The following is a 121,896-nucleotide window of genomic DNA, read 5'->3' on the forward strand; positions in this document are numbered from 1 at the left end:
CCTTCTGAGGGATATCGTACCAAATTCTGTCTAACTGGCGCGTTAGATCGTCAACATCCCGAGCTGGTTAGAGGGCCCTGCCCATAATGCTCAAAACGTGCTCAATAGGAGAGAGATCAGGCGACCTTGCTGGCCAAGTTAATGTTCGGCAAGCAGTAGAAACATGTGCAGTGTCGAGGAGAGCATTATCTTGCTCAAATGTAAGCCCAGGGTGGCGTGACATGAAGGGCAACACAACGGGCCTTAGAACTTCATCGACGTACCGCTGTGCTGTAAGGTTGCGAGGGATGACAACCAAAGGGGTCCTACTATGAAAAGAAATGGCACCCTAGACCATCACTCTTTGTTGTCGGCCTGTCTGCTGGAAGACAGTCAGGTTGGTATCACACCGTTGTCTTGGGCGTCTGCAGACTCGCCTTCGCTGGTCATTAGGGCTCTGTTCAAAGCGAGACTCATCACTGAAGACTGTTCTACTCTAGTCAGTGACATTCCAGTCAGAATGAGCCCGACACCGCTGCAAACGGGCTTGACGTTGTACAGAGGTCAATAGTAGTCGGCGCAAGGGGCGCCGTGACCTCAGCCCCCTTTCTGTGAGCCGCCTATGAATGGTCCTTGCGGTCACCTAAGCACTAATTGCACGTACAATTGATGATAATGATGCATCTGGGGCTGTGAATGCCGCTCTGACGATTACTCGGTCTTCACGTTCTGTCGTTTCTCTAGGGCTACCGCTACCTTCTTGACGCTGTGTGCGGCCACGGTTCACCCATTCCTGCCAACATCGTCTAATAGTGGCATCGCTCCTGCTCAAATGTCGAGCTATTTGCCGATAAGACCAACCGGCTTCTTTGAACCCAACTACACGACCTCTCTCAAATTTTGGCATGTGCGCATATCGTTCGCGCACCTGTATGTGAGGCATAGTTACTATCTACCAGAGTACACGAAATGAAATTCGTGAATAATTTATAACCTGGAATCGTAATTTCTCCTCTTAAATATCCTGCCAGTTGTGCAGATCAGATGCGCTGTAGCGACAACCGTTCATTCATTGGCAGCCAAAATGTAAAATTTTGCATTTTTCGTCGAAACCTGTATGCATATCAATTTGTGTCCAATTTGCTTCATATCTTCTCGGTGCTTCCCCCCCCCTTTTTTTTTTTTTTTTTTTTGTTTAAGAGTGTATTTCTGACAGTTATCGCAAGAAAATATTTCATCAAATGCATAACATAGCCCATCCTGGCATTAAGTCATCTGTAAAGATCTGATCATCTAAATTTATTTGGCCACGTATCCGTAAAGATGCGCAGCTTTGGACTCGATCCTGTATGGCCTGCAGAAAAAGTAAAAGTAATCGGCAAACAAAATCAAGTTTCGGTGATTTTCAACAGCCTTCAGAAAGATTTTGTGACGTACATATTGATCTCATTGAACTCCCTACTGCCATCAAATGGGAATATTTACTGTAAAATTTTGTACGCCATGTCGCCTAGTCACAGATCGTTGATCGCAGTTTATTTCAGAGTTTGTTCAACAACCTATAAAAAATGTGTGGAATAAAATTACAACATATAACGGCTTACCATCCCCAAGCTAATGAAAAGATCGAGCGCCTCCATATATCTCTCAAGACTGTACTTACGGCACACAACAACCTGGCCTGGAGTGAAACACTTCCAACTGTTCTTCTTGGCCTACGCACAGCTATGCAAGAAGACTCTGCATACACCATTGCTCAAATGGTTTATGGACAAAATGTACGATTACCTGGAGAAAGTTTCCAAGATAGCACAACTCCTACACCACCTGATATTTTTGTCAAGAGAATTTAGAACCTCCTTACGATGGTCCTTTTCAAGTGGTTGACAAAAAAGAAAATATTTTACTGTAAAAATAAAAAACAAAGATGTTACAGTGTCTATTGATAGATTAAAGCCTGCCTATTTCTTGCAAATACCAGATGTTGCAACAAAGCAATCAATAACGTCAGTAAGACAACCTGTCAAACCTCCAACAAACTTACCTCAAATTAAAATCTTCCTGAAAAACAGTCGCGTATAAGACGGACAATAAAAACCCTCAGTCGATTTCGGATTAGCAATTACATGTATGTATAATATTTTTTTGTGAATAATGAGTTTTGAAGGTAATAATATGCTCTACTGTAACTTAGTTACTGGGAAAGGAGTACTATTGTGGCTTGAACTTATACAGAAATTGTAAATAATGGTTAATATCATTTTATTTGTTTTTGTTGTTTATGGAATGGCAACGAAAAGATTATTCAGTTTTGTTGTTCGAAACGGAGTTCTAATTATAAAGACTAATATGGAATCAGGAGCCAATATGCGTACTTGAATTTTCATTTCGTAGAATACTGTATTACATATATTTGAATATAAACATATTCCTCTTACTTTATTTTCGTGCTAATTTTATCTGAGAGTAGCCAAAAAGAAAGCACCCCCCCCAAAACAAAATCCGTAAATAAAAAAAAAAAATTAGCGAAATTTGATTTAAACGTAATATGCGAAACAACAGTTACGGGTACAGAGTAATTACAGTCCTCTGCGTATTAATGACTGGCAGCTGTCTGGCTTTTAAATGTACCTAAAAAATGGCTAAAGGGCCAAACGTTAAATTTAAAAACTCCTTAGAATTTTACTCTGCAGAACAACTTCATAAAAAAAAGTTATTACGTATAACAAAATTACAATGAAATAAGCAATATCCCTTAATACAAATATTAATTATCCTAATAAATAAATTAACCAACTTCCCTTTGCGAAATCTTAAGAACTCAAATGGTATAAAGGAGGTTAAGAACTTTGTTTCCTAAAAAATTCATTAAAAACTTTTCGATATCTTAAAGACAACGAAATGAGCAATGAATAACATAAAAGAATACAAAAAACAAAAAATTCTGAAAAGCAAAGTATAATTAACGATATTTTATCTTATATTTTGAAGAGAAAAAAATTACAATGAAATAAGCTATATCCCTTAATACAAATATTAATTATCCTAATAAAAAAATAATCAACTTTTCGTTGAAGGAAAAAAATCGTGCAAAACTTTTCAGTATTTTACAAATAGTGAAATAAGCAAAAAACAACATGAAAGAAACTCAAAAAACAAAAAATTCCGCGCAGAATTTTACACTGCAGAACAACTTTATAAAAAATTTTTTAAAAAAATCAATAAAAATGTATTATATGTATAAAAAATGACAATGAAATATGCCAATCTCTTAAAAACACCGACGTAAGAAATTCGATGAAAAATTGTTGCCAAACCCATATTTCTAAAAGAATGAAAATATTCAAAATGATGCGATTTCATCAAAAATCTATCAAGAACAATAAGACAGGAAAATTGTTGCTAAAATCACATTTTTAAAGATGTGAGATGTGAGAAGTGTACTCGAAAGCTTCATTTAAATTTAAAAAAAAAAAAAAAAAAAACGAAATATTATCATTTTTCTAAAATTCTTTTTGTAAAAGCAGTTACAAGGATGAACGTTTAACGTGTCCAAAAATAAAAATTAAAAAAAAAAAAAAAAAAAAAAGTACATTTTTAAAAATAAACTTTTTTAGAAAAAAACCCGTTGAAAAGGTGTTAAGCTCACTTTGTTAAATAAATTCGTATTGAATCGATTTATTGAAACACGGAATTTATTTTAAGTTCGTAAAATAGCTAAGTGCCTACGTTTCATGACGAAAATGGAGTGTGTGGAGTAAAATCTCGCTTCCTATAGCCGATTATGTCTCAAAATGACGCGATTTCTTCACAAAACATAAAATAAAAAAAATTCGAATTCGAATTTCGTAAAAATCGCTTCGAGGTGCACTGGCTCTTGTTTAGTTGCACCTATGTATCAAATTTCGTAGCCGTGGGTCTATTAGCTTACGCGCAGCGCGAACGAAAGGCATACACACACACAGACAGACTCTTTCTTTTATTATATGTAGAGACAAGCACAATAAGAGTACGTTTTTCACGAGAATTGACAACATATTTTCACCAGTGTATCGCTTGTAATAAAATATTAAAAAAAGAAAAACATTTCTTTGAAAAAAAAAGATATTTAAATGTTTAATTAATAAAATCTCAGATTTCTATTTTTCAAGTTTGTTTTTTCTCAGTGCAAAATTTAACATTATATTTAACAACTATAATTAAGTCGATACCTACGATAAATCTTGAGTTTTTGTATAGCAAATTATTTGACGTAAAAGGTATATTTCATTTATATTTTAACTCCTGAGAAAGAGTATTAAAGTGAATCACTACTCGTGAGAAAAATTATATCGTAAACTAAATACGATTTTAAATAAGGATTTGTTTTATACGAAAGTTGTTAGTGGCAACAATAGATAATGCAAAATTCAATATTTAGAGTCAGAATTACGTGTAAATGAGTGTTAAAAAACAAATAATGTTTGGGAAAATACTTTTCTTCTAGACTTAGTTTTAGTTACGTATTTTGGGATATGATGTTCACACAAAGGTCAGAAAATTTGATTGTCTTTGTTTTTATTATATAATATTTTTAAAATGCTTGGAGGCCTTTAATTAGACTGCAGTTGCATAATCTAAAATAACAGTTAAAAGTGCTCGCTCAGCAGTCAAATATGTTCATTGCACTTGCTCATCTTATGGGTACTTTTTAGTAATATTGAATAGGTATGTATGATTTCTATCTAATTTCATTTTATTCCAAAAAGTCTGTTTTTAATTAAATACCGAAAACTGGAAGAAATGTTATTTTCAAATCAAATAAAACTTATTTTTAAAAATGTGAAATTGAAAATAGTATTTTTTTAGTTATGTATTCAATAAGCTAACTGCTACTTAATTTTTTAATTATTCAAATATATGCTTTAAAATTTCGGCTAATATTCCATAAGCGGGGTAAGTTGGTGCCAAACTATTTTGGCCTTCAAAATTTGGCGCATTTTTTTGGCGGCAATGAAAGCACTAAGATGTGATTTGCAGTAGTGAAACGCCGTTATTTTATGTAAACAGAATAGTAAAATGAGGTGATAAAATACTAGATGAGTAAAACAAAGTTCAACAGCTTTGCAAGTAAAAACATAGTCCTATCTATATAATTCATCATAAAAATCGTAGAATGAACAATTCTTGTAAATAATTATTGAGTAAATAAATATATACACTTATCAGATCAGAGCACTACGAAGTGAGTTTTAAACGTAAACAGTATGGCAAATTTTTGTTTACAGTGGTGAACAGTGATTATTGTGTCTAAACAGAATAGTAAATGAAATTGATTAAATGATAAAACAACGCCGTGGAATTCAACGCAACAACTTTCGTTCAAAACTTCAAAACTTTAAATAGTCCACATCTTTTGATTGCCACATAACTAAAAATAATAATAATAATAATAATTAACTAAATAAAATTAAATGAAAACATTCATTACTTCACGCCATCTGGAAATCCAACATTCTCCCACCGACAACAGCTTAACCTTCTGCAAATATTTTTATAAATATAATATTAAATATACATATAATAATAATAATAATAATAATAAATAGTAAAACTGTTAAAAACAAACACAGTATTTCAAAATTAAATTTTAAAAAAATCTTATGGCTACACTAAATTTGCACTCTTAGAATTACCGAAATAAAGCTCTACGTTTGCCACCAGAAAACATACAGCCGGAAACCACAACCAAATCAAACTCGTACCAAATAAAAAAACTCTCGCCAAGTTTGGCGCTCACCCCGATTATGGAATATTAACCAAAATTTCGGTACTGTTCGGTTTCGAGGGCCGTAAAAAAATTGCAGCGAAAATGTATGCGCAAAAGCGCCAAATCTAGTAGACGCGCCCATTTAACAGCGCGCCAAATCTAGCGTACGCGCTGATTTCAGATTGCGTAAGTTTATATAGTTCTATATTTCTTAAGACGCCATTGAAATACTAGTTTAATTTTTAAATCCTTTTTTTTTTTTTTTTTTAAATCCTTTTTTGATATTCTATGGATTTAACAATTTGGGAATTGCCCTGACGAAAAGTCGGCAATAGAATTTTGGGTAAAGTGCAGAATCACCCACTGCTTGACGCGTTTTTAAGAATTGCACATACTCGGTATTCATGTGCACATCGACCTATTTTCACTTGAAAAAAAAATCCTAGAATTGCACAAAAATGGCACTGCGCCCACCCTTGACTTTATCTATGTACACATCGACCTATTTTCACTTAAAAAGTAAAAGAAAATTAACAAAAATCCAATTGTTTTTACCCTTCTAAAAAGCGGCATACAAATAAGTGAGCGATTCTGCACTTTACCGAGAATATTTTCAAAGAAAAGGCATCATTCAGTATAGAAAATTACGTTAGAACAACCAACGAGATGAAATTACGCTTTAGCGATGAGTCGGTAGCGAAATAGCGATGAAGGCATCCATTCAGTTATGTTTAGCAATTTTTATGCAAATTATAATAATGATCTGAAATAGTTATTTACTATTATACTTCCATTCAGTCATGTTTAGCCTTTTTCATATAAAATTAACCTTTATATGAAATTAACCTTTCATCTAAATTAAAACATCAATCTTAAATAGTTATTTACTATTATACTTCCTTTCTTGCCGTTAGGTTCTTATTAGGGTTGCCGCAATTATTTTTGGCAGCATTGGCATCAACAATAGTTTGGCGATTTTTTACGGCCCTCGAAACCGAACAGTACCAAAATTTCTTATAATTTAGCAACAGTATATTAAATAGTATACATTTTTTACAGTGAAATCAATCATTTAAAAAAGGTTTAATTTCCCTCGTGGTTTGATTAATAAGTCATTAAGTTTACCCTTAGAGTTTAGCACATTTTTATATTCAAAGACGTATAGAATATTCAGACATATAGAAGATTTTCTTTTTATTCACTTACTTTTCATACCATAAACTAAATAAAAAATATCTCTTTTCCGTTGACATATCTCTGCTTTAAAATATACAGAAATTTGGAAAACCACATGAAACCTTCTAATATTTTTCAGAGTAAGAAATTACTTTTATTTTCATTAGGCATTTTAAGGTTATGAAGCATCACATAGAAATAATTAGCGAAAAAGAAAAAAAAAAAAAAAAGAATCAATCCAATTTAATCGAAAGAAGACACATAATATTTTTTTATATATGTAATTAAAATTTCTTAAAATTCAGAGCGTGAAATAAATTCAAATATTTCCCCCCCTCTTTCTAGCCAAAATTCTGGGAGTTTAAGGTTTTAAATAAGGCTTTCGAGAAAATGTCAGAGAAAAGAAAAGGAGGTACTAAGAAAAGAAGTAAGACATTTTCAGCATTTTTTTTTTTTTTTTTTTTTTTTTTTATATTGAAGAGTTCAGTAAAATATTTTCAATTTTAGTGAGCATTTAAGCCTCTATACGTTTTTAAACTGAGTTGCTATACTTAAAAATTTATTTTAAACAGTAATTTATAAATTGAACAAGTTTACAATGTGCAGTTTCCGTATGTGAATTCTTAATGTTTAATGAGTATTTTTCCGTTTTGCCGGCGCAAGCGATAAAGTCGCCAGTAATGGTACAATCGATGCCAAACGAAATATCCTCGCTGGTAACCTTTTACTTTAACTTTTACATTTTCAAAACAAGTCGCAGCCATTTCTTATCAGATTGATTGTTTCTTTCAATACTAGCATACAATTCCATAGAATTTTTACCAGATAGTTCAATTTTATGCCCTAAGGCCATTCGCGGGCGATAATTAAGTCAATTAGGATGCAATCACACCGCTCACCCGATGGCGAAAATATAGAAAAGGCAAAGTCAAGGGTTAAATTCATCCATTCTAATGAGAACGTACTAGCGAAGTAAAGCACTGCGGTTTTAATTTCTGAGTAAGCTATTCGTACGAATTGAAATAATTCTTGCATTTAAACTTGTATTCCAAATTAAGATTTAACTTGAAATTAATGTTGATAATTATTGAGAGAATTAGATTTTTGTAGCGTAGTTTACGTGAGATAATATCACTTGGGGTCACGTGATATGAACAGGCGAATCAGGATGTTGTACGATGAAAGCATAGTATATTCTTAAATTAATGTCTTTTTACCAATTTATTGTCTTTATTTATTGGCTTTTTTACAAAATTTTAAACTACGTTAAAATATTTATACCTTCAAAATAAAACATTCTTAGAACTAACATTTGTCAACACTTTTTATGTGTATACTCTGTATTTTCGCCAATAAAGTCTACTTGGCGAGATTCGCGCCGGCGAAACGGAAAAGTACCGTTTAATGCTCCTTTATTTTCACTGTGTAAAACTGTGTTGTATTATTATAGTACAGTAAGACCCCGCTTAATGCTTTTTCGTTTAGCGCTGTTTCGGTTTAGCGCTCTTTTATTTCGACCCGGGGATTCCCCGAAGTTGTACGCAGCACTAGGTTTTCAAATAACATATCCGAAACAGTGTAGTTGTGTTTCTTGTTTGGCGCGGTGCTGTACGGACGCATTTTTATCATTTGAAACATTTGTTGACATTATTGTAAGTATAAATTTATATAATACTATAACGATTAATACAGTGGCAAATATTGTGATCTTTAGTTTTTATCATGGATGATAATATAAAAAAGAAAAGAAAGCAACCAGAAGAAGCATTCACTGGAAACTAAAATGCAAGTGATTAGAAGATTAGATTCTGGTGAACATCAATCTCAAATTAGTGCTGCATTGAATTTTGCAACTTCAACAATAAGGACAATTCTTAAAAATAAAGAAAAAATACTGTCATCGGCAATTGCAACTACGTCAAGCTCTGCAACTAGAATTACCCGTTCTAAAAATAACATAATAGAGGAAATGGAAAAACGACAGTCTATATGGATTGACGACGAAATTGAACGCAATATGCCATTAAGCCAATCTATCATAATGCCTTCTTGATAAAAAGGGCAGAAAATTGGAAACACAGAATAGACTGAATGATCTGACTGACTGAGAATTTTATTTGTTTTTATAAGTATATTCGTTTATATTGTTTTTATTTTTGTAAGAAATAAATGTTTGGTTTTATTTTTATTAAAAAACATTATTAAATTTAATACCTAACCAATTTTCTATCCATCTTCCCCTAACCCCATTATTTACATGTTAAGATAGCCTCATTTAGCGCTGTTTCGCATTACGCACTACTTTGATGGAACGTATCCCCCGCGTTAAGCGGGGTCTTACTGTACATCATTCCTCAATTTGTTGATAACATTTGTATTATAGGATCTGGTCTTCTTCGAGACAATGCTTTTAGACCAGACCTCTAAAAGACAGCTAGTGACTTTTCACTGTGTCATATAAATACCACAGAGACAGATGAAAGGATGTAAAGGACCCTTTGATTTATCCGAATAAAGTTTAACAGACGGCACCAACTCATGTTTACAGAAGCGAACACTTTTGGCTTAAAATCAAAGATAATGGATAAACATAAAATTATTGAAGTTTAAGTATAGCCTAACGGCTTAACTAGTGCCCAAGCTGGCTCTGACCGAAGTCGGCATAAATAAACCTAATGGCAAGAATAACTCAACGCCGCAAAATTCTAATAGAGGTGGTGTGGTGTGGTGTGGTGGTGTATTTAATTATGGCAAAGCACACTAGGGCTATCTGCCTAAGGGGAGGGATGCCTTTCGTGGAGGACTTTCTAAGGGAAACTGGCTCGTATACACGTTACACATGGGGAAAACCACGAAAACGCCCATGCAGCCAGCCCGTTCGCGGGATTCGAACCTCGGACCGAACTACCAGTGTTCAGCGACTTTACCGCTCGGCCGCTGGTGGGCCAATTCTAATAGAGAGAATCAAAGTTAGCAACGTGGCCTTCGAGCAGGTAGAACACGCTCTGATTTTACCTTCAAAAAAACCTTTCTTTAAATACTTCCTTCATTCTACTTACTCTGAAAATTTGAAAACTTACATTCTGGCAGGTAAATAAAACGAGGCTTGATGGATAATTAATTTAACTTAAAATAACGGGTTAGAAAATTGAAATCAACCTATTATATATAAGAATCAGCTCTAAACATATTTAATTATTGTGTTCGCACGAATATAAGACATCTTCACATATGAGACGACTTTGCAGTTCTGATGGGGTTTTACAAGGAAAAAAATGTATGGAAAAAAGTAAGGATGGCATGGAGAACTTGATAAATCAAATATGTTTAACAAGAAAGATAATTGAAAGTTATAAATGTCTTCGAGGTAAAGCTCAGTAGTAACATATATTAAATGCAGGTAATATGTATTTATTTGAGGTAAATATATTTATTTAATTTAACATAAAAATTAAGCAATAATGTTAGTTATCTTAATACTTTCTTAATATTTGTTTGTGCATACAAGGCCCGTATTATTATTAAAAACGGTATTTGTTTTTTTTTCGGGGGGGGTATACTAGTCATGGTATACTAGTTTTCTAATTTTAATTTCAGATTTAAAATTCTCAATTGTATTTTCGTTTTCAGTGTTAACTTTAAAAACATGTAAATTTTTCTTTCATGGACTACTCTTTAATATAATTATTAAAATGGGTACTATTCGGTTTCGAGGGCTGTAAAAAAATTGCAGCGAAAATGTATGCGCGAAAGCGCCAAATCTAGTAAACACGGCCATTTAACAGCGTGCCAAATCGCGCGTATGCGGTGATTTCAGATTGCGTAAGTTTATATAGTTCTATATTTCTTAAGACGCTATTGAAATACTAGTTTAATTTTTAATTCCTTTTTTGATATCCTATGGATTTAACAATTTGGGAATTGCCTATGATGAAAATTCTGCGATAGAATTTTGGGTAAAGTGCAGAATCACCCACTGCTTGACGCACTATTAAGAATTGCGCTTACATATCCATGTACACATCGACTTATTTTCACTTTAAAAAAAAATCCCAGAATTGCACAAAAATGGCACTGCGCACTCCCTTGACTTTATCTATGTACACATCGACCTATTGTCACTTAAAAAGTAAAAGAAACTTGACAAAATTCCAATTGCTTTTACCCTTGTAAAAAGCGGCAAAGAAATAAGCGGGCGATTCTGCACTTTACCGAAAATGTTTTCAGAGAAAAGGCATCATTCATTATAGAAAATTATGTTTGAACAAACAACGAGATGACATTATGCTTTAGCGATAACTCGGTAGCGAAATATTGTATGAAATTAACCTTTCATCTGAATTAAAACATCAATATTTAAATAGTTATTTACTATTGTACTTCCTTTCTTGCGTTAGGGTTGCCGCAATTACTTTTGGCACCACTGGCATCAACAATAGTTTGGCGATTTTTTACGGCCCTCGAAACCGAATAGTACCTTAAAATGTTTTGATTAAGTATGCCTTCAAAAGCTGATGTTTTGCACTTGGTAAAAAGTTTTTATGCTATTATTCTATTTTTTGTATTTTATGCTATTTAGAGTTCCTCATAGATCACTCAAAACAAAAATTGAGCACGTATTGGTTTTACGCCATTAGTAGCTTATTTTAAAGTCACATTCAATTTGTGTTATTCAGAACTGATTATATGCGCATGCTTATTCTATATTATTAAAAAAAGTTAAAGACTTCGTTTTTAGATATCCAAAGCATTCTAAAATAATGAATAAAAATAACATCATATTTTGCAATTGATGGATGACCAAAGGGATGTATGATTCTTAATGATGTTTCCTATACTCACACTTCATTCACCTATAATACTTCTGAGGCTCTGAGGCTATAGATATCGCGATTGTCAGGGCAGACATTTTTCCTCAATGACCAGGGTCAACATGCTAAATAACATTGAAAGTGATAACGTCCCGATTCTCATGGAATTTAAGGGAAAAAGAAAACAGCGAGCAACTGACTGAATTTCAGAAAATTGTCCTTAAAGGCTTGCAGCCCTCTAGCGGCAACTGCTACGTGTCTTATTATGCACAAAATGTTCCTATTTTAAAGCCTCTTCTGGAAAATAGAAAACACCTAATTGAAACTTCCAACGAAAGGGAGACTGAAACAAAGACTTAACAAGGATTAATTAACAAAGACTGAGATTAACAAGGACTGAGATTTAAAAAATTAATTCTGAGATCAAGAAAACTTATGCCTATGTGTAAATATCAAGATGGAAGGAAATGTACGGCACATTGGACGCCAGAACATCTAACTCAAGACTTTAGAGAATCGTCAAGCTAACATAGAGCAGGAACAGCTGTGAAAAATGTAATTCAGTAATACAAGATAGAACGTAGACGTAAAAGGACAAACTTTCCCTGATGACAAAACAACTACCAATGGTCTTGCGGGGCACTATCAATTAACAAGTAAGCTTGATTGTACAGGCTGGCGCAGGGAAACGGGAAATTTCGAAATAACGTCATTTCGACGAATAAATTCCTAAAACTAGTAATTTATTAACGAAATGCATGTATTCAGCATGCCATTTGTGTTTTCACAATCAAAATGTCCAAAAGTGTCTCTTTACTTTTTAAAGATGACATCGGAAAGATGTGCTCCCATTCGGCGTTCCCACTCTAACAGCCTGTTATGAAAACTCTGGAATGCGCGGTGTAGCAAATCTTGGGGAATGGCAGTGATTTCTTTTTCAATGTTCTCCTTCAGTTCATGGATTGTTGCAGGACGTGTACGGTACACCTTGCCTTTAAGATATCTCCGTAGGAAGAAGTCGCACACACTGAGATCAGGGGATCTCGCAGGCCATTCAATGTCACCATTACGTGAAATAATGAGTCTTCCAAACAATTGACGAACTGCTGCCATCGATTGTCGAGCAGTGTGTGACGTGGCTCCGTCCTGCTGAAGATGCACGCTGTCGATCGAACGGATCGGCGAGGACTCTCGATTGCAACTCTAACAGCTTCAATGTTCTCTGGGGTACATACCATTGGAATGCCACCTGGAGGTTTCAAGACAGATCCTGTTTCTTCAAAATTACGCACCCACGTTGTATTCGCATGCGCAGATGGGACACGTCCATGACTTCCAAGCCGGTAATGCTGTCGAAATATCCTCTGCCCGGCAGTCGCACTATCACCATTTTTATAAAACGCTCTCACGGCTACTGCGCGTTCCGCACCAGTCCAATGATCCATGATTACTAAATGGCAATGCGTTCACAACAATTGTGCAAAGTTTCGAACAACTGCCGGCTCTACAGTGCTGCCAACTGTAACGTTCAAAATTTCCCGTTTCCCAGCGCCACCCTGTATAAATGAAGATAGGCCCATTTTGAGAAAAGCACGAAATATAATCCATAGATGTGTTTGTGATCTCGGATACCCAGACTTGATCAAATATTTCTCCATTCAGAAATTTCTCCTAGCGATGGCCCTCCTTGATCTGAACAAATCTCCTGACCCTGATGAGCTTCGTGATCAAATGCTCGAAAATAATGCCATAAAGGACTACTTGACATTTTTAATCTCTCTTGGATTAAAAGGAGGCTACTATCGGAATGAAAAAGAGCCGCGGTTATTCCAGTTAAAAAATCGGGCAAGAAGACTATCCCCCCCTGAAGACTTCAGACCTATTGCATTTATATTTACAGCATGTAAAATAATCTTTAATTAGAGTTCAGTTTTATTCGGGCAGCAACAATGCCCAGCGAGTAATACGGCTTTAGAAGGGTACACAGCACTACAAGTCAGATGTTATATTTCTGCCAAACTGTAAGGGACACCCAAAATCTTAAACCTACCCATCATTCTGTGCCTGTTTTATTACTTATTTGCTACCATCAGTGAAGATTTTGGTCGATGACAAAATCTTAACAGGAGAAGAAACTAGAGAACAGTAAGTGAACGTGAACTCTTGATAGTCCCTGCTGGGAATTCAAGCCATAACATGTAGGATCATTACGCTTTTTTTTTTATGCAAGAGACGTGACGAATATGCAATGTCCTCTCTGACCTGAACCTGGACCTCTCGAATACGCACTGAATGTACTACTGTTACACCGCGAAGACATGCTGGATGGAGGGAGAAAATACCTTATGTAATCCCCCCTTTTAAAGGGCGATTGGTTCCCTGCCAACTTCTGCCAACAACTTACGAAAGCCTTCTTCAGAGTTTGGAAGCATAAACTGATTATAAAACTACGTGATGCTTTCAACATTCGATGCAATACATTGACTTGGATATTGGACTTCTTCCGGCACACATCTGTCAAGGTGAAAAAGTTAATAAAACTTTTTAAAGTCCATATGAACTTATCCAAGGAATTCCTCAGGGATCAGTCCTTAATTCGGTCTGTTTCGCTATATACTTGGCTGGTATAGAGAGGGTGTCTTTTCTGGAATTAGAATAGGCATGCTTGCGGAAGACTGCTCTCTGTTGCTCTAGAACTGATACTGATGAAATTGAATTGAGACTTTATGACTGTCTGGCGGATTTGTCAAACTTTGTAACCAAGTTAAAACATCGTTTTAGTCAACTAAATCATTGGTTTCCTTCTTCACTACCAATAAGCCCATATATAGATATCAGCCAAAGCTAGATAATCAGAAGCGTATTTATGAGAAGCACCCCAGATATCTGGATTTCATTTTAGACCCTGATTTGCATGTCATAAACATATTGTTTTGAAAAGTTGAAAAAAAAAAAACAAAAAACTTGAAGATTCTTAAATTCATCGCTGGTAGAGACTTAGAGACTGGAGAGCTGATTCTGTTACCCTTAGAATCAAATATTTGGCATTCATCCGGCTCATTCTTGAGTTCGGATTTCCACTTCATTGCTGTGTTTCTGATACCAACCTGAAGAAATCATAACAAGTCCAATTAAGCGTTGCCTGCATCCTTACTGGTCTGAGGCATAGCTATCCTTTTTGAGGTGGATTTATTCAATTTAGAAGACATGCTAGCCTTCTAAAATACTGTAACAAACTTTCTAGTTATGGCCGACACAACAAAACTTCAGTATACTTCAGTATAAGTGGAGAAAATATCAATGATTGAAGAAAACCAGTCTTTTCAGTCAAATGACGTCTCAGCACTTACCTTACTGTGACCTTTTAACCCCATGGTTACGTTTATAAGGTATTTTCTCCGTCCTTCCAGCAGCCTTCGTGGTGAATGGTAGCACGCTCGGCTCGTATTTGAAAGGCCCAGGTTCGGGTCCCAGAGAGGGCACTGCATATTCGTCACGTCTCCTGCATAAAAAAAAACTTAATGATCCTTCATGTTATGGCTTGAATTCCCAGCAGGGACTATCAAGAGTCCACGTTCACTTACTGTTCTCTAGTTTCTTCTCCTATTAAGATTTTGTCATCGACCAAGATCTTCACATGGTAGCAAATTTGCTGATAGTGCAGGCAGAGGAATTTATATTGAGACTCCTCAGGAAAAAATGACTTTTTGCCAAAGTATCCCAGATTTCTATTCGATTTTCAGAAGTGAATTAATAGAAACTGACTTGGAACTCGAAGCTATTCTAATCAAAAACGAATTTGGCGATCTATGGATCTTACCTGATTACCATAGTTCCCTACATCTTAGCAAACGGATCTCAGTGAACGATAAAGTCAGTGTTTCTATCCTGCATAAATTAAAGCTGATTTTGCTGCACCGAGATGTCATCTCCAGTTCATTCCATCTCCTATAGACGTTTACGGCAACGAAGTAGCGTCCGAAATGGCAAATTAAGGTTGTACTCAGTTTACTCCCTCCTTCTCCAGCTTTAATTTTTTTGGAGCTATTGTCGCTGAAAAGTCACAAAATATGGTGGAGTGGATGGCGCCGACCACCCATCACTGGTATCTAAGTATTAGGCCAGGAATGGATCTAACCCTTAACCCTTATATGTGGCAAGGGCTGGCGGACTGCACTTTCACGACTAGCCAAATGGACAAAGTGCCTTTCTTTCTATGCGGGCAGGAATGTCTTCGACGCCTGAACCAAGTGCCACCAACATGAAGCTTCGGCCGAACATATGTTGGATTGTTTAGGTCCCTCAAGAGATGACAAACGAAGGCATTTCGAAAAGTAAAGATACACCGTACGCCAGAGGAAAAGAAAAGTTTTGGTGAGCAAGTTGGCAACACAGGTGTTAACTTTGAACCGTTAGCTTGCTCCTCGCGGTCGTTCGGCATTTCAACGTTGATTCTGGTTGGAGTAGGTCGTGTTTAAAATGGCTGCGCCGATTCAGAATCCCGCCAAATGTGAAGTGCGCTCCGTCATATGTTTTCTTCGTGCAAAAGGTCAGCGACCAGCGGATATTCACAAAGAAATTTTTTCTGTTTATGGGAACATTATAAATCGACAAAATGTAACGAAATGGTGTCGTCATATCTCTGAAGGTAGGACCGATGTTCATGACAAACAAAGAACAGGTCGGCCATCCGTGATCTCTGATGCCCTTCTTCAGAGAACAGAGGAAGCAATTCGTGCGAATAGACGTCTCAAATTGAAAGAATTGCATCAGATCATACCGGAAGTGCCAATGACAACTCTTTATGAAGTTGTGACTGTCAAGTTAGGGTACAGGAAATTGTGTGCGCTCTGGGTTCCAACAGGCGGCAAACTTCTATGACTGTGGGATACAAAAGCTTTTGCACCCTTTTGGATAACGGGGGTGATTATCTCGAAAAATAATAAATAATCCAGTTAATAAGATGTAACTCACGTTTTCTAAATAATTTTTTTTTTTTTTTTTTTTTTTTTTTTTTTTTTTTTTTAAGGAATGCGAGCCATTGTATCTTTACTTTTCGAAATGCCCTCGTCTTTCCAATTCCCTTTTTGTTCTTGACTTTCTTAGAGTCAACGGACATTCGTATCTTGTCTGATTTCATCAGACTTTTGGAGTATAAGCAACAACAAAAAGGGGAAAAAAAAAGTTAAATTTCATTTGAACTTATATCTACCAGGGTAAGATATCATTTCTCATATGGCTAACAGCAGCAATACTTTTGATAGTAGTCTGTGTATTCGCACTCTCTAACGAAAATTCCTTAACATAATGTTCATAATTATTTTCATTAGCATAAATATTTTACATTAAAATTATTTCATATTTTAAAAAGTTGTATATATATATATATATATATATAGACATTAGCGTAAAAAATATAAGATCCTATGAGACAAATGAATCGGAGAAAATATTGTTTTTGTCTTATTAAATCATATAAACATGCTTCATATCAAATTTTAAGTAGAAGTTATTAAAACATTTGGAATGAACTCTTTCTTTTCTCTGTTCAGGTTCATATTGCCGGTGTCGTAAGAAACAAGCAAATTCAAATCTATGTTGCTGGTGTTGTAAGAAAAAAGAAAGTGACAATGAATCATATGAGAGAGAAACCACTTTAGATTCAGCTCAGGTAGCAAGTCCTACCGAGCCCATGGTACAATCATCAGTTGATTCGTCACCGGAAACTAAGACTGATGTGAAAGAGCCTGAACAAGAAAATACATCCGCACAAATTGAGGAAACCGAATTGGTATCTAGTAATCCTGTATCACATTCGTCTGCGGCAAAAAAGGACACCAAAAAGTCTGCATCCAAATCAAAAAAACCCAAAAAGTCTGCATCAGCTGAAAGTTCATCAAATCCTCAGCCATGGCCTGCTACAGATGACATAGAAACAAATGAAGAGGAAACGGATGCTACTGAAACTGCAGAAAATGCAGCTGAAGATAATCCGAAAGTTTTACTAGATAAAACTGAGGACGATGAAGCAGAAGATGAACTGAGAGAAGATAACACAAAAAATATAAACAAAGAGAATAATGCACCTGGCGAAGACGACAGTAAGAATGAAAACAAAGAGGAAGTTAAAGCTACAAATTCAGGTGTAATGACAAACATGATTCAAAAAATAAGAAAAGGAAGCAAAATATTTTCTAATAATAAATAGAACATGAATTCCGAATATTTTCTCAAAACGGCACACCTAATTGAAAAGATGGAATGCACGTGAATTCCGAAGATAATTTTTATAAACATTTCTTTTCCTTTATAAACATTACTGCAAATGAGCATTTCCATATTTTCCTTTGTGTAATAAAAAAGTGGTTTCACATGAAAACTTGTATCTTGCAAGAAATTAGGTACAAAAATGAAAAATATGTAAAATTAATGCTCAAAAAAACTACTCCAAGATTGAAATTTGGGAACCATTTGCTTTATGTTATGTACAAAATTATGCATTCGTAAATCGAATTCCAGTTTGCATAAACGAAAATATCTTTATTAGGTATTTTTAGTATAATAAGGCGAATCATCTTCTTTATGAACAAATCATTTCGTTTAAAAAAGTATTCCCTATTTTATTTTATAATTTTTTTTTAGAACATGCCTTCTTTTTACAACAAAAACTCAGCTGAGTAACATTTTAAGGTGGGCTTTACCTAACACCTGTTGAATTTAGCTGAATACCTCATTTTCTGTGATCAAGAAAGAATTTTATTCTCATAGCTAATTTGGTCTGTATTGCAATTCAATCAGCCTTCAAGAAATAAAATGAAACTTAAAAGTTTATATGATTTGTAGAATTATACAAACAAAAAATTATACATTTATATGTAAACTGCTTGCAAAGAATTAAATTCAATGTAAGAATGATTAAAGTAGTATTTATATAACCGAAAGTTGCACGACGAAAGAAGTTGAGAGAAGTTGCACGACTTGCACTAAAAAAATTTAAAACTTTATTACGGTTGCTTGCGAGGAATTAAACCAAATATAAATATCAGTAAACGTATGGCAGTACCAAGACAAATGCGTAGCTTCTTGTAAATAACGCGTTAAAATATAATGTTTTTAATTCGGATGTTTAAGTTAGCGGTGTGTACCCGAAATACAGGAGGTTATATTTGGCTACCCTATGTTAACGCCAGCTGCCTCTTCATATCAAGAAATCAGCATTTTGCCAAAGTATGATCCAAAGTAGAATTACAAATACAAAAGGTTTAAAACAATAATCCAAACACAAACAATAATTTCGTCAAAACTAGGTATACAGAGGCTGTTCGCACATTTTTTAGACGATGTATATTGTATTCACAGAACTAAATTACATAAAATTCTTGTGTTTTAAATGTTCTATTTGACATCCCTTATTCTGAACTATCTTTCGACACCGCAATTTCCAGGATAATAATGCCTTTTGAAGTTGGCAGAAGAGATATTCTATCCCATTCCTCCCGAACAGCTTTCCAGAGTCTTGTTAGGGTTTTGATACAACGTTTGGATATTGCAGTTATTAAAAGTCCGAAAACACAAAAATCCATAGGTGATACATCGGAAGATTTAGTAGGGATATCAGTGAAGGATATGGCCTTGATACCAGTTTTTTGTTCCATTTCTTTTAGGAAATTTACAGTGGATTTTGATGCGTGACTGCTAGCTTTGTCCTGATGGAGTCTCACAGATGGATGGCACTGTGGGTAAAGCGATGGTATTTCATTCAGAAAAATTGGCGATAAAATATGTTCCTGATAGTATTTGGAGTTAATCTTGACATTTTTTGGCACTCTCTTTATTTTTAATTTGCCATCATAAGAAAAACCAGCAACAATCATGAATCCCTTGGGAAAACTTTCTTTCGATTCTTTGAACCATGTACTTAAATTTTTTTCTATCCTTTTATGATAATAAATGGCTCTTTTTTTGTTACAATCATTGTGACAATTGTTTTCCATTTTTCTTCATTTTTTCGCTTTCTTAAAATTTAAATCAACGTTTATCATTTTGTTTACAGTGGACACCGAGCATTTTAATGATTTTGCAACTGTCCTTTGACTAGGGGAATTTTCTTTTAACATTAAACAACGTACCTTTGCAATAGTCGAAAATGTCCGTTTTTTCCTTGGATACTTGTTTGGAATTTTTGTCCTACTTGAGGCTCCAATTTGACGTTTTTTTCTTTCTTGTTGATAATATTACCTATCGACGCTTTAGATATCACAAAACCATGACTCTCACATCGTTTTTAGATAACGGAGTATGCATATTTCTCTTCGGAAAGAGCGTAAATGTAGCCTTCGAACCACTGCTTTGTTAAATTCGCCATTTTGAATAAAAACAAAACTTTCAAGTCACAGACGATAATTTTGACATTTAAAAACATAGTACAATTGCAATTACTTCTTTTGCAGGAAACGATTTTTTATTACCGCTTACAGAAATTTTCTAAAGTATGTGCCAACAGCCTCTGTAAACTTCGATTTTGAATTTCCACGGAATATCGTTTGATTCTGCAAAATTAACCTAATGGTAAGAGTTTTGAATTTTTAATCTCTAACTCCAGAGGAGTTTGGATTCTCGCCTTCGGACTCTGTTTATCTCTTAAAATGTTTTATTACCGCAATACGATACCTTAACACTCTACTAATGAAGCAAAACTTTATTCGACAAATATATGAGCAATAAAGTTCTACGATAGGCTTAAACATCTCACGGCTGGATTCTGGCTTAGTCGCTAGATAAGTTCCCTACATTTGTTACCAATGCAAAATAACTAAATAGTGGCATAAACATTTAAACTGTACCTAATTTACAGTCTGGTGAAAGCCGACGAAAAAATAGAAAGTACTGAAAAGAATTAACATAAAAATACTTTGATCATTTAAATTGAAGCTTACGGAATAAAATGTTCGGAATATACTTAAGTGAAATGTATGAGTTAAAAATTCAGCTTTTTAAAATTTTACAAAAAGAATATTAACGTTTAAAAATTTATCTGGAGGAATTTAAACTAAATTTTTTTCTGAGGAAATACGAATTTTTAAAATTAGTTTCTAAGGATTTTATTTTGTTTGGAAAATATTTTTTCCTAGTTATGGTTATTGAAAATTTATGTGGATAGATGAAAATCTAGGTGATGAGTTACTAAATCGGGTGCATCTATGTTTTTGATGAGTATTTGTAATTATTAGCCCAAAGGGCAACACCCCAGAAGGGCTATTAATTTCGTTTTGGTATTTTGCGTCGAAAACTTTAAAGTCCGTTTCACTTTTCAAATTCTTGCCACCAAATATTATCGCCCTGTGTAGTATTTAAAGAAATTAAATAGTGAGGAATCTGCATAAATGTATCTATGCTTCTCGCATTGTGATAAAACAGCGGTACCTAGAGCTATCAAATTTTGAATACCGTAATCCTCCACAGAATATGGGCATTTGGAGGTCCTAATTTGGAATTTGGAATTTGTTTTTAATATCGATTTCATATTTTGTAAAATTCTAACGAATTCTTGATTAAAAAACTCAACGCTTTCAAAGCGAGCAACGACAACACTGTGCGGGGAAAAAGACTATTTATCTCCAGCGCGCGAGACTGTGTGTTGGAAATTCTAAAAATATGCTCACTTTGAAATCATTTTGCGATATTGCTGTTGAATGGAATTTTATGGTTCAAGGGCAAAGAACATGATTAAGACACAATAACACGCCGAATAAATACTAATTCAGAAGTCAAACAACAAAAATCAGCGTTATATTTACAAAATTTTCACAGGACTAGTTTCGATGGTTTTACCGAACCACCATCCTCAGCTGCAAAACCGCAAATGAACAAGATAATTATCTCAAACACTAAAAGGCACACTCTTGTTTTAGGAGATTATAAAAATTCTGTTGTCATTCCCTTCTTTCCATCAATTAGCTATAAAGTTGCACATATTTTGCAGAAATTTAACTTTCGGGTTGTTTATTCTCCCATCAATAAAATTCCGAGTTCCATACTCAAGGACCCCATTCCGAATATGAATTCCTGGGGCATTTATAGGATTCCTTGCCAGTGTGGTTTAATTTACATTGGCCAAACTAAGAGAGCCTTAAAATTTCGCGTCAAGGAACATGAGGCATATGTTAGAAAAAAGGAAACACAGAAGTCTTCTGTTGCTTAACATTGTTGGTCCGAAAACCACACTTTCAATTTTTCTGCTGCCAAAATTATTCAAAAAACATCTTCCATTGGAGAACTGGATTTTCTAGAGGCATTTCACATTCATAAAAATCTTTCTGTTCTAGTTAGCGATCCTAATTCCAATCCATTACTCTCGGCTTAAAGAAATTATGTTTTAGTTCTGGTTTCACCAATAGATGGCGCCACTTGCTTATTCTTGTCCAGGCTTTCTTATCTTATCTAATCATTATTTCCTATTTTGTTCATTTGCGGTTTTGCAGCTGAGGATGGTGGTTCGGTAAAACCATCGAAACTAGTCCTGTGAAAATTTTGTAAATATAACGCTGATTTTTGTTGTTTGACTTCTGAATTAAAGAACATGATATTTAATAAATAAAGGTAACACACAAAACGTTCAGAAAACGCCCCTTTGGGTGTAATGTAAAATCTGTAAGCTTTCAGATTTACTTATTTATTTATTTACCGGAAACAGTTCTTTTAAATTTAATTAAACGCTGAAGACATGAACCGTCAACATGCTTTTCAAATTAAGATTTTCCTTCCTCTGTTAGGAGATAAGACACTGGCATCATTCTCACTTTAAATGTATGTGAAACTGCAGACTATATGGGACTTAACACTAATATCTACGGGTGTTCGTTCGCTCACTCGTACAAGGCAGCCAGGCTTTGTTTCCTTATACCTTAGATATACATACACTTCTATAAAAATAAACTCCGAAGAGCAAACTCTCTATTCAGTAAAATAATCGCTATGCTTTGATGACTTAAAAACAAGAAAATTCTATATCTTTACATGCAATGAGGGGTTCTAATCCAAAAGGAAAATTGTCGGATTTAAAAAAATTAAATTGTGAATTTTATGCTACATATATATGTAAAAGATCCAGATTGTAATGATTAATTTAGTGCTCTCTCAAGGAAAGAGGGGAAAAGAAAAGAGGCATAAATAGTATAAGAAATAAACAATTAGTCTTCGAAAAACAAACTATTAAAACACTATCTAAATAAAATGCAAAGTAAAGAGTTCGTAAAGAAGAAAATTACCTCCTTAAGAATCTGCCTGAGAAATACAGTGAAAGTGTTTGGAGCGCCCTGTAGCGCGATCTAATAGCCGAAATGGCACCAAACTTGGTATTTAGACTAATCAAGACATACAATCGTACAGTTAAATTATTAATGTTTATTTACTACATTAACTTCCCCGGTGAGGAATTAGACCACATTCAATGTGAGCACCGTTCTCAGAAATAACACCGTGCATTCTGTGCACAACGTTCTCCACTGTCGTATGTAACATATCACGAGCAATATTCCTTACTGTCTTTGTTATGTTGTCCTTTAGAATAGACAAATTTGATACTCCACCAACATAAACTTGAAATTTCAAATAACCCCCAGAGCCAAAAATCGCATGGCGTGAGGTCAGGGGAACGAGACGGCCATGCAACTGGAAAACTGCGACTTACGACTCTATCACCAGTGAAATTTTGGCGCAACAGTTGCTTTACCTTATTACTAATGTGTGGTTGGAGCACCATCCTTCATAAAGATTGTCTGTTGGAGACGGTTTCTTTGCTGAAGTTGTGGAATAACAAACGTTTGCAGCATTTCGTGGTACCTTTCTGCATTTATGGTGCACGTCTGGGGTCCTGTCGGAGTGATGGTCCCAAAAAAGAATGGCCCAATTACAAATTCGGCTGTGAAACCACACCAAACAGTGACTTTTCGGGAATTTAATGGGATTTCGTGCATGGTGGGGGGCAGCTCAGAAGCTCAAATTCGGCTATTTTGTGTGTTTACGGACCCATTGAGATAACTCATCTCCCCACAGAATGTGCCATGGGAAAGCATCATCAATTTCTACCCTGGCAAGAAACGATAGAGCGAATGTCACTCGCTTATCATAATCACTTGGTTTCAGTTCGTGCAAGCGGCTGATTTTGTAGAGGTAAAATCCAATAACCCGCCGCAAAACTCTCCATACCGTGAAATAATTCGTGTCCTATTGTCGAGCTACACCCCGGGCGCTGCTAGTACCAGCAATGGTTCCCTGCGATCCTTCCACAATTGCAGTTGCCACATCAGTTATTACATCTTCTGATACTGGTTTACGTGCTCTCCCAGCGCGAATGGTCAGTAACCCGTTTCCTCGAACTTCTTAATCATTTTCTTAAGACCATTCAGCGATAAAGGCCCCTTTCGTAATGTTTTTCTGGTTCGAAATTCCTGAAGAGCTGCGGATGCATTACATTGATTCATGTAATACAGCTTCACCAGTAACGCACATTCCGGTAACGTGAGTGGCATGTCCACTGGAGCTCGTTTACTTCAGCTGAGATTATTTGTCGAAGCTATCTACTACTTGCTTTTATAGGCCCTATTACTGGCGCTGTCATCGCACAACATTTGCATTTTTCTTTGATAACCGTGTTTTGTGCTAATTCTCGTTATTGTAAACTATAGCAGCGCCACAAAATGCCCTAGCGGCGATTTTTGGAACTAAATTTTTTTTTCACGGAATCCTTTTTCTCATGTCTTGATTAGTCTAAATACCAAGTTTGGCGCCATTTCGGCTATTAGATCGCGCTACAGGGCGCTCCAAACACTGTCACTTTAAAAAAGAGATCACCCGGACAATTTACAACTCATTTGACTTGAAGTAAGAACTTCTTTGTCATTTAATATTACACTTGAACTAATAGCAAAATCTATTGAAGATAGAAAACTCTTGAAAATATTTTATCTTTAGAAATTAATCAAAATATTTTTAGTCTAAACTACGTATTTCAATCAACGTAAATGATGACTTTTATTAAATACGGCAATAGTTTTCCACCTGGACTCCTTGAATTGTGTCTAGGAAGTACTACGTAGGATAAATTTTTATTTCTTGTTTAGAAAATCTCCGAATGTTAACTTTAGTGCATGCACTTTTCCCATAACATCTGCCATGTTAATTTGATCGAGCCAGTCTTACTCCTTCCGGCATGCCTTCGTAGTGTAACGGTTAGAACACTCGGCGCGTATTCGAGAGGTCCAGGTTCGAGTCCCGGCGAGATCATTGCTCATTTTTCATCTCTCCTGCTTCCAAATAACTTAAGCCCACCAGCGGCCGAGCGGTAAAGTCGCTCATCACTGGTAGTTCGGTCCGAGGTTCGAATCCCGCAAACGGGCTGGCTGCATAGGTGTTTTCGTGGTTTTCCCCATGTGTAACGTGTATACGAGCCAGTTTTCCTTAGAAAGTCCTCCACGAAGGCATTCCTCCCCTTAGGCAGATAGCCCTCGAGGCTTTGCCGTAATTGAATAATCTAACCTAACCTAAACTAACCAAATAACTTAATGTCTCTACAAATCTCTACATATTATAAAAGAAAGAGTCTGTGTGTGTGTGTGTGTGTGTGTGTGTCTTTCGTTCGCGCTGCACGTAAGCTAATAGACCCACGGCTACGAAATTTGGTACATAGGTACATCTAGACAAGAGCCAGTGCACCTCAAAGCGATTTTTTCGAAATTCGAATTAGAATTTTTTTTATTTTATGTTTTGTGACGAAATCGCGTCTCCATTTGCACATCGTCATGAAACGTAGGCACTTAGCTATTTTACGAACTTAAAATAAATTTCGTGTTTCAATAAATCGATTAAATACGAATTTATTTAACAAAGGGAACTTAATACCTTTTCAACGGGATTTTTTCTACAAAAGTTTATTTTTAAAAATGTACAGTGTATTTTTCTTTGATTTTTGGACACGTTAAACTTTCATCTTTGCGATTGCTTTTACAAAAAGAATTTTGGAAAAATGATAATATTTTGTATTTTTAAAAAAAATTTTAAATGAAGCTTCCGAGTACACTTCTCACATCTTTAAAAATGTGATTTTGGCAACAATTTTCCTGTCTTATTGTTCTTGATAGATTTTTGATGAAATCGTATCATTTTGAATAGTTTCATTCTTTTAGAAATATGGGTTTGGCCACAATTTTTCATCGTATTTCTTATGCCACTGTTTCTAAGAGATTGGCATATTTCATTGTCATTTATATACATTACATTTTTATTGATTTTTTTTTTGATAAAGTTGTTCTGCAGAGTAAAATTCTGCGCGGAATTTTATGTTTCTTGAGTTGCTTTCATGTTATTTTTTGCTTATTTCACTGTTTGTAAGATATTGAAAAGTTTTGCATGATTGTTTTCCTTCAACGGAAAGTTGGTTAATTTTTTTATATGTAATATATTTTTTTAAAAATTTCTGTTTTTTTTTTTTTTTTTTTTTTTTTTTTTTTTTTCGGAAGTTTTCTGCAGAATAAAATTTTGCGCAGTTCTTAAATTTAACATTTGGTGTTGCCTTCCATGCATTTTTACGGTACATTTAAAAGCCAGACGAAGGCTGGCAGCGTAGCTGCTAGTTATGTAATATCTTAATCAATTGTTAGTTTTATTTTAAGTAATATTTTAATTGTTAGTAATATTTTAATCAATAAATAATACTGAATGACCAGATAAATTAACAACAGGAAGAAATAAGCAACGAGAAATGGTGTAATGCATCTAAAATTCTCAGAAATCATATTGAAAATTTTTAAATACACTTTCTTCTTCGGCTGTTACTTGAGGTTTGTTAAATAACTAACCCTTAAATTGCTCTCAGAGAAAGAACTTGAAATAAATTAAATGCAAGCATTTAACTGATATAAATAGAATTTTATATGAAATATGAAATTTGCTTTAATCAGAGGCATTCGAATATCGTCTACAATCATCAACAGCTGGTGTAGCTGAAAGCACATGATCTCACGATTTCCCTACTTTAATAGCCCTTCATGCCCACTGCTGTAATTTTTATGAAATAAGAACAGGATTATTATTGCAAAATGAATCTGCGATCTTCCAAAACTTGGGTTTCTAGATCTGTGTCTTATATGGCCACGCAATAATAGGACCTCGCGTTACTGAGAAAGAAGTATTTAGCTAGTGTCGATTTGACGGACTGAAAACAGAGACACAATCTTTCAAAATAAGAAAAAACAAACATATTTTAAATCGTTCATATATCAGTTTTAGATTTTTCTTCCAGTTTGTAAGACGTAGTCAGTTGTTAATTATTATTTCATTTATTGTCAGCATGAATTTCGTGCTGTTTTAGAGAAACTCCACTCTGCTTCGTAGTTTTAAGCCTGTAAACCCATACTTTTTATTGAATAAAGTGAATCTTGGAATTTGTCTAATTCTAAAAAATACAACAGTATAAAAAGAATTTTAATTTGGCAAGCACTAGTACACAAGAAGAAAAGGCTGAGAATGGCAAGGAATATATTCACGAAGAAGAGAAACATAAATATAGAAAATACAATAAAATTCATTTCGAATTTGATTTTATATGTGTGATTGGGAAGAAAAAATATCTGATGCGGACAAAACACGTTCTTACTTGTGCAGCCTATTAAATTATACACATTTTCGATATATTTAATTTAAACGTTTTCTTCGAATTTCGTTAGAGACATATTTCTCATTCAATTAATTCAGTTCTTACTTTGCGGCAAAGCAAAAATTCATAAAAACTCAAGACATTTTCATTAAAAATTGAAAAATACCGAAAAAAAATAAAACACCAAATACAGTTAAAACAGGTTTTTTTTAAATTTTATTTTAAAAATTTAAATTGTTTACTTGCATAATCAGTAAACAATTTAAATTGTTATAATAAAAATTTAAATTGTTACTTGCATAATCAGTGACACATTTTAAACAGCATAAAAGATGCATAAAAAAAAAGAAAAGCACAGTTTGTAATAATGAGAATACTCATTAAATTTTTCTATTATTTTTATGTTATTAATGAAATACTTTTGGGATTATAAATACAATAGAAACTATACTTTTATTGTAAATTCTACATGTTGAAACATTGGAAATTTATGGATTTATTATTATTATGCATGATGAAAAACATTTGTATATACATTCATTAATATAAATCTTATTCATTACATTAATACTAATAAATATATATCAACAATTTCTAAACCATCGCATCTCTCTATCTGTATGTAAATATATGACTTAGATGTGTATATATATGTATGTATGAATACAAAAATGATCATTGCCAAAAAGTTTATTTGAAGTTATTTCTAATTTATATAACGATCATGTAATTGGCAGCAACTGAAAATTCCAGTCTGTAGTGTTGTTTAAAGCGTATGTGATTTTTCAGAGTAATCAGTATTCAGGTTTTATGGCTCAAAGGAATCATTTAAGTGAAGGTCAAAAGTGGCGAATAATTGGTAGAATCGAGGGAGGTCAAACACGAATGGAGGTGGCCCAAGATTTGAATATCTCTCAAAGTGTCAGATCAAGAGTTCGGAACCGCCTTTTTAAGGATTGGATCAGCAGACAGATAGCCTGTTCAAGGGCGACAAGAGCAACAGTTGCATCAGAAGATCGTTTTCTATCGCTGTCGGCTCGAAGAAACCGCAAAGCGACTACAAGAGATTTGGTTTCAGACATTCAGGCTGCCACAGGAACTCGAATTAGCCGTTCTACTGCTGCACGAAGGCTTAACGAGGATGGCCTGTATGAGAGAAAACCAATGGTTTGCTTCCTCTGACTCCAGCTTTTAGAGGGCCCCGTTTTAACTGGTGTCGTCGTCATTCTCGATGGAGCCAAGAAAACTGAGCTCCAGTATTGTTTACTGATGAGTCCAGATGTAGTCTGCACAATAATTCTATACGTGCTTTGATTTGAAGTGGGGAAGGAACACTTCAAATCAAAATTTGTCTTTCCTTGACCGTGAAATATTCCGTTTCCGTGACCGCGATTTAATGGTTCAGGAAGGAATCATGACAAACGAACGCACCGACCTGAAAATCTTTCAAGGAGGATTTGCAACCGCTCGGAGATATGTGGACGAGGTACTGGAACCTCAAGTTAGACTGTTTAGTGGTCCTGATGGCCCAACGATTTTGCTAATAGATGACAATGCTTGGCCTCATCGATCATATGTGGTGTCAGAATACTTGCGAACAGAAGACCTCTCTCCAATGGATTGGCCACGTTACTTAGCCGATTTGAATCCCAGAGCATGGGTAGGATACCTTACAGCGCCGAATTTCAGCGCGGCAAATTCCTTCTCGGACTCACCAGGAGTTGAAAAGTGCATTTTTAGAAGAGTGGCGTGCAGTTCTACAAGACTAAATCAACACTTTAATAAAATATGAAATCAAGATGTGAATTATGCAAATTTGTCCGAGGTGACCATACACCATATTAGAGAATTTTTTTGCCTCAAGAGGGGAACTTAATTATTCCCATTATTTTCCAGTTTTCAAAAATTTGGTTTTAATTTCAATATTTTGCGAATAGTTAACTGTCGAACATTGTAATGTAAGTTAATTAATGCTTTTGTACAAATTTCTATTAATAGTGATACTTAATTTTTGATAACGTTGCTGATACTTAACGAAGAGATACTTGTCATTATCCTTTCATTTTGATGACAAGTGTATGTATAATATATACAGTGTCTCACAAAAGGGATGGGACACTTGTGCTTTACAAAAGGAAACTGTAATAAAATAAATTAAAAAAACATGTAAAAATATTTTGTGGGTGTGTTTCATACTTAAATTTAGTAACAATTATTACATAACATACATTTTCTCAAAATATTAAAATAGTAATTTAATAAAAATACAATTGTTTGGAACGGAGCAAAAAATGGCTCACATAAGTGATGGGACACCATTAGATACTACTACGTACTACAATAAAAATATTTTTTGGGGTTTTTATTTTTACTCAAAAGCAATTGGCAATAATTTATAAAATCGTCTGCAGTATTTCTCTCCAGTTTGTTTTGGAATTTTTGTGTTTTTTTAGCTCTGTGCAGCCATGAATGCTAAACGAAAAGAAACTTTGCCTGAAATTCGAAAATTAGTTATTAATTTGCATATTGAACGTGGAAAATCTATTAGAGAAACTCCTGAAACAGTTAACTTGAGTCATTCAACAGTTTACAATATCATTAAACGATATAAAAAGAATCATATGATTCAGGATAAAAGAAGACCTGGCCGACCATCAAAGCTATCCAATAGAATAAAGCGAATTATCGTTCAAAATATTAGAAAAATTCAAAAATGAGTGCTCCTAAAGTTGCTGTTGATTTACAAGCATTATATAGCAGATCCATATACAAAATTTCAAAATTCTAAGGCTACTCGTTTTTGAGTCATGCGAAATGCATACTACGTACAACTTTACGAAAAGAACCTCTCTTCTGAATTCATTTTAATTCCATTTTCCAATCCGTTTTGGGAAACGGATTCTTTATTCTATTCTTATGTGCATATAAACAAGGAAGTAAAAAGAGTGTTTGCGGTATGTTTTGAGTTTGTAAATAGCAGTATTTATTCAATTTATGTTGTCTAATAGATTGAAACGCCATTTAGAAAGAGTTCATGAGACATGAGGAAACCACATGCATAGTAAATATTTCTCTAGAAGCGTTAAGTCGAATGAAAAGAGCTACAATTAATATTTTCTAAGCAAGCTACAATCTTAAATAAAGCTTTTCTAGTGTCTTATGAAATAGCCAAACGGGAGCCTGTCGGAGTTTGGGCTAGAGTTGTTGACATGAAAAGCGTCGTCTAATATGGCATGCGGCACATACTTATATATTTGGAACTGTATAAAAAGGAATTAGTAATTTTTTTATGCACTCATACAGTAAAAATCTTATTAATTACTTTAAATATACAATTTTGCATCTAATTTTCGATTTTGTTCAGAATCAGAAATTTAAAACAGTTGCGAGCTATCCTAACTCTAATTCTGCCTCTGCATGCTGTTCAGATACCAACATCATTCATGAAATAATGTGTTTCAGACGGACAAAGTGAAAAACCTTATTCTTGCTTTTACCCTGCAATGTGAGATAGTTGGCCACTTTTTCTCTATCTGCATGCGATTTCCTCAGTGGAAGAAATGAGAATTCATTCTTTAGCACTGAATTTAGCGCAATTTGTCGTTATCTTTTAGGCATTATTATTACACATTTACTATTATGCAAAGACGAATTTCCTGCTTCGAAGTTTGCATTTTATTGTGCATTTAACTTTAAAGTTGTTTTGTTTAAATTTGTCTTTCATTAAAGACATCCTTATATCTGAACATCTTTCAAAGTTCTAAACGATAATATATTAAACCTGTAACCTGTAATATTAAGTGAATCATCGTTTTTTTAGAAATTGAAACCTGACCGAAAGTTAAACAGAAGGGATTATCAAAGGCTAAAATCAATCGATATTTAGATTTGATAATCTTCTGAAAAATTAAAATTATTTAAAAATTCTGTACAGTAAATACGAAAGTAAAAACGAGAGGCATACTCAAACTGCATAGTGCAAGAAAAAAAGCCAGTTGATGGCTTACGATGAGGAAAGGTTTTTAATCCAAAGGAGCAATTTCACAGAAGGATTATTAATTTTGTTTTGGCATTTTGCGTCGATACACAACAAGCATTATTTCACTTTTCAGATTGTTGCCACAAAATATTATCTCCCTGTATTCTATTTAAAGAAATTAAATAATGAAGAATCTGCATAAATATATGTATGTTTCTCGCATTGTGATAAAACAACGGTACCTAGAGCCATCCCATTTTGAATAACGTAATCCTCCTGCGAATATGGGCATTTGAAAGGCCAAATTTCAAATTTGGAATTTGTTTTATGATCGATTTCCTATTTTGTAACACTTTAACGAATTTTCGGTTAAAAACTCAAGGATTTCAAAGCGAGCATTGGCAACGTTGTACAGAATAAACATTTGTATCTCCAGCACGCGAAATTGTATCGGAAATGCTAAAGATAGGCTCAATTTAAAATTATTTTGCGATATTGCTCTTGAACTGAATTTTATGGTTTAAGTGCGAAGAACAGGATACTTAATAAGTAAAGATAACACACAAAATGTTAGAAAAACGCCCCCATTTGGACATAATTTAAAATCTCAAAGCTTTCAGTTTTTTTTTTTTTTTTTTTTTTTTTGTTATTTTCTACGTATTACTGTGGTAAGAACGTAAGTTATGAATTTAACAATTTCAGTGTATTATTAGTGTCTGTTTTAAAACATGACAAATTTTGCTTAGATTATTTTTTAATTTTTTGAGTGAAACCATCGTAATTCGAGTCAAAGCTCACTGCAGCTTCGGATAAAACTACCGAATTGCAATATTGACAGACAATATTAATGCTATATTTTTATAAAACTGATATCGGTACTAGATACAGAATGAACGACTCACTTTCCTCTCAGAGAAGCAAAGTACACAGGAAAACTTGGGAAGCAGCTGAGGAAGAAAATTTGAGTCAAAACGCGAAGCCAAGAAGAAAATTTTATGGGGTGTATTCATTTGGTTAAAATGTTCGTTAAACGATTAGAAGCCCAAATAAAAATATTTATTTTTGTTTTATCGCCCTTCTGGACTGTATAGCGGCTAGCGAAGTGAGACTGCTAGTCTGAATGGTAACACGAGTGTATGAATCCCGTATAAGACTTTATTTTCCTTACGCCCTGATTATCCTTATCATCCTTACGCCTTGATTATCCTTATCAGGATATATCCTAATATGTCTTTACGCCTTCTAGTGAGCGTGATATCAGATCACCCCTTAGGTCCCAATCACATTATGTTTCGGCTACGCGGGACTTGACGTCGAAAGGGACAATTCTCAGAACCCGCACAATTCCAGAAAACACACGTAGCTAGGTTACCATTCTCACTTACTACAAAGACTTGAACGCCAAACAGTAATCGTTTATCGCTCAAATCGGGGTCACGTGATCCTTCAGAAGCAGAACTTTCGTCTGATTGGTTGTCTCTACCCGGAACCCGAGACATTTTCGGTGAGGTTTGAAAAAATCCCGCGTAGCCGCAACATTGCTTCCGTCGCTAGGCGGGATTTTGATTCAGGCGGGGCTCTTTTTTCTAGGAATCCTCCCGTTTAAACCAGTGCTACCAGAATCTCGTTTCTCAGAAAAGTCCCGTCTAGCAAGGACTGTAGCCATGTGTCATAACCTCTTTATAGTGTGCGCAGCTTTCGGTTTCAACGGACAGGTGGGTTTCACCTTTCTAGACTGTCCGAAAGATTCGTCTAAATGCATAGAAACTAGAAGAGACCATTTTAGCCATTTGCAGAAAACATTGAAGGACAGAACTGGGTGTACCAGCATGATACTGCTTCCATTCATACCTCTAATGCTACAAAAAATTTCTTAGACATGGAAAATGCCTCTGTTCTTGAGTAGCCACCAGTCAGCCCCGATCGTAGAATGTGTGAGGTTGTGACCGACTAGACATATGCACACCTCGCACTCCCAGGTGCTTAACGAGAACTTCCTGTTTTAAATAATCCGGTCAGTATTACTTATTATTAATGTGCTTTAGCCTCCCTAGCTACCACTGCTTCGTGGAATATTGAGGTCTGAGCCAAAGCTTTAGTCGCTTCGTATATTTCTGTTTAAGTTTCATAGAACCCCTAGGGCTGCCGAATTAATAAAAAGCTTTATTTTAAACCTTTCTCTGAGGTTGTACGCATTTATTGTACTTTTACAAGTAAGAAGGAGTGGTAAGTCCTCTGTCTGTCATTAAGGTTCTAGGAGCTGGCATTTAAAATAGTATGGAATTGCACAAAGTTGTCAAAAATCTCCAGAATGGAAGTCATATTGCTCCCAGGATACGATACTTTTATTTTAATAAAATCAATAGGTGGAATTTTGCAAACCCCATCTTCAGACTACAGAAATATTGCATGGCAAACTCAATCTTTTTTTTCCCCATTATTACATTTCCATTATTATCATTCCCTTATTTATGATTCGATCGAAGTCGGATGTTAATTTATTTCAGAATATTTTAACGTCCGTCGTGAAAAATTACTTATTTTCCTGAAATATTAGGTACCATTTCAAATGTTTTCTTTATTATATTTATTTTAATTAGCAGTTCCGCTTATAAGCAAAGGAAATTCCCATATTCAACAACGGCAGCTTGAAGCCCCGGACGGGAGACCTCCTGGCGAAAGATGTTGAAGGATCCCCCGCGAATTGGGGGGAAATTACGGTAATCCCAATGGGCAGATGGCCAACAGATGTTAGAACGGAACTGGGCTGAGTGTGTTTTTGATCTAACCAAGAACAGAAATATACTCAGCAGTGTATTGGAGTCATTAGGAATAGGATGCAGTATTGCTGTGAATCCATAAAAGAATAGAATGCGATATGGCTAAGAAAGCCCGAAAAAGAGGGGGAAATGCACTTGCTTGATGATATCCAAAACTGTTTTTTGAAATAACTTGCCCATTCTTCATATATATTTTTATTAAATAATTGCTTGGAATGTTTCTCCTAAAATTGCTCATTTTCTCTATATTGATGCAACTGAATATTTAGTTTAAACCCGTTTCAAGTAAATGAAGTTGTCTCAATAAAACTTTCCTTCTTTTTTTTTTTTAAAAAGAGTTCTTCACAGAGTAGTTTCCATTTTCAGTCTTTCGAGTCCATTTGAACAATATTCTTTCAAATGATTTATTAAAAAATAATAAATTATATAATTAAAGACGAGAATGCATTTAACTGTTTTCCAAGGATAAAAATATTTTAAGAGATTATGATGAAAAATCTCATGACATCTCTAAGAGGAAGTTAGAATGCTAATGCGTTTAAGTAGTGTTCCTGCACATCTTAATTCTTAGTCTAAATGGTGCGGCTTTATTGCTGTTGGCTTGCATAGATAATGTATTGTTACGTTTCGACTACTGCATCAATCCTAGATTTCCTAGGATAGTACTAATGAAATCTTTCAATACCTTCACCGGGACTTTCTCAGGCTTAATTACTCGTTAATTTTGCACGAATTGATCTAATGCGTTATCATTATAACTACTGTGAGATATAAATTGTAACTAAGGTATGTATTAACAGTCTAAGTAAGGGACATAGTTTTGTCCTGCATCCACTGTAGAATTGTTTTCATAGGTACTATTTAATTGTATTGTATTTCGAATGCTGCAGTCTACATAAGGTGATTAAATCGACAATGGTTTTACGTCCATATCGTGACTAGTCCTTTAATGATTGGGCCCACCAGCGGCGGAGCGATAAAGTCACTGAACACTGGTAGTTCGGTCCGAGGTTCGAATCCCGCAAACGGTCTGGCTGCATGGGTGTTTTCGTGGTTTTCCCCATGTGTAATGTGTATACGAGCCAGTTTCCCTTAGAAAGTCCTCCACGAAGGCATCCCTTCCCTTAAGCAGATAGTTCTCGAGGCTTTGCGTAAGATAATAACCTAACCTAACCTTTAATGATTGATAACAGAAAGGCGTAAAGTGTGATGAGAGTTATTGTAGATAGTTTACAGCAGGAATTCTAAACCGGTGGACACGTACCACGCAAAAGAAAAATGGGTGGTACGCAAAGAAACAAAATATTTTAAACTATTTTTACTTATTACGCGCTCCGCCCTTAGGCACTACACGGAAAGGGAGGGATGCCCCGTGGAGGTCTTTTTAAGGGAAACTGGCTCGTATCCACGTTACACATGGGGAAAATCACGAAAACGCCCATGCAGCCAGCCCGTTCGCCGGAACGAACTACCAGTGTTCAGCGGCTTTTACCGCTCGGCCGCTGGTGGGCATTTTTAACTATTGAATTAAAAAATTAAATAACCCAACATCCTTTTTAAGTTTTTTCTTTAACACTCTTAATTTATGCGATATGAGCTTTGTTCAGAGTTAATAGCCTCTCATAGACTTTAGCAAAATAATCCGTTTCTTCCCCCCCCACACACACAAATATTCTTTTAGCCATAAACTTAACAAAATTTTGTAATAAATTATGTTTTTAAAAGGAGTGATAGAAATGGATGTTGTATTTAATAGGAAATAAAAGTAAGTTCCTATAAAAAGATAATACCATCTCAGATAGATTCTTTTAGAGTTGATCGATTTTTTATCATGTCTACGCTTTATGTCGTCACCATTTCTGGGCTTATATTGCTCTTTTCAATTAGAATGATTTTATTGCGTCGATTTGCTGTGTCTAAAAGTAGGTATTTTATCTCTTTTGTTCCTTTGTATTAATTACTTTTCTGCGCGATTTGAGAATATCGTTGCTTGTTTTTGAAGAACTCGTAATATATTGTGCATTTAAATGTTTGGAAAAAAAATAATAAAATAAACAACCTAGATTTTCAAAATGGAAAATTGGCTAGGATTGATTACAGGCAAAAGTGATGATTCACATGTGTCTACTAGCATTAAGCAAGCAATAAAAGTGTATGCTGCGTTTAACAAGAAATTAAAAATAAGTTCCTATAAAAAGGTAAGAGTATCTCATTAATTCTTTTAGAGTTGGTCCATTTATTAGCATGTCTCCACTTTATGCCGCTGCCATTTCCGGGCTCCTCTATTTTCAATTAGAATCATTTTTTTTTACATCGATTTGCTGTATCTAACAGCTGGTCTTTTGTCTTCCTGTTGCTTTGCATTCTTCGCTTTTCTACGAGGTTTGAGAATATCGTGATTTGCTTTTGAAGAAGTAACATATTGTACATTTAAATATTTGTGAAAAATAATAAAACAAACCTAGCTTTTGAAAAATGGATTAGTATTATCAGGGGAGTAGCTAGAGTTTCCAGAGCCCGGGTACAACTGAAAATTTGCGCCCCTTTCTGTGTGCCAAGAACGGAAAACATTTCATTACAAAATTGGAATGCTGCCCTTGGATGCTGCCCCCGGGGACAGATGTCCCTCCTTGCCCCACCGTAGCTACGCCACTGAGGATTATTCAATTATGGCAAAGCACACTAGGGCTATGTGCCTAAAGGGAGGGATGCCTTCGTGGAAGACTTTCTAAAGGAAACTGGCTCGTATACACGTTATACATGGGGAAAACCACGAAAACGCCCGTGCAGCCAGCCCGTTCGCGGGATTCGAACCTCGGACCGAATTACCAGTGTTCAGCGTCTTTACCGCTCGGCCGCTGGTAGGCCTTTGAAAAATGGAAAAATGGCTAGGATTGGCTATTCGGAAAAGTGATGATTCAGGGACAATCTACTAGCACTACAAATATTGAAAAGAAAAGAAAAAGTGTTTTTAGAAAATATAATAGTAGTTATTTATCATTTGGGTTTACTTGGAATGGAGATGAAATGGACCCTGAAGCTCAATGTGTTGTTTGCAGGCTATATCCAATCAAAATATGAAACACTCGTTTTTTGAAGGACATGTTGAATCTAAGCGTGCTAATTTAAAGGATAAACCTGAAGAATATTTGAAAAGGAAATATCGGAGATCACAAATAGTAAACAAGTAATTCAGGTTTTGTTACTTAAAGAGAAAAAGCTTCGAAAGTTAGTTACCTAGTAAGCCAAAGAATTGCCAAGACTGGGCAGGCTCACACTATTGGAGGAAACCTCACATTAGCAGCAGCTAAAGATATAGTTTTAACATTGTTCAACGAAAAAGCGGCTAAGAAACTTAGTAATATTCTGTTATCAAATGATTCAATACGTCGACGAATTCATGAAATGGCAAATTCATAAAAGAGACACTTGTTCCACAAGTTTAAAACAATAAGTGTTTCGCATGGCAGTTGGATGAAAGTACTGATATACAGTGGGTACAAAAAGTATTTGCACACATACATTTTTGTTCACAATTTATTAGAAAATGCATTAATAAATACAAAAATTGGCATTTAAAAAATAGAATAAGCCTATTCATTTAAATTAATTACAAAAAAAAAAAAAAACAATAATATTAATTAAAAAACATTTTTTTGCAACAATATTAAAATAGCTTATGTCAAAAAAGTATTTGCACACTCAACTCAACTCTAGCAAATTTGCATTTTATGCTATTATTTGACAGTCATCCCGCAGTAAATAATATATGTAAGACGACTATAAAAGGAGGTGTTGTCGAAACGTTATCAGTTGATTGCCGATTCAAATTGTAATGGCACCTAAGAAATCTGAATTGTCGATTTCATTGCGAGAAAATTTTTTTTTTCTCTACGTGAAAATGGCCTAAGTTATCAAGAAATAGGTAAAAAAAGTAAATGTTTGCTTCTCTACTATTTGATATGTTATAAAGAAAGAGGATCTACATCAAATAACTCTCGCTTTGGACGCCCAAAAAAACTTTCACTGCGAATGAAGCGAAAAATCATAAGCATCAAAAAATCCATTTGTTAGCGCAATTACTTTAGCCAATGATGTCGCTTCAACATCTGGAGTTCAAATCTGTGCCCAAAGTGTTCGAAATGTCCTGCACGATGCACACATTTATGGGAGATCACCAAGGGAAAAAACCTCTCGTGACTGAACGAAACAGACTGAAGAGACTTGAATTCGCTAAGGAATATATCAATAAGCCAACCGATTTCTGAAAAAATGTCATATTCTCCGACGAGAGTGATTTCAATATCTTTAAATCAGATGGCAGAAAATTAGTTTGGAGAGAACCTTGTGCTGCTTTTCATACTCAAAATGTGTTACCTACAGTTAAACATGGAGGAGGTTCTGTTATGATTTGGGGGTGCATGGCTAGCAAAGGGATTGATAATTTGTGTTTCATTGATGGGAATATGACAGCTCGAACCTATATTGATGTGTTGCGAGATAACTTGCCACAAAGTGCAATAAAATTGGATATCAGTAATTCGTACTATTTTCAGCAAGACGATGATCCCAAGCACACTGCCGGTATAACTCGTATGTGGTTGCTTTATAATGTACCCAGAAAACTTGCCGCTCCACCACAATCACCAGACTTAAATCCTTTGGTAAATCTGTGGAATTCTTTGGATTTAAAAATAAGAAAAAGGAAGATTTCAAGCAAATCTGCCCTTTAACAAGTCCTTATTGAAGGGTGACCGAATACTGAGCCTACTGTTACAGAAAATTTAATTGAATCAATGCCAGCAAGATTACAAGCAGTAATAGATGCTAAAAGCATGCATACTAAATATTAGTTATTTTGAATTTGCTTATATATTTTATTTCTTTTGTATTCATGCAGGTGTGCAAATACTTTTTTGATACGAGATATTTTAATTTTGTTATAAAAAAAGCAATTTTTTTATTTCTTAATGCTTCTTTTTATGAATTGCAAACAAAAATGTAGGTGTGCAAATACTTTTTTTACCCGCTGTATAACGAGCTTTGTCCAATTATTAGTTTAAATACGGTTCGAAAAAGATAAATTTCCAAAAAGTTTTTATTTTGTGAATCTCTTCATGGTAAGGCATCTGAAAATGAAATTTTCAAAGCAATTGACAATTTTATGTCTGAGAATGATATTTCTTGAAATAAATGCATTGCCGTATGCAGTAACAGAGCTCAGGCTTTAACAGGAAACATTCGAATGTTATTCCTCAAATAAAAAATGTTGCATTTGAAACGAAATTTAATCACTGCTTCACTCCTCGTGAAGCTTTCGTAGCCAAAACAATTCCCGAAAACCAGAAAATCTTTTGAATCAAGCTCTGAAAACTGATAATTTGAGCTTTAAATTCAAGAATTTTTCAGATTTTATGCCACGATATAGGCAGTAAACATGAAACGCTTTTGCTACACTCCGAAGTAAGGTCCAGAGGGAAAGCTTTAAATCGTCTGTTTGAACTTCGATCAGAAATTAAAATTTTCCTTTGTGATTCAAAATTTGAATTGTAAAAACGTTTATTTAGTGAATAATGGTTGGCACGTTTAGCATATTTAGCTTATATTTGGGGAAAGTTAAATGAATAAAAATTAGGATTACTAGGACAAAGTGTTAATTTATTTACCATTACAGATAAAATAAATGCACTGATAAAAAAAAAAAACTTGAGCTAATAATCAAAGAACTGTATAATAATATTTTAAGCTTTTTACCACCTTTTAGAAAGTTTTCTAATCGAAAATAATTTGAAAATGAAATCAAAATTAACGTCTGACATTAAAAATCATTGTTTTTCATTGATAAATAATTTCAACATGTATTTTCTCGAGAATTATGAAAAAGAAAATTGGATTAGAAATCCGTTTTGCTCAAATGTACTTGAAATTTTATCCCGTGAAGAAAAAGAACAATTTAGAAAAATTTTCTGTGATCGAAATCTAACTGAAGATTTCAAAAATAACACATTTGTTAACTCCTGGCTGAACCGCAAAAAAGAATTTAAAGGCATTTTCAATTAAAGCTATTAAATTTATATTTCCTTTTTGCGCAACGTATTTGAGTGAACAAGGATTTTCTTCCATGTTATATTTGAAAAATAGATATAGAACAAAGTTAAAATTGGATCCTAATTTACGGTTAAAACAAAGAGAAATAACACCAGACATAAAGAGATTCAAATCTCTTAAGCAAGCAGAACCAAATTCAGACTAAATTTTAAAATTATAGCTTAAATTCTGATAACTAAAATGGTAACCAATTTTTAATCTGATATTTTTTATGAGTGCATATTAAATACAAATAGCCAATAGGTTGTGCAAATGGCAAACTATATTTTTTAATATTATCTCTATTGAGAAATTGAAAAATAATCGGCTAATCTTTGGAATATAGTGACAGGTAGTTTGGCGACACTTTGATAAGGCGATAAAGGTTACTAGCTAGGACTTTAGCAATGTACATGGATAAAGTCAAGAGTGTGCGCAATGCCATTTTTGTGCAACTCTGGGATTTTTTTTAAGTGAAAATAGGTCGACGTGTACATGGATGATACCCTGTATGTGCAATTCTTAAAAACGCGGCAAACAGTGGGCGATTCTGCTTCGCACCTAATCTTCGTCATGATTAAACACCTGTGTTCTATAAAAATTCTAGCATAAGCGTAATTCGGCTAGCAGACTGTTGTAAAAAAATGTTGAGTAAAAAAAAAAAAACATGGTTTACTTCGTGAAAACAAAATGGCATCCAAAAAAGAACTAGCAGGTTGTTGTAGCAGGGTTGGTCGCCAAAGTTTCGCCAAAAAATCGCCAAGTTACCATAATCCGAAGATTAACCAAATAATCATTGCAAAATGTAGGGTGGTGGTACTAAAGTTTTTCAGTTTTTGTTTAGGTGGTATGCGTTAGTCAAAAGGCTGAGTTAGTCAAAGTTTAAGGTTACCATGTCTTTGGTTCTTTAAACTCGAGCAGCACTTCAGCAAAACTTTCTAATACGATTAGTATGGTTTTTACATCTGTAATTCAGAATATGTAATGACTTCCTTATATATGTTACTAAGCGATGTTCGAAAATTGGCTAAATAGTTTTCTTAACTTAGATGACACGGATTCAGGTAGCAACTTAAGTAGATTTTCATTCAACTTTCTCATCTCCTGTGCTTGTTAAGGTATGTGCCTAATACATACGGAACCCTATTTTTTTTAAATACATAAAATTTTAATTAAACACACATGTTTTTGAGTAAAATGGGATATAAAACTATGAATTTAAATGGAATTTTATAGAACGTTTCATTAATTTTTCAAATATAGGCAATATTTAGTAAAATTTTAGTGAAAATTTTCATTTACGCCAGATCTCCTAAAATAAATTCTAATGAATATACTTCATTAATCTTTACACAGTATATAATTAACATACTTACCTGTGTTCTGTAGCAAAATATTTGTAGTACTTATAAAATTTTTTGAAATATTCAAAACTTGGTGCAAAAACTCAAAATTTAAACAAAAAAAAAAAAAAAAAATTCCTCTTTTCTTTCAAATACTGTCAATAAAATCAATAAATAAATATAGAGAGGTCAGATTTTGCTACAAAACACAGCTAAAGATGAATAAAACAAATTGGCAAAATTTCATTTCAATATTCTAAATACATTTTGAGAAATTAATGTAATCGCAATCAAAAGTAACGAAAAACACAATTTCTCAGAAAATGCATTTAAAGATTTTAATACAGCACAAAAAATTTTGTAGTCACTTTAGACCTTTAAAACTCGCCGTATTTGTATGTTAGGCCCTCTTTTACTTCATTCTTAACTAATTTTGACCTTCTTTTAGCATTTTACTGGTTAAGTTTGCTGCTTGTAAGATTGGCGTTTCTATTTCTGAATTCGCTGTTTGTCTATTCCATGTAGCTTTCAAGCATAATGGGATTAATTTCTATTTCTATATACCTGAAAATAGGTAAAAGTCCTAAATATCTTGAATTAAATAATAATACAGCAATATATGCACCTAAAAGCAATGTTTTCAGTTGGACAAAAGTTTCTTTAGGTAAAAAATACCTCAAAAGGTTATTAAAATACTCATTATTGTTTTGAGTCTTCCCATGTAGGCATTTTATCAGCAAAGTATCAGACAGTGAAAGATGTGTTGCTTTTACAGCTTTTATATTGTTTAATAATTAGAAAATATTTGTTTAAACTTATTGTTTACATTTTTACGACCATTTAAATGCCAACTTCCGGCATCCAAACATTCACTTCCGGTTTACTTTTTATACTATAACTTTGCTTCTATTTAGCGTAAACACAAAAATAAAGCATTTTTGGAAACCTAAATATATGGCCTATAAAATGAATAAATAAAAAAATTTTCGAAAATTTTCACCAAAACGACGAATTTAGGGTAGGCACATACCTTAAGTTAAACAATGTTTGCCTCATCATTTGGGGGCAGGACTTCCTTTAAATTAGTGGAATAAGTACCAGACGGAGAATGATGACTGTGACCACTGAAACCAATTACTAAGTGAATAGTTCTGGCCCCCAAGGAAGTGGCGTTGGCGGAGAGCAGATAGCTTCTGCGGAGAGGACATTATGCTGTGAGGCTGTTAAAAAACAGCTTTGAGGATCAGCAGACCTCTTGTGCACTGTAACGGTAAACGGTGCTCTCCTTCAAAATTGGGGTGGAAATAAACCTCTCTAGAGCTCTGGCAGGGCTAAAGAAAAAGCCCTGGAGCTCTGGTAACCATGGAGGTAGGAAGTAAGTTCTTACCATCTCCATGCTGGTAACCAGTGGTGGGGCAAGGGGGCGACATCTGTCCCCGGGCGCAGCATCAGGGGGCTCCAAATTGATTTTACGAAATTTTAAAATGAAATGTTTTCCATTCTTGACACGGAGAAAAAGGCGAAAAATCTTCAGTTGTCCCTGGGCGCTGGAAACCTACGCCTCTGCTGGCAGCCATTCTTCCATGAAATTTATGGACATGATAAGAACAACAAATCTGAATTCTCAGTTTCGACGCCTTTGTTAGGATATTTATTTTCCTTAACTTGTTTTGTTTTTATGTTTTCTACACAAAATCTATGCGATTCGAAATGCATTACTTTAATAACTGCAATATCGTGCAGCATTAAACTTTGATTTATTTCTCTTTTGATTTACCTTTTAAAGCAACCGAATCGTATTTTTGAACTTGCTAGCTTGTGCTTATTAACGAGTTGAACGAGTTTTGGGTAAAGAGCACATTGAGATTGTTATTACGTTATTTTTCTCAATTTCTTCATCGACCATTTTATCGACCTTTCAATCATTTTAATATTCTCTTCATTGACCTTTAAACCATTTTAATATTCCCTTGATGTGTTTCTGCATTTTATCTGACATTATATCTAACAGAAGATATTTTTAGATATCTAAATCTTTCATTATATTTAACAGAAGATATTGTTGAATATCTATATCTTTCATTATATCTAACAGAAGATTTAGATATCTATATCTTTCATTATATCTAACAGAATATAATTTTATAAGAAGAAACAATTCGTTTGTTAAATTTGCGCATTTATGAATAGATTCGAAATGTTGAAGTTTTAACTTTTACGATTGCTTTTTAACTAAGTATCACAACGACGTTCTGGTTTTTCTTAGAAAACAATGTATCTAAACCCTCTTTTAGCAGAAACTATTCCATTTTAAATTTCCAAACTGAATAAGTTTCGTCTGTTAACTTTTCTATTATAAGATAGAGTCACAATGGCCGATCTGGCTCAGTATGACAATATGACTCATGTCAAGTTTTTTAACAAAATATGTATTATGTATGTTTGAAGTTAAAAAAAAACTCAAAAAAAAAAAATCGAAACTATATACAAAAATCTTAATTTTTGAAATAAAAGATAAATATAAACAATAATAATTTATAATTTTTTTTAATGTTTTAAAAATCGAAAATATACGCAAAAATTTTTTGATTGAAAGAATTCACATAAAAATAAAAACTCGAAAAATGAAATTTCGTAAAGATTTCAGGAGCGTAAACATTTAACCTCCTGAAATTATATCTAAAAATTAAAAATACTGTAAATGTTGTGAAGGAAAATATATAAAATTAAAAATTTTCCTTTACTATATAATCAAAGTATCCACCTTTTCTTTCAAACCTCTAAAAAATAAATAAACCATCATTACACCTTCCATTTTCGATATCATCATCGGAAATCTTAATTAACATAGCTTTTGTATGAAAATATTCATCTTCTAACATCATTAATATCGAATTTCTCTATAGTTGCATCACTATACAAGTATTTTGTTGTGATTTTTCTCAAAGAGATCAACGGATATTTACCTGGTATTAAAATTTTTCATTTGTGAATTTCTTGGTTTGATCTGACACTCATTTATCGGTAAACAATTTTTTAAGGGCTTTTTATTCACTGCATCCATAAAACTATATCTATATGAGCTGGCTCTTTTAGAATAGACATTATTATTCGTTACAATTATTTTTTTAAACTTTGCGACTAGTATTTTCAGCAACCCCCCCCCCAAAAAAAAAAGTTTTCATACTTTATGTCCTACAACAATAAAATATTTCAGCTTTAGAATTTCAATTTTTAAAAACATTTCAAACTTATTAACCTCCTCAGTCTCATAATCACTGATATGTTGTTCATTAACATAACTAAGGCGTTGAGTTCACTATCCTCTATTTAGCACAGTTTCGTTAAAGAATCCTAACTCAAAACTGCTATGAAATCTTTATTTAACAATTAAGACAGTTTTGCTTAAATAAAGTAGAACACAAATTAAATTAACAATCTTCACAGGCATTAAAATTGAAACGTCGAAAAAAAGCAAAAATACATACACATAACCATTCTGTTATGAATATCTTCAAGCTTACCTAATAAGCGATAGTTGCAGAAGTATATCCCAAGACGGAATGTAACATGGCTAAAAGAAGAAAAAAAATTGAGTAACTAAATTCTCTTTCTTTGGTACAAGGCATGGGGTAAATCCTCTCTCACCACTACAGAAGCTGTTCGGATATTTTTCAGACGATTTTGCTTTGCTATAAAAGAAAAATCGTCTGCTTGGAATTTTTTTAACTGCAACTCTATTTTTCAAAGTATACGTCATCGCCTGCTATCTGACAGTTTATTTTCATGCAAAATGGAGCTTTTAAAGAAGCAATGGATGGAAGGCTACATTTGTACTCTTTCAAAAAAAAAAAAAATATATATATATATATTCGTATCCAGTTATTAAAAAACGCTGTGAAAGCTATGGTTCTTCTGTATCTAAAGCTATGAAGACAAAGCAAGCAGCTACAATGTCAGATTCCGCTGTTAATTTTCTGGAAAAAATGGAACAAGAAAGAGGTATGTAGTATATATGTTATTCTTTTCGCTTTACTAAATCCTCCTCCTACAACCTTCCTTGGACTTTGGAAAGCTGTTCAAGGGGAAAGGAATAATCTTCCGATACTACAAAAGGCTTCATCGTCTCCGAAATTACGGTGTAGAAAGATAGTGAAAAATAGAGTTATCAATTAAAGCATTTAAAATACAAAAATTTTACATAAAATATTTCTGTAAATGCAATGAAAATCGCATACAAAATGTGCGAACGGGCTCTGCTTCGCGCACGTTTATTTTTACGTTTCCCTAGTTTCATTATGCAAAAGCTACGCTAATTTATTCTAACAAAGAGTAAATGATATTAAGCATCTACGCATTATCTGGAAGCTTTATCGATCTGGCAATATTATTCTGTACAACGGCCGGTCAAATGAATAACCAACTTAATATCTACATTAATATATATACATATATATATATGAGACATAATTATCGAAGGTAAAGGAATAGCTTTCACGTGCGGTCGTGATCCAATATCAATTTATAATTAATTTTATTTATTCTAAATCTGTCTTATAGAATAATATGCAGTGAACCCTTTCTAAGTTGACTATACACATTTCTAAATTATTTTGTTCTCTTGTGAAGATTGTAATCTTACAGAGATGGTGTCAATATCGAGGTTTATTTATGTTATACGGAATTCTAGTTACTTTCGTAGGTGATCATCTTAGGAAAGAGGTAGTCGGTTCACTGTACATTAAAAGCATTTTATACATATTCTTTAAATGCAAATGTCGCCCAACCGGTATAGTGGTTAGAGTCGCTGACTGCCGTGCCGAAAGGTCCGGGTTCAAATCCTGGAGAAGGCACAGATGTTTGAAAATGTAGTGTCTATGCGGCATAGGGGCACTCTAAATATGCGACGAGGTGGAAGTCCTCTCGAGAGATTGGTAGTAGGGAAAGAGGGGTGGGAAACCCTCAGACTCCGTCCGCCGGGGTAGTTACCATAAAATATTATGCAGCAGGATATGCCGGTTGGGACTAAACTCTTTCTACCTTTCTTTTCTTGGTCAATCTTGTTACCTATATTTTTTTATCAGAAATTTTGTTGTAGAATCCTGAAAGAGTATTATTTTAGTGTATCTGTATAATATATTCTTAATGTTTATAATACTGTGATTGTGTCAACTGAATAGTATCACTGTATTTTTGACTCCCTAATTTTTGTCCCCCTAAAAAAACACATCTAGTGTTATTAATCTAATACATTTAGTTGATCAATCCAATCATTTTATATTTTGTTTGATTCCCTAGTTTCCAATATATTTATATATATATATTAATATTACGTCTAATTTATAACTAGCAATTATTTTGTACTATATTTAATTATTGGGTTCATAGCTTCCTTGTGCATATTGTGTCTATGTAATCAGTAGCATATCTGTTATATTTTAAGGAATATATAGTAATATATTTTCCTTAGTTTTTATTTTATTTTTTCGTTTGTTTGTTTGTTTTGTTTTAAAGAAAGCAGAAAGTAGATGTTATCCTCTACAAGTACTATAGGCAAATTTATTATTCTCTGTTCAACAGTTATGTAACTTCTAATGTTATGTAGCTATAGTTTTATAATAAGTGCATTTAATCATGGTCATTTGAATATGCGGATTTTAATTGATTCTGTTGTAACTATTAGTTTATATAAAAGTGTGAATATGGTATTTAATTCATAACGGGATCTATTAATTTGTGCAACTGTAAGTTTTGTATTTAATTAATAATGTGCTCTGTTAACCCTTTTGAGGGATAACGGGATCTATTAACCCTTGCCCGGGAAAACGCTTGCCTGGGATTGTTCATGTGTCTGAATGGGAAGTACTGTGTGAGCGGTTTGAAATTCGGTGCAACGGTTATAGGGAATTGTCCCGGCCGAAATGTGTCAAATTCGTGAACTTTGACCCCATGAAAGTCGGGTCCTATTGGGCCTAGAGAGAAACTTTTTTTTTAAATTGATGTACTCTTCGACAGCAACATTTTGGCTATCTCGGATTTTAAAATTCGCGAATGGAGTTTCTGTAGGGATTTTCCGTTCGATTTTTGGCCTATTTTTTAAACATTCAAAAATTCGCCATAAAAAAACTATGGAAGCTTGGACCACCAAATTTGGAGGGTTTGTAGGTAAAAATAGGGAGCCCTTTCACACCAAAATTTGCGACATTCTATCGAACCGTTTCGGAGATATTCGCGAGTTTTTGTTTTAACATTACGGCAAAATGTCCCGGACCCCCCATGGTAAGCCACGATTGGCGAGCATGGGGAGGAAGGTCGAAACCCTGTTAGGCCACGAGCGATTACCACGAGAGAAGGTTTACTGTATTTTTAAAAAATAATTTTTCCGAGCACTTGCATCGACATTACCATAGGATCGAAGTTATCATGTAGTCGATACTGGCAAATAGGCAGCGTTTTATATTTAGAAATAGCATATAATCAAGAGGGAAAGAATTTGATTTAGTTATTATCTTTTTAGAAAGTCTGCATATAAGCTGCTACCTTTATATAACTTAAATCTAATGACATTAATCGTTCACCAGTTAGAAACTGAAAATCGGAAGAGATTTCATTTAACTTTTCTAATCGTCATTTCAGTCGTGAAATTAAAATGCCAAACACTTCTTTAATTTCTATAACAATATATTTTTCTGAAAAAATACAATTTATATTAATTGATTCCTCACTATTTGATTTATTAACTTTTCGTTTTCGTTTCTCTTCAAATTCATTTCTCTTCAAATTCAAATTTTCGTTTCTCTTCAAATTCAAATTCATCTCTAAAGCTGAAGTTTTACATTTTTCAAAAATGAGTTGAGAAATATTTTCTCTCATTTCCTTTAATGAAAGACATAATTTCTCTATTAAGTGTGCGGCTTTCCACACCCTCGTCCCAGCCCTATACCTTCTACTTCTCGAAATTAACGGAAGCAAATGAGGGCGGTATGCGGTTACAGTTATATAGAATTATTACATTTATTCAGTTACAATGCCAGTTACAGTTATACAGGAACCGCCAAGTTTGGTGACTTTTGGCGATGAAAATTAGTCGCTAAAACCGTCGACAGTTTGGTGATATCTCGCCAGTTTAGCGAGATACAGACTTGCCCCTGTATTCTTATGTTTCTTGCAGGGATCTTCTTTTTTAAGAATTTCCTGTTAAACAACTAAAAAAAGCTACAGTACCGCATATAAATTCAATAAAATTATTTAAATACGTATATAATTCGTAACTCAATCTTCCTTATCAAATAAGCTTTAAAAACAAACCTTATTTCATTGTTACGTTAAAAATAAAAATGTAATGCTGATTAAAAATAAGGTAAACGTTTTGTAATCTTAGATGAAACAAAATTTGAGAAACAATGGCAGACGTCAATTGTTTGACGTAGACTTATTTTTAAGAACAAATCATAATCCACCTGCTGCACTGGACAAAACACTTGAAAAGTGGCTCGATAAGAAGTCACTTAGTAAAAAAGGAAATCTAGGTAATATCTGAAGTACCTGTTTGCAGACGAATTGCAGAAGATAACAGAAACAAAGAACGTTCTCTTTCGATGCTTAATATATCTCATACTTAAGATAACAAAAACCTTAACACTTATATGAATTTGTATCCTCATGGTAGTACAATAAAAAAAAAAGTGAATAAATAAAAAGGAAGAATTAAGAAAAAAGGAAAAGCGAAAAAATTTCGCAAATAATAAGCGGTCGTTACAAAGGCCTGTATAAACCAGCCTTTATTCTCTCAAAGGATATGTACAGAAATATCTTTTGAAGAAGATCGTAACATTATTAATCTCACAGAAACTTATTGCCGCCAAAATCTTTCGTAAGAAGATTAGTACGTTCTTAGAAGATGGTAATAGCCTGAATAAAGTCAGCTTGTAATCGCTGGCTATGTTAAAAAGATAAACTGCCTAATTTAAATCACTTTTTCCCTTATAATTTTTAAAAAGTTAGCAGTTGGAGGAATTTTGAATAAAAATTTCTCATAATAATGAGTGGTGTTTGAGCACGAAGCATCTGAATGGTAATTTTCCTTACAATTTTCCGATTGGTTACCAGAAATCTAAAAAGCGGTTCCAAGCAAGGTATCATTTATAGCTTTATATCGATTTGCAGATTGTACTCTTTCAAATTCCATTAATTTTTTCACTGCATGGATTTACAAATATTCTGTGTGATGGCTTAGCTACGTTTTGGCCTTTCCCTTTTCATTCCCAGCTTGAAAAATAGTGCAGTTTTGTCCGCCGCTCACACTGATTCTCTCTTTCCCATTTCGGCCCACCAGCGGCCGAGCGGTAAAGTCGCTGAACACTGGTAGTTCGGTCCGAGGTTCGAATCCCGCGAACGGGCTGGCTGCATGGGCGTTTTCGTGGTTTTCCCCATGTGTAACGTGTATACGAGCCAGTTTCCCTTAGAAAGTCCTCCACGAAGGCATCCCTCCTCTTAGACAGATAGCCCTCGAGGCTTTGCCATAATCACACACACACACACACTCTTTCCCATTTCATCCGCTGTTCGAAAAGACACTTTGCGATAAAGCGAACACCTATTTTCGTCAATTAAAAGGATTTGGTCAAGAAGACCCTTACTACTTAGCATTTGATTTCTAATATTTGCTAAACATTTGCTTTAAACAAATTATTCAAACTAGACTAATGAATTTTGTCTAGTTTAAATTTCACGTGTTTCTAAAGCAATAGAGCCACTGTTCCACTGCTTTGAAATAAATAAATAAATAAATAAATAAATATGTAACAAATTTATAATTAAGATTAATGTACTGTAAAAGCCTTTTTTTTCGCGGGCCGTAATTTTCGCGAAATTGTATATATCGGTGATTTCGCGAGTTGAAAATTTCGCGAATTTTATATGAACAGAACCGAAAGTTGAAAATTTTCAAAAGTACCTAAGTAAAGTTGAGAAAGTTGAAAAATTCTAAAAGTGCATCTTTTGCATAAAGCATTTTAAGAAACTTATTTTTGTCCGAAAAGTTCGTCCCCCCCCCCGTTTCCGTCTAAATGGCGAGTTCAAGCGTTTGCTCAAGAATGAGTTTATTGAGTGGTTCTAATGAGCTTCAATTTCAAGAGGAAAAAGAATCTGTGGACTTGTGAATATTACGACTAAAACCGATTCACGCTTCTTGGCTTGTGCGCGTATTTATTACTGAAGCCAAACATGAGATAATTTTGAATGGCTTCAAAGAAGCTGATATAAATAGTATTTTAAGTGAATGAGCAGCCTTCTATTAATTTTATTGTTTTATATTAGAGAAATATAGTTGTATATTATTCAAAAAATAGTTATAAGAAAGAAAGTAGTCAAGAAAAAGCTTGTAACTGTGCAATTAATCATTAAATTTTGGGTTATTGAAAAATTTCTGATTTTTTTTATTATTATTTGAGGCGGGAAAAAAAGGCATTTCGCGATTACGACGGGCTCTCGAAAATTAAAGCCTCGCGAAGATAGGAGCCTTTACAGTATATGTTTTATTAAAAGTACAATGAGCCCTCTTTAAAGTCGACCATTCAGTGTTTTAGAGAATCTTTGAGCTCTGTGAATGTGGTGGTCTTAGAAATATAATGGTCGCTGAAAATGTTTGTTTATGTTCTCAAGAAAAGTACAGATTTTTTCAGAAGGCGATCTCTTAGAAGACGTCGCCAATAGAGAAATAACTATAATTATTTTCTAATAGACAAACGGAATTAATTTAACCTAAAACGGCACTTTTACACTAAGCGAGATTTGGGGAGCAATATTACTGTAATTTTTCTTTCACAATCAACTGTTATATAAGCTTAACTACTTTCTGTATATTTTTCATTGTATATTCCACTAATATAATATTGTTGCGTTTTTCTTATTCTTCTGACACCAGTTGTTATTTTCTTCCTTCGCGTTCGTATGGGGTTCGTGTGGATTTGGAGTGAATGACGACCGACGACACTTGATGAAGTATCGAAACACACTTTATTTATCAATATTAATCAGATAGCTTCAAAATCACTTTTTACAGTCGTCGATGAACTACTATAAACACGCTGACAGGATCAGCGACACAGCCTTCAGGTTATCAGGCTATCACGGTGGAGACAGCTTTCTGCAAAGCACCCCCGACTCTGCTTTCCGGAGTACAGCTCCCGAATCTGCTTGGTCGTTCTCGGAACTCCACCTACTCTCCAGACTCTCTACGCTACAACTCGCGATGAACTCGACGACACACAGAGCACAGCTCCTGACTCTCGGTTCAGTCGTTTCCGGAGCTCAACACGCTCTCTCGACGATGCACTAACCGCGATACTCTACGAGACTCTTTCGGTGCACTCGACGACCCACTCGGCACTCGCTGGCCGGCTGTCAACGCGATCGCCTCCGCAGGGATTGACTCGCTAGACGAGACACACTCACTCGATGAGAGACGCACACTAACTGACTGCGGACCAGCAAGGTTTATATAGCTTTTGGCTTGTGTTCGAAAACATTCTGGGCTAAACCGGTAAGAATTCGTTCCAGAAAGTTCTCCATCCGTCCATGTGATATCGCCAATTTTGTTGCCAAATGTCGCCAAATGGGCGATTTCTCGCCAAATCTGGCAACCCTGCCTTCCCTTGCCATTTTATGACAACCCTAAAAATGCTTTGCGGGGAAGCCATCTTACCGCGCCTGTACATTTCGTAACAATATAATATACAATATATTATGTATTGTGTATTATATTATTGTAATGAGCATTCAATAAATATACAAGAAATGCAAGACATGCTATTAAAAATTGCAATTTGAAACATTAATCATAACTTTTCTATCATTATACATAATACTATTAATGAATGATTAATTTTATATAATGTTATGTATACTTAGATGACGAACTTTGAATTTTACGACTCATATATCTTCATAAAGTTAAAAAATTTTATTAAAGTCTCTTATATGTATAGTTATTTGTAATCTTTCAAAACTTTTAACAACGTGATGCATATTTAACACTGTATTTTATAATGAACCAAAAAAGTACGATTTATATTCTGAGAAATATATGCGACAGCTTTAAGACAGGATTTATGGAAGTAGTTCCTTTTGCTCTTCAACAAAGTTACTTCTTCCGTTTGGGAAGCTCTAAGAATCAGAATTTTTCAATGACTATTTTTGTAGGGCTAAAGGAAAAGAAAAGGGATTCTTTGTTTCCTATCGAATGATTTGACCTGAAATCATAAATTCTCCTCTGTTACATAATCTGCTGTTTTTGGAGTATAGTAGAGCATTTGGTTTTTAGCAAAATAGTATAAATAGTTGTAGAATTAATTCATTTTCTTCAAGACAGAATCTGATTCTTCAAATGTTTCACTTAATGATGTCCAAATGGTTCACTTAAATATTTATATATGCACAAGTTAGATTTATACATAGTATTGTTCTAGTATAGGTATTCTGACACAAAACGGGACTTTTTCAATTTTTTTCCATATTTTGATTCTACGACTCAAATTATGCAAAACTGCCAAGTTTTGTAAATCTCGCACGAGTATTTTTTAAAAAATTAGCTCTCAAAATTTAGCTCCTCGATGTTAATTGAATTTGATATATATTTTTTAATATCTATTTTTTATTTAACTTACTTGATTCCTTCTTCCAGAATTAAAAAAATTACGTTCATTCCAAATAAAATTCTGCACTTTTTTATGATTTTTGTAAAATTTGTATTTTTAAATAATTTTTACAAATTTTTCAGAAAAAAATTTGAATTATAACCTATAAAACTTTTGCCATCATCTTAAAATAGATAGACGTATTTCTAATATACGTGAAATATTAGTTTTTATTCAAAATTTCCTAAGATATACTTGAATTTACACATTGGCGTGTTTTGAAATTCGGCGTATAAGCGATAATAACGAAATAATGCGGTGTACGCACTCTGTTAAAATTAGTTGAAAGTATGAAGGATGGCCTTTTTACCTGCTCCTGCGCAAAGAGTGTGTGTGTGTGTGTATTTAATTATGGCAAAGCACACTAGGGCTATCTGCCTAAGGGGGAGGGATGCCTTCGTGAAGGGAAACTGGCTCGTATACACGTTACACATGGGGAAAACCACGAAAACACCCATGCAGCCAGCCCCTGCGCAAAGAAAAAAGGCAAATAAAAATAGGTTGCTATAAATTAAGAAGTTCGCCGAGTGAATTATTCCTGGCGAAAACTGAAAAAAAATTCGCCAAAATAAATTTTTTAAATTTCTCCATAAATTTCTCACGAACAATTACAAAATTTAATATCTAGGCATAATTTGAGTCGTTGAATCGAAATATGAAAAAAAAAAAAAAAAAAAATGTGTGTTATTTCAGAAACAGTCCGATTTTGTGTCAAAATACCTATGTTACCTTTTGCCCTGTAAAGTAATTAGGAGGGTTTTCATTTTTTATTTATTTTTACTTCCTTGTACAAAGTAAAAAGGAAGTATTGTAATCGCGAAAAGTTTCAGGCAGCATATTTTAACGAAAATATCCATTTTGACCGCTATCGAATGCAATTTAACGATGTTGTTGCGTGATATCTGTATGTAAGGACAGAATAAAAGACTCCTTTATTTCAAAAAAATTATAAAACTGCTTTAAAATTAATTCCGAAGAGAATTTTTCGTGGCGTCTGTACGAACGTATGTACGTACGTATCTCGCATAACTCAAAAACGAGTAGCCTCAGAACGTTGAAATTTTGTATATAAATTATGTATGTTGAAATTTTGTATGCTATAACATGTAGATGTGCACCTCGTATTTTGGTTGCAATCGGCCGCACCAAACGTATATAAATATATTTATATATATATATATCCACTCTGTTACCCGGCTCAATGATCTCAGTTTCTTTACTCTTATATGTTTGAAAATTGTACATTTTTTGCTTTAGAAATTATTGTATTATGTTGTTTTTATCTTCCGGTTAAGGTTTTTATGCCTTTAGTAAATCTGCATGCAATATTTTTAGAATTATCAACAATTTTAAAGTTGTCTAAGTGCCGCTAAGCCTTTTTTTTTAATGGCGGCCATTGATGTTTCCATTTGAAACAGGAGACTAGTGGATTTGTTGCCAATCTAGAGAAACTTAGCTTCGCAACAACAAAGATAACGCATTCATTTATTATTGCCAATTAAATCATGCTTAATCCTTTCTGGAATTTTTTCGAGGAAATAAGTGTTAAAGATTTACTTCGTAATTTTTAATATAGATATTCTGAATTTTTATGTATTTTTGCCTTCTCTCGTAGTGAGAACTGAATTAATTGAATGAGAAATACTCAATCGTCTGTGAAAAACTGTTTCTTTTTTGTTTTGGTTGCTTAATTTCTTTTATACATCATTCTAACTTTATTATAGTATTTGAATAGAACATGTGGCAACGATTAGATAATTCTATTCTTTAAATGATATAAATTTTGTGCATTATGAGTTATAATATGAACGAAATATTAAGTTAATCTAGCGCCAGAGTGTCGCTATGGTAAGCAAATACTAGAGTGAATTTTAAAGAATGCATTTATTCCATTGTGGTTTATGCGCTGTCGGCAAAGTAGATTTAATTCAATGCAATAAGTTTAAATGAAATGCAAGAAAAAATGCGTATAATATTCCGTACAAGGAAGTCATGTGGTGTACATATCAGATTTTTTTAAGTAGAATCAATGATTGACGGTTTTTCCCTTTCCGATTAACAATGTTGCTTATTTTGCCCTCAGAAATGTTATTGTGGTGTATTCACAGCGTTTTTAAACTATATTCCATAGTTTAGAGAATAATTTCCATAGTTTTTTTCCGAAGAGATGATTTCTCTTCGGAAAAAAACTATGGAAATTATTATGGAAATTAACTATGGAAAACTATGGAAGGATATATTTTTGCGCTTTCCGAAGAGATGATTTCTCTTCGGAAAGCGCAAAAATATATCCTTCGATCCAGAGCTTATTTACATGGGACATTTTGAAAGAAGAATATATTTAAAAATAGCAGACGATATTTCTCATTTCAGATAGGAAGCTATTGCTTGAAATTTTGATTCCAAAATATTTATTTGTTTGTATGCCTCAAACTGAAAGAATTTTATTTTTGCCATTGATTATTGATTTGGTCAGTTTTAAAAATGTTCATACCTTATTTTATCTTTTTCTATCGATGGCGCTGCTCTCGCGCCAGATGTTTAATTCATAATGTATTTTTTAATTTTCCCGTGTGTTTGTGGCAACAGATTAACAAAACCAAACGACGATTTTTTACTCAATGCTAAGAAAGAATGAACTCATGTAAACAATTCTAACAGCTGATAAAGTCAAAATCTTATTCAGTTCTTTGAGGCTTTTTACTGTGTCAAATTCAAGCATTTCGATGTAACTACAAGTCGATGAAAATTCAAGGTAAGCTATTTAATAATTATTAATTATTGAACTTAGCAATAAACAAATATATTTAAAAAATGCAGATTTATTTGTTTGTATGCTTGAAACTGAATTTTGGTACTATTTGGTTTTGAGGGCCGTAAAAAATCGCCAAACTATTGTTGATGCCGATGCTGCCAAAAATAATTGCGGCAACCCTAACGCAAGAAAGGAAGTATAATAGTAAATACCGTATATATCCGCGTATAAATCGAGATATTTTGGACAAAAAAAAAAAAAAAAAAAAGACTTCAAAGTGGTGGGTCGACTTATAGGCGGGGCCATAAAAAATTAAAAGAATCGGAAGTTCAAAAATTTCTTTATATAATGCAGCTGTTTTTTTCCCGCACTCAAATTGGATGACTTATCAAATAAGTCACTTACTTGAAGTAATTTCATGACTTAAATTATGTGACGAACTAATCACAAAGTTTCATACTTTAACTAGAGTAAGTTTCGATTAAACCAAAGAATTTTAGTATACGATTCTTTTCGTGGACACTTTTCTGAAGAAGTGACAAAAGTGACAAAACACCTAAAAACGACTGTGGCCGTAATTCCGAGAGGATTGACATACGTCATTCAACCCCTAGATGTCTGCCTCAATAAGCCCTTCAAAGTAAATGTTAGAAAATATTGGGCAGAGTGGATTAGTTCCGGTCGACCAACATTTACAAAGGGAGGCAACATTAAAAAGCCCTATATTACATTAATTGCTCAGTGAGTTAAAGATGCTTGGAACGAAATACCCTCTGAAATGATTATAAAATCATATAAAAAATGTTGTATTAGCAACGAACTAGACGGCACGGAAGATGATGCTGTTTTTGAAAGTGAAAATGACGATGAAGGCTCTAGTAATGATTGTAACAGCACAGAGTTCGAGACTGAAAATATGTATGATGACGAGCCAATGACGACAGAAGAGTTCTATGAAATGTTTGGCAAATCTGACTATGAATCGGACGTTGAAGGATTTTGATTTTCTTTATTTACCAAGGTATTTTTTATCGTATATTTACTTTTTTTTCTCAGATGATTTTGAATAAATGTAGTACTTAAAAAAAATTTTTTCGAAGTTTCTCGATCGATTTCGGAAGTGGGGGGTCGACGTATACGCGGGTTTCTTATTTTCTACGAATTTTTTATGTCGAATTGGGGGGGGGGGTCGACTTATACGCGGGTATATACGGTAACTATTTAAGATTGATGTTTTAATTTAGATGAAAAGTTACTTTCATATAGTACTTTTTATTATTATAATTTATATAAAAAAAGGCTAAACATGACTGAATGGAAGCATAAGGGTAAATAACTGTTTCAGATTATTATTTTAATTTAGATAAAAAGTTAATTTCACATCATACAATTTTTATTATTATTATTCATATAAAAAAGGCTAAAATAACTGAATGGGGCTCTAGTGTAGAATTGGGTGCCCCTTCGATTGGCGACAATTTTTTTAAAATTTTGCCGATAAAACCTTACTTCTGGTTACCACGATAGTTTTAACTTTGTTTTAGCTTCCCGATTTTATTTAAATGAAAATAGATTGATGTGTACATGGACATATTTAAGGCAGTGCGCAATGCCGAGTTTGTGCAATTCTAGGATTTTTTTTTTAAGTAAAAACAGATCGATGTGTACATGGACACAGATCTTGTGCAATTCTTTGACTTCTTATTTTGGTTTTGTGTAGCAGCCATCTTGAAATTGTGCCTTCCTGGCGTCAGAAAAGAATCGCCAATAATTGTTTATTGGCGATTCTTTTCTGCAACCAATTGTAAACTTTTACCCTGAATGGAAACACAATAGTGAATACCTATTTCGGATTTTTATTTTTATTTAGATGAGACGTTAATTTCATATAATACAATTTTGTATTACTTTACGAAAAAAAGGCTAAATATACTTGCAATTAAACGTGTGGCATAAAATTTTTTATGTCTTCCAACATAGCAGAAAAAATTTTAGTTTTTTTGTGCAAACGTCTGTACATAAACTCGGACAAGTAAGATCAAAATGCTGTCGAGCAGTGCCCCGGTGGCGTTTATTATGCCATTTAGCACTGCCCCACAGCCATTGTACTGTTTGTGTATGACACCACTTTCCGGGTCCACAAAATTGTAATTGTGGTTGACAGTAAAGTGTTCAAAACCGGCATCTTGCAGTTCATATGACTTGTATGATTTCCAGCAGTCAGTATAAATAACGCTTCCTTCTGCGATATTATCCTTTATGATGTTCAACAAGGTTTTGGCCGATCGATCTGGAACAGCGACTAAGAAACTTTCATTTGATTCTTTGCATAATCCGCCGAAAACCCATTGTGGCGGAAGAACACGTCCAACAGTGTGTGTTGGACGTGTTCTTCCGCCACAATGGAAAAAAAAAAAGGCTTTCGTGTACTGAAAAGGCTTTCGTGTACTTCAATAATTTTGCCATATCCGCCAATTTTAGACTTGGGCCGAGCAATTAAAGCTGAGGTACACACCTCACTCATGTAACTGTTCCCAGTCTACAACTGTACTGCGGTTCATCTTCAGCTGGAGTTTACAAAATTCAACAGATGTCATTTCCTGACACCAAAAGTAGATGAACCTAACGGCTGTAAGGAAGGGGATTTTCGATCCTTCAAACCAATTTTGACTTCTCCATCCTTTCTTCTCATTACAGGTTTCTTTCCTGCACCGCCATTTTGCTACCGAGTTATCGAGGAAGCATAATTTCAACTCATGATTGTTCAAATATAATTTTCTATCATGAATGATGCCTTTTTTTTTTTTTGAAAAAATTCTATTGCAGACTTTTCTTCACTCGGCAATTCCCAAATTGTAAAATCCATAGCTTTATAAAAAAGAAAATTAAAAAATTAAAATAGTATTTCAATGGCGACTTACAAATATAGAACTATCTAAAACTTACGCAATTTGAAATCAGCGCGTTCGCGAGATTTGGCGTCTTGTTTAAACAAGGCGAGTTTGCTAGATTTGGCGCTTTTGCGCATGCATTTTCGCTGCAATTTTTTACGGTCCCCGAAACCGAATTGCACTGGAATGGTATTATTGCCACAGATGTATTTAAAGATTTTGCAAATTATTTCTGTGACGGTGGATTTTTTTTTGTTTGTTTTTTGTTGTTGTTTTTGTTACCAGCAATTAAACTTTAGATACATTAAAAACAGTAAGTACATTTTTAATTAAGTGCTTAAATTTAGAAGCAATTAATAATTTTCCCAAAGGGCTATTTTGGCATTTTGCGTTGGTTCACTGTAAATGTCAGTTCACTTTTCAAATTGTTGCCACCCAATATTAGAGCCTCGCATTACATTTAAAGAAATTAAATAACGAAGAATCTGCATGAATGTATGTATGTTTTCCCGCTGCGGAAAACAGCGGTACCTAGAGACATCAAATTTTCAATAAGTTGTCCTCCAATAGAATATGGGGCCCACCAGCGGTCGAGCGGTAAAGACGCTGAACACTGGTAGTTCGGTCCGAGGTTCGAATCCCGCGAACGGGCTGGCTGCATGGGCGTTTTGTGGTTTTCCCATTGTGTAACGTGTATACGAGCCAGTTCCCCTTAGAAAATCCTCCACGAAGGCATCCCTTCCTTTAGGCAGAGAGCCGTCGCGTGCTTTGCCATAGTTAAATAATCCAATCCAATCCTATAGAATATGGGGATCTGAAAGCTCAAACTTGGAATTTGTTTTATTATCCATGTCATATTTTGTAAAGCTTAAACGAATTTTTGATTAAGAAACTCAGTAATTTCAAAGTGAGCAATGACAAAACTGTACGGGGGAAGGAAGAATTATCTTCAGCGCGCGAGACTGTATAACGGAAAATTTTAAGAATATGCTCATTTTAAAATTATTTTGAAATATTGCTGTTGAATTGAATTTTATATTTTAAGTGCAAAGAACACGATATTTAATAAATAAAGGTAACACACAAAACGTTAAAAAACGCCCCTTTGGGCATGATATAAAATCTGAAAGCTTTCACATTTTTTTAAAAATTATTTTAAACTTTTGTTGAGCCCAAAGAACGTTAGCCCAGAAGGGTTATTAATTTCGTTTTGGCATTTTGCGTTTATTTATTATAAATGGCGTTTCACTTTTCAAATTGTTCCCACCGAATATTAGAGACTTTATAAGGTATTTCTCCCACCTTCTTAGCATGCCTTCATGGCGTAGTGGTCAGCATGTTCAGATTCTTTTTTTTTTGGTTGTTTTCCTTTCACAATATTCAAAAACAGGAAGCAGCATAGAGAAAAAGAAGCGTTTTTCTCGCGGTTAGCATCTCAGCTTTGAACAATGTGAACATATAATTCATATGAGCACCTGATTTAGAATATCAGATTTTAAGGAGCTTTAAAGTATCTTGTAATTTCTAAAAGCCCCTTTTTTCTTCTCATGGAAACGAAGAAAACTAGCATTAAGGGTTTTTGAAGGGAAGCTAGTTTTAGGGTTCCAGTCTTGATTGATACTAGTGTGGTTCTCAACAATTTTGACTAATGCGTAACATCGATACAAAAATCGAAAAATTTAGGTGCCACCACTACATTTTACAATGATTATTTTTCAATTTCTCAATAGAAATATTAGAAAAAAAGTATTTTACTCTTTGTTCAACCTTTGGCTATTTGTATTAAATATTCACGCTTAAAAAGAATATTAGATGAAAAATTGCTTATTATTTTAATTATCAAAATTTAAATTATAATAGTTTAATTCTAAATTTTTGTGCGAAATTTGGGCCCGTTTAAGAGAGATCAGTTTCTTTTTGTCACTTAATCGCTTCACATTCATAGTTTTAACCGTACATTAGGAGCCTTTTAATTTTGTTCAGTATTTGTTTTTCAAATACAATATAGAAGGAAATTCTTGTTCACATAAATAGGCTGTGCAAAAAGGCAATAAAATTTTAATTATTTGAAACGCCTTAATTTTTTTTTTTTTTTTTTTTTTTTTCAGTTTTGCCAAAAGTTAGCAAGTGTGCTATTTCTGAAATCGTCAGCTAGTGTTTGATCACAAGAAATTTCTATCAATTGTTCTTTTTCTTCACGAGACATAATTTCTGCCACATTTGAACAAAATGAATTTCTAATCCAGATTTTTTTCACAATCCTCGGGAAAATACATGTTATTATAGCTTTCCACAGTTCAACAAATTTTCATAGCATGGAAAAGTGGATTATGTTACTATACCATACTTATATTACTATACTTATATTTGGAAAGTTTTAATACTCGTTGCGAAAAAATAAAACTAAGAAGTTTTACTCTAGACGATAAAAATTGACTGGGATATTTAATTTCAAAATTACAATTTTTGATGCCAATTCCAAGTTACTTTGAGGAATCAGTGAATTAAGTAAGAATAATCTGAAAAAAAAAAAAGTTTAAATGAAGTGCAGCAATAAAAATGTACATAATTTAATAGGCGTACAATGAAGTCATGGTCTTTTTTCGTAGCATTTCCCGCCTGATGCATTTCCAGCTGGTTAAAAATCATGTTGCCCCTAATACTGTCAACCGGGGCGTTCGCACCACCTCTGGCGATGGCCCTGAGAAGTACTTTTAACAGAAGTTATAAAATTTAATGAGGAATTATTTTTTTAAAGACAACTACACATGCGAAACAACATTCTGCATTATTTGAACCACCCCTTCCAGTCTTCCCTTAAGTGAGGCGGCTCACAATATCGAACGAATGGCGCGATATGCAACAGGTGTCCAGCCAATAGCGATTCGAGTTCTCCATGATGCTACTGGCGTCACTTCCTTTCAGAGGGAGTTTCAGTTATCGTAGTCGCTTTATGTTCTTCGCATTCCGCTGCTTTCTTGCATTCCGTTCAGTACATTGCTGGTGATACTCAGATCCAAAAGATGAGGTTAATAATCGTGCTGTCCATCTTGTGCTTGGCCGTGATCATATCGGCCAAGAAGGTGAGTACTAAGATGGCGTCTTACATCGTTTGCAAATGCCTAGAGTAGAGTAATTCTTCCTAAAAATTTTGTTGTCATAGCTTTGCACATTTTTCGTTATAATACTGTTTCTTATGTTTATTCCATTATTTATAACCCTAATATTACCTTTTAAAAGTAAAATTTAAGTTTAGATATTAGAGTTTATGTTTATATTGATAAATGTGTTTATTGCTATCATGCTACTACAGCATCCCTTCTTTAGTATACAGTGCGTAAAATCTAATTCGCAAATTTCCAAAAACACATTCCACTTTTGAAGAAAAGCATTTCTTTTCTTTTTTATTTAACGTTAAATTTTAAGCAGTATATATTTTTAACCAAGACTTTCGTTGCACTTGCTGTAGTTGTATTCTTAACATCACTGTTATTGTGTGTTTGTTTCTAATGCAGACGAGTGTAAAAGAAAAGTGAATAAGGAAAATCACCAATTTTTTCAACTATTTGTTAAATCAACAATATTTATAATTTTCATTTCTTATTTTTTCCGAACACCTTATTAAATAATGTAAATGAAATTTAATAATTCCTAAAATCATTACAGAAATCTTTTATGTTACGTGTTTTTAATTTTCTACGTTTTGTTTTTCAGTTATAGTAAATTATTTGTCTAGAATGGCCATTTGAATTCAGATTCTGAGACTGTAGAAATCACTAATAAAGAAACAAAATATAAGATAGTCCAAAAAGTAAGATAAAGTCCAACAAGTAAATAGCAAGATTTTTTTTTCTGCAATCTATTTCATTGATAAATGAAACTATTAATTCAGTATTTCGAAATATTTCGTAAATAAAAAAAGTTAAAAGAATGACCTACAATTCAGTCAAAATAAAACTGAAATTATTTTCAATCTTTGTAGACAACTGGTATGTGATAAGATTTCAGATGAAGCTTGTGATCGCTGACTTCTCAAAAGAAATCAGGTGTGAAACGTTGCTGTCGCGTAATTTTCAAAAATCTTTACGATTCTATAGTACAAAATGCAATTCTAATGTCTGAAGACCTTCGAGAGTCTATTCAGTCTGATCCTAATGACTGCTCTGTGTGCAGATCGGGTCACTATTAGTGACTTCTATTCGTGCTATTGATATTGAGTCGAAATTGCTTCTTTTGAATATAATGAAAGTCGATTATGTGTATGGTTAAAATAGAAATCAATTTTTTTATGTCTCTCTTAAAGATTGTTTTCGACTTGATAATAGAATTCAATTTTCCTATTTGAATACGAGTTAAAAATTAATGTTAGATTTTCCTCTTTTTATAAAATTCTATCATTGTTCGAAAACATCGTTTGTTGCGCCACTCTGCCAATCGCAATGGCTATATTTAAATAATAATGGAAATTTCAAAACTGTTGTCATACTTATCACCTTTTTTTCATTATCGTTTAGACGTCTGAAATTTGTTATTTGCATTAAGAATATCGTTTAATTGAATTAGAATATGTCATCTAAAATATTTTAAGCATATAGAAGCTGAGTTTATTAGAAGGCATTTTCGGTGCTATTAATATTATTGTTCGAAGGCATATGAGCATTTTGAAGAATGAAAAGTACAAACATTTTAAAACTTGAAATGTATAAATTAACTCAAGAAGTAATTTGCATATGTATTCCGTTACAGTTGTCTTGATCGTTATTTTCAATAAGAGGCGAACGATTTTGTAAAGAAGAAAATATTTTTTTCGATTTAAATTTCATTGTTTTTCGTTCAGTTTATTCAGGTGCATTGAGTAATTGCTCTTTATCAATGTTATTGAACGTTTGTTTACTCTTTTCGCGGAAACATTCATGTAATTCTAAACTTAATCAAATATTTACGACCAAAATTTTGTTTTCAGTGCGTACTTGTAGCATTAAATGCATTGTTAAGATAGCATTTTAAAACTAATACGAGCAAAGATTGGATTATTGGTAAAAAATGGCTGCAGTATTCAAACTCTGCAAGGGAAAGGATCCGTAATGGTAATCAGGTTACGAATCTGTCAAAACTGACATGTGAGTCAACATATCTCGTTCATTAACTGTCCCATTTCTAGTCATCAGAAATTTCACCGATGAATCCGTCATCCTGTTTATATACCTCAGCTCCGCAAAGATATATTGAAAATTAGGAACGAATGTGAATAAGATTCTCCCTTTCCGACCTTTACCATATTTACTTGCATGACACCATTTCCTATATTCCGTCAGGGATATCTTCAAACTTAATTTATTGAGTATTCTTTATTATTTTAACAATACTGAGATACTGGCCTGATGTTGTGGAAGGAACCTTGAAACTTCTTGCAGACCATTTTTGAGTTGGCTATGAGAAAACAGGACTAATTATCCCTGATGAGAAAAAGGCCTGTGTATATATATTATTTTTTCTCTTTTTTGCACTTGTTCTCGAGTCAGTTACTTACGTTTTTCATGAAGCAGGGACAAACTAGTATTCAGACAATTGAAAGCTATTGTGAATTATGCTGGAATTTATTAGTGTATCTGTCTTCCGTTAAACGGAAGAAGTTATGAAAACAATAGAAATTATCTCTTTAACGTAACTCATCATGGTATTCTCTGCATAAAAATTCGATAACACATTTCTTTATGTAGGGTACCTTCTGAACAGAATAGTTTTAAGAAAATTTTGTAAATTTGAGGTTTTACTTGTTTAAATCATCTCGGATAACCCAACTTTTGTGTAATTTTGAAAATAACTTAAAACGTTAAAAAAAAAAAAAAAAAAAAAAAAAAAACCACCTTGGCTTTTGTATGAGAGAATTAGAATTCTAATAACTGTTATCTACGATACCGGAATTTTTTTCTAAATAAATCTTAAATGGACGTATTTCAATCTGATAACATAACATGCTATTTCAAGCACTGAACAAAAGATAGAAAGAAATTTTTTTGGTAGTTTGGTTTCCAATTTGCTTAAGCGACATATTAGGAGAGATCTCTCTCTGCCAGTGGAGTCTTGGCAAAATGCCGTTCCTCTAGGTCAGTAAAATTTGGTACTTACGTATTATCGCAACCAGGTTGGCGCGATTTGTAAGTTTGAGTAAAAAAGTATGAATAGAAAGAAAATCTACATTTATTAATTACAGATAATTTTTAATACAGTTTTTTATATTATTTTGTTTTAAAATATAAAATAGCAATTAAACCCTTCCGGTTTCGAATTTGAGTAAGTTGCAGAAGTATTTTTTCGGTGAAAATCTTTTGGCTATTGCTTTTAGCACTGATTGAAAACCGTCTTTGCCACTAACAGCTTGAGCTTGGCGCCATATAAATTCGATAAGGTATGAGTCAAGATGATGACGGGCTGTTCCTCTCTGTTTTTTGTTGCGCCATTTGGCTGAGCCCCACATGCGCTCTACATGTTGTGTGTGAACGCCCGTGTTGGGATCCACAAAGTTATATTTGGGATTAACAGTTCCATGCAGAAATCCAGCATTTTCGAACTCGCTTGTATTGTATTCTTTCCAGCAATCCGAATAAATGATGCTTCCTTCCTTGATATTTTCGCAAATTTTTTCCATGAGGGTAACGGCGCTTCTGTTAGGTACAGTAACCAAAAAAAAGTCTCTTTCTTTTCTCGGCAAATTCCGCCGAAAACCCATTGCTGTGGTAGTACACGCCCAGAGTTATTTTTTCTTTTTAAAAATAAATTCTTTTTACAAAACTACGTATAACACGTAAGGTTGCCAAATTTGGCGATTTATGCGAATTTTGGCCTGGTTGCGTTAATACGTAAGTACCAAATTGGTAATATTCTTTTCTGAACTATATATAACAAACGGTCACAGTTCATTTCAATGTGTAAAAAAATCTGAAAGGTTGTAGAAACATTAGGTTATTTCAAAAGCAGGAAAGATTAAAAGTGAGCAACGCCTTCGCCGGGAACCGAACCACGGACCTCGGGAATACGCGCCCAGCATGCATACCACTACACCACGAAGGCACGTTAAGAAGGCGGGAGAAATACCTTATACGGTTTCAGATTTTAAATTACATCCAAAGGGGCGTTTTTGTAGCGTGTTGTGTGTTACCTGCATGTATTAAATATGTTCTACGTGCTCAAATCATAAAATTCAGTTCAAGAGCAATATCACAAAATATTTTTAAAATGAGCATATGGTTGATCTTTACATTATGGTAACTTGGCATTTTTTTGGCAAAAATTTGGCGACCAACTCTCCTACAGCAACCCTCTATTTTTTTTTCCTGCCGTCATTTTGTCTTCACGAAGTAAAGACATGTTTCTTTTCTTTTTATCTACTGAACACTTCTTCCAACAATCTACTAGCTGAATTACACTTATGCTAGAAATTTTATCTAACAAAACTGCTTAATCAAGACAAATATTCACTGCAAAAGTGGGAAAAAGTGCACAATACCATACTCCTTACGCGTTTTTCAAAATAACACATACACATAAACCATGTACACGCCGACTTATTTTTACTTAAAAAAACATCCCAGAATTGCACAAAAATGGCATTGCGCACACTCTTCACTATATCCATGTACACTGCTTTTTTCTCATAAATTAGAAAAATTTCACAAAAATACATGACAATTTTCTCAATCTTTAAACCCGGTAAAAAGAACATATATGAAATGACCTGATCGCGAAAAAGTATTTACCCTGTCCAAATATGAACATTTCCACATATAAAATAAATAAAATATCCAAAAACTTTTACCTCTAAATCATCTATTACATTATACACGTCACCAACGAATTCATACCGCAAGCATTACAAATACTTAGTATCAAATATTTAAATTATTTCCATGCACGTTTACTTCAACTTAAACGTATACCAAATTCCTACAAACATAAAATTCACAAAATAACTATCATTTAATTAAAATATAATTAAATTCAAAAACACTACTTAAAATATAAATGAGCACGTACATTAAATTAATACATACATAAAAACCCATTTCGAATTCACTTTAGTTACGGCCATGGGATCCAAAAATTCACGAACACTGTTTCACACAGCACGGAATAAAGCCAAATACAAAATTTCCAGATTTTTTCCCGATTTCCCCCCCTTTTCCGATTAAAGAACCGTAATTCGTCCATTAATATCACATGACATATCCCATGATCTCTCATTTCCCTCACACAAAATAATGCGTAATCGGAATTGGGTACTGCTCACATTATTACCAAAATGCCAGGTAGTAACCTTTATCGCCTCCAAAATGTCGCCAAACTACCAGTTACCATATTGTAAAGATCAACCGAGCATATCTTTAGAATTTCCGATACAGAGTCTCGCGCGCTGGAGATATTTTTTTTTCTTTTTTCGGTACACAGTGTTGCCACTTCTCGCTTTTAATCAAATTATTTTAGCTTTTTAATCAAAAATTCGTTGAAGTGTTACAAAATATGAAATCGATTATAAAACAAATTTGAAAATCAAATTAGGGCTTCCACATGCCCATATTCTATGGAAGATTACGTTATTCAAATTGGGATGGCTCTAGGTGCCGTTGTTTTATCACAATGCGAGAAACATACATACATTCATGCAGATTCTTCATTATTTAATTTCTTCAAATATAATACAGGGCGATGATATTCGGTGGCAACAATTTGAAAAGTGATTCGCTGTTTATAGTGTTCAACGCAAAATGTAAAAACGAAATTAATAGTTGCCTATTTGGACTAAAAAAGTTTCTTTGAGTATTAACAATAATTACATTCTGCGTTTTTTTTTTTTTTTTTTACAGATTGCCTTTAGAGTTTTAAACTATTAAGCTTTCGTGAATTTCAATAGGTACATTTGCTCTCTTATTGGCACCATATTCATAAAGCTACATGAATTAGAAGTTTCATGTCGTTTCTAATAAAACTGGTGAAGATTGTTTAGTTTATAGCTTCCATATAGTTTTATAAGAGTAGAGTTTGTAGAAAGAAGCAAAATAATACATTAATCAAAAGATGAAGAACTGATATAACGATTAAAATCTTCCAAACATGGCTGTGTCATGTCCTTTTTTAATTGAAGCTTGTTGCATATTATAAGGTTTATGAAAGAATTTCGTAACAAATGTAAACGGTTATAATTTGTCAAACACCTGAGTAAACAAGAATTAAAAAAAAGTAGGCGTTGCTTGAGTTTCTCAAAAGTAATGCAGATTATACCAAGTATAGTTTTTAAATAACTTGCCCCTTTTTTAAAAACCCTTTTTCCCAGACTGGTTTATCTCTTGCCCGGCTATTAACCCTCGTTTCTCGCTGTTGACTCACTTTTCATCAGAACCGCTCTTAAACTGAGAGAATGGCCAGATAGTACTTTCATGTCGGATGTCAAACATAGACGCCCACACGTTTTTCTTTCGACTGCTAAGGATTTGTTCTTTTTTCTGCGTTTCGTTGATTTACAATGCAAAGTTAATGGAATATCAAACTGATGCAGATAAGCTAGATAAATAGGGTATTTCTCAAAGTACAGCGTGAAGTGAAACGTTACGTTGTATCTTGTATATTAAGAAGACCCAAAAGCTAGTTAAATATAACTAAAGTTGTGGTAAAGTTTTCGTGTGTTATACCAGTGGCCGTGATTATGGGGATGATAAATGGTTAATAGAAAAATCAGCGTAGTTTTTACATGAAACTGACATTTAATTAGATATCAAGGAAATCTGTATTCAACTTCAATTTATTAACGGTTCTGCAATGTCAGCTTGTGAAAAGAAATTAAAGTAAAATAAAAAGTGAAAGATTTCAGATTTTAACGGTCGCCTAAAACGGTTTGTTAAGCTTCGCTCTCTGAGCTCGTAGTCTACCAGTCTGCTACTACCCACCCCCCCTTTTTTTTTTTTTTAAATCTTTTTGGCTTTATTATTAAGCACCATTTTCTTCTCGCTTACGCCATATACAATTCAACAGCAAAATTACAAAATTGCTTACAGTAGCATAGCATTATACGTTTAGAATTCCCGATACAGCGTTAAGTATTGGCATACATTTTTCTGTTTTTTTCAGTCTTTTCTGAACGTTTTGTGTGTTTTCTTTATTAAATATCACGTTCTTGACGCTTACACCAGATAAAATTCGATTCAACAGCAAAATCACAAAATATTTTAAAACAGCGATCTTTAGTATTTCCGATAGACAGTCTCACGGACTGAAGATAAAAATGTTTTATTCCGTACAGTGTTGCCACTGCTTGCTTTGAAATCGTTGATTTTCTAATCAAAAATTCGTTAAAGCTTTGTAAAATATGAAATAGATAATAAAAAATTCAAAATTTAAAATTATTAGAATTTTAAAAAATGATTTAAATTTAATGTCGTATAAAATTTTTTCAATATAAATAAAATAATGAATGTGGCAATAATGTATTGTGTCAGTTATACTAATCTGAAACAAAAAGGTTGCCAACAGCAGCTATTTATTAAAAATGCTGACATTAACGAACAATTTTCGCCATACAGTGACGTCACACGCAATCGCGTGCTTTCTTCAAGGTCAGAATATAACCACATATAATAATAATATTTTTCATGTTTGGCAATGTTATTTTTATTTTATATTTTGTAAAACTTACAACAAATTTTTTATTAACAAACTCTGCGATTTGAAAGCGAACAGTAGCAACACTTTTCGAAATCAGGCATTTTTTTTTATCTCCAATGCGCAAGACTGTTGCCACTCGGAAGAATGAGTGCGAAAATTAGTGTTTTCAAAGTTTATAATTAATATCTCTGCTGATAAAAGTCGTACGAAGATGGGAACAGTCAAAATGGCTTCCCACGGATTTTTGGAATTGGAAACAATATATTTAATGTTTGGCAGTGCTATTTTTATTTCATATTTTGTAAAACTTCGAAATTTTTTGCTAAGAAACTCAACGATTTGAAAGCGAGCAGTGGCAACACTTCTCGAAATAAAGCAGATTTTTATCTCCAGCGTACGAGAGTTTTGCCACTTGGAAAAATGAGCATTGCACGAAAACCGAGCTTTCTTAAAGCATGAAAATCCGTGTTTATTTCCCAGCTGAACATAAATATAATCTGTATAGATGAAGTTGAAAAAAAAAAAAAAAAAAAAAAAAAAAAAAACGGGGGGGGAAGGCCTTAGCTTGCGTCTTAGATCCAAATAAATAAGTAATACCCCCCCGGATAAAAATGATTTTTGGAACTTGTACTTGGATTAAGCTCTTTAAAAGAAAAACAAATAAATGCAGCTATTTGGCAACAAAACAATCATCAGAACTTCCCGAACAATGGTTGAAGAATGTTTCTGATAAGCTGCTTGACCTTCGACTCGCCTGACTTGAGATGAGAAATTTAGATTCGATTGTGAAAAGATAGGGAATAACATTCCTCGTGCCAAAGGTCGCCTTCACTTTTCCCTTCCTCCTGACTGACTTTTCAGGTCACTTTTCCATTAATTCCGCTTGATGGGTGCATGTAACACAATGCAATAAGCTTAACGTTGTACATACTAAAATTTGGTTCTGAAACGATTCGTCGTGACGATTTTTTATTTACAATTTTTATTCATTTTCATTAATTTGCGAAAACTGAATTTTTTTCTTGAAAAAGGCCATATTAGTAGTGCTACACAAAATCAATCCATTATTTTATTTTAGTTGAGTGATGACTACTGATTTTACGTAGCTTCAAACAGTTTAAAATAAAGATGTATTGTATTGCAAGGAATAAACGGATCGCATTTTCATCAGGAATAAGTTGATCGCCTTTTGTATAGCATATATGTACATATCAATCATAACATATTTAGCGGACTTTTAACGGCGTCTATTGGAGAAAATACGAAGAAAAAAAGATTTATAAGATAAAATGTGTAAACTGGCTTGGATAATGAAGATTACATTATCATTGGCTAAAACTGACTTCGACTAATTAAAAATTATGATAATAAAAATATTTTGATGCTGTAGAATGTTTCAAAGAAGTATAACTCAAACATGGAATAAGTTTTTTTTTAACTTAATTTTTATGAGAAAAATTGAAAGAATATGTTATCTTGAAATTCCATCTAAATTCTTATTTATCTTTAATTATTATTTATCTTTAATTATTATTTATCTTGAAATTTTATTGAAAGTTAAAAAAAAAAAAAAAGTTAGGATTACTAAGGCTGTAGACCTTAGTAAAGTGATTATTTTTATGCATGTAATGGCAGGAAAGTTTTTCCATCGAGGCGATTATTTTTATCCGTTTAAAAGTGAATGCGAGCTTACTGCTCGCATGATCATCTATTTTAGGATTTCAAGAAAGCTCAGCCCACCAGCGGCCGAGCGGTAAAGCCGCTGAACACTGGTAGTTCGGTCCGAGGTTCGAATCCCGCGAACGGGCTGGCTGCATGGGCTTTTTCGTAGTTTTTCCCCATGTGTAACGTGTATACGAGCCAGTTTCCCTTAGAAAGTCCTCCACGAAGGCATCCCTCCCTTTAGCCAGATAGCCCTCGTGTGCTTTGCCATAACTGAATAATCCAATCCAATTCAAGAAACCTCCGACTATTTTATCTGTTTGTTGGTGGACTTAACGCATATTTTGTTTGACCTCTGTAAGAGAAAATATCTTCCAGGGGTTCCAAACCGGGCGCGAATTAAGCATTTGGTTTTATTTTATGAATATAAAAACAACTTTTATTCATGTTATGGCATTTATCAGCATTTTCTGTACTTTTTCTTGTTTATATTACAAAACGCATTGAAAAATAATCCAAGTTCAAATAAATATATATATACATTTTTCAAGTTTTTGAATAGAGGGGGATGATCCTCTAACAATGGTGAAAAGGGTGCATAGAGCAAAAAAGGTTGAAAACTACTTTGTTATGCCTTTGAGAGTATATTATTCTTTTACGAGCCGATAAATTTAATATTTCTTTTATGAATCATTCATATGTACCTTGCGGACAAAGCTATGTTATTAAAAAGTTTTTTTATTTACTTTATGAAATGTGAGTAGAGTTTTTTTTTTTTTTTTTGCATTAAAGCATATCTTACTGCTTCCATTACGGCTACATGCAAACGCATATACCGTATTCCTTCGCGTTCTTAGTTTTCTAGTGCCAGGTTCTGAAAATTTCAAAATTCGTATAATTTTCTCCTCTGGTTCTTCGGACAATAAGCCCACCAGCGGCCGAGCGGTAAAGTCGCTGAACACTGGTAGTTCGGTCCCAGGTTCGAATCCCGCGAACGGGCTGGCTGCATGGGCGTTTTTGTGGTTTTCCCCATGTGTAACGTGTATACGAGCCAGTTTGCCTTAGAAAGTCCTCCACGAAGGCATCCTTCCTCTTAGGCAGATAGCCCTCGAGGCTTTACCATAATCACACTCACACACTCTTCGGACAATAAAATTGGAGGAATAAACATCAGGAAATATGGTATATATATTTTTTAAATTCTTTTTCTATGAACTTTAAAATCTTTGTAATCTTTCTTAGTTTATTTTTACTTATATTCCGAAGTCACATGTCAATGAAATTTCATTTTTACTTCGCGTGACATGGTGAGAAGTTAGCAGCATTCCCTGATACAATTTCACATGTCTATCTCAGTATCAAAAAACAACGAATGATGACTTTGTTATTGCGTGTAAATTTCTCCGGGTTCTTTTGAAAGAACTGAACAGAAATTTCGGACACAAGTATTTGTGTTCAGCTGAAAAGACCAGAAGTGAAAGAGAAGTAAGCGTTGGAAAATTGTCTCCTTGTTACCTCATTACTTGCGGCGGTCATTAAAATCGTTAGTAACGCTAGGAACTTTTTTCTTTTAATTAGCTCAGGTTGTTTCTGGTCTGATTCCTTGCCCGAATTTGTAGTTTCACTTCTCGTCACCTTTCCCATAAGTTTCCGAATTCAGACCTTATCCTCGTTTTGTTTTCGAATCAGTGTGAAGAATAATATATTCGCACCGATGTTTTGAATATTCACTTGATTAAAAGTTTCAATTTTATTTTTCAAAACGATTGGGTACAAGTTCATTAAAGGACTTTTTTTAAATTCTGAATTTTCATTGAATTGTAAGTATTTATTTGTTTATTGTATGCACCTTGCATTCTCATTGTGTAACGGCACTTCTTTGCTTATGTAAGGCTATTTGCAATTGACGGTGGTAACCGTTTAGTCTGTTTTCTATGCTATTGTTTTAATCATTTGTCCCTAAATTAAATACGACATTGGAATGTTAATTTAAAATTGAGCAATGTTAATTCTTATTCTAAATGTGTTTAGATCAAAATTCTGAGTTGATAACTTAATTAAATTATATAAAATTAAATTATATACGAACATACGTGTATAATTAAATTAAATTTAAAAATTAATTAAGTATATTATTTAATATTAATAAATTAAATTATATACGAACGTATTCTAGGATCACACTCATAACGAATGCTATTATGTAATATTCTTTGTAATCTAGCATAGTATCAGCTTGGCAGTATCGTTAATCATATGTATCCTAATTTACTTGAAGAAAAAGAGTAAAACATGAATGGGCATTTTCTGAGTCTCAGAAAGTTTTTCAGTATTACTCCGTTCCCCCCCCCCCTCCCCATTTAGGTGAAGTTCAGACAGATAATACACAAATAACCTAAGCGTTGAAGAATAAATATTGCTTTACGTCATAGAATTTTCCTTACCTGCTGCATTTCATTTAGATTTTCCTGTTTATTCATCTGCATTGCTATGAAAGATCGCCATCTACGCAGCTGATTTCTTTAAGCCAATTAAAACAGATACTTTTCGTAAGTTATAACTTTAGAAAAAGAACTCGGAAGCATCAAAAGACTGAAATAAGATTTTTTCTTTTTCTTGGGAAAGTTATAGATTAACTGATATTATTTCAATGCGAAAAAGTCACCTTTCTAATAATGAACATAATTATTATAATGATAAAAAATGCGTATCGTTTATTACATTATTAACAATTTATCAAAAACACGAATTAACAAAATCATTGTTTCGTTTCGTGTGAAAAATGCGTTTAGAAGCTTCAACAAATGTATCATGTAATGGATGATGTAAAGATGACATACTACTCATTTTGATAAAAGAGTAATAATAAGAATTATTGAAATTACAAGTCACTTTTATTGATATGAATAGTGTAAAACATCGGAAAAGCTAGAATATGCGTTTAGATTTAAACAATAAAAATGTACATTCGTGAGTTTGTGTGGTTCCTAAGACATATTTATGTCCCTCAAGTCTTGTAATTTCGCTGCTCAAAGACGTAACTTGCCTTATGAGATGTATTAACCTTTATCATCAAAATCGTAATTTTTCTGACGGTTTAGAAATATGAAAGAAAGTAATTTTTATAGTATGTGATGAATTTTACTCGTTGATATTAAATAATTCATTTTCTTATACCGGGAATTATTTTCCAACCATTTCCATGAATTTCCTATGGAAAAAAATTAAAATATGTTTACTCAAATGTTGATAATTCACTTTATTCATAATTTTATTGCATTCGCTGTCTATTTCCTTAAAAGAAGAAATTGTAATTATAAAATGTGCATTAATAATTTTAAACTTTGTCAGCTGTTACATCCATAAATTAATTTAATCGATATCTACGTCAAGAATCAGAAATATGGCTTCACGTTTAGCATAAATATAGTGTGTTCTGTATATTTTAAAGAGTTAATGACGATGGATTTGTTACACTCGAAACTTATGATATAAAACATAAAGCTTATAAGGTATTGTCTTCTTTCTTTTCACGTGTTTTCATGTTGTAAATGGAAGGATATCCAGCTTGTAATCTGGAGATCCGGAGTTCAAATTTCCGCGAAGGCATTGCACATTTTTCATGTTCCTACAGCGATACAAACCTGATGACTCTTCATGTGGCAGCCCACCAGCGGCCGAGCGGTAAAGTCGCTGAACACTGGTAGTTTGGTCCGAGGTTCGAATTCCGCGAACGGGCTGGCTGCATGGGCGTTTTCGTTGTTTTCCCCATGTGTAACATGTATACGAGCCAGTTTCCCTTAGAAAGTGTTCCACGAAGGCATTCCTCCCCTTAGGCAGATAGCCCTCGTGTGCTTTGCCATAATTAAATACACCACCACTCTTCACGTGGCGCCCGAACTAAAAGGTGGTAGACGATAATTTGTCACCACCAGGCTTTGGCGATTGAGTCCCCTCATCCCCAGCCGCCTTTTAATTGAGGGAGTATATAAGGTATTTTGCCCGCCTTTCCGCGTGCTTTGTGCTGTAACTGGAAGCACGCCCGACGCGTAGTGGGGATGTCCGGAGTTCGAATCCTGGTGAGAACACTGGACATTTGTCATGTTCCTGCAGCGATGTTCCTTATGACTCTGTAAATTTATGAATAAGGAATATGCGGGGGGGGAAAGGAGGGACGTTTAAACTCCGTTTATTCGTTAATAGTGTCTTGAATAGATATAAGGAAAGCATTTCAGCATAAAAAAAATGGCCTGTAATTGTAACATTTTTTAAAATAAATGTAAAATGTAGTATGGTAGAAATATAAATAAATAAATAATTATAATAAATAAGATAACGAATCAGTCAGTTAATTAGTTAATGAAACACACATACACACACTCGATAAGTGGTATGAAAATTGCGAAAAAAATTATCAAGCGATAAAGATTAGCAGAACCCGTAAAGCCATCTATTGATGGAAAAAGGGAGACCAAAAACAACTGAGAATCAAAAATTCTAATGGGAAAGAAGTGTTGAATTTGGATTATTAATTTGGAATAAAAATATTCTTGCGAATATGAAGGATATCTAATTCCTCGACGGAAGAATATTTTTGATTAATTTTAGCCGCATAGAAATGGAAGTTGTAGTATTTTGTTTAATCAGTAGCACTGCGCAGTTGTGGGTTTATGAATTTATTTTTTCCTAATATACTAGATATGTCTTCTCAGTTTTACCCCAATGTAATAAGATTCATTTAAATAAAAGGCAAAAGTTGTCATTGTTTTTTCTCATCATCCACGTGATGTATTGATAGGATTGTAATAGTATTCGAATATCTCTTATAAGCTTAAAGGGGAAAAAAATCAATTAAATATATACTTTTTAAATTTACGCTAGTGAATAAGTACGCTAGTAAATTTACGCTAGTTTTTCGTATAATTTTATAAATGAATATGGTATGTCTTCTTATTTAATTAGTCTCTGAAAAGAAATCTGTCGGCAATTGCGGTTCGATTTCCGAGAGAAATTCTGTTCACGTAAAGGACAATATCACTTTATACTCAGAATGAAACATTTCTCTCTTGTTTATTTTCTTTTAGACGGGTAACGACGTTTTCGAAACTAATCAGTTGTTTCGGTTTGAATGACTTTCTTTTTCTCTTCGCTCTATTTCCCAGCGGACGGATGTGATGTGTTTCTGCTTCCATGTGCGTTTGTTATGTTTTGCTGACTCGGAAAATGACGCCATTTCCTTTTTTCCCAGAAAGCGCCATAATCGAATCAACAGCTCATTTTCGAAGGATTCTTCGTTAAAAGTTATGCAAGGCCCTACTTCTTAGATCTTGTTTTTTCAAAATTCTTGCCGCTTTAAATGGAAGGCTATAATTCAAAAAGTTTTGATCTTCCGCGTCTAAGAATTGTTTCATGACATTTTCTCTGAATTTTTCTTAACGATTGCTTATTTTTTATTTTTTTCAAAGATATAGCGTATTTATATTTTATTAACCCTAAGGAGCAATTTGCCTAAAAGGGCTGTTAACTTTGTTTTGGCATTTTGCGTTGGTTCATTATAAACGGCATTTCACTTTTCAGATTGTTGCCACCAAATATTAATTAAATAAATACAAATAAATACAAATACGGCTTCGTTAGGCTTAGTACCACTTAAACAGCTTTTAAACTGTTGGTAATTCTGCAACTATTGCATGCAGCTGATATATAAAAATATAAAGATATTCTACAACTATTGGCATAAAATCTTAAACAGAAGATAAGAACAGCATAATTCAATCACTTTTAAAGCCCTGCATTATATTTAAAGAAATCAAATAATAGCGAATCTGTATGAATATATGTATGTTTCTCGCACTTTGAAAACAACGGTACCTAGAGACATCAGATTTTGAATAACGTAGTCCTCCACTCGAATATGGTCTTCTGGAAGCTCACATTTCGAGTCTAGAGTTTGTTTTTATTAGCTGTTTCAGATTTCGTAAAACTTTAACGATTTTTGATTAACAAACTCAACGATTTCAAAGCGAGCAATTTTTTTTAATATTAGCTGGTTCTTTTGCTATGATGTGTACATAACTTGGAGAATTGATTCTGTATAAAATTATCTAAGAAAGTTTTATTTTTGTCCCTTTACAAACTATGACAGGGAAAGAATATTTTATCATATCAACTGTCACTGCGACTGAGGGTTATATATTTTCTATATAAATATGTGTAAGCATTTTATCTGTTAGCGAATTGTTTAGGATTTGACTACGAAGTACTCGGCAGAAAGCTGAAGTTGGTGTACAAACTGACTGAATTCGCTATAAGAGTTTTAAATGTAAACAAATGCCAGATTCGTTAGGCTTAGTACCACTTAAACAGCTTTTAAATTGTTGGTAATTCTGCAACTATTGCAAGCAGCTGATGTATAAAAATATTCTACAACTATTGGCATAAAACCTTAACCAGAACATAAGAACAGCATAATTCAATCACTTAAAAGTGATTTTGCACAGTTTACCAACATATAAGAATAAAAAAACTGAGCTCACCGAAAGCCGGATTAGAGTGGATATTTATATATGTTTGTGGCAGCCGAATGCAACCAAAAACAGAGATGCACAGCTGCATGTTATAGCAGTCCTATCTACAAAATTTAAACATTCTGAGGCTACTCGTTTTTGAGTTCTGCGAGATACATCTGTACGTACGTACGTACGTACACAACGAAAAATTCTCTTCAGAACTCATCTGTACGTACGTACGTACAGATGAGTTCTGAAGAGAATTTTTCGTTGTGTACGTACGTACGTACAGACACAACGAAAAATTCTCTTCAGAACACATTTTAAAGCAGTTTTATAATTGTTTTGGAGGAAAAGAGTCTTTTATTCTGTCCTTACGTACAGATGTCACGGAAAAACATCGTTCAAATGGCTTCGAGAGTGATCAAAATGCATATTTTCGTTGGAATACGATACCCAAACTTTTCGCGATTTTCAATACTTCCTTTACTTCGTACAAGGAAGTAATAAAATAAACCAATAAAGATGAATGCAGTTTTTTTTTTTTCTTTTTTTCCAATTTGCCGTGATAAGAGAAATTCATTTTCTTCAAAACAAAAACAATTTCTGTTAAATACTAGAAGCATTTATAAAATAGTCCTTCTAAATGAAAGCTAATAAGAACGACTTAATAATATACAACATAAAAATTGTAAAGCAAAAAAGGATAAGAATTGATATACTTCATATAAAGTCAAATAACGAAAGATTTTTTTTAGATTTTAAAACGTTATGCAATCATTCAGTTTTGGTATGTGTTTACTCGCTATGGAAAACATTCGTTTTTAAAACGTTATGCAATCATTCAGTTTTGGTACATGTTACTCGCTATGAAAAAGATTCAGACGAGTATATATTTGAAGAAATTATTTTTTAAGCGTGAAATGTAATATTCGGAAGAAAAATGAGTGAGTTTCCTTTGATTGGTGAAACTTCTTATTTAAGGGTATGCAATTTTGATTTCCTTCCTTGTTTCTCATCATTATATTGATGTTAAAACTTATCGGAGCAGGAAACGAAAATTGTCTAATTTGAGTTTTCTGTGATGTCGTTTTCTTTATTACGTCAGTCAGTCAGTAGAATGTATTATTATACTAATCTGTTTTCGGTGAACAGTATTCAGGGTGAGAATATTGTGTTTTTGTTGCTGGGTGTATTCTGCTTATGTTGAAAGCTATTGTAACTTCCGGTTTAAATCATGCAACAGATTGTGTAGAATTTCGTATTCTGGCATGTGACATCAGAATCGAAGATTTTTTTTCAGTATCCATTTTAAGCACGCATTCTTTTCTATTTTCATGTGCGGATATTAAATGCATAATGTTTTAGATGCATTTACACATTTTATATTTCTTGAAAATAGTTTTTAAAATTTTGTAGCGATGTATAGATAATTAATTTTTATCTGTGTTTTGTGTGAATAAAAATTAAAAACTTCGTATATTTCAAGAGCCTAAGAAATGATGTGCATAGTTTTGCCGTTTTTTAAAGTGACGTATGCGTAATTAGTTGAAATTTTATTTTTCTTAATTCGCCATTGGTAATCATTATACACTATGTACATTGCAAAAAATTGAAAACCGATTCTTTTACTGAAAGTAACTTACATATGTGTGAATTTAAAGAGACACATAACTAGAGACCGCACAAATCCAGAATTTTTGCCGATCATAAATCAAATCTGAATAACGGAATCATAAGGAAAATAAAGTACTTCATATTAAAACATATTTATTAAAACAAAATTTGAAATCTCCATTTAATGAAAAATAAAATAAAATATTGAAAATTCATCTGTGTTACAACAAGGTAAATGAAATTTAGAAAACAATAGTTTTTGAATTTTTAGTTTCTTTTTCTCAATGTAATTTGATTAAAAAAAATTCTGAGTTATATTACGAATTTTTTACATTTTTCTGAAGACTTTTTTAAACCAAAATAAATGTAAAGAGAAGATTATTTCAAGATTTAACACCATAAATTTGAAACGTGGAAGATACTAAATTTGCTCAAAAACATTCAAGCGTCTCCACTCTTTTGTAATGAAATCTTTTTTAAAGTTAATCATTTTCGAAGTGGAGACATTTAATTCTTTTTAGGTTAGGATTCGAATGGTGAAAAATGTGTAATGATTCGAGTTTTCGAGTCTCTCAGAATTAGAGACGCTCTCAAGACTGATCTTTCTAGGGTTGGGAGTTTTGAAAGTCGAACCTAGGTCTAACTACCAGTATTCAGCGACATAACCGCTCGGCCGCTTATACGTTTCCTTACGGTTTACATGTAATTGAAATGAATGTAACTTCTATGAGTAAAAATCCTTTCTAAGATAACCATCCACGTTTCTTTGATCTTGGTCTCAGGATTCCAAATATTTTAATGATGAAAAATATGTAAAGATTCGAGGATTCGAACGGCTTATTCCTTTTCTTTCTTACTAGCTCTCAGAAAACTGGAAATACATACCACTGCCTCGAAAAGATATTCTTATTATTCCAAGTTCATTTGTATACAGAACCATATCATTCGATAATGGTTAGGAATGATTCTGACTGCCATATCGAAGGGCTGGGTCCCGAGAAGGCGTGGATGTTTGTAAATGTGCGTGTGTGTGTGGGGACATTTTAAATACGCAGCGAGCCGAAAGTACTATCGAGAGGTTGGTAATAGATGCCCCGAGGTTTTCTCTTTCTCAAAACTTGTAGAGACATTAGGTATTTTTTGGAAGCAGGCAAGATGAAACAGCAAACGCCTCGCCGGGAATCGAACTAGGGGCTTCTGGAATACCGGCCGAGCGTGCAGACCACCACACCACGAAGGCATGCCAAGAAGGTGGGAGAAATACTTTATAAACTAGGGGTGGAACTGAGCTGAAGTCAGACCGTCACCTATTTGTTGCTCTCACTAATCATAAGCGCATTTGATTCCTTGCCACGATTGAATGTCATGGGCTTGTGCTGACTTTTGTCAGACAGGAGAGATTGGTAACAACAACACCACATCATTATGTTGTAGGTTATTAGTATATCAGCAGAAAGTAATTAATTTATTGGCATTTTCGTCTACAAAGAAGACAGCTAAACACTGACTGGCCTCTAACCTTCAGTTACTAAAAAGAAGAAAGAAAAGAAAATAATACCTCGTCTTTTATTGTAATGCGATAATCTTTGCTTCATAATCTTTGCTTGTTGAGATAATCTTTACTTGAGAATATTCTAGAAATTATCTTTTCGCATTTGTAAGGAAGAAAGAAAGAGGGGAAGGTATAAAATACAAACCTGACCTCTTATGTTATCGATATATCAAATCTTTTAAACTCGGTATATTTTCTGAAGGCAGGTGTTGCGTATTGTTGTGTATATATGGTAGCAGATGCACCATCCGTTGGGATATTAAATTGATGAGCCGTCACGGCCGATGCGACGCTCAATTCGTGCTTTCAGAGGTGCGATACCCGTTATTGCATTGACAGTTTATTACTTTATGATTGGAGAAACGTGAGTTCTGCTAGCTCACGAAGATGCATGCATGGTAGTTGTGAAATACAACTTTTTAATTGAATCTGTTTGATTTATGTGCGCTGAAATCACAGAAGATTCTGAACTGGCAAGTTACCTCTTTTACCTTATAATATGTTTCCGGTATGAGCTCACACGCTGTATGGATATTCACCGTAATGAGATCGTAATGAGTCAGAATGAATTACATCCGTACAGAAAGAATGAATTACGTTACGTACAGAATACATTTAAGAACTAAATTATGTTGCGAAACACTGTAAGTATGTTAGTACTATATAGACTAATGAGAAAAGAACTGTATGTGCAATTCCGTAATATCTTAAAAAAAAGTTGTACCCAAAACCTTCAGTGTATTATTCTTGAAAGCAATATAAATTCACTGTTATTTGCACTTCATACAAACCAATATTTCGGCTCTTGATTTGAATATGAATAACTAGAAAGCCCGGCGGTCATACGAAATGACCGCTGTGCTAGATATTATAAATTGATTATAAACAGGTGATTGCTAATGCAAACAAATGTTCACGTTCCCCCTGACACGCTCAATTTGCGTTCAGCTGAAAATTCAGGTTAAAATACAATGTCGGAATAAAATCGGGCAAAATTTTAAACTCTTTACGCGAAAGGATATTTAGCATAGGAGTTTGGGTAAACCTACCTGATGAGATGTACTACGCACAACTCGTTAGATGGTTTCGGTAAAAGTTTACAATTGGGTGCCCCTTGTTTATTGGAGATTCTTTTTTGACGCCAAGATCGGCGCCAGGAAGGCACAATTTCAAGATGGCCGCTACACAAAACCAAAATAAGAACTCAAAGAATTGCACAAGATCTGTGTCCATGTACACATGGATCTGTTTTTACTTAAAAAAACATCCTAGAATTGCACAAACTAGGCATTGCGCACTGCTTTAAATATGTCCATGTACACATCAATCTATTTTCATTTGAATAAAATCGGGAAGCTAAAACAAAGTTAAAACTATCGTGGTAACCAGAAATGAGGTATCATCGCCAAAATTAAAAAAAAAAAAAATGTCGCCAATCAAAGGGGCACCCAATTTTACACTAGAGCCGATGGTTTCGTCTCCTTTAATTTCTCAACGTTTGCAAGTTTCTAGCTTATTCATATGTAAATATAGTTAAATTCAAAATAAGCAATAATCGTAGGAATTAAAAATATTTAAATGTTCTTAAATACCAAATTAAAACAATGATAACTGCATGTATGGTATCGGTGTATATGCCGTGGCAACTTCACCCCATTGGCTAGTACAGTTACGCAAGCAACCAATAAACTATCGGCGACAAACAGACACTTAAGCCGCATATAATAAAGAAGAGTATATAGGACTTACTAATTTTTAACCTAATAAATTTGATTTTTAGCTTGTTTTAGGGCTCTGAACATCCCTTTTTATGCGATTACATTTTTTGTGCACCTGCAAATCATGGTGATCACCTTCATAATTTTCAGTGAAAATATTGACATTTTTTGTGCACCAACAAGTCATGGTGATCACCTTGGTAATTTTCAGTGAAAATATTGACTGCATATTTTGTTTAGATCAGCGGTTCTGAACCTTTTGTCTAACGCTTACCATCTAAACAAAAATTGAAAACCTGTAGTACCACCACTACAAAGTACTACTACTACCACCACCACTCTTGAACAAAGCTTAGATCGCATAAATTTACGATTGTTAGAGAAAAAAGCTCAATCAAGATGTTGGAATTTTAATTTTTGAATTTAAAAGAATTTTTGAAAATATTTTGCTTCTTTGTGTACCACCTATTTTGCTCTTGCGTACTACCTACCAGTGGTACGCGTACCACCGGTTGAGAACTCCTGGTCTAGATAATTAATTATTTCTATGAATATATTTTATATATTTATTTAAAATTTTTTGAAAAAAAAGAGGGTAATTTTATTTGAGGCTTCAAATGGCACGAATTAAACTATCCGTACTGTTTTTCTTATGCAGCAGAAGTTTAGGGGAAGGAGATGGAAGAAGAAAGGGAAACTAAACTGCTATAAAAGCATAAATTCTTAGAACTTGTAGTTATGGGCAACGCTAGAAATACGGCATTTTTAAACATTTTTCTATTCTCAAATGTGTTTCATACATGCGTCATGCGAGGGAAAAACTTGTTTCTGTATAAAAAGCTAGGTTTTTGACAATAAATGTAAGACCAAATAAATGATTTATGAGTCTGATCGTACCATTCAGTACTTAGCCCCCCACCCAAAAAAAAAAGGGGAGCTGAATGAATGATACTGCTGAACACTGACAACTCATCCAAGCGACTCTCTCTTTGTGTGTCTACGTGGCTCCTCTATGTGTATCGTGAATATGCGTATGCGTCTGTGATTATGGCAAAGCCTCGAGGGCTATCTGCCTAACAGGAGGGATGCCTTCGTGGAGGACTTTCTAAGGGAAACTGGCTCGTATACACGTTACACATGGGGAAAACCACGGAAACGCCCATGCAGGTATCGTGAATATGAGCCAGTCCTTCTTACAAAGTCTTCCATGAAGGAAAACATGCTGTGACTCACGCAACTGACCATAGCATTCCCTAAAAATCATGTTTAATAAATATGAATTAATTTTTTTTTCGTTTGTTGACTTTTTTGTCGTCATTTTAAAAGTATGCAGTTATTTTAAGGTACTGAAGATATCTCCAGAAAAAATGAAATATTTCGAAATGTGCGTGGAAGATGTCTAGATCTAAAGTTCTGACCGAGCTCAACTTATGGAACTTAACTGTGACATTGGGATTGCATTCAGAGCAATGAAATGTGATTTTTCAAATGCCATTCATTTCGGAAGTCAGACGTCCTTGAATATAAAGAATAAAATAAGTGAAGTCTGGCCTTTCATTTCTGTCGTCCGTTCACCCCTTTGTAACCATTTGCCAGATGAATTCACATAGAATGTAGGAGCTTAATTTTCTTTCGAAATTGACCAAAAGGCGTGATGTGATCGAAAACGTAATCTATAATTATAATTATAATTTCTTTTCCCTATTTTTATGAAACAGCATTCAGAAAATTGCAAAGCTACCAACCGGACATGCGTGACTCTGGTAACTGCCATCTGGAATCCAGAGGCGAAAATGTAGTGAAGAGTGACAATTTGTCTGCACAGGATAAATCCATCATTCTTTTTAATGAAAAATGACATTTCGTGAAGTGGGCTCATTTTTCAATAGTATTGAAAATGCTGTCACTGGATAATGTGTAACAGGATTACTTCAATGACAATCTATTAATTTAAAATCTTTCCATTTTTCATTTCAGTTCACTTTTAAATAAATTTAACCCTAGCTTTAATCTAATGCATGCACTGCATTTACTATTAAGTGTTATTTAAGATTTATCACGTTTACCCTCGAAAGAAGTTGTAAGCGATATTTAAATGCTCCGCTTGGAAGCATTTAAATTATTGTCTTTTGTTCAATAAATTGTATTTCTTTTGTGATAAAGATCCCAGAGATCGAAATAATGTTTAGGTTTACATTCTAGAGTTAGAATTAACATATTTGTCCAAAAAAATGAAATCAAAACATTGTATTTTATGCAGATAAACCTACTGCAAATTTCATTATATTTTTCTAGTTCCTTTTTCTTATTTCCTTCTTATTTCGTGTTAAATAGGTCCAGTAGTATACAACTGTTTTGAGATACAGTAAAAATACAAACAAGATTTTATTTTAGGGTCTTTAGTGCTTAGTTTCAAGAAAAGCTGAAATAAAAATTTTATTTCCAATACTAGCTATAAACCGCTGTGCTTTTATTAGAATGAAGTAAAATGAAAACAAATATCTAAATAAAATTGGTTGTTCAATTTTATTGAATAGGTAGATATTTTGTTACAATGAAAACAAATATCTAAATAAAATTAGTTGTTCTATTTTATTGAATAGGTAGATATTTTGTGCTTTATTTTAGCAATGCGTGAATGTCTTAAGTTAAAATGTTTTATTTCGGTAGGTGGTATCATCTCTTAAAGTTTGTTTCATTGGTTTCAGAACATACTATTTCATATTTTTCATAATTTAAAATAGTATTTACCTTTTTAAAAAGTGGAGTCAGATTATCTAAAATTGCATGTAGGTTTTCTGTAAAATGAAAGATGGCTTTCTGTGTGTTCATGTAAAATTTACTATAAAATGATTGTTTATGTGAGCATCGTTTGCTTCATTTTATTGTTGCAAACAGCGTAAATTCCTTTTGTTTTTCTTTTAGTTTTGAACTTTATGTGTGGCAACAAGATAATTGATTGATAGAATTGTGTTTGTGACAGCCATGTAGAATGGATCGCTTATTTTGTATCAATTATTTCGCATCGCTGACAAGTGTAATAAAATAAAAGTGTAGGAATACAGTCCATTTGTTGATTGATTATTGTTTGTGAAATATATTAAGTTTAAGAACAATGATACTTGTAAAATTTTTTAAGTTAATGCTAAAGTGAGCAGATTTTATTCTGAAGCCAGTTTCGGGTGAGAAAATTTCGAAGATGGGGAATAAATAAATAAATAATAATAACAATAATAATTTGCTTGAATCATAAGCTTATTTGTAATGATTAATGTGTTTAATTACCTTTTTTGGAATGCGCACTTGTAGTGAACTTACAGTGAAACCACCGAAACAGACACTACTCTTCCAAACAATTTCTGTGTCTTGTGAAGGTGGTTGCTTTAGAGAATATGAACTATCGTGATGTTCAATACTAGTGTTTACTTATTGGTCTGATAAATATTGTCAGTTTTTAAAAGTAATCGCCACGAGAATTTTCACCATACTTGTATCTAAAAGTATGCTGTATTACTGCAATTATTCCTAGTAAACGAAGTTCAGTTATTCATGTTACAAACATGGTCTGAAAGGTTTTCTGATTATGTGCAAAATCGAATCCCTTTCGTTCAATTTCATTTCTGCATTCGGATAAATTTTTTAAAAACTTTTTCAGATATTTCATTTATTTTTAATTATTATATTCTATTAAATAATTTATCAAATAATTATTCTTCATCAAAATATTTTCTTTCGATTGTCATGTCCTTTCCCCCATGATTTACATTCTACAATATTTTTAAAAAACCAACCCATTTAAAATTCTTAAAATGATTTAATTTTGCTGACCATCTTCCTAGCATGAAACTCAGCTGGAATAGAAATCTAATAATTCTTTCGCTCAAATTAGTCTTTCAGTAAATTTCATGAATTTCCTAAAACATGTCCGCCTAAAACATATATCTGTCATAGGGTTAGGTGCTCTTATGTATAAATATAAGTGATTATGGTGTGAAAGAAACCAATGAGAACGAAAGGTTGTTGCCGAGTTCCGTTTTCTTAATTACCTCTTGAGATGTTGCTGTAGCTGTGACGGTAACATAAAAAGCAAATTTTGATTGAAGCACCTGGTTAAACAAAAAATTAATCTGAGGAGATGTAATGAGCAATCAAACCGAAGGCTTTACTCATAAATAATTTAACTTGGAATGCTTATTCAACTTGGACTGCTTAGATCTGGAAAGTCCAATAATCAAATAGATTATTGAATAAATTTCTGATAACGCCAAAATATCTTCATGACCCTATGAAATTACACTAACACGATTCATATGAACTGTGTTTACAAGATCTGGGAATATTTACACAAATCGGGACTTCTGATCACTTTAACCTCGAAAAGATAAAAACCACGAAATTCCGTGATAACGAATTTTACTTTCGTTCGTTAGTCTCAGCATTCATTAGTTAAGATGCACAAGAACTCGACTGGGACTTGACCTCATTTTTCGAAGGGCAGTCATGGTGTGAAAGAAACGAATGAGAACGAAAGCTTGTCTCCGAGTTCCGTTTTCTTAATTACCTCTTGGGATGTTGTTGTAGCTGTGACGGTAACATAAAAAGCAAATTTTGATTGAAGCACCTAGTTAAACAAAAATTAATCTGAGGAGATACAATGAGCAGTCAGACCGAAGGCTTTACTCATCATTTAACTTGGAATGCTTATCTCAACTTAATCGATGGAAGACATACTTCAGTCTCGTTATAATAATACAGCATTTAGCATTCGAATAGAATTATTATCTCTCATACTGTCACACTAGTGAATAATTTATTCACGCATGTATAAGGGTAGATCAAATGAAAATGGAACAGTGGCCACAAAATAAAAAGCTATTATTTATTAGTCCAAAGGGACTTTGTCCCTGAAGAACTATTGTTTTAGTTTTGCGATTTTGCGTCGAATCACTCTGAATGTCCGTTTCACTTTTCAAACTGTTGCCACCAAATGTTAAGAGTCCTGCATTATATTTGAAGAAATTAAATAATGAAGAATCTGCATAAATGTATATATGTTTCTCGCATTGTGATAGAACTTAGAGCTTTCCAATTTTGAATGACGTAATCCTACTGCGAATATGAGCATCTGAAAGCCGAAATTTGGGATTTGTTTTATTATCGATTTCATATTTTGTAAAATTTAACGAATTTTTGAGTAACAAACTCAACGATTTAAAAGCGAGCAATGGCAACACTCTACAGGGCAAAAAACCATTTTATCTCCAGCGCGCGGAACTATGTATCGGGAATTCTAAAGGTATGCTCATTTTAAAATTATTTTGCGACATTGCTATTGAACTGAATTTTATGGTTTAAGTGCAAAGAATTATGATATTTAATAAATAAAGGTAACACACAAAACGTTATAAAAACGCCCCTTTGGACGTAGTTTAAAATCTGAAACCTTTCGGATTTTTGTACATATGTAGCTGTAACGGATATGTTGTAACGCTTGATAAATTTGGGGACGACAGGCACTTCGTCGATGAATGTACGCCTACCCGGAATGCAGGAGAGTAATATAGAACAAATTTTAAGGAAGATTTTAAAAAGAACTATTCAAATTTGAAAGATTTTGCAAAGAAAATAATGAAAATTATATATACGAACAAAGATACAATTGGAATTCGATACTGAGACTCAGATTATGGACTTTATTTTTTCTTTGCTTTTTTCTGGCCAGTCCCATTTTTTGATCATACGGCCGGCTTGTGCCTGCTAGGAGGATCGGAACTGTCCCCTTTTAATGATATTGATATTGTAATGCAAATATGTATACAAATAAACAGACTCGGAAAATCTTCCTTATACGTTAATTTAATATATGAGAATACTAGAATTTTCCTTTAGAAAACTTGATTAAAATCCTTTTTTCAACATATTTGTGTCACCAGTGCGACGGAATTTAAGGGCAAAGATTGTATCGGTCGTCAAAAAGCCTAGCACTAGCACCGGCTTTGTATTTGCTATGTCGATGCATTTCTTCATTCTTCAGAATACTTTCTTTTTTGTTAAGTTATCCGGCTGCTTCCGGGCCACTCTGACATTTTCGTCGATCCTTGTAACTTTTCTCACCCACACAGGAATGTTAACTTTAGAGGATAGCAAAAAATTAATAGATGTGTAATACAATGTAATAAAGTTTGAACTCATTTTCATTGCTTCAATAGACAGCTGGTCATCAGTATTGCAAAAATGGATCCATCATCTGGAAAAAATGAATGGGCATTGGCAGTTATATGGAAAGGTGTTCCGTATGTAAGATTTCGAAAATGGAAAATTAATTATCCTTATTATTTCTATGAAGTTAAACAGATATTTTAACCTCTTGTAGAGACATTAGGATTTCTCGAAGCAAAAGAGATGAAAAATTAGCAACGCCTCCGCCGGGAATCGAACCACAGACCTCTGAAATACCGGCTCAATGTGCTGACCACTACACCGCGAAGGCACGCTAGGAAGGCGGGAGAAATACCTTACATTCTTCACATCTCTTTGTGAAAAATGTGGTATTGTTTGCTTTCAAAAGTATCTATTAGGTTGAAATTCCAATCTTTCAACAATTTGATACACTACAATTCATTTGCAGTTTTTTTTTTTTTCCCTCGGGGGAGGGGATTGGATAATGCTGGTTTTGTTTATTTTTATGGAATACGCACTCTGATTTTTATTCTTCAATCATGAAATATAAGTCCCTCTCGAATATGTTATCTAGAATACTTTTTTTTGACAAGTTATCCACTTGCTTTCGTGTCAGTCTGCTGATCTACCCTTTTTGAATTTGCAATAGATTTTAACCGGGATAGCTGATTGCTTTCTGTAAATCAGGGGTTCCCAACCCTATGCCCGCGGACACCATGGCGCCCGCCGAACGTTTAACGTGTGCGCACAGCTGTGCGATCACAGTAAAAATATCTTAGTTTTCAATAAAATTCTATGTGAAAGATTTCTCATTTCTAATGAAATAATAATTTTTGTGTGTTTTATTTTTTTAAAATTAAATATTTTTTTTGCACGTTATGTGCATTATTAACTTTATCCAACTATAAATTAACCTTGAAAAGGTAGATGGTGCCCGTCGGCCAGCAGATAATATTGTTGAATGTGCTCTTAAGTTGCGGACCCCTGCTCTAGATCATCAATCGTTGTAGGAGTCTGCAACCAGTACAAACTGCTGTTTTTCTTTCCCTTCATTCATTCTGAACAGACACCTATGCTTTCCGCTTCACTGTTTCGTTCGCCGTGTAGGGTTAAAAAGGGCGATCGGTAGGTGGAGTAAACATTTTCAAGGTCAGTTCTCCTCAGTTTCTTTCTGTGGAATTTCCGGGGATAGTGTGATTTTCATTAGCATCCCCTGCACTACGGCAGGGTCCATCTTGGAGCAGGAGGTGCTGCTTTCACGACTTTCGGAAATGTAACGATCTGTACTTTTTAACAGTAAAGAAGCTTTTTTTACAGAATATTTTCCACAATATTATTTTATCATAACTAATAATTTAATTTAATAATCATTTGCCAAACTTGAAGATCCGTTGTTTAACGCATAGAATGAAGCAAAATTATTGTAGCGGAATACTAATTTTGAAGCTGACAGGTAGTGTATCAAACATTATTTGGAAACAACGATATATATATATATATATATGTAATAATAAAATTCCATAGTCAAACTAGTAACTATATATTCTTTTAATTTTTAATGGCCATGTTCTCTTATTTGAAAGTACGTGGAATTAAATTCACAGCCCCGTAGTCAAGTTGTTTTTCCCGCTTTTTCTACACGTAAAGATAGTTTTAGAATGTTCTGGAGATATTTAAAGCGAACTGGATTGGCTGACGAGGCTGACGTCATTTCTTGGAAGCTCCGCCTTTCCAGAGGCTATAAAAGGACTCGTAAAAGAATATCGGGTTTTTTTTCTTAAATGTCACGATGCAGTAAACTTCATACAAAAAGTTATTAGTAATTCTTATTTTTACTTCGGATATCTGATTTTTGTAACTGCTATTTTCTCCTGAATAATAAATAATGGATCCTGTTTTTTAAACTTATCGTCTGATTATTTAAGCTACATTTATGATTCTTCAGCATTCTATTTATTCCGGACAAAAGCTGGTACATCACACACACACGCACACGCGCGCACACACACACACTGTGTATATATATATGTGTGTGTGATAATTTAATGCGTAGAAGAAAACCCTGGAACTTAACAGCTTTCGATATCCTTCATGGCTGATGGTTAAGGCATACCGATGAAGATAACAAAAATGGATTTTTATAAATCACCAGTCTATTTCTAGGCACATTAGAATAATTCTCCGTAGGTGATATATTTTTGTTTTATCATAAGCAATTACAATAATTTCTTATATACACAGGTGAATGGAGGAGACGATTTTAGACGAACAATTAGAACAGCGGGGATATGTTAGCAATGGCGATCACAGTGCCTTCGAAGTTAGGAAAAGAATGACGTAGTTATTGTGCCAAGATTATTTGTACTAAGTCTGATGTATAAGTACAGCTAATCTGTGATTGGTTTATTTTAGGTTGTTATATAACATGGAAGGATCTCGAATTTGGGAGAACAGATGAATTTAGGGCAGGGGGAGAGCACCAAATCTAGAATAGTTAATTTTAATGTCGCCAATTATTCTTAAAGCAGGTATCGTATTTTGTTATATCTTACGTATATCTACATCCCATATACAGGGTGATTATAATTAAAGTTTAAGTTTCAAAACGCTATAAAAAAAGAACCACTCATGAAAATGACGTCAAATTTGAAAGGAATGTTATTGAAGAAGGCGGAAAGCGTATGGCAGAAGAAAAAATTTAGTTTCAAAAGTTAGCAACAGATGGCGCTGCAAGCGGAAGAAGACAAATTAAAATGTTAGTTAAATTTCAGTCTTATAAAGCCGCCAGGTACCAGGCTGTTCCTCATTTCGCGTCTCAGACGTTCGCCATAAGTGTTTCATTGCAGGACCGCGCTCTGCTGGTAAAACTGTATTACAAGAATGACGATTGTGCAAGAGTAGCTCTGCAAAAATTCAGGATACTGAAGGGTATAAAAGAAGGCGTTGGTCCAATGAGTGTCGTATGTCTAAAGAAAATGATGCAAAAATTCGAAACGACAGGTTCGTTTGAAGTGCAATCTGGTAGAGGGAGAAAACGAGTGCATTCGACGGTAGTTGAAGAAGTGGCCACAGCATTACAGGAGGGGTCGGCCGGTGGTGTGCAACCGTGCAGTGCACGAGGAATTGCCCGAACATTGGACAGGCCTACGAGCACGGTGCTGAAAATTGTACGAAACATCCTGCAATGCTATCCGTACAAAATTGGCCATGTGCAAGAGTTGCTTCCGTCTGACTTGACAGCTAGGGAGACGTTTGCGTTAGAATTCCTGGCTCGCATGGAAGTGGATAATGAATGGCCGTGGAAAATTTTGTGGACAGATGAAGCCCATTTCCATCTGATAGGATACGTGAATACCCAGAATTGTCGAATATGGGCAACAGAAAATCCACTGGCAACGCACCCCGTACCACTTCATCCTAAAAAGGTCACGGTATGGTGTGGCTTTACGGCATCATTCATCCTACAACCATATTTTTTTCGAGCACACGGGTGCTTCCGGTCCTGTTACCGCAACCGTCACTGGTCAGAGGTATGCGTCTCATTTGCGCAACCACGTGATTCCAGCTCTGCAACAGCGTGGATGTGTGGATGAAATCATTTTTAAGCAAGATGCGCTCCTCCGCACATTGCACATCCCGTGAAGCAGCTGCAGAGGCGCCATTTTGGAAATGCTCGAATTATCAGCCGTCATTTCCCTACAGACTGGCCATCCCGATCGCCTGATCTTATTCCGTGTGATTTCTGGCTGTGGGGATATCTGAAGGATGTTGTGTTCCATGCTCCAATTGCAAATTTAGCGGAATTAAAGGCACGCATTTCGCAACGCATTCTGAACATCACCCCGGAGACACTGCGATTCGTTGTGGAACATGCTGTTTGTCGCTTTCAACTTGTTGCACACAACGGTGGACACCATAATGAACATGTTTTGCGCCAGTTCCGAACTTCTTTGATGAATGGTTCTTATGCGGTATGTCGCCACAAAACTCTTGAAACCGATTTGTCCCTTTCGATGTGATATGTACAGTCATGCAAATAAAATTATTCAACAATTCTAATTTGTCAATGCGTTTTAATGTGTAACTTCCACCTTAGCCGTTGTTTTACGAATCATTTCTCGTCGTGATTCTGCCGCTTACAGCGCCATATGTTGCTAACTTTTGAAACTAAATTTTTTCTTCTGCCATACGCTTTCCGCTTTCTTCAATAACATTCCTTTCAAATTTCACATCATTTTCATCAGTGGTTCTTTTTTTATAGCGTTTTGAAACTTAAACTTTAATTATAATCACCCTGTATATATATATGGGATGCAGATAATTTGATATTAAATGAGTGTCTGACTAGTGAAGACATCAATTATTCTGCTATCCCAAGTGGATTGAAGTTAGGAGATTTCTGAAATATTGATTACATTTTTCTACATATTTTGATATTTTACACACACATGTGTTTGTGGTGTGTGTGCGTATAAAGAATCGAGGTGGGTTCCTGCTTTCCTTCCCCAAATCTTACTTTCAAACAGATAAATATTAATTAAAACACTATCATAAAATGTATATTGATGTGTACTGTGTAATCGTCGCTGATGTTCTAGTACCCATGTCTGAGAAGCACTTCATCAGAGTCTAAGAACTCGCTTTTATTGACTACTATTTCTGCGACTTTTCGCATAATGAAAACAGTAACTACTAATTCCGCGTATTAAAAAAGGAATTAAATTTTTTTTTTGTTGTTGCCACCAATCTCGCTTGTCTGAAATCACGAACAACATGCTTTTTCCGGGCTTCGAACCCAGCCCCTTCGGTAAGGCAGTCGAAGTCACTAACCACTCTTCCGGTTGGGCGGAATTGTAAGGCAATGATGACAAATTGAGCAACTTGTAGTGAATATGCATATTTGTATTTAGGTGAAGCTTGCCGAGTAAAGACGTAAATTTAACTGCTTTATATTACAGAAGGATCAGTTATTAGGAATGTTACATTCCACAAAAAATTCTCAAATTGCATATATGTAAATTCCGTGGAACACTTTTATCACTTAGTATTATTATCCGCAATATTATTATTAGCCCAAATGGGCGTTAACCCAGAAGGGTTATTAATCTGGAAACGGCATTTTCCGTCCAATCAATATAAACGGCTGTTTCACTTTTCAAATTGTTGCCATCAAATATTATCGCCCTGTTTTATAGTTAAAGAAACTAAAAATTGGAGAATCTACATGAATGTATGTATGTTTCTCGCAGTGTGAAAAAAGTGCCAGGGAATAAAACATTTTTATCTCCAGCGCGCGAGAGGCTCTATCGGAAATTCTAAAGAATTTTATATTTTTGGCCCAATGTGGCGTTAGCCCAAATGCTCTCGAAACATGTATGTGTCCATAAATAGAAAAACACCCGTTTGAACTTGATATTTATTTATTTTATGGATTGCTGTTTAGATTACAGTTTGATAATTATTTATTTATTTTATGGATTGCTGTTTAGATTACAGTTTGATATTTATTTATTTATTTTATGGATTGCTGTTTAGATTACAGTTTGATATTTATTTATTTTATGGATTGCTGTTTAGATTACAGTTTGATTTTAAAGTTGTATAATTTTGTGATTAGACTTATCGTCTAGAAAATACTTATCGCAAGTAATCCTATACTGAAGAAATCAAGAAATTGCTATTCTATAGATATCCTCGCACTTTCTGCTTTCCAGATATCCTTCTTTTATTTATCCATTTCTGTCTCTTTTTTTTTTTTTTTTTTTCCCTTCCCTAGATGGCAAGAAAGAAATTCTCATGTATCCACACACCCTCTGAATGTTATAATAAATCATCAGGGATTACGATTTGGAACAAGAAGTTGCGGGGATAAAAATATCAAGAAGGGAATGACGCCATACCATGATTTATGTGCTACACTCAGAATAATTGTACGACACATTTTTTTCCTCGAACACAGAACGTATAACAGTGATTACGAGCATGCAGGGTCACATCCCCAGCAGTTTTCTTTTCCTCGTCCTGTTTTGTTCGGCTGTGAAGTTAAAACAATGGTTGGAGGAAATTAAGGCTTTTAAATTTATTATTGATATTAAATATTAGTCACTTATTTTTCTTCCCCTTTTACAAATATTTCTATCCTATTCTTTTAATGTAACATGGTTGGAAGCTTTGAATTGTTGTCACTTCTTGCCGATCATATACAAAGATGCGAATTACATATACAGAGACGCGATCAGAATAAAATGTTGGCTGAATCCGAAAATTTAACGAAATTTATAATGCAGTAAAATAGTATTTCAAAGGAATTTATTTTGCGTGCTTGAAACTGTGTTGTCTTGTTGTTGTGACTTATTTTGCTTGTCTGTCAGTAACATCAGATCAAACCCACGAATTTTATTGTGGCCAAGAGACAAGAGCTGCTCCTGTCGTTGGCTTAGGTTTGGGGCACCTTATAGGTGAGAATACGAATTTGCCCAACTCCATCATAATTGTAAAAAAGAATTCTCTCTCTCAGGAGAACGGAATTAAGAGTCTCCCAGCTTTCTTTCTTCCATCAGCCTCCCGAGAGGATTTTGGTACGACAATATTTAAGTCCCCTCATGCCGTAAAGACACTATACGCTTACAAACATCTATAAATTTTCTGGGATTCGAACTTTGGTCCAAGTTTATGGCAACCAGCTCTCCTACTGCTATGCCAATGGAACAGAATTCCGCTGTAATAGCTGCTGTAGTCTTATTTTAAAATAAGCAGGCATTTGAAGGCAGCCTTCTTTCCATTTGCGATTCGTGTCCTCATCATCGCACAGCATTTATTTTCTCCACCTCATATGAGGCTGCAATTCAAGTCAGCCTTCATTCAAACTTAATTTTTTAGAATTCTGGAAATATAATTCATTTTGAATTCGATCTTATTTAATAACAAAATAATTGTTTAAAATTATATTTGAATAATTGATAATGTTTGTCTCCCGAATATTAATTAAACGCATATTTGATATACAGAAGCACATCAAGCAAAAGCAAAATATGTAAATTTATAATTCTTTAAATGGTTTAGTGCAGAATCGAAATATGCTAAACGGAAATGAAGAGTGTGTGTGTGGGGGGAGGCGAAGCGACTTCACCCTTTTTCCGCAGCTGTTGTTCCCATGGTTACGAGTCACATCGCGAGTCGAAAAATAGCGTTGAAGTTCCAATTTTAAAGTAATAGACTAGTATTGTGTGGGGATATAGTGTGAGGAACAGGCAAAGTTTCCTCACTGTAATCATTTAAAGCAGTGTTACTCAATTTATACGACCATATTACGACTTAATATATTCATTTTTTATTTGTTTCATTTTTTGTTCACTTTTAAATGATTAGTTATTTGTTATTTTATTAATTTATTTTTGTTTACCTTTCCTGAGGCCTTCTTTGTTAACTCCGATTCTTATTAAACGGATATACTTTGGCTTGTTTGTTATAGGTGATAATAACTCCAAATGTGATTTACGCAATTTGTTAAGATTATTTGAAAAAAATGAATGATACACCCTTTTTTCCTCTCGTGCACAATGAAGGGGGCAAGTAAAATAGGTTATCATAATTGAGAAGTGAATTATTCTTTGCGTAAACTGAAAAAAGTGCGCAAAAATAAGTTTTTAAATTTCTCGGTAAGTTTCTCATTAAATTTCACTTTAATATTTAAGTGTAATTTGTGTCTGTAAGGATTATGTTAATTTTATTAACAGTTAAATTTTAAGTTAAAGTTCCTTTTCTGTCAAATTCTTAACTTCAACTTACTACTTCCGGCCAGAACGTAGTTTTGGAATTTGCTGAATATTTAATGAGGAGGAGCGGTATTTAGCCACGAAGTTACTTACTGAGTTAGAGAGGATCAGAGTTTCTGATTTACGCGCGTCTGCCTTTTTGGCCACTCTCTCTCTCAAAGCTGTTATTACGCTCGGCCGTATTCAGGCCCTTGCTAAGCTTCGTAGTCAAATAAGTTAAGGGGGCCAACTCGTTTTGAACCTTGATAGCTTCGGCTATACTTCTTTAGTTAATCTTAGTTTTAGTTTAATTCTTAGTCTTTTAAGTTCAAGTCCAAGTGCGGGCTTTGCTTGTACACTCCCAGGCGGAGTTTCGTTAAGTCTTATTGGAATAATAAAGGGTTAGTTACCCTTCTATCTTCTTGTTTCTTGTCACCGAACGCAAGCGATTATTCGCTTATCAATTCTTAGATTCCTCACTTCCAACATTAACTTAGAATTCCAAAGTGAGGAACACTACATGTCTTAAAATCGATTTATCTACATCCTAGTAGAACGGGAGGTATAGTACAATCACCCCCCTTTTCATTTTGTACATCTCGATACTTTCATTATTATCATCGAAAATATTCAATATATTTTATATTAAAATAAAATTATGAATCATTTCTATGAATAACTTTTACATATTTTAAAAGCGTTTGAAAGCAAAATAAAATTTAAGGGATCGTAGGATCCAACCTTCTGTCTTATACAAACAACAGCATGTGTAGAAACATGAGACGTGAAATCTTTCTGATATGTATGAATATGTCTTAAATTCGACCCACCTAGTTCGCCATGCTGAGAAATTTCTTTCATAATCCCACGTTCCAAGTTGTAAAGGCTTGTGACCTCTCGGAAATGGTGAAATATCGTTAGTGCATCATAAATATCGAAAGAGAATTCGGTGCACACCCAGCTCTATGACGAAATCAGCGGAAGAGAGCGATCTCCACCATCCTCCGCACTTCTTACCGTTGCCCTCCCTTACAGCAATCAGCTGAGAACTCGAGAAAGTGTTACGAAATTGATTTAAACCCCAAAAGAAATTTACCCACCGGTCGAATCAAATTAGACCTATATATTTCTGTATTTGTACAAGATTCGTTTTCTTAACTTTCTTTCCTGTTTGGCTTTTTCTTCCTTATATCATTTTGGGTAGGCGTTTTTTCTGTCGTCGTCTTCAAGAAGTGCTCTTTAAAGGACCTGAAAAGTTTATTAAAGCAAGATTTAATTTATATCGTGCTAAGATGGTTTTGTGTTTCATTCACTGACGGTTACATTATTAGACTTGCCCTTCAGACCTTGTAGTTTTATGGCGCGTAATGCCTTTATCAGTGGAGTTCTTTTTCGAAATGGTATCAATGAAATTGTCCTCTAACCCGAGGTGACCTCATTGTTGTCTGCCTCTTAATGTTGTTTAGCCTTCGTACTTTATTAGACTATGTCTTTTCGGATGTATTTTATTTGTTGTTTAAGTGATACTTATCAGTCATCTGTTTCAGAATGTATACTAAATAACGAATACGATTGGGTAGAGCTGAATTACTCTTTGTACGCTTCTTTTTCACTTTCAGCAAATGCGATCCTAAACCAGAAATTCCCAAAGTAGGAGTCGCACTGGTAACATCAGAGGCATTTTGAAATTCTTAATTCTTTCTGAATAATGAAGTAACAGGATTTTTCTTTATCCTTGCAAGAAATATTATGTATATCCCGTGCTTATGCATCATAAAATGCCTCAAGGTTATTCATTAATTCTTTATGTTATTGTTCGTGAATGTAATTTACTCTTAAAAGATGTGTCTTTATTTTTAATAAATTTTATTACATGTGAGATGTCTTCAAGGGTGCTTACTATTATTTCTTAAACTATCATTAAATATATCTGATTTAACCTTTAAAGGTTCATCATATTTAATTAAATCAGTTGCCTCAAAGCCATTCGACAATTATTATTATTATTTACGGTATCATTACATTGTAGAGATATTAGGCATTTTTTTTGGAAGCAGGCAAGATGAAAAATGAGTAATCACCTTCGGCGGGAATCGAACCACGGACCTCTGGAATACCGGCCCAGCATGCAGAACCACTACACCACGAAAGCACGTTAAGAAGGCGGGAGAAATATCTCATAACATGTGTGCAGAAACGTTTGGGGAAAACCCAGAAACTCCTGCTTTTTAATTTATCTGAATTTACCGCCATCTTTTTCAACTAAACTTTTACAAGAATTGTTGATAATTGTGTGTCAAAAAATTTAAAGAAAGAAAAAGAAATTTCTGTGACAAATTTTAAAATTTGAGTTAAGTCTTCATGAAATGCTTTATAGTGGATTAAAATAGATGAAATCATATAAAATTTAACCAGAAAAATTGCACTGAAAATCACTTAAAAAATCTGAAAGGTTTCAAATTTTAAATTACGTATAAAGGGGCGTTTTTTTTTAGCATTTTGTGTGTTACCTTAAATATCATGTTCTTTACACTTAAACCATAAAATTCAGTTCAACAGCAATGTCGCAAAATAATTTTAAAATGAGCCTATCTTTAGAATTTCCGATACACAGTTCCGCGCGCTGGAGATAAAAAGTTTTTTTTTTTTTTTTTTTTCCCTTCCCGTAGAGTGTTACCATTGCTCGCTTCTAAATTGTTGAGTTTGTTAATAAAAAGTTCACTAAAAGATTTACAAAATATGAAATTGATAATAAAACAAATTCCAAATTTCGGCTTTCAGAAGCCCATATTCGCAGTAGGATTACGTCATTCAAAATTCGATGGCTCTAGGTACCATTGTTCTATCAGAATGCGAGAAACATATATACATTTATGCAGATTCTTCATTATTTAATTTCTTCAAATATAATGCAGGATTCTAACATTTGCTGGCAACAATTCGAAAAGTGAAACGCCGTTTATAGCGATTCGACGCAAAACGAAAATGAATCCGGAATTCAATTCATGTAATTTGATTTTCCTCAAGAGATAATAAAATCTTTGCCTTAAATTTCTTTAATACGTGAGTATTTGGACAGCCAAATCTCACTAAGAGGTCATCCTTGGGACGAAGAAAAAATTATTCAGTTCTAAGGTAAATTAAATTTTAATTTAATTTACCTTAGAACTGAATACCCCCCCCCCCAAAAAAAAAAATTACCCCTCTCAATTCTTAGTTTCTTCAAAAGATGTTAAAATTTAGTGTTAAGTTAGTAAGTTCCAAGTTTAGTGAGAATATAAATTTTTTATAATATTGTAGAGTTTACGTTTACTTTTTAACCAGTTATTTTTTAATCATCTTCCTCATTTACGTTTTTCCTTCAGAATGTAAATTTCTGACTCGCGTGATATTCAAATAAGGTAAAAAGGAGACAGTAAAAGGTTTTAGAGATTATTATGACAAAAATCAAACACTGCATGAGCACCTCAAACTGGACACTATCTAAACCTATCTCAATAAGACAAAGAATACTTGAGGAGGATGAAGATCTTACACCATTTGCTGCACACAAAAATAATGATAATTCTTCTACGTAGTTTTTACATATACAATTTCTGTAATTGCATTTATTTTGTGTTTTCATTGTATTTGTATTCTATTTTCCATCCTATTGGTATAGAACAGCAAATTCCTTATTTTATTACTGTCTGTGTATGGAACCTACACTTATTGACTTGCTTTGCTTCACACATGCTCCAGCCCTTTCTTTTATTTTGCGATGTAGGATCATTTCATGATCCTCTATGCTCTCCCGTTTGGCTCCAAACACTGATACTTCCGTCTGGGTACTATGGTCATGATAGTAATATGTTATGCCCCTTTATGGTATTATTTATCATTGATTCCGACACGTTGCACATTATGCGATATTCATAGGTATATTCTGGTTCGATTAGGTAAAATCAGAGCGTTTTTCTGATTGTGCAACCGTTAGGCCAATTTACATTTCTTAGTTTTAGTTAATCCATTATCTTTGATTGAAGCCATAATTGTTGGCTTCTTTAAGCAAAACTGATGTCGTCTGTTAACTTTTATTTGAGTCAAAAAAAGGATTCCTTTACACCCTTTATTTGTCTCTGTGATACTTACAAAACGCAGCGATAGTTGGCTTTTAGTCTACAAGTTCTCGTACATTTGATGTTACCTAAGAATACGAGACTCTATAATGTGTTAGTATATTTTACGTTAAAAATCATGTTATTACTAATTCGATAATAAATCAAGCATGGCGGTATGGAGTTCTAAAAACTCTGCCTCGCGGTGCGATGTGTGTTGGTAAATGTGATATGCGCAACTTTCCATAGGTGTTTCTTCATTTCAGACTGAGTCGCTTAATGCTTAAATTATGTCTTTGCTAAAGATAATTAGCGTTTCAAAAAAATTATACAATTAAAAAGAGGGCTCAAGTAAAAATTTGGTTGAGAAATCCAACTCCAAATGTAAGAGCAGACGGTAATGTAATCCTTCCTCCAGACGCGTAGCTACGGTTTTCAGCGCCCGGGGACAAATGAAGAATTTCCGCCTCTTTCTGTCTGTGTGCCAAGAATGGAAAACATTTCATTTTAAAATTTCGTAACATCAGTTTTGCGCCCCATGGATGCTGCGCCCGGGGACAGATGTCCCCCTTGCCCCACCCTAGCTACGCCACTGCCTTCCTCCCTTTAAGTAATTTATTTATTAATATTATTATTATTTTAACTTTTGGTCATTTGTAGAGCTTTAAATTTATCATTTTGTTATTATCGGCTGTTAATTTTCTGTAAAGCAATCAATTTCTAAAAGCATCAATTAAAATTTTGACTCTTGTTTATTTCTAAATCTACCATATAATTTTTCAGCATCTTGTTAATAAATTTCAATACAGTTTTTAAAATTGACTCAAAATCTCTTTGTTCAAAATATAAGCATGTAACGAAGCAACATAGACGTAATAATGGTGTAGGTATGTAAAATGTTGAATCCGTAATCAACAGTAAGAATTTTGATTGTGTAGAATGTTGATCCCCATTGAAAAGTAAACTGGCAGCCGAGGCAAATTAAATTATTTTGACTTCAGTAGAAATGTTACGGCCACAAACAACTTTTGTCGCACGACTTGTGCATATTTCGAAATACAGTGCTGGCCATTAAAATTGCAACACCAGGAAGGAATGATCTGAAGAACGTCAAAAATTACATGAAAGAAAGAAGAGGTTGGGATACGTGTCATTGGAAAATCACGCTCAATGTACTCACCCAGTTGCAACCAGAATCCTGAAGTTGAATCATTCTTTAAAAATGTGGGGATACCAGATTCTTTATTCGTGGATCCCTGGACACGTTGCCATTAAGGGGAATGAATTGGCGGATATTGCAGCTAAAACTGCAACCACAATTCCACTAGCAGACATCAAAGGGTTAAAGTAAAATTTGTGTCAAATTTAATGTCAAAAGTAAAATTCTCAGCAAATGGCAGAAGCAATGGGATGACAAAGTATATAACAAGCTGAGACTTGTAAAACCCACCATTGGATACTGGCTACTGGCCATGTATGGCTAATAGAAGGGAGGATGTCCTCTTGACTCGACTGAGAATTGGCCATTGTCGCCTGACCCATGAGTATCTTCTGAAGGGAGAAGAGAATCCCAGCTGCCCAAACTGCAATGCAGATCTGACAGTCCATCATATCTTGGTGGAATGCCAGAGTTTTAATTATTTTCGCCAAAAAACATTTTAATTGTTCAGAACTGGACTTAGGAAATTTAATTGGAAAAACACATCATCGTAATTTGTTTCTGTTTTTAAAAGATATTGGCTTTTATAATAGACTTTAACCTGTTTTTTAAAAGATATCAGCTTTTATCATAGATTGTAATCTGTCTCTTTTTACCTAAGCTGGAAGTTTTTAACAAATGACTAATTGCATTGTTACCATTTGTCTGGCGCAGATAACCTTGACAGGTTTTGTGCCAAATTACAATAATCCAATCCAATGGATACGCAAATGATTAATATTTCAGCGCATTTAGATGACGCAGGAGGGAGAAACGACATCTGAAGCACTGCATAAAAGAAAAGTTGTGTAACGGATTTCTCATTCGAAAAGCGCTTTGTAAGGTCGGAGTTTGCTCAGATTATCATGGTATGCCTCGAATAATTACAAGAAAGACGTACCAGCAATTGTCGGAATTCGATAGAGACAGGATCGTTGCTTATCGAGAGTGTGGATTATCGTTGCGTGATATCGCCCGTCGCTCTTGTTGACATCCAACCATTGTCATGCGAATATGGAATCAATGGGTTACCGAGAGTCACACTGAACGGCATGCAGAATCTCAACGCCCTCCCATGACTAACGCCTGAGAAGACAGACATATTGTGAGGTCAGCCCTGCAAAACCCTACAACCATATCACGGATCATTAGTCAGGAAATGAGCATGTTTGCAGCACGCCCAGTATCCGCTCGTATATGCGTCCACGTTTGCAACAACATGGACCATCAGCACGGCGACCATTATTCCGGCTTCCCTTGACAATGCAGCACAGAGAGAGACGGCGAATCTAGTGCGCCGAACGACAAAGCTAGATACAGGAGTGGCATAATGTCGTCTTTTCAGGCGAGTCCCGGTTCTGCATGCAGTATTCTGATGGCCGTATATGTGTCTGGAAGCCCCGAGGAGACCACATGTCGCCTGCTTGCATAAGGCTTTGTATGCCACTGTAAACTTATTTTGCTTAGTGACAATAAATAGCTTCTGGAGGCAGGGGCTTTAATCCGTGTAAGGCAGGCATCATGTCAGCTAGGTAATGGAGCTCCTGTTCTCTGGTTAACAGTGTCTGCATAGTGGCCTTGCACCTGGTGTGATGGTTTGGGCAACCATTAGATACACGACACGCACATCTATAGTTCGGATCGACGGTAATTTAAAAGGGAGATCGGTACATTTCTGACATCTTACGTCCAGTGGTTGTGCTCTATCTTCGAGGCCTGCCAAACGCCATCTTTCAACAAGATAATGCAAGACCACATGTTGCACTTCGTGTTCTGACCTTTCTCAATACACAGGGTATCCAACTGCTACCCTTTTCTGCACGGTCTCCAGATCTGTCACTCTATGAAAATATCCGGTCATGGGTTTTTGAGAGACCAGCCGCCATCCCTCTCCAGCTAATACGGTCTCTAGATCTGTCCCCACTGAAAACATCTGATCATAGGTTGCTAACAGACTGGCCCACCACCCCTCTCCAGCCAATATCGTTGATGAAGTGCTTGAAGCAGCATGGAATGCGTTGCCCGTTTCTGTCATCCAAGCCCATTTCGACTCCATGTCTAACTGGGTAATGGCCGTTTTAGCTGCCAGGAGTGGCAGCTGTTTCTGCTAATTTCGCACCCTGGTCAACCCCCAAACTGCTTAAAAATTTAATCATTTTGTCTTCATGCCATACTGTTTTCGTACTATAAATATCTTTCATGTATTTGCTTTCCTTCATAGTGTTGTAGTTTTAATGGCCAGCAGAGTATTTACATTTTTGATAGCTTTGCTGTAAGAAGAGAGCAGCAAGCTGTAGTTCAACTAGGCCGAAATGTAGAAAGCAAGTGTAGTTGTGCTCAGGATGAAATCTTAATTGAGAATGAGTTAATTTAGGTACACAGTGCTGCATTTGATTGGATTATTAATAGTGCTGTAACATTATTATTAGCTGTTTGAGTTTTAATTCCATTTATATCTCCAGTGTTATGTAAGAATCATACGACATGGATTAGTCTCGAAATGACACACTGCAGAAAAATATTGCTATTTTTAGATAACAGAGGGGAAATACCAAAATTAAGCATTAAGGGGCTATTACTAATTTATAATTGATTTTGACAAGTTCTTGCTCTTCATTATGGATCTACAATCTACGTTTTTACGCCATCAGTATCTGCGCAATAGATTTTTCTACAACATCAAATATTGCTAAGTTTTTTTCCATTACTATGCTATTAATATTTCTTATAGCATCATATCTTATAAGTCCATTGCGTCATTACAAGCATATTTGACCTTTTTAAAATTTACTTCAGTAGTGTCAAAATCTTCTGCTATTGGAATTGGTGATTTATATAAAAGCATAAATGTTTCATTTTAAGATCAAATCCGTTTAGGATAGCAGGTTAGTACTGACCTGCTTTTCAAGTTTAATAATCTCTTTCAGAACTACCATTTCGTTGACTGAACCTTTTTAAACATATACCTTCTAAGATTCCTCTAACATAATAATATCCGCTTTGGGAGGGAGCTATAAATAAAGATACCATAAGAGAGTTTTGAGCGAGATCTACGATTAGGATGACTATACTATAAAAGTATTTTAACGACAACGGGGGGGGGGAATTATAGGTCAGCGGGTATTTTTTTTTTTCACATTCATGCCATCGTCTTTTACTGCGTTCTCCAAGACTGCTGTAAATTCCGAAACGAAACTGTTTTCGAGGGTCGTTTACTTATTGCAAAACGGTAGTTCAATGAAACAGCAGTAGAACTGGGATCTAAATTCAGTGATTTGTTTTGTTTTGTCTTAGAGCTTAGAAAATTTTCATAAAAATATACAGAGCCCTGACTGATAAAATTATCAGATTTTTAATAAGTTTTTTTGAAACAGATATAATCTAATTACTTTACTCGGTGTATTTCGTTTATTCTGTATTTTTATTCCGAGCATCTTGTATTTTCTCAAAAAAATGACAGAAGAAACAATAAAACTGGAAACTTTAACTATTAGAACTAAATATTTTTTAGTGCAGTATTGCCTCATATTTTTATCTCGGATAATTATTTTTTATACGTCATTGATAAAGATTAACTAATGTTCTGAATGAATCAGAGAGACTTTAAAATAATAATAGTAATAATAAAAAAAATAAACATGTATTTATGCGATTACATAAAAAAAAATTTTCAAATATTTAAATCCAATGCTCCAGATAATAATGATGAAGATCTCACTTTTATTGCCGTTTTTCTTATGGGAACTTTAATATAATGCATTAAATTTTGGAGCAGTTTCGACGTATAAGTTAATGATTATAATCATAATGACAATTATTTCGACCAGTTTTAAGATTAATAAATATTGGTGTGAATAACGAGCGAAAAATATTTAGTACACATTTAAATATGATATAAAAAGGAAATAGAACACTTGGCAATTTGTGTGCAGTCCCATTAAGAGTCTCACGCCCCCTTTTTTTATCCAACTTTAATCCTTGTGATGTCACGCTAAAATCCGGGAACCCGCCGCTGGTTATGCCCATTGTTAGCAGCATCGAACCTCGTCTGTTTTTCACGAAAATTTTTTTTTAGTAAGATGTGGTTTTTATCTAAGTAATTAAAATAAACAAGAAGAAATAACAGCAACAATAAATGATCATTTGTGAACGTTATTTATCTCTGTTCAAGCATTTTAATATTGATTTATTATTCTTTTTGAAGCTCCGGTTTACAAATTATCTTATTTTCAGTTTATTATTGGCTTAATAGAATTATTATCTTCCTTTTATTTAATTCATTTTACATTATGTTAGATTGCATGTCTTAATGCTGTAATTTATAACAGCAAGCGAACAGACAAAAATACATCTGGACGATTTCAGAAGCGATTAAGCTGTTTTTTTTATGTAGAAGGAATAGAGTTAGAATAATAATAATAAAAAAAGACCCATTTTTAAAAATTATTGTTTGAAATATATTTATTTGCTGTGTGCGCCTTCATGTAATTGTAGAATATAAAAAATGGTGTAATATTTTTTGTTAAAGTACACTCTGCACCCCCGAAAAAAAAAAAGATAGTGTTATATTTTCCGTTCTAGTGGGCAAACTTACAAAATTTAATTTGCGTTTTTCCTGTCTCGAAAGCAGTACTTAGGGAATATATTAGACTTACATATAGTATTGCTCTAACATAGTTGTTTTTATATAAAATCGGACCTTTTAGAAACGGTATACGGATTTTTTTCCCCACATTTTGATTTCCAAAATTATGCTTAAATATTAAATTTTGTAAACTTCTGGGTGAGAAACTAATCGAAAAATTTAGAAATTTATTTGACACACTTTTAATTATTAAATTAATTTGTTAATTAACTTTTCATTATTTAAATATAAAATTTTGTAAAACTGGGTGAGAAACTTGCAGAGAAATTTAAAAGTTTATCCTGACCCACTTTTTTGAGTTTTGCACCAAGAATAATTTGCTTGGTAAAATTCTTAATATTACTGTGACCCATTTCTCTCCTTTCTCTTTCATTGTGCACGAGCAGAAAAAAAAAAAAAAGGTGCATCGTTCATATTTTCAAATAATTTTAACAAAGTGCAAACTATGTTTGGTGTTACTATTGCTTATAACAAAGCCACCTAATTTCAGAATGCGCCTATACATAAATTCACGTATATCTTGGGAAATATTGAATAAAAAAACTAAGTTTTTGCATGTTTGCGGAGAAATATATCTATTCTAAGTCAATGGTAAAAATTTTATAAATTGAAATTCAAAACGTTTTTCGAAAAATTCCATAAAATACAAATTTAAAAAATAATAGAAAATATCTGCGAATTTTATTTCGACTGAACTTGAATTTCGGATTATGAAAGAAGGAATGAAGTAAATTTAATAATAATAAAAAGAGATATTACTAAATATATATCCAATTCAATAAACATTGAGCAGCTAATGCGATTTTTACATACGGAAAAAAATCAGTATGTCATTTTAGAAAAAATTAATTTTTTTATATCAAAATACTGGAACAATACTATATATAAATGGATGGAACAATACTATATATACATCTAATATAAACCCTAAGTCGCACGTTCAAGATTTGAAAAATGCAAATTAAATTTCGCCAGTCGGTCCAATAGAACGGGAGATATAGAACATCCCTCTTTCTTTTGTGCAGAGTATGCATTTTTATGAGCCCTCATTCATACCATACGAAAATAATTACATTATTTGCTTTTAAAATATTAAGTTGATAATTAAATTCACAGTTAATAAAGACTGGACTGAATTGTAATTGCTAAGATAGTATAGCTTGGACAACTCGAATCTCAAGTTCAGAATCATATTCTTTGGTTGTTAGACCAAATTAGGGAATCCAAAACAATGCAGATTAGCCTTGAGTGTATTTAAGTTGAGGGTCTTGAAACTTTAGTTGAGAGAGTCTCGCTTTAAACTTGTGCACCGTTAAAATATTTTGAACCAGCTTATTTCTTATTCTGTTGCATATATAATCTTAGACTCCATTATCAGTGTTTGAATTTAATTGTCTGTTATTGCTTAATTTAAAAGCCACAAGAGGTGGTTTGTCTCTAGCAGAAGTTGTGCCTTTATGTTCGGTTTAGACTAAAATATAAAAGGGTTACTTTAAACCCTTTTCCAGTACTTTGTGAATGTTTAAGACATAACGATAACTCGCTGTCCTGTCTAGTATGCCCTGCAGGTCTTAAATTTAGTTCCAGTTACTAAATCTTATAAATCCCTTAAGAGAAGGTCCAATACTTCAAATTGTAGTTACTTATCAAGCAAGTGTAGCAAATTAAGAAATTTGTACTGTATATTTAAATGTTAAATTTCTATAAACATGTGTACCATTTATATAATAAACCATTAATAGGTCTTAAATGATTAGTAGGTCTTAGTCAAAGAAGCAAAGTATTTTTAACTATTAATTTCAAAAATTAGAACCCCAACATCCTGATTGAGTTTTTTTGTAACACTCGTAAATTTATGCGACGCGAGCTTTGTTCAAGAGTACTCTGTAGTGGTGGTATTAAAAGTTTTCAATTTTTGTTTAGATGGTACGTGTTTGTCAAAAGGTTGAGAACCGCTGTAATAAACAAAAACAACAACACAAAATGTTTCTAACGCCATGCACTTACTAGGTATTCTACTGCACAATAGATGTACATACATCTGTTAACAACCAATCTGTCATAATTTTATGTATAGGAACATAAAATTTTGATAAACATTTGTTATATACTATCTGATACAACAACCAATCTGTCATAATTTTATGTATAGGAACATAAAATTTTGATAAACATTTGTTATATACTATCTGATACATATGTATATATAAAAACAGTGTGTGTGTAAAAATAGCAAGGAAAAGACATAGCAGTGCTAATGTGTAATACCTAGCTATTATAGATTGTAGATCCATATTGAAGAGGAAGAATCCTGATTGCATAGCAGGCTAATATGTTGACCTTGTAATATCTAAGAAACCTGGCAGTCGAGGCAGTTTTAATTTCATTTTTATTTGCAACTGACATTTGTGGCCACAGTTCGCTTGGCACTCTAGGCATGCCTATTCAAGAACATTTACATTTTTGATATTATTGCCATAGTAAGCGAGCCCAGCGAAATTGTGTACAAGTACTGCACAGACTGAAGCTAAAGTTCGTAGTTATCCAATATGGAAGCACACGAAGAGAAAAGTTTTGGTTCGAGTTAAAAGTTTCAGTTCCCATTTATTATGTCATCAGCGCTGCGCATGCCATGCAAAATGGAATGATCTACAAATGACACAACCCAAAGAAGTTATTATTTTTAAAACAGAGAGGGACAATTAAAGGGTTATCGTTAGTTTAAATTATATTTTTGATTTACATATTTTTTATCTTACATATATACATGTATATATAAATGCATAAACTTTTAGTTCTAATAATGCAGCCTTGCAAAATATGTTATGTTATTATGAGTAGATATGCCATGAGTGTTATAAGAAAGATATTTTGATTTATAAATTAATTTTTCTTTTATTCGCAGCAGCACCATGAGGAGAATATTGATACAATTGAAGAGAACAGAGAACACAACGAGAAGAAATACTCAAAAGATCATCAGAAATCTCATCATTCCGGCCACAAACACAAAAAGCACTCTCAAGAGAAACTAGTGAGTTGTGTCATTTACTGTTATTTAACTGCAAAATCAAACTTTCCCCCTTTCTAATAAAAAAAATCAATGAATTGATAAATATTAGTGCAGGGCGAGTTAAAAATCGCCCACAGCAAAACGAAAAGTTGTTTGACATGAATTGAATTTTACATTTATAGTGCATCTATTGCCAAGCAGTAGGTGACTTTGATACAGATATGGATAGAATTTGTTTTTCACTGTTACTAATGAAATGTCGTTTATTACAGTAATTGCTGGAAGTGACTTCTTTGTTTGCAAATGTGTGTTAACCCCTTCGAGCCGGGTAGCGAAAACGCGCGCTTATCACAGAGGCCGGCAGTGTCTTCTGCGAGCGTCTCTCCAGGGCCCGGGGGGCTTTTTTCCTACTAAGCCTAAATCCATGAAATTTCCGAAGTATCAACGCATTGTTTAATAATGCTCTATAGAGTATTTAAACGGCTTATGCTTTATAAATATTTTTATATATATACTTTAATTACCTTATTTCTTGTTAAAATGCATATTTTACACATTTTATTTTAATTACTCACCATTTTATGACTTTTAACATTATACATCTGAAAACTAAATATATTACTTAAAATTCTCTTTTCGTATGAAAAATTTTAAAACAGGGATCTACACACAGTCCTACGTTACATTCCTTGAACTCGTAATAACTCATTTGCCGTTTTGGAGGATTTTTCCGGGAATGTGAACAAACGAAGGATCGTCGTCTCATTTTCTTATCAGTCTCTTCTGAACAAAGTTTTGGAAAATGTCTTTCAGTTAATCTTTCAGAATCAATATCAGAATATCAGAATCAATATCTGAAATATTTTGCATCATTTCTGCTATTTCATGCTCTGTTAAACATTTCGACTCTTCGACATTGAAACGGTAAAAACAGAAAGAATTCACGTCTAACAAGATCTAATTATTTTCTAAAAAGTGAACTGTAAACCGAAATACTCAACGCTTTAGCGCATAAAACTTCTACTTACAATAAACAACTACCACGTGCGAATAAAGTGCGATTTAAAGAGACCTCGTATATCACGCCATTCGGAAACATTTAGTTCCCCGTTTGTTTATATAATCAAAAACACGTGTATGTGAGTCATGCTTCTCTCATTTTGAGTAGAAGGTCTAATGTACATGTATCTGAAACCATATGGACATACAGTGCCATCTTGTGGCAGAAATTATAGTTTGAAAAACGTTCCAAGATACTGGCACAAATACGTGACAGTCGGTAGTAAATGCAACAATGCTCTGGCACGCCTGCGTGTCGGCCGGTACATAAGTGTGTTCGTTGCTGGCACGTATACGTGACAGTCGGCGCGAAGGGGTTAAATTAGATTTCTTTTAAATTCTACGATATATACAGATGTCGATGCATAAGACAGTTGTTTTTATGTTTGTCCTTAACTCGGAGATCATATAGAGATTATTCTTGCAAACTGCTATTTTGAAGTACCTACAAAGAAACAGTTTATGGAAGGGAGTGACAGATGTGGGTTAAAGGGAGACCGTAGTTCTCTGAGAAAATTGAAACTCAAGCCACCTCGGATAATCGAAAACTGGGTTAACACTAAATTGTTCTTTCGAGAATATTTTCTGAAATTCAGTGAGTTCTGAAATACCACTATCAATATTTTAACGAACCATGTTATTAGATAATTTTTTTCCCTTCGATTGAACAAACCATCTATCTAGATTTTGTTTAGTGACAAAAAATATTCATTAAAAATTATAAATAAATAGGGAAAGAGTAAACATTTAATGTAATAAACAAATTCCATCAACATTTGCGCAAAATGTGCAATTTTGTCAAATTTATTACTTGCATTTATAAGGTTATTATTATTATTTTGAAAATGTCTGTTACTCTTTTTTTGTGACAGCCCTATAATTTTGTCAGTTGCCGCACGATCATGCTAGTTTTTGATCAGATCCATAGGATGTCCATAGAAGAAGCATCATGATGCTATTCGAAATATTAAAAAGCTCTTCCCAAGGCCCGCAAATGTCCAAGTGGTAAAGCCGTTGGATACTGGGGTTTGGGTACGGCTTCAAATCCCAACGAATGAGCCAGCTATGTGGGAATTTTTGTGGTTTTCCTCATGTGCAATGTGAATATGAAACAGTTTTCTTTAAAAATTCCACAAAAATATTTCTCCCTTTTGGTAGACAGCCCTCACGTACTTTGCTATAATAAGAAATAAACCCAAATCAAGATTTCAATGTGGCAAATTTTTACATTTTCCACTTCATTATTAATCTCAACACAGCAATTATTCTTATTCACCAAATTTACTCCACATATGATTTCTTGATCTGCCAAAATTTGGTTCACCTTTTCCTATATATTTATTCTGGAACATCATCTTGAGTTATGTCTTCGCATCCTTTTCTAGCGTTTGAAATATGTGTATGATCTTGGGCACTGACTTCGCATGATGCGGAAGCTTCAGGGATTTTTGAGAGAAGGATTTTGCATTGTTTCCTTGGTGGGGTCTGTGTCAATAGATCATAGAGAAGATATAATTTAGAGCTATACAAGATCTATAGATAACCTGATGTAGCAAAATTCTTCAAACTACAGTTCATGGGCTGGTCATCTGGCCAGAATTCATGAAGTCTCAGCATGGCAAGAAAATCTTTCTGGCAAAGCCCATGGAAGCCAGATCTCGAGGTTGAGCTGCAGTGAGATGAACTGATTGTATTGAAAATGACCTAAACATTCAAATGAGCAAAAACTGCAAAACAGTTGCCAAAAGCAGAAATGCCTGGAGAAGGTCAGAGCCGACCCTGGGTTGTCAAGCCACTGAAGAAGATGCCTGTGAATTCATATTAGTATTGCTTTCATGCTGAAAACATGTAAACTATATCTTTTACTGTAATGCACAATCGGAAGGTTAATTGATCCATCGCTGATATGATATGAAAGGCCAAAATATCAATAATTGATAATAGATTTTCGCTCTACCATTACTACATTTTCCAATGATTACGTGCCATGTTTTTGCTCTACCATGTTACTATAATTTCCAATGATTTCTTTGATTTGATTACTGGCTCCATTAACAGAAAGTTTGGTTGACAGAAACTGAGTTAATAGAGGTTCTGCTGTAAACAAATATAGATGTTTATAATAACAAATAAATATAGATGTTTGTAATTACGTATAACAGACTGCATTGTCGTGTTGGAACCAGATGTAATTTAATGCACTCCCAATTGTAAAATGAGCTGTTTATAAAAGGTACATATATATTATATCACACTGTAAATTGTTGTTTAATAATATTAGTAAAAATAATAATAAAAAAGAGGAGTACAATTCAGTGGCAAAATAATGTACACCACATTGCCTTTCCCTCTCCCTCCTTTAGATGAATGCAGGAACAATTCATGGATAGCAGGTAAAGTTTCAAATGGCCAAATTTAGCAGTTTTGACTCTCCACGTACACACTCAGATGCAGCATGTCTCATAGCTGAGAATAATTTGGTTCTACAACATAATTCCGCGTTCCTAGATCGATTATAAAATATTTTCCGTGCAATACTTACCATTATCCTTTGATCGGGAAGTTTCAGTACTTTGTTGAACTTCATGTATTGGAAGGTATAAGTTTTTCCAATTCTGCGCGCTGTTTTTCGATATTCTAGATCTCAGTGTTTTTTTTTTTTTAATACTTTACGATGGCCTAATGAATGCAGTAATACAGCTTCAATCCTAACAACTTATCATCGCCTAAGATTGTCTGCCTGATTTTTTCTTGTCAGCAACTGATCCATACATTCTGACCTTTGAGCTTATTGAGTTAATGGATGCAACTTTGAGTGTATTTCTAGCAAAAACCTTCACTGCCGTGGGAAAGGACTGGCAAGCCAAGTGATATTACTTCATCAATGAATAGATTACAAGTGCAATCACTTATAAATGAGATTATGAATGACACGAGAATAGTTTCCGTACATTCTCTTTTGATGCAATCTACCAGAAAGAAGACAAAATTCAGCCCTTTTCTGCCAGATTACAAGTAAACTTAAATATGCACGATTTCTGACTCACCCTAGTTTGACTCATAACTGGCTTTATGGGGTATCTTCTTGACTCTGCTTGAGACTCATTGGACCTGTGTTTCACTAAAATTTTGTCAAATCTGATTTGTTGCTGTCTATGTTTTAAAATGTTTTGAAAGGAGAACTTGGCACAGTCACAGAAAATGCTTGTGGTATAGTTTGGTACTGCTTTATCGGATTTGGTACTGTTAAATGAAAATTTAGCATCCTTTAACATTTTGCAGATCAAAGGAAGGGTGGAAGTATTTCTTTCACAGTCTCCCCCCTTTTTTTTTTTCAGGAGGTTGTTGAGCTTATTTTATTGCTCCTCTACTAATTCCTTGATGTGCTGTTCACTATAACTTCCAATCCCAAGCCTAGAAACAAAATATTATAGATAATGAAAAAATTTTCAGTGTCCAAAACCCTTTTAATTTCTGCCTGCAATACAATGTGGCCATAATTTTCTGCGGTTCGCATTTGTATTCCTGTAAATTATGTACAGCTTTTTTTAACAAAGCTGTAAGTAATTGTTAATAATTTTTTAATTAGTTAAATAATAGAAAATATCAAAATGATGTTTTTAGAAGCCATTGAGTGTCAGTTTTGTGTAAGAGATTATCTCAAAATATTTTTGAGAAATATTTATTGTCGATCTGAGTGTACGTAATCCAAAACAACGTTCGTTACCTAAAATGTTTTTTTTCGGATAATGTGTGAAGTTTATTTAATTTGTTTAACTAGTTATTTTCTGCTCAGAATCTTTACTGCCACGTTGCAAGGATTACTAATTATAAGATGATGTTCCTGTCTGCGGCTGTATATTATATTTGCGGATAGTAATTTCACACCGGTCAGTCTTAGAGCCAATTTCTCAATTAATTTATTCTGAATAGCCTTTTGTTATTATCTATTGAATTCTCGTCATACTCAGCCATGCTGGCTGATTTGTAAGCACCACGTGTGCCTTCTGGTAATCTATTTTAGTTTAAAATAAAGGGTCATCTAGTAACGCTAAGTACTTTTAGGACTTAGCGTTAAATCGCTTAAAGTCTTAATCGCTAAAGGTTTGGTCACAAGTTACAATAGAGAAAGACAAAATAAATACCTTACAAACATTCTTGATGAGAGGCGTTTGCTATTCGAGATTCCTTAGCTATTCAAATCATCAAAGTTGACAAAATATAATCCTTATCCAACTTATCCGAGTAAAAATCCTTATCCAACTTACGAACCCCCCCCAAATGGCAGGTAGGGTACTAGTGTTTGCACTACTAAAGCTGGAAGTGATAGTAACTTATTATGGAGGCACTTAAGTGGGCCACCGTTGCCTCCTATGAAAGGACAGACAATTTACATCCATGTCGTCATGAGTAAAATTTTAGTAAAAATATTTGCTATCTTTAAATACACTTTTAGATGAGATATTTCTAGGCTGTTTGATTTATGTTGTTCACACAAGCAATCCTTATCCAACTTACGAAAACTTCCCCCCCCAATGGCAGGTAGGGTACTAGTGTTTTGCACTACTAAAGCTGGAAGTGGTAACTTTTCAATTTTTGGCGATTTTATGTACTTAAAGGAGGGAATTGATTTTAACAGAAGAATTATGCAATGATTTTCCACCATTACTATGAAAGTTTTTTATATATTCTGCCTTTTTAAAGTAGTTTTGTTTTATCGAGCACAAAGAGCACATGTCTGTTGCTAGTTTTTTGATAAAATATGTTTCCCCAAATCAGGGTTAACTTTGATTATTTTTCACAGCCTAGCGATGCTGAACCTCAACCCAAAAGCGCTCCACTTGAAGTACCTGAATCAGAAATCAAGCTGCAGGAAGACGTTGAAACTAGCAAAAAAGTGGTAGCTGACCAAAAGCACAAAGAGCAGATCGATGACCTTCATTTGCAGGATTTGACTTACGAAGATAATTTGAAAAAGGATAAGAAAAAGAAGAGTCATCATGGCACTCATCATGGTGGTTAGTGAAATATTTCTGTATAGATTCATTCTTACTTATCGTAATTATTTTATGCCTAGCTGTGTTCTGGAGTTATAATTCTAGATACACCAAAAATCATTACATTTATTTGTTCTGCTTTATTTGTGTTCAATTATTTTTAAGTATTTAATTTCTTATGCTTTCTGTAAGTATTCCGAGATAAGGTTTGAAAAAGAATGATTAGGGCAGGAATTATTTTCATTCTTTTAATAATTAACGACTTTGATTTCTGAATAACTATGACTCACATAAATTAGCGCTTGATTGCTCCATGGCCCACAGCAATGATTTTACTTTTCTGATAATTATTATTAACATAAAGATCTTGCAGAAAATATTTCTGAAGTGTTTGAAAAAGTATTGGGTAACACTGCTCTCTCATATTAGAGAAAATCTGACACTATTCGAGATTCTTAACAAAGACCTCTGATAAATTCTACATAAAATATGTTGATATAAAGCTGATATGTAACAGATATTGAGCAAACATTTATATCCAACAGATCCGATCTAGATGCCAAATCTTATAAATATCTGGCAAAACATTTAAAAACTTCTTTGTAGAGAATTTTCCCATGCGTGCTATCGCAGTGGAGATGGCTATTACACCGAGCTAACGTTGGAGGAGGCGTAACTAAAATGTTAGGAAGGGCACAGTTAATTCTTCATATTTCCTAAATTCTTTTTTTAGTGGACTGAGACTATTGAGACTTTACTTTTTTAGTGGAGACTTACACATATTCATCATTTTCAGAGTTGATAAAATTATGGCGTAAAAGTATTTGGTCAACACTGTTGCACAAAATTCTGCTGTACCGCCTTTCATGAAGCATATTCGGTTTTGAAAATGGCCTCTTACTATATATATTATTAGCCGAGGAAAAAAAATATTTTAGATTGATGCATGCCTTTTCTAGGAACCTAATAATGATGTTTCTTTACTGTGAACTGGGTATTTAACTCATTGAATAAAAATTACTGTATTTGCCGGCCGTATTTATAAGACGCACCACCTTTTTTTATACACATTTTTGAAAGATAAAACTTTTATTACTGATCATTATAATGAATTTACAGTATTTTAAATATAAAGTAATACAAATACAAAGTGATACTTTCGGTAGGCAAATACCCAATCTATGTGGGAAAGAACACCTTTTAATTTCCTTCGTCAAAACCCAGACATCTTGAGCTAAATGAAGAGTCACTTGAAACCTCTTCTAAATCAGCATCTGAGTCCTCATACAACAAATTGTCTTCTGTACCATCCAATGCATTAATAATACCACACTTCTTAAAAATGATTTAACCACTGTCTGTTTTCACAGCATCCCATGAAGCTCTGATCCATTCACAAACGATGTATCGTACGCAATAAGTATCAACGTATAAGACTCACTCTGTTTTCCAAACTTATTTCCAAAGAAAAAAAGCGAGTCTTCTACAGTGGCAAATACAGTAATTGATCAACTACTTGCACATTCTGTGTATCTGAAGTGTGACTACTTTTGTTAGATTATTCCCAAAATTAATTTAATATTACAGATGTAGTTAGAATTTCCATTTTCATCATTTCTAAATTCTAATGTTGTAGATGATGATCTGTCATTTTCATAGAGAGAAATTTGACTATGAATTTTTTTCTCCATTAATGAGAGTAACTATTTTTTGCCACTTTCTCTTAAATTTGATCCTTACTGGGAGGGGGGGGGGATCAGCCTTAAATACAAAATATTTCCAAGACGACTAGTACAAGTAGTACAATAGATTCTACTATTCCATAAAAATGATCATTTTAGAGTGGTGTTGTTCAGTGCCGATATTCTTGTATATCTCTCATTTTTATTTTTAAAGGTGGAATTATCTGTTGAAGATGGCCACCATGAGAAGGTTCATGTTATTACTGTTATTTAAATTATTGAGTTGCTTTAAAAATATTTATATAGTTTAGTCATTGAGAAATGTTTGTTCATATTTCTTTTCAATATGTCTTTCATGATTCTAACATTAAATAATCCTTAACATCTTATTCATTGCTTTTGAGTATCGATTCAGTACTAGTACCATTGAAACAACTTCTGAAAGTACTGATTTAGGTAATCTTATTTCTTAAATTTTTTTCTTCGAAAAATCCAATTAAATACAAACAAAATTTTAATTAGTAACTTTTGAAATGTTTAGAATTTTATCGCATTTGCAAAGACACAGACATTGCATAATTTTTTTAATGATATCTGTGTATTAAATTTCACTGTTATGCCTCAGTTTATATGGGTGCAAATCTTGCAGCAGTGTATTTTGAGATTTTTTTAATAGCTTTTTAACAGTAAACTCTTCTCTGAGGTGTTACACAATAATTTAATGCTTCCAAATTACAAGTTTTTTTTATTTATGTATATATTTTTAAAATTTATTTTTTATTATTTCGAATTAGCAAATGAAACTGATTTTCATCATCATTATTTATGTCTTTTTCCTTTTCGAAAACATGGTTCAAAAACAAAAGTTATTATTCATAACGAATGTTGATTATAAAAAATACAATAACTTATCTCTTCTAACGATATTGAATTCTTTTTTTTAAGAAGTTATCAACAAGAAGGAAAAGAAGTTGTTTTCAGAGCATGAGACAAAGAATCCTGTAGATGAAAAAGTGATTGAAGATTCTTTCGAACCTTTGAAGGAGACACATACGGAGAATGCTAAGAAAAGCAAAAAGTCAAAGGAAAAGAAATCAAAAGATCAGAACAAAAAGAAAGCTTATGAAAAGAAAGACAAAAATAATAAGAAATCAAAGGATTCCAAGAAAAGCAAGGATAAAAAGAATAAAAACAAAGATAAAAAGAAGTGGTAATTCAAGAAAAGTTGAACTATTTAAAATGTTAATTTAATTAAAAACAGTACTTCTAAGGTACTGAATTCAGTTTGAAATCGTGATTGTCATTTTCATCAGTGTATCAATATGTGGACATATTTTGACTTATTGCATCGTTGTATGTGAATCACTTTTGTACTTACTTTGCATATTTTTAAAAGTTATTTGTACTTCTTTAAGTTTGTCTGATTATTTCTTTGCTATTCTCTTTATTTTTATTTGAAAGAAAGGCATTTTTTCATACTTTATTGAAAAAATACAGTGAGAAATTTAATTATTATAAACATAATAATAGAGGTTAATGACATTTTATAAAATATTCTTTAACAGCCGTTTTAAATTATTTTTGAACATAAAATATTCCTAAACATTATACCGTAGCGGCTCCTTTTGGTAGCAATAAGCATCCATTTTTCCCAAGCGATCACTATTTTTGTAGACAATGGCATGGACTATTTAATGAAAGATTCAAATTTTCTTTCCGGGAAAGTCTGATCATTATAGGCAGCACAGAGTATGTCTAATACGAAATCCAAAATTACATTAGAACCATACGTACCAATAATAGTTTTCTATATAAATATATGAAACTAAAAACACAAAAACGTGTTTTTTTTTTCAGAAAATAATTAAATATATAATTTGAGATTTATATAAATTATTATTCCACCTGGAATTACGAAGTTGTACATTACACATAAGGCAAAAATGACTTGGGAAGTATTACCCAGAGAAGTATTCTGTTTGTATTAGTCAACGTTTCTACAATCCAGACAATTGCTCATAACTAGAATTTAGATTGTCTGATTATTGGCTTTCTAACTGAAGGTATATTAGACTATCTATTTCATCAAGGATAACTTTGTGAAAATTCTTTCAGATAAATTCACTTGTATTCCAAGTTACATTCGAGAACAATCACTCATTTGCCTGAAATCGGACCAGCAGCAATCATGCGTGCTAAGCATCTTAAGAATTTGACCACTGGCAGAGCTTGCAAATACTGAAAATGCAATAAGGGAATGACACAAACACATAATATAAATACAATACCTATATGAAGATCGTGCATATCTTGATGAAGAACTGTAAATCGGGTATTTCTTTGTTATAGCAGAACCCAAGATTTAATCACCAATCAGCCGAGATACGTCGCCAGAATCTTATACCTTATATATACTCAACACATTTTTTTGTGAATATGATATTAATGATCTTCAATTTACCAATTAATGAGGTGAATGCCATATCATTTTTCGGAAAAAAAAAAAGGTTTTCTACCTGACAAACAAGTATGCGAAGATGGCCACAATATGAAACTTTATGTTTACGACGAAACCATTTGGAGGTACAAAGTTAAAAATTGAAAAAAAAAAGGGGGGGGGCTCCATGTTTGATAATAAGTTTAGCAGTTCTAGAATATCACTTGTCACTGCTATTAGATTTATTATTCTTCAGCAGAAGAGTTCATGTCTATGAAGCGCAGCAGATGACTGGAACAGTTATATGTGATAAAATAATAAGGATAAAGATTCTTAAAATTATTAGTAAACAACATGTGTGTATTATATCTTGTGTTGTTTATTTTACATTTGTCAGGGTTCATAGCCACATTTTAGTTAAAAAAATAAGCACCTATAAGCATTTTTCAAGCACATTTTAAGAAAAAAATAAGCACCTGTTTAATTACATTATACACAACTGCATAACCTTAAAAATTAGACTCGTAATTTAAAATATGAGAAATGCAGTAGTTATTAAGAGAATAAGCATTACCTCAACCATGGAAATTGCTTTTTTTTAGATTTTAAATAACAGTTCAATTTAGAGAACTAGTTTACAATGAGAAGGAAAAAAAAAAAAAAAACTATGCAGAACAAAACTATATTACAAGACTTAATGATGAAATTTCAGTTCAAAATATAGGAAATAAATAATAATAAGGCATATTTATTCTCTTCGCTTGGAACTTAATACAATTTATTTTTCCACTCCTATTGATATTTAACTAATTTAATTATGAACATTTTCTAAATTTTCATCGTATATCAGTTTTTCCTTAACAGATATTGCAAGCAAAGTAATTTAAGTAAAAAAGAGGAACATTTCTGAAATCAGAAGACAGAAATTTGCTTCATGCAGTCATCCTTTAACAGTAAAAGCTTAACTACCTGCATACTTGAAAATTGGCGAACATTCGGACAGTCGAGCGTAACTTGAAAAATAGGAGCGGAGGGGGGGGGATAGACTGTAGCCGTTCTTTAGATTTTTCCACTAAATAAATGCTTTTGACATTTCCATATGTGCAAGTGCCGTTGGTTTGTTTCATATAAAAACAAATCAACGGAACAGAAAAATATTCTGCTTTGCAAGCACAGGAAAACTCTTTTAAGTGTTCATAAACAAATCTGGGACCTGTAAACTTCCTTTTGTAGTTAAATTAATCACTCGTAAAATGGTTGTAAAAGACAAACATTTATTTGAAGATAAATCTTAATAATTTACACGTAACGTTTTCGTAAATGTACATAACATAACAAACGTACTTACTGCATCGTACCGTTAAACATTTGAAGCGTACATCATCTGAAAGTATATTTTTAAAATTATAAATAGAATGACATTCAGAAATTAGCTGTTGCCATTTTCTCAATAGATATTTTGTCTAATAACAATTAAATAATTTACAATCGTTCTTACAGACCGAACATCAAAATTAATTATCTCTGCAAAATATCACAAACGTTATTGTGCAATACGTGCGCTGTAATTCTTCCCTACATGATATTACGCAATCGGATTCAACAGCTGCCAGTATTGGGAGAATAAAGAACTAAATAAAGGAAAAGAAAGAGACTTACCAATCTGGGGTGTTTTTCATTCTGATTTTCAACAGACTGCGCTAAATTTCCGGAATAGAATCATTCTTCGCTTGGGTTGGTAGACCGCAGAACTTTTAGTCCTATTCAATCCAGATTGGAAAGTGACCCCCCCCAAAAAGAAAAAAAAAAGTAGTCCGTTGCTTGTTTTGCAGCGAACTATAACAGTTTCAATATTCGAGATTTTGCGGAAAAAGGGGGAGAATCTCCCAACCTTCGTACTGTATAACGTATTGGCAAATTATTTTGACTATTCAATTACTTTCGCTTTATTTAAGCCATTCCGAATATATTCCTTAGAAAGTTAATCTGTGGTAAATCACAACCATTTTTGGAAATTTACTATACTTCAGTTACTGTAACTATGTTATTATAAACATCCATACATATGGTCATAATATAAGCATAACGATCATAATAAACACGAATATGAACTGACCAAGCGGAACGAGAATGCAAATTATTAAGATCTTGATAGAAATTCAAACGTGTGTAGTATTTGGGTGGGAGGAAAAGAATGCCGAATGTACCCGAATTTTCAACTGCTT

At 33.7% G+C, this 121,896-nt stretch overlaps 2 protein-coding genes across 5 annotated transcripts; both read left to right on the forward strand.

Annotated features, from left to right (window-relative positions):
* The first annotated feature begins 4,401 nt into the window (after positions 1 to 4,401).
* On the forward strand, positions 4,402 to 18,539 carry LOC118184106 (uncharacterized). Of its 2 annotated transcripts, none has more exons than XM_035353756.2 (3): positions 4,402 to 4,686; positions 7,250 to 7,331; positions 17,268 to 18,539. In XM_035353756.2, the coding sequence occupies exons 2-3, from the start codon at positions 7,295 to 7,297 to the stop codon at positions 17,921 to 17,923; spliced, it is 693 nt and encodes a 230-aa protein (XP_035209647.2). In that variant the 5' UTR covers positions 4,402 to 4,686; positions 7,250 to 7,294; the 3' UTR covers positions 17,924 to 18,539. The 2 variants fall into 2 exon arrangements, with proteins under 2 accessions (XP_035209647.2, XP_035209648.2); XM_035353757.2 differs by having other exon boundaries at positions 4,404 to 4,510.
* Positions 18,540 to 61,822: 43,283 nt separating this feature from the next.
* Positions 61,823 to 118,648, forward strand: LOC118184105 (uncharacterized). Of its 3 annotated transcripts, none has more exons than XM_035353755.2 (4): positions 61,823 to 61,981; positions 109,389 to 109,517; positions 115,360 to 115,573; positions 118,183 to 118,648. In XM_035353755.2, the coding sequence occupies exons 1-4, from the start codon at positions 61,922 to 61,924 to the stop codon at positions 118,446 to 118,448; spliced, it is 669 nt and encodes a 222-aa protein (XP_035209646.1). In that variant the 5' UTR covers positions 61,823 to 61,921; the 3' UTR covers positions 118,449 to 118,648. The 3 variants fall into 3 exon arrangements, with proteins under 3 accessions (XP_035209646.1, XP_035209644.1, XP_035209645.1); XM_035353753.2 differs by having other exon boundaries at positions 61,824 to 61,981; positions 118,180 to 118,648; XM_035353754.2 differs by having other exon boundaries at positions 61,824 to 61,981; positions 109,392 to 109,517; positions 118,180 to 118,648.
* The last annotated feature ends 3,248 nt before the right edge of the window (positions 118,649 to 121,896 follow it).

The sequence above is a fragment of the Stegodyphus dumicola genome, chromosome 4 (genome assembly GCF_044657685.1).
Source record: "Stegodyphus dumicola isolate Sdum_Otavi_A_Nest chromosome 4, ASM4465768v1".
In the NCBI taxonomy this organism is placed as follows: domain Eukaryota; kingdom Metazoa; phylum Arthropoda; class Arachnida; order Araneae; family Eresidae; genus Stegodyphus; species Stegodyphus dumicola.

What these genes read in the sequence shown, in the direction of transcription:
- LOC118184106 (XM_035353756.2), top strand. Translation starts at nt 7,295, where the DNA reads ATGTCAGAGAAAAGAAAAGGAGGTACTAAGAAAAGAA. An exon ending in AGGAGGTACTAAGAAAAGAA is followed by an intron (nt 7,332 to 17,267) that starts GTAAGACATTTT and finishes TTCTCTGTTCAG; the next exon opens with GTTCATATTGCCGGTGTCGT.
- LOC118184105 (XM_035353753.2), top strand. Translation starts at nt 61,922, where the DNA reads ATGAGGTTAATAATCGTGCTGTCCATCTTGTGCTTGGCCGTGATCATA. An exon ending in TGATCATATCGGCCAAGAAG is followed by an intron (nt 61,982 to 109,388) that starts GTGAGTACTAAG and finishes TTTTATTCGCAG; the next exon opens with CAGCACCATGAGGAGAATAT. An exon ending in AGCACTCTCAAGAGAAACTA is followed by an intron (nt 109,518 to 115,359) that starts GTGAGTTGTGTC and finishes TATTTTTCACAG; the next exon opens with CCTAGCGATGCTGAACCTCA.